The sequence below is a fragment of the Mya arenaria genome, chromosome 3 (genome assembly GCF_026914265.1).
Source record: "Mya arenaria isolate MELC-2E11 chromosome 3, ASM2691426v1".
NCBI classification, from domain to species: Eukaryota; Metazoa; Mollusca; class Bivalvia; order Myida; family Myidae; genus Mya; species Mya arenaria.
In genome coordinates, this window is record NC_069124.1 from 80531619 (window position 1) to 80660508 (window position 128890).

At 35.0% G+C, this 128890-nt stretch overlaps 7 protein-coding genes across 8 annotated transcripts; 4 read left to right on the plus strand and 3 right to left on the minus strand.

The window, feature by feature from the left end:
• Window positions 1–5077: 5077 nt before the first annotated feature.
• LOC128226309 (DNA-binding protein RFXANK-like) lies at window positions 5078–8527 on the minus strand. The gene is made up of 5 exons (XM_052936193.1): window positions 8506–8527; window positions 8062–8127; window positions 7623–7846; window positions 5942–6089; window positions 5078–5594 (listed from the first exon to the last, which is right to left on the minus strand). The coding sequence occupies exons 1-5, from the start codon at window positions 8525–8527 to the stop codon at window positions 5542–5544; spliced, it is 513 nt and encodes a 170-aa protein (XP_052792153.1). The 3' UTR covers window positions 5078–5541.
• An 18889-nt stretch (window positions 8528–27416) lies between these two features.
• LOC128226310 (uncharacterized) lies at window positions 27417–37903 on the plus strand. Its single transcript, XM_052936194.1, has 11 exons — window positions 27417–27584; window positions 28010–28167; window positions 30946–31086; window positions 31214–31312; window positions 32724–32835; window positions 33936–34031; window positions 34256–34396; window positions 35478–35579; window positions 35791–35874; window positions 37376–37632; window positions 37873–37903. The coding sequence occupies exons 1-11, from the start codon at window positions 27441–27443 to the stop codon at window positions 37901–37903; spliced, it is 1365 nt and encodes a 454-aa protein (XP_052792154.1). The 5' UTR covers window positions 27417–27440.
• LOC128229278 (ankyrin repeat family A protein 2-like) lies at window positions 37638–52564 on the minus strand. Its single transcript, XM_052941104.1, has 8 exons — window positions 52514–52564; window positions 49222–49401; window positions 48789–48850; window positions 46606–46669; window positions 44489–44554; window positions 44056–44279; window positions 39174–39321; window positions 37638–38828 (listed from the first exon to the last, which is right to left on the minus strand). The coding sequence occupies exons 2-8, from the start codon at window positions 49394–49396 to the stop codon at window positions 38776–38778; spliced, it is 792 nt and encodes a 263-aa protein (XP_052797064.1). The 5' UTR covers window positions 49397–49401; window positions 52514–52564; the 3' UTR covers window positions 37638–38775.
• Window positions 52565–52598: 34 nt separating this feature from the next.
• On the plus strand, window positions 52599–57963 carry LOC128226391 (myeloid-derived growth factor-like). The gene is made up of 5 exons (XM_052936269.1): window positions 52599–53000; window positions 55709–55756; window positions 56375–56518; window positions 56935–56998; window positions 57667–57963. Exons 1-5 carry the CDS (start codon window positions 52857–52859, stop codon window positions 57741–57743), a joined length of 477 nt encoding a protein of 158 aa, XP_052792229.1. The 5' UTR covers window positions 52599–52856; the 3' UTR covers window positions 57744–57963.
• Window positions 57964–60671: 2708 nt separating this feature from the next.
• On the minus strand, window positions 60672–77072 carry LOC128226390 (alpha-N-acetylgalactosaminidase-like). Of its 2 annotated transcripts, none has more exons than XM_052936267.1 (10): window positions 77050–77072; window positions 74576–74658; window positions 68504–68652; window positions 67442–67616; window positions 66214–66388; window positions 64697–64788; window positions 64088–64249; window positions 63557–63754; window positions 63005–63103; window positions 60672–62551 (listed from the first exon to the last, which is right to left on the minus strand). In XM_052936267.1, exons 2-10 carry the CDS (start codon window positions 74588–74590, stop codon window positions 62384–62386), a joined length of 1233 nt encoding a protein of 410 aa, XP_052792227.1. In that variant the 5' UTR covers window positions 74591–74658; window positions 77050–77072; the 3' UTR covers window positions 60672–62383. The 2 variants fall into 2 exon arrangements, with proteins under 2 accessions (XP_052792227.1, XP_052792228.1); XM_052936268.1 differs by lacking the exon at window positions 77050–77072 and adding an exon at window positions 76232–76258.
• On the plus strand, window positions 74633–96685 carry LOC128226388 (DNA polymerase kappa-like). The gene is made up of 13 exons (XM_052936266.1): window positions 74633–74757; window positions 85300–85528; window positions 85787–85897; window positions 86385–86503; window positions 86711–86863; window positions 87655–88291; window positions 89095–89219; window positions 89672–89838; window positions 90889–90921; window positions 91282–91378; window positions 91576–91747; window positions 92832–94809; window positions 96431–96685. The coding sequence occupies exons 1-13, from the start codon at window positions 74755–74757 to the stop codon at window positions 96543–96545; spliced, it is 3939 nt and encodes a 1312-aa protein (XP_052792226.1). The 5' UTR covers window positions 74633–74754; the 3' UTR covers window positions 96546–96685.
• Window positions 96686–102281: 5596 nt separating this feature from the next.
• On the plus strand, window positions 102282–108326 carry LOC128228492 (ribitol 5-phosphate transferase FKRP-like). Its single transcript, XM_052939830.1, has 2 exons — window positions 102282–102314; window positions 106660–108326. The coding sequence occupies exon 2, from the start codon at window positions 106775–106777 to the stop codon at window positions 108281–108283; it is 1509 nt and encodes a 502-aa protein (XP_052795790.1). The 5' UTR covers window positions 102282–102314; window positions 106660–106774; the 3' UTR covers window positions 108284–108326.
• The last annotated feature ends 20564 nt before the right edge of the window (window positions 108327–128890 follow it).

Consider the following 128890-nt stretch of genomic DNA (forward strand, 5'->3'; position numbering starts at 1 on the left):
CCATAGCATAGGTCACATGGGTTCTAAACTAGGTTACTAGGTAAAAAAACTAGGGAACACTCCAGAGGTTAAATTTTTGCAATATTTCTAGTCCAATCTTCATGAAACTTAATCAGAATGTTTGCCTTGATGAACTGGGTCACATGGGGTCAATAACAAGGTCACTAGGTTGAATCTTAGAAAACCCTTGGGAACACTCCAGAGGTTACTTTTTTGCAATATTTATATTCCAATCTTCATCAGTATGTTTGCCTTGATGAACCTTTTTATGTTTGAAATTGGGTTATATGGGATAAAAGACTAAGTCACTAGGTCTAATCGTAGAAACACCATCGAATCACTAAATGCTATATTTTTTTGGCAATATTTCTGGTTCAATCTTCATGAACTTAATCAGAATATTTGCCTTGATAAACTATTTTAATAGATTGATTCTGAATAATGTAGGGTCAAAAACTGGGTTATGAGGTCAAATCTACATGTTACACTATAAACAATATTCTCTTTTTTTCAAACGGTTGCAAATTTACGCATATCAAATATGAAATGTTCATATGAGTATCACTGTGCAGCCGTATTGCATGTTTCCGGTGGAATAATTCACCTATAGTTTACGTAATTTTGATGCCATCTACTTTGCCTTATCTGGCAGGGGATTCAGTGAATTTGCTTGTTTTTTACTGCTATTATAGATTTTGGTTTCAGTATTGCTTACCTTTTAAGAGAAACAGTGTTTACAACGCAGGTTGAAATTTCTGAAATGACTCGCATGAATTTTTAAATTAACACTAATTAAATGACTTGTTTCTAAAATTTTAGCGAAAAAGAAATAGAAAAATTGCTGAGTATTGGCGTTAGATAAAACTTGTATTCACTCCTTATCACAGAAAATTTCCACTTTTCTGAAATTAATTTTGATCTTAAACAAAAATAAGCAAATATCACCTATATATCAATTTGATGATAGTCATCACAAATAAAACTTGTGGCCTCTGACGAATCTACACTGAAATGGCATCTGGCTAACAATCTGTTTTTACCTGTGCAGGTTGTTTTCTCTGATAGCGACCCACAAGCTTGAGTTTGGCAAGCTGGCGGTGTATGTTGTGGCCGACTATGTCACAGCTGTGCAGAAAGTCACGCTCCTCCCTGCTATAAAGGTATACGACCATAGATTTTAGAAAAAGGAGAGGTATCATTGTAACTTTGGTACATGTATGGTCATTACGTGAAAAAATATCATGAAGATATTATACTTTGTCAACATATTAATAATCACAATACCTACCGTAAATCCATCCATTTAAACACTGTTCTAAATGGTGAGTTTATCAGGATTAACATTATCAACCTTTATTTTCAATAAACAACCAAAAAGCATGGAATAAGTTGCCATACTTACATTTGACAATACAAAAAAAAATTGGCACCAGTAGTAGAGTAGATATGATGAGTTTAGAACATAACTTATTTGTTAATGTGCTTGTTTTAATAAAAATTAAGTCTGTTGAAATGCTCTAGAAGAGGTGGTCAGAATTTAGGTACGGTTACTTGACCAATACGAGAAGAGAGTCCCATCACTGGCTTAAATACTGGAGTCATGGCCCTTGATTAACCTGCAGTGCTCTTGTTAAAATGATGCATTGTTATTAGTTGTAACTACTTGACAAATTTCTTATCAATCTTCAGATTTGTTAAAGAAACAGAACAATCCCAGTTCAGAATATACATTTATATGTAACTTTTAACCAAATATTCAAATTGTAAAGAAATCATCAAATGTAGTTTATTTTCTCCTTTTGACATGCCTATCAATTCATGAATTATTTCTCTCTATTCCAGCGTGGAGTGGTACCTGCGGTATACCGAATGTTGGACCTGTGTGATCGGCATGCAATCCCCCAGTTACACGTTGTCCTTCCGCATGGCCTCACTGAAATCTTCAAACTTCTGTATGCAGACTACACCAAGTACCATAAATATACCGGCAGAGTGTGATTATGGAGCTGCTTAAGTGGTCCTGAGAATTATGAAATTTGACGGAATCGAACATGAGTTATTGGAAGTTTCAGATTCAACGGGAGCATACAGTATATATTTGTCTTCTCAAAATATGATTTTTCCTAGAAGTACATTGCAAATTAAGTGATTGAGCCAACGAAATAAAATCTTTGTCTACGTGCGAGATAATTGTTATCATCTATGGTGTCTGTCCATCCAGTTTTTAAGGTGTTTTTTCATAACTTTAAATCATTGGAGATATCAACTTAAACTTCATTCAGTCGATCACATGAACAATTCACTCTTGCATGAGAATTTAAATAACTCTTGCACATCAAGAACTAGAACTCCAATTGCTCCAAATAAGCCACATCTCTTTGGATAGAACATGTTATCAAATGAAATTACTTTTTATCATAATTTGAAAAAAAATCTGGTTGTTTGTGAACCTAATTAAACAAATAAGTTATTTTTCTCCACAATTGAAATGGTTTGGAAGGAATTGAATTAAGCATTTATAAATCACATTTGTAATATCGGAACCAAAACCTACAACCCTTTGACTCATTGTACATGATAGCTTCCCTTGATTTGACAATTATTTATTGATTATAGAAACATGTGGATATGGTGACAGGTTTTCATTTACTACAAACAAAACAATTGCATTTTTTTGTGTTTTATATATATGTACCATTATGTTGACAATTATTGGTTGAATTGAAACAAACTTGTACATAATTCATTGTTACTATTTAAGATTGTACTTGAATTAAATATCAATTATCTGTTATTTCTTCCTCTATTCTCCACAACATTGAATCCTCCTTTAGGGCAAGATATGGTCTTGTTCCCTGACCATGATATGTACATTGTAGGTTAACACCAGCGTTACATCAGGTCACATGACATGTACATTGTAGGTTTACACCAGCGTTGCATCAGGTCACATGATCATGAGATGTACATTGAAGGTTAACACCAGCGTAACATCAGGTCACATGACATGTACATTGTAGGTTAACACCAGCGTAACATCAGGTCACATGACATGTACATTGTAGGTTAACACCAGCGTAACATCAGGTCACATGATCATGAGATGTACATTGTAGGTTAACACCAGCGTAACATCAGGTCACATGATCATGACATGTACATTGTAGGTTAACACCAGCGTAACATCAGGTCACATGACATGTACATTGTAGGTTAACACCAGCGTTACATCAGGTCACATGATATGTACATTGTAGGTTAACACCAGCGTAACATCAGGTCACATGATCATGACATGTACATTGTAGGTTAACACCAGCGTTACATCAGGTCACATGACATGTACATTGTAGGTTAACACCAGCGTAACATCAGGTCACATGATCATGACATGTACATTGTAGGTTAACACCAGCATTACATCAGGTCACATGACATGTACATTGTAGGTTAACACCAGCGTTACATCAGGTCACATGACATGTACATTGTAGGTTAACACCAGCGTTACATCAGGTCACATGACATGTACATTGAAGGTTAACACCAGCGTTACATCAGGTCACATGACATGTACATTGAAGGTTAACACCAGCGTTACATCAGGTCACATGACATGTACATTGTAGGTTTACACCAGCGTAACATCAGGTCACATGATCATGACATGTACATTGTAGGTTAACACCAGCGTTACATCAGGTCACATGACATGTACATTGTAGGTTAACACCAGCGTTACATCAGGTCACATGACATGTACATTGTAGGTTTACACCAGCGTAACATCAGGTCACATGATCATGACATGTACATTGTAGGTTAACACCAGCGTTACATCAGGTCACATGACATGTACATTGAAGGTTAACACCAGCGTTACATCAGGTCACATGACATGTACATTGAAGGTTAACACCAGCGTAACATCAGGTCACATGACATGTACATTGTAGGTTAACACCAGCGTTACATCAGGTCACATGATCATGACATGTACATTGAAGGTTAACACCAGCGTTACATCAGGTCACATGATCATGACATGTACATTGTAGGTTAACACCAGCGTTACATCAGGTCACATGATCATGACATGTACATTGAAGGTTAACACCAGCGTAACATCAGGTCACATGACATGTACATTGTAGGTTAACACCAGCGTTACATCAGGTCACATGACATGTACATTGTAGGTTAACACCAGCGTTACATCAGGTCACATGATCATGAGATGTACATTGTAGGTTAACACCAGCATTACATCAGGTCACATGACATGTACATTGTAGGTTAACACCAGCGTTACATCAGGTCACATGACATGTACATTGAAGGTTAACACCAGCGTAACATCAGGTCACATGACATGTACATTGTAGGTTAACACCAGCGTAACATCAGGTCACATGATCATGACATGTACATTGTAGGTTAACACCAGCGTAACATCAGGTCACATGACATGTACATTGAAGGTTAACACCAGCGTAACATCAGGTCACATGACATGTACATTGTAGGTTAACACCAGCGTAACATCAGGTCACATGATATGTACATTGTAGGTTAACACCAGCGTAACATCAGGTCACATGACATGTACATTGAAGGTTAACACCAGCGTAACATCAGGTCACATGACATGTACATTGTAGGTTAACACCAGCGTAACATCAGGTCACATGATCATGAGATGTACATTGAAGGTTAACACCAGCATTACATCAGGTCACATGACATGTACATTGTAGGTTAACACCAGCGTAACATCAGGTCACATGATATGTACATTGTAGGTTAACACCAGCGTAACATCAGGTCACATGACATGTACATTGTAGGTTAACACCAGCGTAACATCAGGTCACATGATCATGACATGTACATTGTAGGTTAACACCAGCGTTACATCAGGTCACATGACATGTACATTGAAGGTTAACACCAGCGTAACATCAGGTCACATGACATGTACATTGTAGGTTAACACCAGCGTAACATCAGGTCACATGATCATGACATGTACATTGAAGGTTAACACCAGCGTAACATCAGGTCACATGATCATGACATGTACATTGTAGGTTAACACCAGCGTTACATCAGGTCACATGACATGTACATTGTAGGTTAACACCAGCGTAACATCAGGTCACATGATCATGAGATGTACATTGTAGGTTAACACCAGCATTACATCAGGTCACATGACATGTACATTGTAGGTTAACACCAGCGTTACATCAGGTCACATGATCATGACATGTACATTGTAGGTTAACACCAGCGTTACATCAGGTCACATGACATGTACATTGTAGGTTAACACCAGCGTAACATCAGGTCACATGATCATGACATGTACATTGTAGGTTAACACCAGCATTACATCAGGTCACATGACATGTACATTGTAGGTTAACACCAGCGTTACATCAGGTCACGATCATGAGATGTACATTGTAGGTTAACGCCAGCGTTACATCAGGTCACATGATCATGAGATGTACATTGTAGGTTAACACCAGCGTTACATCAGGTTAGGGAGTCGAACATCCTCAACATGTGGCTCTCTATAACTTGCTGGACTGAAATGTATTATGAATAATCTCAACTGCAAGTACATAATAGTGAATTTACATGTTCGGCTTACTTATCAATAAAAAATGTTAATCTGAAAATACATTGCAAAACATTAACTGTTCGGTACAGAACAGCTGACCATATGCCAGTTTACAATTAAACAATCAGTTTAGTTCTATAAATAGGATTAGATTTTTGCCGATAAATAATAGGACATGCGGAATGCGGATTTCCTGCACAACCACAAACAACATGTTTGGTAAGTTACATGTATTAACGGCTAATTGATTCACTTGACAGCCAAATTATATCTACTTGTGTATTTTATTACAATCCTTCCCTCCACACCTACCCTGCCTGTGCCCCTGACCAATAGTAAGGTCCATGGCGGTGTGTCCATTCTCATTCTCCAGTGTGAGGTCCGCACCTGCCTCCAGCAGTGCACCAACGCAGCTCCCATGCCCGTTGTATGCAGCATACATCAGACCACTACTACCCGTCTAAATCAAAACATGCATTACGATTATGTCGTACTGTGAGTGAATTTTAGGTATTGTAAGTTTTTCAGGTTTACCTATTCAGGGTGGTTCAACATTGTACCAACATATCTTTAATGCCACTTGGTAGATTTGATAGATATTTGGAAATGGCTTGGTCGTTAAGGGCCATAACTCTTGTTTGTTGAGTGCAATGTGACAAAAATGGCACTTCCACTACAGCCCACGCTGCCCAATTTACTTATGAAGTTCCATGACAATACAAGGTGTGATATAAATATGTGAACCTAAATTTTTTTTATAACTTTGAATGCCTTGCTTTTGGTACCTACTACATTTAATATTTTCAAGGTTTGCTATTAAGTCTTTTGTCTATAAAAGGACAATCAGTAAAATATTCCACATTTGACCATCATTTGGTCCAGAAATATACATTGTTACTCTTTTATTATGCTTGTGTTATAAGTATTAAATCGCATGAATAGTTTTTAAATTACAAAAAAATCTACATATTTTTTTATCACCCCTCATACTTTTGGTGTTACAACTGCCACTGATGCAGACAAAGAAGCATACCGTATCTTGTTTCATGTGTGTAGGTTAATACTTCTAGAGCTTTTTTAGACAAAAGATCTTCATGATGTAATGTGAAGGGACTCATCACCATGGTTATGATGTGTACAAAGTATCCTAGTGATTTCTCTTCAACTGTGAAGCCATTCGTTTGATCAAGAGTATAAATTATATTTAACAGGATTTAAAATAGGATGGCAATTGGTCAAAAAAGATAGCCAGGCACTAACACACTAAAACCAAACATGGTAGAAATGTGTACCAAGTATCAGATTGATACAGTATCACTAAAATCGTGGCAAAAAGTGTAAAAGTCATATACTAGGGCACTGCCGTAACTCAAGATAAGAAAGGGGGAGATGAAGAATGTCAGAATGATACCTAGGGTTTTCAGCTCTGTCTCATAAATAAAAAAATTTTAGACAAAAAGTAGGTAGAGGGAGTTTTTAACATCAGTTTTAGAAGATTTCCTTGCAATTTCCAATCCTTACATTCAATTGTCATTGTCTTAAACTTAAATAAATCTTTGATGAAACAAAGATCTGTATGTTGGATTTATGTTCAACTTGTTGAAAAATATAAGCAATCCGGCCACTCAACATCGCGGTAATGTTTAAAACTACTGAATAAAACAGAGTGACCTCAACAGATAATCAGTAAAATTTTAATTAAGAAATGTATCATTTACCGGTAAATATAATTCAGTTAATTTGACTAATATTAGTAATAAAAGGTGGTTTTGACCAAAAAAGGAAAAAGTAGGAACCTTAGAACCCTGGAAACCCGTAAATATGTGCACATCATCTCAATATGGTGAACATTTGATGCGAGTTATTTCAATATCCTATTAGTGGTTCATGATATGGAGCGGACACAAAATGTAGTCATATGACCTTCGACCCCCCCATTTGTGGGGAAGCCATAATTAGTATACCGCCATAATGCCCTTTATAAACATATTACCTCATCTGTGTAATCTACATTCATTCCAAGGGCCAGCAGGTGTTTGAGGATGTCAATGTAACCATAGCAGCTGGTAAACAGCAGGGCATTCTCTCCATGGTTACCAACAATATCAAGATCTGCCTGGTGGTCAAGTAGGTAGCGGGCAGTCAGACACTGACCATTGGCACACGCCCACAAAAGGGGAGACAATCCACTGTCATCAACCTTATCTATGTCAACCCCTGCAAGTTAATTATGATCACTAGATTTGTATCATTATTTTATTTTGTTAAACATATACAAAGCTAAATTGTGAATGTCAGAAGATACATGTATGTGATATGTATATGGCGGGATTTGTTTGTGATAAGTTGTGTACATGAAAGCTTAAACCTCATATCTTGATCTGAGCAATCAAACCAATCAATGGCATTCCATTCACAGAGAGAGCACAAACCTTGTTCTACTTCATGTTTTAGTTGGTTGAGCTCTCCTTGGGCAGCCAACTGGTGGATTGTGATGGCTGTCAAATACAAAAAGACATTAAATTCATGCAAAAAATAATCTGAAATGAACAGCAATACTTTTGGTAACATTGAAACTCTAGAAACTCTACTGCTAGGCACAACAATATTCAATGTAAAAAAACAACCACACCTAAAAGGTGTATAAAATGCACAATAATTGTGTGTTTTCTAAAAGACCTTTCTAGAAATTTACATGATGTCAGGTTACCTAAACACTTTCAATAAGAACTGATTTAAGATAAAGATCAGATGTTATGTAGACCATAGGTACATTGAGACCACTGCAGGTACATTGAGACTACGGAAGTTACAATGAGAATACTGCAGCTACATTGGGAACACTGCAGTACATTGATTGAGACCACTGCATGTACATTGAGACCACTGCAGGTACATTGAGACCACTGCATGTACATTGAGACCACTGCAGGTGTACCTGAGACTACTGCAGGTACATTGAAACCACTGCATGTACATTGAGACCACTGCAGGTGTACCTGAGACTACTGCAGGTACATTGAGACCACTGCAGGTACATTGAGACCACTGCAGGTGTACCTGAGACTACTGCAGGTACATTGAAACCACTGCAGGTACATTGAGACCACTGCATGTACATTGAGACCACTGCATGTACGTTTGGAACACTGCAGGTGTACCTGAGACTATTGCAGGTACATTGAGACCACTGCAGGTACATTGAGACCACTGCATGTACATTGAGACCACTGTAGGTACATTGAGACCACTGCAGGTACATTGAGACCACTGCAGGTACATTGAGACCACTGCAGGTACATTGAGACCACTGCAGGTACAATGAGACCACTGCAGGTACATTGAGACCACTGCAGGTACATTGAGACCACTGCAGGTACATTGAGACCACTGCAGGTACATTGAGACCACTGTTGGTACATTGAGACCACTGCAGGTACATTGAGACCACTGCAGGTACATTGAGACCACTGCAGGTACATTGAGACCACTGTAGGTACATTAAGACCACTGTTGGTACATTGAGGCCACTGCAGGTATAATGAGACCACTGCAGGTACATTGAGACCACTGCAGATACATTGAGACCACTGCATGTACATTGAGACCACTGCAGGTACATTGAGACCACTGCAGGTATAATGAGACCACTGCAGGTACATTGAGACCACTGCATGTACATTGAGACCACTGCAGGTACATTGAGACCACTGCAGGTACATTGAGACCACTGTAGGTACATTGAGACCACTGCAGGTACATTGAGACCACTGCATGTACATTGAGACCACTGCAGGTACATTGAGACCACTGCAGGTACATTGAGACCACTGCAGGTACATTGAGACCACTGCAGGTACATTGAGACCACTGCATGTACATTGAGACCACTGCAGGTGTACCTGAGACTACTGCAGGTACATTGAGACCACTGTTGGTACATTGAGACCACTGCAGGTACAATGATACCACTGTATATACATTGAGACCACTGCATGTGTACCTGAGACTACTGAAGGTACATTGAGACCACTGCATGTACATTGAGACCACTGCAGGTATAATGAGACCACTGTATATACATTGAGACCACTGTAGGTACATTGAGACCACTGTAGGTACATTGAGAACACTGCAGGTAAAATGAGTCCACTGTATATACATTGAGACCACTGCAGGTACATTGAGACCACTGCAGGTACATTGAGACTACTGCAGGTACATTGGAAACACTGCAGGTGTATCTGAGACTACTGCAGGTACATTGAGACTACTGCAGGTACATTGGAAACACTGCAGGTGTATCTGAGACTACTGCAGGTACATTGAGACCACTGCAGGTACATTGAGACCACTGCAGGTACATTGGAAACACTGCAGGTGTATCTGAGACTACTGCAGGTACATTGAGACCACTGTTGGTACATTGAGACCACTGCAAGTACAATGAGACCACTGTATATACATTGAGACCACTGTAGGTACATTGAGACCACTGCAGGTACATTGAGACCACTGCAGGTACATTGAGACCACTGCATGTACATTGAGACCACTGCAGGTGTACCTGAGACTACTGCAGGTACATTGAGACCACTGTTGGTACATTGAGACCACTGCATGTACATTGAGACCACTGCAGGTACAATGAGACCACTGTATATACATTGAGACCACTGTAGGTACATTGAGACCACTGCAGGTATAATGAGACCACTGTATATACATTGAGACCACTGTTGGTACATTGAGACCACTGCAGGTACATTGAGACCACTGCAGGTACATTGAAACCACTGCATGTACATTGAGACCACTGTATATACACTGAGACCACTGCAGGTACATTGAGACCACTGCAGGTACATTGAGACCACTGTATATACATTGAGACCCCTGCAGGTACATTAAGACCACTGCAGGTACATTTAGACCATTGCAGGTACATTGAGACCACTGCAGGTACATTGAGATCATTGCAGGTACATTGAGACCACTGCAGGTACATTAAGACCACTGCATGTACATTGAGACCACTGCAGGTACATTGAGATCATTGCTACACTACATACTACTACTACATACTACACTAATACTCTACTACTACATACTACTACTACATACTACTACTACATACTACACTAATACTATACTACTACATACTACTACTACATACTACTACTACATACTACACTAATACACTACAACTACATACTACTACTACATACTACTACTACATACTACACTAATACACTACTACTACATACACTACTACATACTACTACAACACTACTACACTACTACTACATAGTACTACTACACTACTACTACATACTAATACTACACTACTACACTACTACTACATACTACTACTACACTACTACACAACTACTACACTACTACACTACTACTACATACTACTACTACATACTACTACTACATACTACTACTACATACTACACTAATACACTACTACTACATACTACTACTACATACTACTACTACACTACTACACTACTACTACATACTACTACTACACTACTGCACTACTACTACATACTACTACTACACTACTACACTACTATTATATACTACTACTACACTACTACACTACTACTACATACTACTACTACACTACTACACTACTATTACATACTACTACTACACTAGTACACTACTACTACACTACTACTACATACTACTACTACACTACTACACTACTACACTACTACACTACTACTACATACTACTAATACACTACTACATACTACACTACTACTTCTACACTACTACACTACTACATACTACTAATACACTACTACACTACTACTACATACTACTAATACACTACTACATACTACACTACTACATACTACTAATACACTACTACACTACTACTACATACTACAACTACACTACTACATATAAAACTACTACATACTACTACTACACTACAACACTACTACTACATACTACTACTACACTACTACTACATACTATTACTACACTACTACACTACTACTACATACTACTACTACTATACTACTACACTACTACTACATACTACTACATACTACTACACTTCTACTACACTACTACTACATACTACTACTACACTACTACACTACTACATACTACTACTACACTACTACACTACTACATACTATTACTACACTACTACACTACTACATACTATTACTACACTACTACACTACTACTACATACTACCACTACACTACTACACTACTACTACATACTACTACTACACTCCTACACTACTACTACATACTACAACAACACTACTACACTACTACTACATACTACTACATACTACTACTACACTACTACTACATACTACTAATACACTACTACATACTACACTACTACATAATACTACTACTACACTACTACACTACTACTACATACTACTACATACTACTACTACACTACTACTACATACTACTACATACTACACTACTATATACTACACTACTACATACTACACTACTACATACTACTATATACTAATACATACTACTACATACTACTATATACTACTATATACTACTACACTACTACTACTACTACAACTACTACTACTACTACTACCACTACTACTACTACTACTACTACTACTTCTACTACTACTACTACTACTACTACTACTACTACTACTACTACTACTACTACTACTACTACTACTACTACTACTACTACTACTACTACTACTACTACACTACTACTACACTACTACTACTACACTACTACACTACTACTACTACATACTACTACACTACTACTACTATACTACTACTACACTACTACTACACTACTACTACACTACTACTACACTACTATATAATACTACACCACTACTACTACTACACTACTACACTACTACATCACTACACTACTACATACTACTAATTCTATATCACTACACTACTACTACTACATACTACATACTACTACTAATACTACTACATACTACTACTACACTACTACATACTACACTACTACATACTACACTACTACTGCTTCACTACTACACTACTACATACTACTACTACACTACTACACTACTACTACATACTACTAATACACTACTACATACTACACTACTACATACTACACTACTACTGCTACACTACTACACTACTACATACTACTACTACACTACTACACTACTACTACATACTACTAATACACTACTACATACTACACTACTACTACTACTACACTACTACTACACTACTACTACTAATACACTACTACATACTACACTACTACATACTACTACATACTACTACTACACTACTACATACTACACTACTACATACTACACTACTACATACTACTATATACTACTACATACTACTATATACTACTATATACTACTACACTACTACTACTACTACAACTACTACTACTACTACTACTACTACTACTACTACTACTACTACTACTACTACTACTACTACTACTACTACTACTACTTCTACTACTACTACTACTACTACTACTACTACTACTACTACTACTACTACTACTACTATACTACTACTACTACTACTACTACTACTACTACTACTACTACACTACTACACTACTACACTACTATTACACTACTACACTACTACATAATACCACTACACTACTACATACTACTACATACTACTACTACACTACTACACTACTACACTACTACACTACTACTACTACTACTACACTACTACATACTATTACATACTACTACATACTACTACTACACTGCTGCACTGCTACACTACTACTACTACTACACTACTACAACTACTACTACTACTACTACTACTACTACTACTACTACTACTACTACTACTACTACTACTACTACTACTACTACTACTACTACTACTACACTACTACACTACTACTACATACTACTAATACACTACTACATACTACACTACTACTACTACTACACTACTACTACACTACTACTACTAATACACTACTACATACTACACTACTACATACTACTACATACTACTACTTCAGTACTACATACTACACTACTACATACTACACTACTACATACTACTATATACTACTACATACTACTATATACTACTATATACTACTACACTACTACTACTACTACAACTACTACTACTACTACTACTACTACTACTACTACTACTACTACTACTACTACTACTACTACTACTACTTCTACTACTACTACTACTACTACTACTACTACTACTACTACTACTACTACTACTACTACTACTACTACTACTACTACTACTACTAATCTACTACACTACTATACTACTACATACTACTACTACACTACTACACTACTACACTACTATTACACTACTACACTACTACATAATACCACTACACTACTACATACTACTACATACTACTACTACACTACTACACTACTACACTACTACTACTACTACACTACTACATACTATTAAATACTACTACATACTACTACTACACTGCTGCACTGCTACACTACTACTACTACTACTACTACATACTACTACTACTACTACTACTACTACTACTACTACTACTACTACTACTACTACTACTACTACTACTACTACTACTACTACTACTACTACTACTAGTACTACTACTACTACTACTACTACTACTACTACTACTACTACTACTACTACTACTACTACTACTACTACACTACTACACTACTACACTACTACTACTACTACACTACTACATACTATTACATACTACTACATACTACTACTACACTACTACACTACTACACTACTACTACTACTACACTACTACATACTACTACTACTACTACTACTACTACTACTACTACTACTACTACTACTACTACTACTACTACTACTACTACTACTACTATTACTACTACCACTACTACTACTACTACACTACATACTACTACTACTACTACTACTACTACTACATACTACTACTACTACTACATACTACTACACTACTACACTACTACATACTACAACTACACTACTACATACTACTACTACATACCACTTCTACACTATTACACTACTACTACTACTACTACTACTACTACTACTACTACTACTACTACTACTACTACTACTACTACTACTACTACTACTACTACTACTACTACTACTACACTACTGCACTACACACTACTACTACTACACACTACTACTACTACACACTACTACTACTACTACTACTACTACTACTACTGCTACTACTACTACTACTACTATTTCTGCTACTACTACTACTACTACTACTACTACTACTACTACTACTACTACTACTACTACTACTACTACTACTACTACTATACTACATACTACACTACTACACTACTACATATACTACACTACATACTACTACTACTACTACTACTACTACTACTACTACAACACTACTACACTACTACTACACTACTACAACACTACTACACTACTACTACTACTACTACTACTACTACTACTACTACTACTACTACTACTACTACTACTACTACTACTACTACTACTACTACTACTACTACTACTACTACTACTACTACTACTTCAGCTTGTTTCGGCTAGTACTACCACTACATTACTATTACGACTGGTTCAGCTAGTACTACTACTACACTACCGTTTCAGCTAGTCCTACCACTACACTACTAATTTTCCTGCTTCAGCTTTTACTACCACTACACTGCTACTACTACTATTTCAAATAGTACTACTACACTACTACCACTAATGCTTCAGCTAGTACTACCACTACACTACTGCTTCAGCCAGTACTACCTCTACACTACTAATACTACTGCTTCAGCTAGTACTATCACTACTCTACTCATGGCCGTAGGCCTGAGTGATATATTATTTTGAATAATAACGAAAACTTCGGGTTATTCTTCGATGAATCACATTCGAAACTTGTTATTTCGATTCTAACACGATATATCTTTAAAGAACAGTGTTAAAATAATGGTAACTACTTTTTTACGCGCCTGGATCAATAAGGATTGACTTCATCGCATTTGCACGTCCGTGGTATATTGCAGAATAACCTGACTTTGGTTTTTTACTATGGGTATTTAGGATATTTACTGATCGTATTAAAATTAAAGAAAATGTATAAAATATAGCTAGAATTCAAACTAATCATGCATTTTCTTTTATCTTTATAAATGTCTTCAAGATACATGTGTCTGCAAAACCCGGCATTGCCGTCCCAAGAAGACAAAATTGAATCTTTTTTCAAAATTATAGAAAAATGTATGCTATTTCAAAATATATTAAATAGTAAATATGCATTTGTAATATTTAGCAATAAATCAAAAACAATTCAGGCATTTTCTTTGGGTTTTCTTTTATATCTTCAAGACACTTATGTCTGCAAAACCCCGCAATGCCGTCCCAGGCAGACAAACCAAATTGAATCTCTTTTCAAAATTATAGACAAATGTATGCTATTTCAGAATTTAAAGACTGGCTATAATATTGAGCTAGATTACAAACAAATCATGCATTTTCTTTTATTTTTATTTCTTCAAGACACTTATGTCTGCAAAACCCGGCATTGCCGTCCCTGGCAGACAAAACAAATTCAGTCTCTTGACAAGTTTATAGAAAAATGCATGCTATTTCAGAATTTTAAGACTAAGATATTTAGCTACATTTCAAACAAAGCATGCATTTTCTTTTACTTTTATGTCTTCAAGACACTTATGTCTGCAAAACCCAGTATTGCCGCCCCGTCAGACAAACCAAATTGAATCTCTTCCAAAATTATAGAGAAATGTATGCCATTTCAGAATTTAAAGATTTGGGTATAATATTGGGTAGATTTCAAACAAATCATGCATTTTCTTTTATTGTTATGTCTTCAAGTCAGTTATGTCTGCAAAACCAGTCATTGCCGCCCCGGCAGACAAACCAAATTGAATCTCTTTCCAAAATTATAGAGAAATGTATCATTTTAGAATTTAAAGATTGGGTATAATATTTAGCTATATTTCAAACAAATCATGTATTTTCTTTTATTTTATTTTATGTCTTCAAGTCACTTATGACTGCAAACCACGGCATTGCCGTCCCAGACAGACAAACCAAATTGAATCTCTTTTCAAATTTATAGAAAAATGTATTCTATTTCAGAATTTATTAAATATAACATTTAATACTTAGCTAGAATTTAAGGAAATCAGGCATTTTTTTTTGTTTTTATTTATATCTTCAAGACCCTTATGTCTGCGAAACCCGGCATTGCCGTCCCTGACAGACAAACCAAATCGAATCTCTTTACAAAATAATACAGAAATGTATGCTATTTCAGAAAGATTGGGTATAATATTTAGCTAAATTACAAACAAATCATGCATTTTCTTTTATTATTATGTCTTCAAGACACTAATGTCTGCAAAACCCTGCATTGCCGTCCAAGGCAGACAAACCAAATTGAATCTCTTTTCAAAATTATAGACAAATGTATGCTTTTTCAGAATTTAAAGATTGGCTATAATATTGAGCTAGATTACAAACAAATCATGCATTTTCTTTTATTTCTATTTCTTCAAGACACTTATGTCTGCAAAACCCGGCATTGCCGTCCCTGGCAGACAAACCAAATTCAATCTCTTTACAAGATTATAGAGAAATGTATCATTTTAGAATTTAAAGATTGGGTATAATATTTAGCTAGATTTCAGACAAATCATGTATTTTCTTTTATTTTATGTCTTCAAGTCACTTATGTCTGCAAAACCCGGCATTGCCGTCCCAGACAGACTAACCAAATTGAGTCTCTTTTCAAATTTATAGAAAAATGTATTCTATTTCAGAATTTATTAAATATAACTCTTATCTAGAATTTAAGAAAATCATGCATTTTCTTTGGTTTTTATTTATATCTTCAAGACGCTTATGTCTGCGAAACCCGGCATTGCCGTCCCTGACAGACAAACCAAATTGAAACTCTTTACAAAATTATACAGAAATGTATGCTATTTCAGAAAGATTGGGTATAGTATTTAGCTAAATTACAAACAAATCATGCATTTTCTTTTATTGTTATGTCTTCAAGACACTAATGTCTGCAAAACCCGGCATTGCCGTCCAAGGCAGACAAACCAAATTGAATCTCTTTTCAAAATTATAGACAAATGTATGCTATTTCAGAATTTAAAGATTGGCTATAATATTGAGCTAGATTACAAACAAATCATGCATTTTCTTTTATTTTTATTTCTTCAAGACACTTATGTCTGCAAAACCCGGCATTGCCGTCCAGGGCAGACAAACCAAATTGAATCTCTTTTCAAAATTATAGACAAATGTATGCTATTTCAGAATTTAAAGATTGGCTATAATATTGAGCTAGATTACAAACAAATCATGCATTTTCTTTTATTTTCATTTCTTCAAGACACTTATGTCTGCAAAACCCGGCATTGCCGTCCCTGGCAGACAAACCAAATTCAATCTCTTTACAAGATTATAGAAAATTTATGCTATTTCAGAATTTTAAGTTTAAGATATTTAGCTAGAATTCAAACAAATCATGCATTTTCTTTTGTTTTTATTAATGTCTTCAAGAGACATTTGTGTGCAAAACATAGTGTTGCCGGCCCTGACTGACAAACTAAATTAAATCTCTTTTCAAAATTATAGAGAAATATATGATATTTCAGTGTTTAAAGATTGGGTATAATATTTCGCTAGATTTCAAACAAATCAAGCATTTTCTTTTATTTTTATGTCTTCAAGACACTTATGTCTGCAAAACCCGGCATTGCCGTCCCTGGCAGACAAAACAAATTGAATCTCTTCAAAATTATAGACAAATGTATGATATTTCAGTGTTTAAAGATTGGGTATAATATTTAGCTAGATTTCAAACAAATCAAGCATTTTCTTTTATTTTTATGTCTTCAAGACACTTATGTCTGCAAAACCCGGCATTGCCGTCCCTGGCAGACAAAACAAATTGAATCTCTTTTCAAAATTATAGACAAATGTATGCTTTTTCAGAATTTAAAGATTTCAAATTTATAGAAAAATGTATTCTATTTCAGAATTTATTAAATATAACACTTAGCTAGAATTTAAGAAAATCATGCATTTTCTTTGGTTTTTATTTATATCTTCAAGACGCTTATGTCTGCGAAACCCGGCATTGCCGTCCCTGACAGACAAACCAAATTGAAACTCTTAACAAAATTATACAGAAATGTATGCTATTTCAGAAAGATTGGGTACAGTATTTAGCTAAATTACAAACAAATCATGCATTTTCTTTTATTATTATGTCTTCAAGACACTAATGTCTGCAAAACCCGGCATTGCCGTCCAAGGCAGACAAACCAAATTGAATCTCTTTTCAAAATTATAGACAAATGTATGCTATTTCAGAATTTAAAGATTGGCTATAATATTGAGCTAGATTACAAACAAATCATGCATTTTCTTTTATTTTTATTTCTTCAAGACACTTATGTCTGCAAAACCCGGCATTGCCGTCCAGGGCAGACAAACCAAATTGAATCTCTTTTCAAAATTATAGACAAATGTATGCTATTTCAGAATTTAAAGATTGGCTATAATATTGAGCTAGATTACAAACAAATCATGCATTTTCTTTTATTTTTATTTCTTCAAGACACTTATGTCTGCAAAACCCGGCATTGCCGTCCCTGGCAGACAAACCAAATTCAATCTCTTTACAAGATTATAGAAAATTTATGCTATTTCAGAATTTTAAGTTTAAGATATTTAGCTAGAATTCAAACAAATCATGCATTTTCTTTTGTTTTTTATTAATGTCTTCAAGAGACATTTGTGTGCAAAACATAGTGTTGCCGGCCCTGACTGACAAACTAAATTAAATCTCTTTTCAAAATTATAGAGAAATATATGATATTTCAGTGTTTAAAGATTGGGTATAATATTTAGCTAGATTTCAAACAAATCAAGCATTTTCTTTTATTTTTATGTCTTCAAGACACTTATGTCTGCAAAACCCGGCATTGCCGTCCCTGGCAGACAAAAAAATTGAATCTCTTCAAAATTATAGAAAATGTATGATATTTCAGTGTTTAAAGATTGGGTATAATATTTAGCTAGATTTCAAACAAATCAAGCATTTTCTTTTATTTTTATGTCTTCAAGACACTTATGTCTGCAAAACCCGGCATTGCCGTCCCTGGCAGACAAAACAAATTGAATCTCTTCTCAAAATTATAGACAAATGTATGCTTTTTCAGAATTTAAAGATTGGGTATAATATTGAGCTAGATTCAAACAAATCATGCATTTTCTTTTATTTTATTCTTCAAGACACTTATGTCTGCAAAACCCGGCATTGCCGTCCCTGGCAGACAAACCAAATTCAATCTCTTTACAAGATTATAGAGAAATGTATCATTTTAGAATTTAAAGATTGGGTATAATATTTAGCTAGATTTCAAACAAATCATGTATATTCTTTTATTTTATGTCTTCAAGTCACTTATGTCTACAAAACCCGGAATTGCCGTCCCAGACAGACAAACCAAATTGAATGTCTTTTCAAATTTATAGAAAAATGTATGCTATTTCAGAATTTATTAAATATAACATTTAATACTTAGCTAGAATTTAAGGAAATCAGGCATTTTCTTTGGTTTTTATTTATATCTTCAAGACCCTTATGTCTGCAAAACACGGCATTTCCGTCCCTGGCAGACAAACCAAATTCAATCTCTTTACAAGATTAAAAAATTCATGCTATTTCAGAATCTTTAAAAGATTAAAATATTTAGCTAGAATTCAAACAAATCATGCATTTTCTTTGATTTGTATGAATGTCTTCAAGAGACATGTGCAAAACCCAGTATTGCCGCCCCGACAGACAAACCAAATTAAATCTCTTTTCAAAATTATAGAGAAATGTATGCTATTTCAGAGTTTAAAGATGTTAATTCTGAATATAAAGATTAGCCATAATTAAAACAAATCATGCATTCTTTTATTTCTATGTCTTCAAGACACTTATGTCTGCAAAACCCGGCATTGCCGTCCCAGGTAGATAAACCAGATTGATTCTCTTTTGAAAATTATAGAGAAACGCATGTTATTTCATAATTTAAAGATAAAGTTTAAATAAAATAGTTAATAAATAAAATCGTGTGAAAACAGAGGTTCGCGGTCAATTAACTTAATAGCTAAACAATCTTCTTTTTTTTCAGAAATTCAAATCTTAGTAGCTTCTTGTCTATTTCAAACATTCCCGAAGAGTCATAGTTTCGAATCCAACACTGGTCTGGGCTAAATATTACACTAGCTCGAAATGATGACATTTTGTACTATTTATGTATAATGTTATTTTGGATGAATTAATTAAACGATGTCTGAGATACATTATATGAATAATTTACGACGTTTTAATAATATTCGATAATCAATAAATATAACTCAACCGTTTTAAATTGATAATATATTCCAATCTTGTTGCAAACTTTTGGCAGAGATCTTCGGTCAACACATAGACAATAAATTTGATAAAACATATCAGAACGAATTCTTAATCATATCTTATATCAGCATAAAATAAACCGTTTTTATTAAAACTTACTTGTTGTGATTTGTCAGGCTCAAGTGTCATGCAGTAATTGAAATACACAACGTTACTTGACATTTTCACCTGAAAAAACATAGGAAATTTGAACATCTGAACACAAATATTATACCCAAAACACTCAATCAAAACAATGTAATACAGAATGTTTTAAGAAAATATTCAATAACAATTAAAAAATGATACTTTTTGAGAAATACTTTAAAGCAAATAAAAAAAACAAACAAAAAATATTAAATGTTGTGCAGGTGTTATTTAATACAGTCGAAACTCGTTATCTCATGGCTCGATATCCTCGTTGGCTCGAACCAGATTAAAAGGACCGATTTTTTTTTACTCTTTGTTCATATAAAATTCGATCGGATGGCTCGATAACTTGAGGGTCGATATTTCTCCACGCTCGAAGTCATTTTCGCGGTCCCAAGTAAGAATTTCACACTTTGTGGGAAATTTTGCTTGGGTTGATGTCATTCTCGCGGGTTCAGTTAAGAATCTCACACCTTGGTTTGTTTGCGTGCGAATCGATTAAAATTGCTTGACTGGTATAATAGTTATTACCAAATTTAAATGTTTTTTACAGTTTGAATAAACATGCCATCACTTTAAGTTCTGTCTCTAATTGTTATCCATCTATAAATTTCTAAGCCTTTAGATACAGCTTATAAGCTATGTTTGTGTTACCCACTGTTTAAAATTGCTTGTTTGTTGTTTCGCATAAATGTATTTTTATAATAAATAAAAAAAAATCAAAATGATATTTTCTAAGTATCGAATAAGTCATGTTACGGATATAGCGTAGCAAATAACAAACGCTGTAAAAAATACTTTTTGTAATTAATACAAAAATAACATTCTGTAAACAATCCCGCTTGGCTCGATATTCTCGAGGCTCGAAGTATTTTGGCCGATCCCTAAAATATCGAGCTATCGAGTTTCGACTGTAATTAACTTTAATGAACAGAACAATGATATCAACAAAACATTAATAGATTTAAAAGATTAATGTATTAAAAGATAATTGATATTTTTACAACAAACTGTAATACTTGTGAATAAACAAATTAAGTGCATCAATTATCTATTTTATATTATACAATACAATATCTTTTATTGCTGAGAAACAAATTACATGTTTATAGCAAATAAACAAACAAATTGAATTTTTTATTTCAAAGTTATTATTCATACATGTAATTATGTTTAAACACCTTTCTATTCACAGATACTGACAATGAGCGACATTTAATTAAAGTTAATTGTACAATTGATTATTTTCTTTGAATGATGTGTTGTTAGTGTGGGTAATTCAATCTTTAGTAAGCATTATCCTCGTAGAATCATATCTTCTAGTTAGCACCCTCAAATTGTAAACAATCCATGCGATTACATATATATTGGCATAGAAAATATAATTTTATACAGAGTATATTAATTTTCTTGTATCGGCTTAATATTAAGAAATAAAATGATCGTAAAACATGAATTCTGTATACGTCGATTTTTCAACTGCTTGCAAAAACATATTATGAAATAGAAAATCATTCACTTAAGAATTAGTAATATTTTTTGGGGAGTCTTTATTTTCATTAACTTTTTGTTTTTAGTTGAACTAAATTGGAAATAACATGTAGAAGTATTTTGATTTAACCGGATTCAACAAAGATTAATTTCGGGGCTCTGGTGTATACTGCATTGCCATCTTACGTTCAAACGGAAAATCATAAATTTTGGTTTCCTTTTTAATGCTAAAATTGAATATGTTTATTTTACTGCTAAACATTCAATTTGTATTGTTTGCGAAAAGATATTGATAAATTCCTTGATATTTCTTTTACAATTAAAGATATGAAATTTAACTCTTATTTATATATTAAGGTAGTCAGCTAAAATATACACTAGTTGATTGTGCATATGGTGTCACAAGGGCCATAAAAGGGGACAGGATATGCCGCGAACGTATAACTTTATGGGCGTGACTACCTAATTAAATCGCAATTTGACAGAATATTGCCCTCAGCCAATCAGAGAGAAGATTCAAAAAAGAAAGGTCTGCCGGTTCGATTGGGGGAGGGGCTTACCAATCTCTTTAGTTTCCGACACAATTCAACTTAAACTTCATGTTTTGTACTTTTCGGATTTCATTTAAAACCACATGTTTTATTCAATTATAATATAGAGCTTGAGCACATTTTAAGAATTTTGATACCAAACACGTCCTTTTTAGCTATAAAATGACAAGTACTGTTTTTTCAGTCCGATTGGCAGACATGAATCAAATGAAATCTTGTGAATCTTGTGCATCATTATCGCGTCTAAATAAAAACATGGAGGTTTGTAATGTTTGAAATGGCGTTAATTTACAAAAATAAAATACTGAAGGTTTCAGTTGCACTTTTGCTAGGATACAATGTACAATGTCATTCATTAATTAGTATATTAATTAATTCTTTCGTTCGATCGTTCGTTGGTTTCATCCGTCTGTCATCCATCCATCTTCGTTCGTTCTTTCGTTCGTTCGTTCTGTTCGTATCACTTACTCACTCATTTATATCCTTCACTGTTACGGAGCTACACTTTAATGTGAAAATATATGAGATATGAACAATAAAACATTCATCGCAAAATTACTTGAGGTAAAGATACGTAACTTTATCAATATTTACATAATAGATAACTGTTAAGTCGTTATTAGATATAAAAGAAGTCTTGAACTGTCATGCATTTCACAGTTAAATACCATAATTATCATGACGTGATGAACATCATGTCACACAGCACTGGTAAATGGATTCAATTTCTTAAAAAAACATTTGAAATACATAAGAAATATTCAAAATATATTTCACTCGCGAACATGATAACTTACATTCTTACTCGTGAACATTATTAATTATAAAAAGATAGCCTTAAAATTGGGAAAACTTATGTGACAGAATGTTTCAAACACCAACAACAATATTTTGTTTTAAATTACGACCAATTATAACTGCATGCACATATTTTCAATGGGGTTATTAAAAACATTCCTAACAGCAGCATGTCATTTCAGTACCAAACACAATACAGCCTTAAGTTGACATATTTCCCGTCAACCAATTTTTATATGACCCTTTAAAGAATTTAAGATCACTATCTGTAAGCGGTGCTTTATGATCTTTACCGCCCTTCCGGTCTATGAACAGTTGGGTGCAGTAAAACACAATGGCGCATACGCGTGAAACATGGAAAACAATCTAAATATACATAGATCTCATTTTTTATGCACCCAGCGTTCTTTGTGGATATGTACACGAGCCCGCAAATTTGCAATGTTCTTGTTTATAAATAGGATAGTCAATAGGAGTGGAATAGTAGCAGTTTTTGTACTTTTATATGTTGAAATAAGGTAAATTGAATTGAAAAGTACCTTGTTAATTTAATTTCAATGATGTTGATTTAATGTCAAAATGCTTAGAAAGATTGCAACACTAAGCAATCGGTACATGCGGTATGACAAAGTGTTAAATAGAAGTTAAAAGCGTAAATTGCACAGACGATACATTATTTGACGGGTCTTTTTAATCATAGCAAGTTGTATACTGTTATTATCAGCTTTTGTTAGTAATTTCAAAACAACATGATCATTATCGCACATTTTAAATATATTAAATACAACAATTATTCCCTCGAAATTGTCCGCAGTAAAATTTCATAGACAAATTGAAGACACGCAGACGTGGTAGTAGCTGTTCATGCAATTATATATTTTTATATTTAAATATTATTTCTTTCAAATTAATATTTTTATTCTAATGAATATAGTCTTAATTAACAACAAACATTTAATTTTTTCCAATAAAAACGATGATTTAAGCTATCGATAAATTTATGAATCGGTACAGGCAGCGCCTGCCACTGACGGCATCGCCTGCGTATGTCGATACAGGCAACGCCGGTATTTGACCGTGATTGCCTACCGTCTTGAGGCCTGTCTGTCTGTCTGTCTGTCCGTCTGTCCGTCCGTTTTTTTTTTGTCCGGGATTCATCTTTGTCGTTATTGAACAAATCTTTTTCAAACTTTCAGAAATTAATGGCCATGATGTAAACTTGCGCCTCTGTGAAATTGGTACGGGTCACATGACCCTGACCAGAGTTATCTCCCCTTGATGTTTAAGCCCTGTCCGGGATTCATCTTTGTTATTATTCAACAAATCTTTTTCAAACTTTCAGAAATTAATGGCCATGTTGTAAACTTTCGCCTCTGTGAATTTGGTACAGGTCACATGACCCTGACTGGAGTTATCTCCCCTTGATGTGTTAAAGTAGGCAAAATAAGCCCTGTCCGGGATTCATCTTTGTTATTATTCAACAAATCTTTATCAAACTTTCAGAAATTAATGGCCATGTTGTAAACTTTCGCCTCTGTGAATTTGGTACAGGTCACATGACCCTGACTGGAGTTATCTCCCCTTGATGTGTTAAAGTAGGCAAAATAAGCCCTGTCCGGGATTCATCTTTGTTATTATTCAACAAATCTTTATCAAACTTTCAGAAATTAATGGCCATGTTGTAGACTTTCGCCTCTGTGAATTTGGTACAGGTCACATGACCCTGACTGGAGTTATCTCCCCTTGATGTGTTAAAGTAGGCAAAATAAGCCCTGTCCGGGATTCATCTTTGTTATTATTCAACAAATCTTTATCAAACTTTCAGAAATTAATGGCCATGTTGTAAACTTTCGCCTCTGTGAATTTGGTACAGGTCACATGACCCTGACTGGAGTTATCTCCCCTTGTAGGCAAAATTAGCTTTGTCCGGCCTAACTCCAGGGCAAACAACCTAGACATGGAGGGGTGGGGGGTATTCGTTAGCCTATGGCTTACAGTTCTAGTTGGATTGGGTTTTGGGCCCCTAGGGTCAAAGTCACTGTTTCTAAAGATATTGTTTGGTACTGAATAACTTAAATTAGGGTTGACTATTATGACAAAACTTTGTATGTAGGAATAGTTTATGGAGGACTAACATTATATTGCATTTGAGGCCCCTAAGGTTAAGGTCAAGGTCACTGTTATTGAAAATATAAAAAAAAACAGTTGAAACTGAATCTAACAACAAAGGCTTAAGTTCTTCTGCCAATCATTGAAAACCTGGTTTCGTCTCATTGGGGCGTTTTTACTTCTTAAATTGACCCTTTTTATTGCTTTTGAAAGGCACACATTACATCATTATTGTATTTACAATTGAACACCGTGAATCCGAAGTTGTAGGGACCCAACAAATTACTTCGGAATAGCGGTGTTTCAGATTAACAATTTTCCGCAAATGACAGCGTTCGCGAATTAGATGACGTGAAATACTAAGTCGTGAAAATTGCAATGTCGGTTACACGTTACCAATATGATATACTCGGTTTGAGTTATCTTTCATATATAAAACTATTTGTTGATTTATTGTTTAATAATTGACAAATAATTCGTTATTATACTTCTTTATTAGAACAACATAAAACATTTAAAACAAAATGACAGCACGTGTATGAATCTGATGACATTTTCGAATGATATTCAGAATGTGTTAACCAGCAATTATATACTACATCACTGAAATGAATCGCTCATTTTCTGACATCGATGTTTGTAACATACGCGTGCTCAATGTCATTCTTAAACAAGCGCTAATTGTGCTCCAATGTCACCTCAAGCCGTTGCCTGAGTGCATTCGCAGCAAGGTGTGAAAAACTATGACACGATCAGGTTCGAATTAAGAATTGATAATTAGGTGTGAAATACCAAATCGGAACCGTAATTTTTACTTCGGAATAATGATTAGTTCGGAATAGCGAATTCAGATTAAAGACCAAAATTTAGTTAAACAAAGAAGGAGTAAAATCGGGGCGCGAAAAATAAATTCGAAATAGCGATAATTTTGGATAAACGATGTTCGGAATAGGGGTGTATTTTTAAGATAAAGAGGCATATATAATCGATCGTGCAAAGCTCTTATTATGTCTTTTAATCATACTTTTGAAATTTGGCTTTTTGATATGATTTATCATGGGATTTCTCTTAAATGACACTTAATTTAAATACAGACTGACTATAGAAGCAGTGTTTATGTATCAAGCAGATAACACTTTCAGATGACATAATTGTTACTTATGCTACAGTATTTGTTTTCTTTACCAACTATCTGCTAACCTTTATTTTAGGATATGTTGACCGTTCAGCGTGTGCGGGCTCTGCTGCTCCACTTGGGAACTACAGACTGGTCGGTGGTCACTGATATAATTTCATCCATGGTTTCATTCTCCGAAGCTTTCACTCTGGGCAGCAGACAGTGTACATGGACTGGCACCGTATGTCCGTCTATTTTTAGCATGACTGCTTGTCTGATTACACATTTTGCCAGTGAAAATATGTATGTATAAACTAATCTTATACATGACAATTCCTGGAATTTCCTCTCTGAAATGATGTCATAAATCAATTGCATTAATTCATCGGTGAATTTTCATGAATATAAACACAAACTGAGTTGAATTATTTCAGAAGAGTTTCTTTAAGGAATATCGAATATTCCTAAATTACAATGTTATAAGTAAATATCATAAAAAATTATACATTTTTCGTATGAATCTAAACTTGATACAGAACATCAGACAAGTGTCACAAATATTGAAATGGATCCTACATTTTAATGGATCATTAAATATATAAGATTGGAATGTAAGTAACAATGAATTCCTTCACGCATTTACATTGTGCCACTGAAACTTTACAGCTGTGGCAAGTGACTGGAGACAACCTTGATCTTGCCTGTTGGGACCTGTTGCTAGGTAACCTGGTTGCTATGGAGACTGTGTTGTCGCAGGAACAGAGGAGAAAAGTGGCCGAACATATAGTCCAGGCTCTCCTTAACAAAGCAGAACACACAGAATGGTAAAACTGCTTGCATCAATATGCAATGCCTGAGAAATGATCAGTGTCAAATTCAGTAGCCATCGTGTTTGTTTTCATGAAATTTGTAGAAACTTCTAACATTAAAGAAATCAGCTACTCATAGTTCCTGGATAACAGTCAATCAGGTTGAAGTTTTGTAGATAGAGCATATTTTTTGTTAATAAAAGGACCATGGTACACTTAATTCCATTTGTTTGGTACTTAAGTTTTATTTCATATAAGTATGAATCAGAAGTGCATAATATACAGTACAAATATTTACACTTGCCTAGTCCTAATAGATGAAACTTAAAGTTTAGATTGGTACACTTAATTCCATTTGTTTGGTACTTAAGTTTTATTTCATATAAGTATGAATCAGAAGTGCATAATATACAGTACAAATATTTACACTTGCCTAGTCCTAATAGATGAAACTTAAAGTTTAGATTGTGTAACACACTAAGAGTTATGACGTCATTATTTAGTTCAATATTGCGCTCCGATTGGATTAGCGCGATGTCATTTAACAAATGATATACAACATTACAAAAATCAGCTATTCTTTTATACAAACGTATCTTGTTTGTTACATTTCTTTTAAAAAAATCCTCAATTGCAGAAGATAATTTTAATTGTAATGAATAATTATTTAAAATGTAATTATGCCCCCCTTCGAAGAAGAGGGGTATATTGCTTTGCACAGGCATGTCGGTATGTCGGTCGGTCGGTCCGTCGGTAGACCAAAGCTTGTCCGAGTGATAACTCAACAATTCCTGGACGTATGGTCATCAAACTTCACATGAAGGTTGGGCCTGACCAGTAGATGACCCCTATTGATTTTGGGGGTCATCGGGTCAATGGTCAAGGTCACAGTGACCTTTAATGGTAAAATAATTTTAAAGCTTGTCCGAGTGATAACTCAACAATGCCTGCACTCATGGCCCTCAAACTTGACATGGAGGTTGGGCCTGACCAGTAGATGACCACTATTGTTTTTGGGGGTCATCAGGCCAAAGGTCAAGGTCACAGCGACCTTGAATGGTAAAAGGTTGTCTGAGTGATAACATGACAATGCCTGCACCCATGGCCCTCAAACTTGACTTGGAGGTTGGACCTGACCAGTAGATGACCCCTATTGTTTTTTGGGCTCAATGGGTCAAAGGTCAAGATCACAGTGACCTTGAATGGTAAAAGGTTGTTCGAGTGATAACTCAACAATGCCTGCACCCATGGCCCTCAAAGTTGACTTGGAGGTTGGGCCTGACAAGTAGATGACCCCTATTGTTTTTGGGGGTCATTGGGCCAAAGGTCAAGGTCACAGTGACCTTGAATGGTAAAAGGTTGTTCGAATGATAACTCAACAATGCCTGCACCCATGGCCCTCAAACTTGATTTGAAGGTTGAGCCTGGCCAGAAGATTGTCCATATTAATTTTAGGGGTCATTGGGCCAAAGGTCAAGGTCACAGTGACCTTGAATGATAAAAGGTTGTCCAAGTGATAACTCAACAATGCCTGCACCCATGGCCCTCAAACTTGACATGGAGGTTGGGCCTGACCAGTAGATGACCCTTATTGATTTTAGGGGTCAAAGGTCAAGGTCACAGTGACCTTGAAAGCAAACTCGACAATTCTTGGACCTATGGTCATCAAACTTGACATGAAGGTTGGGCCTGCCCAGTAAATGACCCTATCGACTTTGGGGGTCATCAGACCAAGGTCAATGTCACAGTAACCTTTTAACGGAAAAAAGTTAACAAATCTTCCCCCACTGATATCTCAACAATGCCTGAACATATGATCATTAAACTTGATATGGGTGTTAAGCCTGACCAGTAGATCACCCTTATTGATTTTAGGATTCATAGAGCCAAAGGTCAAGGTCACAGTGATCTTGAATGGTAAAAGGTTGTCCGAGTGATAACTCAACAATGCCTGAACCCATGGCCTTCAAACTTGACTTGGAGTTGCATCTGACTTGTAGATGACCCCTTATGATTTAAGGGTCATCGGGTCAAAGGTCAAGGTCACAGTGACATTGAATGATAAAAAATTGTCCGAGTGATAACTCAACAATGCCTGAACCCATGGCCTTCAAACTTGACTTGGAGTTGCATCTGACTTGTAGATGACCCCTTATGATTTAAGGGGTCATCGGGTCAAAGGTCAAGGTCACAGTGACCTGGAACGAAAAAAACTTGTCTTGTGATAACTTGACAATGCCTGCACCCATGGCCCTCAAACTTGACATTTAGGTTTCTGGTGACCAGCTGATGACTCTGGATTTTGAGTTCATAGAGTCAAAGGTCATGACGGTCATATCACACTTTATCCTCACACTTTAATGTCATAATCTTAAAACAGCAACAAATCAGCTGTCATTTCGGTCCATGCATATTTCATTCAATTGTCCATATAATCCTGACAACATGGCGCTCAGGGGGGGGCATAATGTTTGACAAACATCTCTTGTTATTAATCAAATTTTTTCTTGCATTTATGCTGCAAGAATACAGCAGGGCAATGACTCCAGATCAGAAGTTTGCTTGTTCAAATCATGTCGGGGTCACTTTTTTTGCTGTTTCTTTCGGCAAACGTGTGCATATTACCAAGAAGGGCTAGCACGCTTCATGGAATATTCTTACATGCCCTGCTGCATTCTTCTTCAAGATCAATGAATACACATGCACCTAAACGAGTACAAAAGATTCCAAAATTGTATTGTCTCATTTCCAGTTTAAGACTATTAATCAAAAACTTATTTTTATTTTTTGTAGCAATTATAAAACACCTAAAAGTGTAACCCAGGCTGTCCTGGATTCAGGCGTGTTCTTTGAGACAGGAGAACTGCTTACAGAGATAGTCACCCAACTCTGGAAGCATGGAACTGGCACATTGACACACAGCAGTCCGAAAAAGTAAGTTGTGCAGGAAAAGATGTGTAATAGTAATGCATGGTGAGTTTAAGCAAATAAGTAAATGGTTACGAGTTGCTGTTGGCAGCAAAACGATAACATCTCGCCTACACATGTATCCATGTTTCAGACATAAGAGAGCAAAGCTGGGTGGTGTACTGACCAGTTTGAGCGAACTGCTGACAGTCATCGGTGACCAAGAGACACCTTGGCACAGGGACATGAATAAGTATGATGCTGTTGAAATTGGTCAAAGCTTCAGCATTTTTTAACCAATGGATGTATAATTGTTGATAGATATATATTATGTTATATTATACCTTACATGAATAGAGCAGATTAGTCCGTTTATGACTGTTTTTCTTAAATTAAAGTTTTATAACGTCAGCCGTCCATAAAAATATATTTTTGGCTAGTCTGGACATGTCCAAAAGTATCTAATGGACCACTGATGTCTAATTTAGCCTGTGGCAGTGAAAAAACCTTGGCTTACGCCTCAGTTCATAATATACACCTTCAGTGGCTGCCTGGTAGGTCCTAATATTGTCATATAAAACCTCAGTAATGAGAAAAATATCTTAACTTTAGCATGAAATGTCTTTTTTTGATGTGTTTAACATATATGCATACCCTGGCCAAATACTTAACTGACATACAGATGGCACACTTTCTACCATTCTCTTTTAAAGAGCCTTTTATCACAAACAAAACTTCCAATATATTTTCCTCATAGGACAACAAATACATCCAACACTTCATATAAAAACACCAGCCCATCAACCTGCCAAACAAATGTTTAACTTCAAGGTGGAGCAAGATTTTTCCAAAATTCAAAAAATGATTTGTTTAAATTTGAACAAAAAAAGTCATCCCAAGGTTGAATCACAAAGATAAAATAACGTTTGTTTGTGTATACCAACTTAATCCAGATGTTTTTTGAAATCACACAAAAAGATGATATGAGTGGTATTTGTTTTTGAATTTTACACATCATGAAATCATTTTGACCACATCAGCAAATGATGTAACATGAGTTCTTCTTTTTCGGGTTAAGTTAAACTACCGGTAATTCTGTATTATATTTCTTCTCATTTCCACTCGGTTTTGAGCAAAGTAGGGTCAAAGTATGTTAACTTTTAAAGTATGCTTTTCACTCAGACTGCAAACCATTTTGCTGCCCTCAGCAGTTAATATTGACATCAAAAAAGGTGTATTTACCCTTTCATATTATTTTCTATTTTGTCTCAGTCTTATTTTTGAAAACTTTTAAAAAACCCTCAACTTTTCATAATAATTACTCCTATTATTTCATCATTTAGTCTATTTTCTTGCATCTTACCGATTTTATTGTACAATCATTGCTGGTTTTCAATGAATTAGGCTTTGAAAAAAGACAACTTACTACTTATTATATTAATATAAGCTAAAACTACGTTGCTTTATGAAAATGGACCCTGAATAATAGGGCATAATTCAGTACGGCTCTCTTAGTCTTTTTTAAAACTCAACAGAGATTAATTGTAGTGGTATATTGTATGTTATAGGACTTGACAACTTCAAATAGTTTTTCACTTATCTGATATTATCATGATAGACAATTCTGTGTAATATACAAATGACTCCATATCATTATCACCCAGTGAGAGCCTGTTGCGGCTCCAGGAGTCTGCAGGCCACCTACAGCAGCTGATGTCAGACACCGGTCAGTCTCTACCTGACATGGACTGGACACCTTGGATCAACATTGGACAGGTACCACAGTGGGGATATAGTAAGGGGTGTAATAGCTACAAAACATCTCATAATGATCAAGACAAGTTATGCTTCTTGTATCTTTGCTCTTCGAGTTGTAATGTTCCAATGTGATTTTGAGATACAAATGTATTGTTATAAAAAAAAATCTACTGGTATCAACAACAAATGAAATTAGTTTGAAATCTTTGTCATTATTAGCTCGACTGTTCGAAGATTAGGTGGGCGATACTACTCGCCCCAGCGTCGGCGTCTGGTTAAAGTTTTAGAGCAAGTTGGGATTTTCACTTGTAAGTCCAATACCATTCATTCAATTGGCTTGATACTTCACACAGTTGTTCAAAGCCAACACATAATGAGGTTAGATAACTCCATATTATCTTTTATACAAATTATGGCCCCTGATTGACTATGGAACTTAGGTTAAAGTTTTAGGGCAGGTTGGGATATTAATTAATAACTTCTATACTCTTCATTCAATTGACTTAATACTTCACACAATTGTTCAGGACCATCACCCAATGAGGTTACCGAACTCCATATCCTTAATACAAGTTATGGCCCCTGATTGACTTAGGTTAAAGTTTTAGGCAAGTAAAAGTTAAGGGCAAGTTGGGATTTTAATAAAAAAACTTCTATACCGTTCATTAAATGCACTTAATAAAATTCAAAATTATTTACTACCATCTTACAACAAGAAACATAATAACTCCATTTTAACCCTACCGGGTAAATACAAATTATGGCTCTTGATTTTTTATTTTTTTTTATTTTTTTATTTCTTTTGAAAGGCATATTTTTATATTCTTAACCAAATTTTCATAATGAGAAATCAAGTTATTTGAATGATTTGCGTCATCGTTCGGGCGGGCTGGTGGGAGGGCAGCATCAAAGTCACCTTATGTATTGAATAATTTTAGTTAGGTTTGACATAAAGAGACCAAACTTGGTAATATTACATCGTTATTGTATTCATTTCTAAGTCAAAGCGGTGTAGTCGAGCGCGCTGTCTTACGACCGCTCTTGTTTATCTTTAAAGCTTACATTAAACAATTTATTTTACATATGATATGCATGTGAAAGTTTTATTCAATTTGCAGATACTGTATCATTTTCCATTGGTTGAGCTGTGGCCATGTGACCAGTTGAGGGTGCTGATTGGTGTCCTGGCTGGGCTCTCCATTGCTGTTAGCAAGGTAACATTCATATAGCTGTGTATTAATGAATATATTACTGATGACAATATACATTTAAATATATTGGTATACAATTGTGTACATATTAACTATATGTGTAATGGTGATAAACCTCTTTAAAATTTCTAAATGGACTCAAATCAAATTGTTTACTAGTTTTGGGCATACCGGTACTTACATTATTGCTTAAGGTTATTTGACCATCTGTTTATGTATGTATTCAGGGTGAGGAAAGCGTGTGCAAGCTGTACCTTGAGCTGGGTACCAGGATGTTGTCGAGCTGTGGCCGGCTCCCAATCTTCCAGCTACTGCATGTGCCAACCTTCCTCACCTGGATGCTGGAACTCGTCAACAACACTGCACAGGTGAGATTACCGGTATTACTGCTTCTTAACTTGTCTGTTCGTCTCTGAAGTAGTAGTGAGATTGTTAAACTTAAATCCTTGGTGAAGTCAGCGTCTGCTGCATCATATTTTGCAAAATTGTTTTATCTTAGAAAAAAACTGTTATACAATTTTAATTATTTATTCAGCTGTTGTAGATCATTGTAAATTGTCATAATAAAAATGTTCACAAGTTTTGCTGTCTGTCTGGAAAACAGTATGTTGAAATATCTCAAGAAGTATGCAAGCTAGGTTTAAGAACCTTTGATTATAGGACCATTAGGAGATTATACATATCATTTAATTTTTGTGTTTTACCAAAAAAATGAAAACAGTAAAATACCACATAACTGGCATCATTGAGAACATATTAAAGCTACCCGGTACAATATGAGGATAAAGGGCAAAAAGGAGATTATTTATGCCATTATTTTTTCTACTTACCTTAATTGTGGTATATATGTATGTGTCTCTCTATTCTCCTGATAAATATGTCAATATCTCAGTAAGTATGCAAGATTGTTTTATGAAACTTAAAATTTATATAGAAAGTAACAATAAAATAATGCATGTTCATGAAATGTATTTTGTGTTGGACAAAAAGATGTTATTGCCATGGCAACGAACATAATGAAATGACCTCACTGAGTAGAAAAGCAAAGGTTCACGAAATTTAGTATCAGGACAAATAATAATAATGCAGATTATATAATTTTAATATTTTTGGACAAATATGGTTGCTATGGTAACTTGTAAATAATCAAAATACCAAACAAATGATGACAATACTATAGAAAATATCATGTCCCCTGTGAAAAAGAATTAAAATTGCTTCTTAAAAATGTGAACAAGGTAATTTAAGAGATTAATGAAAAATACCAAACAGTTGTTTCAGTTTTTATTGCAACTAAAACAGTAAAATACTATTTATGCTTGGGTTTTTTATATTATTTTCAACTGGCATTTAAACCGGTAGGTAACTATTGTATTGCAAGGGTTACTCAGTGACTTGTTTTCTTGGATTCTATAACACAGTATCAATCATGCTTGGTTTACAATACAGAAGCCGGACATGTTGCAATACATGCTGCTGGCAGAGGTGTCATGTCAGGCCCTGGTTGGAGACTACACAGTGCTGGAGAAGTTGACACCCCATCTCACACAGGTAATATACGCACACCCAGAGTAGTGTCATGTATAAATATGGTTCCACAGTATATTACAATGGTTCTATGCTGATACATTCTATATTGAAGAAATAACTTAAAACAGTTTATGCTTGATAGTTTATTTCAGTTTATTTTCTGAAAGCTTAAGCTGTTATCAACTCAAAACTTTAACATGCATGGTTATATAACCACATACGTGTGTTTCAGTTGGTCGTAGAAGTTAAAACGGGAAAAACAGGAAAGCCAGGGGCCCTGACATTGACTTTTTTCCTGCTGCAGGAGATTTCAAGGGTGGGTTAAGAATAATTGTGTTGACATTACTCTTTTATTTTATCTTCTTCTTTTTCTTGGATCATATTTTGTCTGGAGCAGAGCTACTTGAAGGAATTGACTGTGATAATTTGAAGCTGTGCATCTTGAAATAATTGTTACCCTTGGGCACTTTGATGCAAAGTTATCTCCCCTCATAAATTTAAATAAGGGACAAAACCTAAAATCCCAGTTTATGTTATCATGACGACCTATTCCAATTCGCAGCACATGACAAGAACAACGGAATTTCACAACACTTTCTTTAGAAAAAAGGCATATCCATTGACTGAACTCAACGCAAAAGCATGTTTATTTTTCGCCCAGTTTGCTGGTGACTGATTTCTCCAAATATATTGAAGTCATCATTCATTTAAGAAACATTGAACATGTAGTAGCCACTTAAAATATGGGTAATTGTTAATGATATCTCCATAACGAATTCCAGATTGTTCAGTTAAAGATGGTGACACTAATTTCTTTCAATATTCTATTATTATAATTCAGCATACAAAATGTACGAAGGGGTGCTTTTTCTAGAAATTGTTATTTTTCTTAGGAAGTCATTTTGTATTTTGTCAATTGACTCAAATTCCCAAATTTTAGACCGTACATTAAATTAAGTTAAACTGTGGAATTAAACAATTCAAATTGCAAGTTGATTGGTAAGTAAAAATTTCTTGCCTGTATGAGTAGCAGTTGCATGTATTTATAACTATTGACAAGTTGATTTTATTTCGTTTTGTATTTCAAATGCAGACTGGCCTAGCTTTCTTGCTCCAAATACCATTACTTGGTTTTGCTTTTGTTAATATTAAGTTTCCAATACATACAGTATTTTTCAAATGCATTTACCGGTAATGTTTCTTGAAATTGTTTGGCATCTTCTGAAAAAATAACACTTGTCAGCATACTTGAGCACTACGAAGTTAAAAAGGTTGTAAAAAGTTCTAAAATTTCCATCATAGTAGTTTAGTTCAAAACCAGAGTTGACAAGCGACTTTAATTATTGTTCAAGGTGTTAAAATTAATACTTAAATGCAGAGGGCTTAAATAGTGGCCTTGCCATACACAACAATCACTTTCAAAAAAGGGTGACCGGTTTCTTTCCGGGTTTAGAAAATATTTTAAGTGTTTGTAGTGTAATGCCTTTGGCAGAGTGTTGAAAATATCTTGTTACTTCTGGACAATCTTTGAGTCTTATTGAACAACAAGATAAAGTTATGTATTTCCAATTTTACCCAATACCCATGCATAGCCAATACCAAATCCAAACAAAAGTCATTTGACTCCTGTTGCCCATGTTGTCTTGCTCTGAAACTACTTTTAGTTTAAGAAAAGTAGTTTTACCAGTAATTTGATTAAAAATGAAATTAAACATGGATATTACACACAAAAATGTACCTGTATTTGCTGATACATGTTAGGTAACATTTATTGGATTTTAAATCATGTTGATGTTTGTGTTCTTATTTGGTTGCAGCTGTGGAATCGTCCATACCTGAATGACAGTCTGAAGTCTGCCTGTGAGGAGATGTACGTGTTAATGGCAAGACCTGTATTAAAACTGGCCTCCAGTGTGAAAGATTGCACATACTCTCATCACGAGTCCCTGCTGGTCCGATCTTGCACTGCTGTGCTCACCTGTGCACATAAAGATACTAAAATAAAAGAGAATCTGTACAAAACTATGCCAGCCATCTTGAAGTGGTGCCACAAAGTTATTGATAACAGTCATGTGTACATTTACTACAAACAAAACAATTGCATTTTTTTTGTTTTATATATATATGTACCATTATGTTGACAATTATTGGTTGAATTGAAACAAACTTGTACATAATTCATTGTTACTATTTAAGATTGTACTTGAATTAAATATCAATTATCTGTTATTTCTTCCTCTATTCTCCACAACATTGAATCCTCCTTTAGGGCAAGATATGGTCTTGTTCCCTGACCATGACATGTACATTGTAGGTTAACACCAGCATTACATCAGGTCACATGACATGTACATTGTAGGTTTACACCAGCGTTACATAAGGTCACATGAGATGTACATTGTAGGTTAACACCAGCATTACATCAGGTCACATGAGATGTACATTGTAGGTTAACACCAGCGTAACATCAGGTCACATGATCATGACATGTACATTGTAGGTTAACACCAGCGTTACATCAGGTCACATGAGACGTACATTGTAGGTTAACACCAGCATTACATCAGGTCACATGACATGTACATTGTAGGTTTACACCAGCGTTACATAAGGTCACATGACATGTACATTGTAGGTTTACACCAGCGTTACATAAGGTCACATGACATGTACATTGTAGGTTAACACCAGCATTACATAAGGTCACATGAGATGTACATTGTAGGTTTACACCAGCGTTACATAAGGTCACATGAGATGTACATTGTAGGTTAACACCAGCATTACATCAGGTCACATGACATGTACATTGTAGGTTTACACCAGCGTTACATAAGGTCACATGAGATGTACATTGTAGGTTAACACCAGCATTACATCAGGTCACATGACATGTACATTGTAGGTTAACACCAGCGTTACATAAGGTCACATGACATGTACATTGTAGGTTTACACCAGCGTTACATAAGGTCACATGACATGTACATTGTAGGTTAACACCAGCATTACATCAGGTCACATGATCATGAGATGTACATTGTAGGTTAACGCCAGCGTTACATCAGGTCACATGATCATGAGATGTACATTGTAGGTTAACGCCAGCGTTACATCAGGTCACATGATCATGAGATGTACATTGTAGGTTAACGCCAGCGTTACATCAGGTCACATGATCATGAGATGTACATTGTAGGTTAACACCAGCAGTACATCAGGTTAGGGAGTCGAACATCCTCAACATGTGGCTCTCTATAACTTGCTGGACTGAAATGTATTATGAATTATCTCAACTGCAAGTACATAATAGTGAATTTACATGTTCGGCTTACTTATCAATAAAAAATGTTCATCTGAAATACATTGCAAAACATTAATTGTTAGGTACAGAATAGCTGACCATATGCCAGTTTACAATTAAACAATCAGTTTAGTTCTATAAATAGGATTAGATTTTTGCCGATAAATAATAGGACATGCAGAATGCGGATTTCCTGCACAACCACAATTACATGTTTGGTAAGTTACATGTATTAATGGCTAATTGATTCACTTGACAGCCAAATTATATCTACTTGTATATTTTATTACAATCCCTCCCTCCACACCTACCCTGCCTGTGCCCCTGACCAATAGTAAGGTCCATGGCGGTGTGTCCATTCTCATTCTCCAGTGTGAGGTCCGCACCTGCCTCTAGCAGTGCACCAACGCAGCTCCCATGCCCGTTGTATGCAGCATACATCAGACCACTACTACCCGTCTAAATCAAAACATGCATTAAAACATGCATTACGATTATGTCGTACTGTGAGTGAATTTCAGGTATTGTAAGTTTTTCAGGTTTACCTATTCAGGGTGGTTCAACATTGTACCAATATATCTTTAGTGCCACTTGGTAGATATTTGGAAATGGCTTTGTCATTAAGGGCCATGACTCTTTTGTTGAGTTGTGACAGAAATGGCACTTCCACTACAGCCCACGCTGACCAATTTACTTATGAAGTTCCATGACAATACAAGGAGTGATATAAATATGTGAACTTATAAAAAAAACAAAAAACTTTGAATGCCTTGCTTTTGGTACCTACTACATTTAATATTTTCAAGGTTTGATATTAAGTATTTTGTCTATAAAAGGACAATCAGTAAAATATTCCACATTTGAACATCATTTGGTCCAGAAATATACATTGTTACTCTTTTATTATCACGGCGGGGAATTCATGTGACCAAATGGTAGGTTTCAGTGCAAGATGGCGTCACCAAAACGCTCGACTCGAGCCGAAAATCAAGGTAATACATATAATTATAATAGTTTCTTTAATTTTTAACATAACCTATCATATGCCCACCTACCTAGTTTGTATTAGCATATCCATCTTTTCCTTGAAACTTTAACCGTTTTCGAGAACACTTCGGCAATGTTTCCAAAATGTACGAAATCCGACTGGCAGGTTCAATTTCATTTATCATTTTGGCTCGGATTTAGCGGAAAATGAGGTTATATTTGGGAAAATCGCATAAAACACTTAAGTTTTGTTTAAACATAACAGGCACATGCATTTGGCAACGAATATTTTAATGATTTTAAAAGATATGAGAACGAAAAGCAAATGATAGGTTGCAGCTCCGATTTTTGAAGTGATAGGTTGCAGTTCCATAATTAGGTTGCCGTCTGGACTGCAGATTCTTTGACTTAGTTTTAGTGTTCAAGCCAAACATATAGGTTCCCATAAAACTCAACTGATATTTTTCTATACCATTGTTCTTTTTACATAGTTATAACATCATCTAAAATTATAAAATCATTGAAAATCACATCGAGACTGCTGTTTTTATACTTTTGATTTTTCTGCTTACAAATTTATAAGGTTACCATCATTAATGACAAATTGATGTATTACACTTTTAGAGTTGAATTGTTAAACCATTATCTGTGATAAAATCTGCACACCAGTATACTTTTATTGTATGACGTGTCAATCGATGTTTTGCAATTTTCGATATATCATATGGAATGCATTTTTATCTTTTAGACCAATGACACGAATAAGAGAGTCTTTCCCTTCATCAACCTAAACGAAATGAATGCAGGATATCTAAACAGCCAACCAAAAAAAATGGCAGCGATACAACAAAACAAAAGAAGTGTTCAGTGAGCATTCGTTTGATCACAAGGTGAGGTCAAGACTGGCCTCACGCAGAAAGAAAGCGACAGCACCCACAGACAGAAATGCAATACAAAGGGAAACTTTAGGTGTACGTTGGGAAAAGGCTAGATGAAATTTGTCGAAACAGCTTCCAACAAAGATCATCGGAAAAGACTCATGTGCCATTCTCATAACAAAAAAACACGACAAATATATCCATTTTCACTGTAAATATCATAATAAAAAGTTCATGTTATGCTGATGCCGTTCTTACATTTGATATTTTAGCTTTAATATATATATGTGTGTGTGTTATAATATTAATCAATCAACATTTTGTGTTAATTGTTGTAGAATGCCGATTGGTGAATGTCAAAAGCAACTTCCTATATGAGCTTGTATATTTATTACCCATTTAAGTTTGAACTTTTAAATCGCTCCTTACATATGACATGTAATACATATTTGGTCACCAGTTCATGTAAGCAGAACTCATGAAAGACAATGTTTGTCATTTTAGTTAAGTATAACGTTTAACTTTGTTACTTGCGTTTGAACAAGATCAACGAATTAAACTCGACTGGTTTTCAATGTCAACGTGCATTTTATATGTAAAAATATTGTTTAATCGCAGGATGATGTGGTTTAAACCTAGCTTATTCCTCCATTGTTTAATTATAAAACTACATTCGTCGCTGTTATAATCCTTCCGTGTCATGAACATGCATTACCTGACTTAATATCAGTACTAGAAAAAATATGATGTAAGATATTGAAGAGTTCGCTTTCGATTAATGTGCCGTGTTGAACAACTTCGGACCAATTGAGACCACCTTTGTTTAAATGAACAAATACCAAACAAGTGATTGGTATTTTTTATTTATTAAACCTTGTGTTAACCTAAAGATAACTTCAACTAAAGAAATCTTTAACACTTGATCAGGATAAAGATAATAAGTTTCTTCCATGGCTGAGAGTGTAAGATAGGTTCATTCCGACCCGAGCGTAGGGTGTTTTGCGGAAACGAGGTTTACCCTTTCTTACGCGAGCGGCTATGTTAGATGCTTTTTCTCCCACCTCAGTTAAAAATAATTAAGTAAAAATGAGTTTTTTGCTGGAACTCTTTTGTGCATAGTGAAAATAATTGCGTATGGATATGAGATAATTCATGGTTGTCATGGATATGCGTGCAGTGATTCCGATTAAATCAATAGTAAAATCGGTCTTTAAATAGTCCTAAGGAGAGTGAACCATTATTTCTTGAATGGTGCGTGAAAACTGTTTTATGGTGACATTCGAAGCGAGAAATAATAAACTAGCATTCTAAATATTGCCACAAGACAAGGTTTCCATGATGCTACAGACAACAGTCTTCAACAAGGGAGGTAATTACAATGTGGTGACCATTAAAAAGGAGTTCCATACGGGCATTTTATCTTTGCCCGTGGGCAAGATAAGAATATCTAGCATGGTTAAATTATTGGATGTACTTATCTGAGGTGGGAGAAAAGTTGTATCCATAATACTTCACATAATAATATATCGGCAGTAAATAAATAAAAATGTTAAACATCCTGATATTATATACACGACGTGTATATAATATCAGGATGTTTAACATTTATTTATATATTAAACGTGATATTATTCAATAATCCTATATATATATATATATATATATATATATCTTTAATTCATAAAAATAAAAACAGTTTGTCACATTTCAATTCCTCCATGCTTGTATACAATATCAGTGATACAATCACATTACATAATTTGCAGTCCAGACGACAACCTTTATATGGAACTGCAACCTATCTCTTCAAAAATCGGAGCTGCAACCTATCACATTCTTTTAGTGCTCATATCTTTTAAAATCATTAAAATATTCGTTGCCAAATGCATATGCCTGTTATGTTTAAACAAAACTTAAGTGTTTTTTTGCGATTTTTCCAAATTACAACCTCATTTTCTGCTAAATCCGAGCCAAAATGATAAATGGAACTGTAACCTACCAGTCGGATTTCGTACATTTTGGAATCATTGCAGAAGTGTTCTCGAGAACGGTTAAAGTTTCAAGGAAAAGATGGATATGCTAATACACACTAGGTAGGTGGGCATATGATAAGCTATGTTAAAAAATAAAGAAACTATTATAATTATATGTATTGCCTTGATTTTCGGCTTGAGTCGAGCGTTTTGGTGACGCCATCTTGCACTGAAACCTACCATTTGGTCACGTGGATTCCCCGCCGTGATTATGCTTGTGTTATAAGTATTAAATCGCATGAATAGTTTTTAAGTTACAAAAAAATCTACATATCTCACCCCTCATACTTTTGGTGTTACAACTGCCACTGATGCAGACGAAGAAGCATACGGTATCTTGTTTCATGTGTGTAGGTTAATACTTCTGGGGCTTTTTTAGACAAAAGATCTTCATGATGTAATGTGAAGGGGCTCATCACCATGGTTATGATGTATACAAAGTATCCTAGTGATTTCTCTTAAACTGTGGAAGCCATTCGTTTGATCAAGAGTATAAATTATATTTAACAGGATTTAAAATAGGATGGCAATTGGTCAAAAAAGATAGCCAGGCACTAACACACTAAAACCAAACATGGTAGAAATGTGTACCAAGTATCAGATTGATACAGTATCACTAAAATCGTGGCAAAAAGTGTAAAAGTCATATACTAGGGCACGTAACTCAAGAGGGGGAGGGATGAAGAATGTCAGAATGATACCTAGGGTTTTCAGCTCTGTTTCATAAATAAGAATTTTTTAGAAAAAAAGTAGGTAGAGGGAGTTTTTAACATCAGTTTTAGAAGATTTCCTTGCAATTTCCAATCCTTACATTCAATTGTCATTGTCTTAAACTTAAATAAATCTTTGATGAAACAAAGATCTGTATGTTGGTTTTATGTTCAACTTTGGTTTTATGTTCAACTTGTTGAAAAATATAAGCAATCCGGCCACTCAACATCGCGGTAATGTTTAAAACTACTGAATAAAACAGAGTGACCTCAACAGATAATCAGTAAAATTTTAATTAAGAAATGTATCATTTAAATATAATTCAGTTAATTTGACTAATATTAGTAATAAAAGGTGGTTTTGACCAAAAAAGGAAAAAGTAGGAACCTTAGAACCCTGGAAACCCGTAAATATGTGCACATCATCTCAATATGGTGAACATTTGATGCGAGTTATTTCAATATCCTATTAGTGGTTCATGATATGGAGCGGACACAAAATGTAGCCATATGACCTTCGACCCCCCCATTTGTGGGGAAGCCATAATTAGTAGACTGCCATAATGCCCTTTATAAACATATTACCTCATCTGTGTAATCTACATTCATTCCAAGGGCCAGCAGGTGTTTGAGGATGTCAATGTAACCATAGCAGCTGGTAAACAGCAGGGCATTCTCTCCATGGTTACCAACAATATCAAGATCTGCCTGGTGGTCAAGTAGGTAGCGGGCAGTCAGACACTGACCGTTGGCACACGCCCACAAAAGGGGAGACAACCCACTGTCATCAACCTTATCTATGTCAACCCCTGCAAGTTAATTATGATCACTAGATTTGTATCATTATTTTATTTTGTTAAACATATAAAATTGTGAATGTCAGAAGATACATGTATGTGATATGTATATGATGGGATTTGTTTGTGATAAGTTTGTGTACATGAAAGCTTCAACCTCATATCTTGATCAGAGCAATCAAACCAATCAATGGCATTTCATTCAAAGAGAGAGCACAAACCTTGTTCTACTTCATGTTTTAGTTGGTTGAGCTCTCCTTGGGCAGCCAACTGGTGGATTGTGATGGCTGTCAAATACAAAAAGACATTAAATTCATGCAAAAAATAATCTGAAATGAACAGCAATATTTTTGGTAACATTGAAATTCTAGAAACTCTACTGCTAGGCACAACAATATTCAATGTAAAAAAACAACCACACCTAAAAAGTGTATACAATGCACAATAATTGTGTGTTTTCTAAAAGACCTTTCTAGAAATTTACATGATGTCAGGTTTCCTATAAACTTTCAATAAGAACAGATTTAAGATAAAGATCAGATGTTATGTAGACCAAAGGTACTTTGAGACCACTGCAGGTACATTGAGACTACGGCAGTTACAATGAGAACACTGCAGCTACATTGGGAACACTGCAGTACATTGAAACCACTGCATGTACATTGAGACCACTGCATGTACATTGAGACCACTGCATGTACATTGAGACTACTGCAGGTACATTAAGACCACTGCAGGTACATTGAGACCACTGCAGGTACAATGAGACCACTGCAGGTACATTGAGACCACTGCAGGTACAATGAGACTACTGCAGGTACATTGAGACCACTGTAGGTACATTGAGACCACTGCAGGTACATTGAGACCACTGCAGGTACAATGAGACCACTGCAGGTACATTGAGACCACTGCAGGTACATTGAGACCACTGCAGGTACATTGAGACCACTGCATGTACAATGAGACTACTGTAGGTACATTGAGACCACTGCAGGTACATTGAGACCACTGCAGGTACATTGAGACCACTGCATGTACAATGAGACCACTGCAGGTACATTGAGACCACTGCAGGTACAATGAGACTACTGCAGGTACATTGAGACCACTGTAGGTACATTGAGACCACTGCAGGTACATTGAGACTACTGTAGGTACATTGAGACTACTGTAGGTACATTGAGACCACTGCAGGTACATTGAGACCACTGCATGTACAATGAAACTACTGTAGGTACATTGAGACCACTGCAGGTACATTGAGACCACTGCAGGTACATTGAGACCACTGCAGGTACATTGAGACCACTGCAGGTACAATGAGACCACTGCAGGTACATTGAGACTACTGCAGGTACATTAAGACCACTGCAGGTACAATGAGAACACTGCAGCTACATTGGGAACACTGCAGTACATTGAAACCACTGCATGTACATTGAGACCACTGCATGTACATTGAGACCACTGCAGGTACATTGAGACCACTGCAGGTACATTGAGACCACTGCAGGTACATTGAGACCACTGCAGATGTACCTGAGACTACTGCAGGTACATTGAGACCACTGCAGGTACATTGAGACCACTGCAGGTACATTGAGACCACTGCATGTACATTAAGACCACTGCAGGTACATTGAGACCACTGCAGGTACATTGAGACCACTGCAGGTACATTGAGACCACTGCAGGTACATTGAAACCACTGTAGGTACATTGAGACCACTGTATATACATTGAGACTACTGCAGGTACATTAAGACCACTGCAGGTACATTGAGATCATTGCAGGTACATTGAGACCACTGCAGGTACATTAAGACCACTGCAGGTACATTAAGACCACTGCAGGTACATTAAGACCACTGCAGGTACATTAAGACCACTGCAGGTACATTGAGACCACTGCAGGTACATTGAGACCACTGCAGGTACATTAAGACCACTGCAGGTACATTAAGACCACTGCAGGTACATTGAGATCATTGCAGGTACATTGAGACCACTGCAGGTACATTGAGACCACTGCAGGTACATTGAGATCATTGCAGGTACATTGAGACCACTGCAGGTACATTGAGACCACTGCAGGTACATTGAGACCACTGCAGGTACATTGAGACCACTGTATATACATTGAGACTACTGCAGGTACATTAAGACCACTGCAGGTACATTGAGATCATTGCAGGTACATTGAGACCACTGCAGGTACATTAAGACCACTGCAGGTACATTAAGACCACTACAGGTACATTGAGATCATTGCATATACATTAAGACCACTGCAAACACATTGAGACCACTGCAGATGAAATATAAAGCACCTTACTTTGAAACACAGGAGTTGTTGTTTGAACATTCCCTCTCTGAATGTTTGTCATTACAGTTGTCGGCTGAAATAAGATGAAATAATACTATATATGCTAAATTTGACACTTGGTGATACAAGATGTAACATTGTAACCTGGCAACCATTTTCTTAATAACTTGAATAGTGTACTTGAGTAAATTGGTATATATACAAAGTGTTGCATTCATAGGTGTATAATATTTAACCCTCAATATGTTCATTGTAGTTGCCATAACTTTCAAAACATTGAAGTATAGTGTTCGACTTTAGGAGAAACATACTACCGGTAAATTAGTTTCAGAAGGTTTACAATCTTACAAAGACATTGACAACTATCCCTACCCTGACAGGAGTTGTAGTGACAAAGACATTGACAACTATCCCTTCCCTGACAGGAGTTGTAGTGACAAAGACATTGACAACTATCCCTACCCTGACAGGAGTTGTAGTGACAAAGACATTGACAACTATCCCTTGCCTGACAGGAGTTGTAGTGAACAAGAGCTGTCACAGTATGTGACGAATGCCCCCGAATGTGACATTGACCTACGAACAAGGTCAGTACATGGAAAGTTGATCTTGCCTTTACGTGTCAAATACATATGGCAAGTTATTTTAAATTGCCTCTGAACATAAAAAATACCACCCATACTTGACAACCTACACTGTTATGTCCTTACATTCAGAATTCCCTTGTGAATAAACACTGTATCTTTCACCTTAGAGGTAGGGACATGGGTCTTGCACACGACACGTCGTCTTTGTATGTGGAACACATGTAGCAAGTGATTTTAAAATCTGTCCATACAAGGGAAAGTAACAGCCCTGACACGACAACCTATACTCTATGTCCTTATATGCAGCACTCCGTTGTGAATAAACACTAAGTGTGACCTTGACCTTTGAGGCAGGGACACCGGTCTTGCACGCGACACGTCGTCTTGGTATGTGGAACACATGTGGCAAGTTATTTTAAAATCTGTCCATACAACGGAAAGTTACAGCTCGGACACGACAACCTATACTCTATGTCCTTATATGCAGCACTCCATTGTGAATAAACACTATGTGTGACCTTGACCTTTGAGGCAGGGACACGGGTCTTGCTCGCGACACGTCGTCTTGGTATGTGGAACACATGTGGCAAGTTATTTTAAAATCTGTCCATACAAGAGAAAATTAAAGCCCGGACACGACAACCTATACTCTATGTCCTTATATGCAGCACTCCATTGTGAATAACCACTAAGTGTGACCTTGACTTTTGAGGTAGGGACACGGGTCTTGCACGCGACACGTCGTCTTGGTATGTGGAACACGTGTGGCAAGTTATTTTAAAATCTGTCCATACAAGGGAAAGTTACAGCTCAGACACGACAACCTATTCTCTATGTCCTTATATTCAGCACTCCATTATGAATAAACACTATGTGTGACCTTGACCTTTGAGGCAGGGACACGGGTCTTGCACGCGACACGTCGTCTTGGTATGTGGAACACATGTGGCAAGTTATTTTAAAATCTGTCCATACACGAGAAAGTTACAGCCAGGACACGACAACCTATACTCTATGTCCTTATATGCAGCACTCCATTGTGAATAAACATTAAGTGTGACCTTGACCTTTGAGGTAGGGACACAGGTCTTGCACGCGACACGTCGTCTTGGTATGTGGAACACATGTGGCAAGTTATTTTAAAATCTGTCCATACAAGGGAAAGTTACAGCCCAGACACGACAACTTATACTCTATGTCCTTATATGCAGCACTCCATTGTGAATAAACACTAAGTGTGACCTTGACCTTTGAGGTAGGGACACAGGTCTTGCACGCGACACGTTTTCTTGGTATGTGGTACACATGTGGCAAGTTATTTTAAAATCTGTCCATACAAGGGAAAGTTACAGCCCAGACACGACAACCTATACTCTATGTCCTTATATGCAGCACTCCATTGTGAATAAACACTAAGTGTGACCTTGACCTTTGAGGTAGGGACACGAGTCTTGCACGCCACACGTCGTCTTGGTATGTGGAACACATGTGGCAAGTTATTTTAAAATCTGTCCATACAAGGGAAAGTTAAAGAGCCGGACGGACGGTGCGATTTTAATATGCCCACCTTCGGGGGCATAAAAAGACATTGACAACTATCCCTACCCTGACAGGAGTTGTAGTGACAGTGCCTGGTGGCTTTGACTTCTCTGGAGATACAGAACATCCTACAAAAACGAAACAGCTGGATTTTATTTTGACTAAAGTGGACCCTGTAGTTTGGCAACAAATCAAATGCATTAAATCAAGTTTAAAATCCTTGAATTAATATATAAATATGTTGCCTTGAACAAAAGAGTTGATACTAACCAAAGTATAGCAATATTCCAGCAAACCTAATATGTACTGATCAGAGAAAACTGTTTCACATTTAGCATGAGCAACTACATTATTGTCAATTGATAGTACACAATTAGTTGATGTGAAATTTTTTCCAATGTTTGCCGTAAAATCATTGACTTTGAGAATTAGTGAAAGTTAATGGACATTAAATTGAAGTAGTAAAAACATGCCAACATATAAGTAACTTGCAACAAACCCTCAGCCAAAACTGAAGCAACCTCTAGGTCTATCATTTCCTGGTCTGTGTCGAAGGGTGATACGAGTCTAAGAGCACTGAGCTTCTTCACAGGGGAGATCATCAGACAGCGTGATGCCTCGGCATTATTTCTCAAGTCCTGGTCAGACTTGACCGGTGAGCTGTCTGATTCCATGTTCACTGAAAATAATTGTTTAAAGATAGATGCACACATAAAAAACTAAAAGGGATCTATGTTGAGTTGTGATCTGAACTTAACTCATTATTTTTCTTGCTCAACATATGGTATATATTTAATACAGTACATTTTTTTTACATGTACCAATTTTTTAAAATGATGCAAGTTTTCATTTCATGTGCATTCATAAACAATTTTCAAAAGCATCTACTGCAAACGAGAAGCATCTGACAGTACAAGTAAAGAAAATAATGTGAGGTAGGTGTTTACAACACTTGTAATTTTGTACCAGGCTCAATTTGAGAAAATCATATGGAGGCTGTAACACTCACAGATTTAGGCATTGGGATGGTCTATAGGCTGGCTTAACACTCATAGGTTAAAAATGTACTAATTCATTACCTGAGTTAGCCCAATCCAAACATCAAATACTTGACCTCTCCGTGCTTAAAATGATTCAAATTGTTTGTTTAATAACATCTTTTTACAAAGCATAAAATGCTTCAAGGAATGTGTTTTGTTTCCCCTTAAATAATCTGCTGACAACCACATGCCCATCACAACCCAAACCAACAACATTTTTGGCATTGTTCACAGTGATTTTTTTGGTGCAATTTACTGCCTTCCAAAGGCTGAAATTTTTTCCATTTTACCCATTTTTTTCTTTTCCCAATTTGATTACTGTGGATTACGTTAATAAATAAAAAAGCAATGGATTTCTTGAAATATAAACAAAATCTTGACAAAACAGCATACCGTATGCATAAAAAGATAGAACATGTATATTTACCAAACATGTATATTTACCATTGTATTAGCTATTTTGGCTTGATTTTGTATTTTTCCGAAAGTCAACTTTTTTTCCCGATTTGCCAGACACAGGCGGTAAAAATAATTCCAAAAAGATCACTGGTTCATTAATACTTGTTATCTAAAATCCCTGCTTTTAAGTGAGTGTTTTACATCATTTTTGTTGCCAACTTCTAATGAGCCGCATCGCGCGATTTTGGGCCTTCGGACATAATTATTATAAATGAAATAATCATAAATAAAAGATGCCAAAAATAATGATTTTTGCTATGTATATCAATTTCTTCCAAATTCCTTTCTTTTAAAGGTATGTCATTGGAGCATCATTTTCTCGACAATTTATGACCGTTGGTTTACTCATGTTTCCATAGCAACCATGGACTTCGTCCCGACATATTTCAACTGCATTAATAGTCTGTGTTTAAACGGCCAAATCTATTAAAGATACATAAATTATACATCATGTTCATCTTAAATTATGTTCCTTAAAGATGTTGTGTTAAGAAAATAATTTAAATCATAAGCTAGTTGTAATATTGATAGGTTAATTATGGAAGTCATTTGAATAATATGCTTTAGTAACGACGTCATATGAATGACGTCAAATTTAGTATTCAAAATGCGCAATACATGGTCTCATTTGTAAACACGTATCTCATGCAATTTAAGTGATATCGTCATGAAGTTTTCAAAATTTCTTCCTGAAATATTATTTATTTTAAATACCATAAAACATTATAATAGAAAGTATAAGTCCGAAGGCCCAAAATCGCACGATGCAGCTCTAATAATCTCCTGGGTCCCCTCAAAAAATGATTTGCCTTCTCTCCATATAATGAGATACAGCATGTACAATGTACATGCATCAATCGTTATGAATATTAATGAAAGCTTAAAAGGGACTAGACACCAGATGATTCCATTGCAAGAAAAAAGATAAAAATGTCAAAAACTTACATGAAATTGATATTGTTGTGTACAAGGTATTGAATCTTACTTACTGGTGTATCATATCACTTATGACAAATGTATCTTTCAGCTTTTGCATATTTTTCCAATTCGAAATTTACTGAGTTTGTCTAGCATGTAAATCCACATAAATGTCAAAAAGTGTGAGTAAATGTATCTGTACTAATCACTTGACTTTACATGCTAAATATAACATTATAAACTGGGAAACCAATAGAGTTTTTTTGAAATGGGTAAACTCAGCTGAGATACTAGTTTGTATTGATGATTTTAGTGCTTTTGAGGAAATTCTGTGTTTGCAGTTTTTCGATGCCATTTGGTGTCTAGCCCCTTTAATACAGTTTAAGCTATGCCAAGAACCAGTTATCTATTTTTAGTTTCCATGGTAAAGAGTTTCATGATTGGACTTTTCCTTTTCGCCACCACAGGAATTTGACTCAGTGTTTGGTCTAAAATTATATATTTAAGTCATTATATGACCAAATACTGACAAAAAACAACAATTTCGGACAAAGAACTGGTCACTTATACTATCATTTTGTCAGTATTTGGTCATATAATGACTTAAATATATCATTTTAGACCAAACACTGAGTCAAATTCCTGTGCTCTCCACAAACCAAGTGTAACATGCGAGCCAAACAAACACCAACAGATCCCTTCAGGGAAAAGCATGCTCGACCCTGAAGGGGTCCACTGGTCTTTATATACACTAACTTCTCTATTCTTACAGATCCCAGGCTTTGCTAATTTGCATATTACCAAGTTAACATACATACTACGAACATACTTCCGTTTTATACAGAATATTATGAACGCACAATCGCCTACAACGGACCGTTACACAAGTGTCATTAATGTAGCTTTAATCTTTTTGTGTTATGCCCAGTTTAAGTTGTATGAGGTATTAAACTATGTTGTGTGCTGTGATTTCTGTTTAAAAGATGTGGGCGTTCTCCTTATTGCCCTCTATCCATATATTAAGATACGAAAAACTATAAAATGGATATTGCAGGATCCAGTTTTTCCAAATAGATGGAGAGAAAACCTATTATTTATGGATAATGGAAAACCAGTTAGGACTAACCTAAGCGTATTGTTCTAGTCATTATTAACATAACGTCCATACAAAAATCAGCTGATTCTGAGAAAAAAACTAAAAAAATGTCAATACTGTCAGACTGAGCTTTAAAATGGGCTTTGCAATTTACGATATCAATTCAAACGAAAACAAATTGATAATGGCGCACCATTACTATAATAAATTAATGGCTAAAGAAAAATGACTATGAGTCTGGTGCTTTAATTTCGAATAAAATAACAAATTACACTAACAGCGTCTAAGCAAAAATAAATAAGCCACTCCGTGAAGAAAGTGGCGTTTTTTATACAAGGGGACGAACTCTGTTACGATCCTTTGCCATTTTCACAGTGTTCTTATTGCAAAAATTTGTATTGTAGCGATAGAATTTAATATAACTAAATGAATATGTTGGTTTTGTTGGGTGCATAGCAAGAATATTAATAAAAAAACATATTTTAAAGATTTATAACTTCCCCGCGATAATAAGCAGTAACTCTGAGCATTACTGACTGACCTAAATTTCCTGATGCTCACAGTCTGACACGTTGCTTTCTATCAGTGGTTCATTTGTGTTATGCAGACTAGAAGTGCACCATGATGTTTAAATACCTTTTTATGAATGTTTTTGCTTTCTTGGTGATTATTAAGACAACAGAGTCATCTAAAGGGCTGCCGTTGCGTACCACCTTCAATGTGAAACCTGGTGGACAGACACATACACACAAGGAGGAAGTGGATGTGGGTGATTTTAATTTTCGTTTTCATATACTGTACCAGTAATACATCAATGACATCTGTTAAAAAAAACTTTGATTATGTCTGGATCTGGATGGTACGTAGAACTAGAAGGGCCTTTCAGCATATAAGCAACGGGAGAGAGGAGTTCGTTCGAATGGAATACGGCTGATTTGAAGCCGTCAACTGTCTGCTTTGTCGTATGTGACATAACGTCATGCATGTATAAACTGGGGCTGCAGTGCCCAATATACTGGCTAGCAATGGATAAGATTTTTTCTAAATAGTGAAATGCCCAGCAAAAAACCAAACAACATTAATGATTAAGCAAAGGTATCAAATACACTTAGCATTGACTACTGCAGTATTGTCATAAACATGACATGTAACCTTGCTGGGTTTCCAGTCATTTTGATTTTGACAGAATTATTGTTTTTTTTTAAATAATCAAATGAAGGTCACAAACGCTTCCTAGTCAAAAAGCCCCCCAAGTCAAATAGCCCCCATTTTGGTCAAATGGCCCCCACTAACATTTTAAAATTGGTCAAATAGCCCCCCCCCCCCAAAAAAAAATAATGTTTTTATATGTATGTATGCACACTTATGTTATTCCAAAACATTTTTAAACATTATTAATATATCAAATCTACATTTTAAATGTTTCTAAGCCATAAGTTTTTAGTATTTTTTCTTTCTTTTAATATTGATTACGCATCAAAATTAAAGGAACAATAAGAAGACATAAAAAAAAAAAATGAAATAATATGCACATGGTAACAACTTAGGGTTTTAAGGAATGCAATGTATATTTTAATACTTCTGAAATTACATGCTTGCTATGATGCTATCAGCAGAGAAGTGAACTCAATTATAAAATTTGGAGGCGGTACCACTATAGCTAGGCATGGTTGACAGATTGACATTTAAATAACAATAAACATTACACACATTGTTTTCTTCCCATATTTATTTCATATCTTTTAAATACAAATTTATACTGAATGGTAAAAATTATTTACATTGTACAATACAATATACATTAACATAGAAGGAAAATGTATTTTATATATCAATAAATAATAATAATGTTCTTATGCAGGTATAGCTGTCACTAATCTTCTGTTTCATTTGGTTTTGGAACAGTGTGTACATATATAGAGGAAATATTTTTCAGCAGGCCGGTGTCTGTCAGTTGGCCAGATCTGTACAGGTCCCATACAGCAAACACACGTCCCTGCATGGACACCTGTACGCTGCCTCCTTGTCTGAGACAAGGCGAATCTGATTGTTGATCGAGTCAGCCTCAATGCTTAGCAGCCATACAAGGTTGTAAAAGGGTGGCACGATCCCAGCACAGCTGTTGAGGCAGCGATGCCACCCTGATAATTATGAATAAATAGTTTTAACTACATAAATGGAAATATTGATTTTATATATAGCCTAATTTCCGATCCAAGTTTCATTTTAAAGTTCAAACTACAAGTGCTTAAGTTCGAATGTCAGCTGTTCATCTGGTTGCACCTGACCTAGTCTCAGATCTGGGGTGGACCTGAAGATAGTTGTTATTTTTCAAAATTTAAACAAAGGCAAAGTTGTGTTAATTAAATTTAATGTGCTATAATGAGCAAGTACAAAACCTTTCAAGTAAGTTGACTGGCTCTTCATAAGTTTTCTCTAACTGGGTACTGTTGTCAGCGTTGCTGTCGAGATTGGCGTTGCTGTGGGGATCGGCGCTGCTGTCAACATCGCTCGTGCTGCCAAGATCACTCATGCTGTCTATATTGCTCATGCTGTCATGATCACTAGTGCTGTTTATATCCCTCGTGCTGTCTAGATCACTAAGATAAACTTCTGTGAACAGACTTTAATCTTTCTTTAAAAGATTATTGCACAATGTGATAATTTAGATAATCTTCTCTTATTAATAAGTCTTTAATATGTGCAAAAAAATTTAATATATTTTAAAACATTTTAGTTGTCAACAAATGTTATGTCTTGAGATCAGTTTATAAAAATATTACAACTTACCTTCAAATATAATTTCAAATGAAAAAAGGAGTGGGGGCTATTTGACCAAAATGGGGGCGTTTTAACCAATTTTTTCCAAGTGAGGGTTATTTGACCAAAAGTGTGGGGGCTATTTGACCAAAATTGGGGCGTTTTAACTAATTTTTTCCAAGTGGGGGTTATTTGACCAAAAGTGTGGGTGCTATTTGAACTAAATGGGGGCTATTTGACTTAATACACAATTACCAGGAACACTTATGAAAAATAAAACAATATTTCTTGACAGTGTCCACTCTCTATCTTGACAATTGTTCGCCCAATCTATCCGTTGCCATTATGTCTTAGACATGTACGTAAGATATATATGTAACCTGATAAATATTACCTGAAAATTCTATCTTGACCATTTTTGTCAAATCTGTCGATTGGTATAATGTGTTGGACATGATAGATATTTGTAGCCTGATCATATATCACCTGAAAGCATTTAATAAAGTTTGGTATCCATTTCGTTGCATTGTATATTTATGGTTCCTTTACAATATACCGATGGCTCCTAAATGACAGGACTTTGTAAATTGTTCCACCATGCAGCACTCTTGTTTAAATCAATTAAGTGTGTTGAGAGTTAAAAGTGAGATACATGTATTTTATTGTCTTGAAATGTGTACCAGTAATTGAATCCAATATTTCTTTAATTTCAGGGGTTTTCCTGTGCTTTTGAATATTCATGCCAAGGAGGTACGCATGAGGTATGTTTGTTTAACAACATCTCTTTGGAATACCGTAAAAACTATATATATTTTGTTTGGAATTATTATGTTATGTCATCGGTGATGCTTACAAATTGATAAGGTTATTGGATGAACCCATAATCAAAACTAGTACAAAAGAGAGGATCATAGAACAAGAAAATTAAGACTGATTGAGTGCAGAAAACAGTAGAGACACAGAATAATGAACCATGAGTTAAGGCAATGTTAGTAATGGGTGACAAACAGGCAATACGTCAATTAATAAAGAATTATTTAGCTTTTAATGGAACCTTTTTCAAGTCGAATATATATAACTTATCAGTAATACAGAGAAAGGTATTCATTTTAATGAATAATGTTCTTTTATTATAAGGCAGCTAACAGAAAGGATTAAATTACTATTAAAATAAAGCTGTATTTTCATCCATACATTTATGACATTAAGGGTAAAGTACTTGTTTATTTTACGTACTCTTTTGTTTCTGATGTATCTTTGTTGACAGAAATCTGTTACAAATTAGAACTTGAATAAAATGCAATTACAATTGAATGTACAACAACAATTTAATATACTTGTAGTTTTACGTTCTTGATGCATGTACATGTATTACACAGGAATGGAAGATGGAAATTATTCTGGAACCAGGGTCCAATGAATACACATGCAAAGTGTTCCGGGAGGGAGGGACATCCTACCTGTTTTTCAGCGACTTCAAGTTGATGATTGATGGAGGTCATCTCAAGGATGCTGTTGCCCTGGTCAGTTATCTGCTCAGTATTGTTGCTATAATGATTGTTTACTTACAAAACTACATAGATTATATTTGTATTTCTATAATTGTTGACTTGCCAGTAAACTCCAGTCCATTTAACATTAAATAAATATGACTTCTAGCATTTGCATAGCTTATACATAAAATGTAAACTGTTTATCATTGTATGCATATCTCATAACATCTTTTATGTTTATAATACATGTTTTAATTATATGGGTAGTAACTCATATTTGAGTTACCAAACTACAAAACCATACTTCTTCACACTGCGATAGATTTTGATTTATTATGAGAATTTTGAAAATTTTGATAAGTAGAAGTAAATGTAAATGTTAAAAAGGTACTACATGTTGCAACAATTTTGACTGATTCAATAAATGATCTATTTGATTTCTTAAGGGTGAGGACAACAAAGCACTTATCAGTGAAGTGGAGTATGACCTGGATAAAAGACATAATAAAGGTGAGCCAAAATAGTTTAATACTACAACTCACAAGGTCAAAGGCATAAAACAGTTTTTTTTAACATGTTTGTCAACTTTAACAAAAGCAACAAAGCAACAAAAACATCTGACCAACAAAATATCAATGAATAGTTTAAATTTCTGGTTATATTCTGATTCCCCATTCAATCTCAATTCATCTAAAATTGTGAGGAAGTTTCAAAACAAAATATTTTGTGGCTTAAATCAATATTAAACCAGAACTGTTTTATCCACGATCATGGAGGTGGGAGCTGTTTATGGTTAACATGTCCCTGCCTGAGATAGTGTGTATATGGTGAGAAGATTATGACCAAAGTATAGTAGCAGAATCAGTCCTGAAGGGATAAACATCTTCAGCCCAGAAAAGATGCTTTAAAGGCAACAGAAACAGGTTTCAAATATGTATTAAAGGTATTCATGTGAACTTATATTGTATGAAGATTTACCCTGCACACAAGGTTGTACTATTCCCACAGTTCCCTAAGTTACTGCAATGCTCTTGTCCTATGTGTTTATCATTCAGCTACTTACAGGGAGAAATATACAGAACAAAGGCTACTATGTGTTACTGTACAAGTTTTAAGACTGTAAACACCTGTTTCAATGTGTATCATTAAAGTCCTTGTGGCCTTATTGTGTTTTGCAGTTAGCAGTACTGATGCCTTCAAGTCTCACCTCAGCTTTTTGATGGCTGGGTTTACAAAGGAGAAGGAAGAGTTGTGATGTCTCTATCCCCAAAGTTCACCACCACACAACCACATCACTCTATTCCATTGTCTCATCCAACACCAGGGTGTACATTTCCATTGTGTACCTTAATCTAAATTACTTACCTCCTTTGGGAGGATTATTTACATATCCATTGACTGTTGCAAAGTGTACATGTGATGTGATATTGCTCAGTGTTTTGGTTATTAAAAGTGCTCATTGTGAGTTAAACTGATTTTGTGATTATGCATCTATATCAAGTATCTACAACATCGTCATGTTGTTGAATATTATGGTATAACTTGGAAGTATAAATTGTGTATGATAAATTTCTGAAACATGTTAAAGGTAATAGCCAAATTAGATGAAGAATAGGTGAAAAATCAAGTTTAATTCATTCATTTTCATTTGCATAATGTCTTTTTTTGTAAAATATAATATCAGCAGAGTATTATTGATAAAAAAAATGCTGTATATGTTACATGTGACTAGTTATACTATTATGTGTAAACATTTTGTCAAAAGGAATTATACAACTGACTTCTTGTTGAATTTTAAAATTCACATGTCTGATTGGACGCGAGATGTTCTATGAATATGGATCCTGACTGCAATATTCAGGTTATTGCTGGAATTTGTTCAGTATTCATGATTCAATATACAGGGTTCAATATTCATGGTTCAGTCTTCATATTTAAATGTCTATGGTTCAATATTCATGGATCAACATCCATGGTTCAATCTTCATAGTGCAATATCCATGGTTTAATATTCATGTTTCAATATCTGTGGTTCAATAGTCATGTTTAATATTTTTGCTACATTATTCATGGTCAATCTTCATGGTTCAATAGCCATGGATGGTTCAGTATTCATAGTTTAATACGCATGGTTGTTAAGTAAAGGTTCAATATTCAAAGTTCAGAATTCATTGTTCAATATTCATGGTTTAGTGTTCATGGCTCATTATCCATGGTTTGATATCCTTGGTTCAGTATTTATTGTTTGATATCCATGGTTCAGTATTCATTGTTTGATATCCATGGTTCAGTATTCATTGTTTTATATCCTTGGTCCAGTATTCATTGTTTGATATCCATGGTTCAATATTCATTGTATGATATCCATGATTCAATATTCATTGTTTGATATCCATGGTTCAATATTTATTGTTTGGTATCCATGGTTCAATATTCATTGTATGATATCCATGATTCAATATTCATTGTTTGATATCCATGGTTCAGTATTCAAGGTTCTGTATTCATAGGTTAATATCCATGTGTCAATCTTATGGATCAATATCCAAGATTCAATTTCCTTGGGTCAGTCTTCATTGTTCAATTTCCATGATTAAATGGTCATGGTGCAATTTCAATGGTCAGTTTTCATGGATAAAGATCCATGATTTAATAGTCTTGGTGCAATTTCCTTGGTTCAATATTCATGGTTCATTGAACACCTTTTCACAATAGCTAGGTGCAGTAAATTCTCAAACAACAATATATCAGAATGTTTATTATGATGAAATGTACGTCAAGTTTAATATTTAGATAAAAAGTATATGCATGTCACTAAGTCTTAAAGCTGAACTCTCACAGATTTACCATTTTTACAACTGTTTTATTTTTTGTCTTGGAAAAAGCAAATTTTTGCGTAAATATCTGCAAACCAATGATTGCTGAAAAAAATAAGATCGTAGATTTTCATATTTCTGTTAAAAAATTAATCTTTTATGGCTTAAATCTTTACTAACGGTTTTAAGAAAAATGCATAAAACTTACAAGTCTAATTTTCTCTATAACTCCATATGCTTTTTAAGTATTGACTTCAAACTTCATACAAATATTGCTATTAGTACAGTCAACTCAATTTGATACCGTGCTATTCTTTTAAAAACTTATAGGAAAATATCATGCCTCATTTCAGAGAATTTATAGTCTATTTCTAATAGAACTAAGGAGCATTAATTTTATTGATGCCTTTTTACCCAATATAGCACATTCAAGGAGCATATATCACTTGGAGTGATACTTCTTATAAAAAGAAGGTGGTGTGGTGGAAGTATAAATCATAACCGGTGATAGCTCTAACTACAGCACTCTTTTCCGATGACCATCACCATTGTAAGAGAAACTGGCACTCTGTCTTGTCAAGGTAAATTTGCATTTTATTGCACCAAATTTGCATTTGTGTAGTTGTCCTTTGATCTTGGGAACACCTTTCAATATTCTTCTGGACATCAAAAGCAAGCTATTGTTGGACTACCCAGTGTCTGAGATCAAACAAGGCTAAACTATAAGGATCCCAAAATGTTTTAGTGTAAGATCAGCAAAGAGCTGATTTCCATTTAACAGTATTCTTTTTAGAAGTGTTTTATATGAAATAAAATACAATATTAAAATAAGAAATACAATGTTCACTTACACAAATTTTCATATTGTTTTTTTTTATTTCACGCAATACACTGTTTTTAGCCAGGAGGCATGTTTAATTTTTTGGCCATGGCTACTGTATTGGAAGTGTAGCTGAAGGTGGTGCTTACCTTGACGCCAATTAGCTAGTTCTACCCGTTCATGTTCCGGATGTCATGGAAGATCTATATCCGCATTATTCCATTGTCTGATGCTCTTGTATTCATTGTCACCAAGATAGTTTCACCCAAAGCAACCCTAACACAAACCACCACCATAGAAATGATCAAAATGTTGTGTAATTTGTCATTTAATAGCCCACATTATTCTGAATTTTATTGTGTTTTTGCTGTGGTACAACAGTTTATGTATCAATTTACAATGATTGGGATAGGGTATGATCATGTAAACAGTATTGAAGGAGACATTTAAATGGAGGGGCAATGGTAAGGGAAAGATGATCCAGAGGATGATCTTGCGTAACTATAAGTGACCACTTACCGATGGATAGAAAACAAAAACATTAACATTAAATTTGTAAGAAAGATATTTTATTTGTGTTAGAATCTATATGAAAGTTAGAAATTCAACATTGAATATACAAATGATTCAAAACAGGATAACAATGCATGTATTATATTATTTTCACAGTAAATCTTCACAATATATATCAATATCAGCATATGAGGCTTAAAGAATTTTTGCAGTTAAATAAAATATATAGCTTTATTTTTTGTAAGTATAATGAAAGACAGAGACATGTAACATAGTATGAGTATTTAGCAGAATATGGTGAAGACAAGACCGGAAACATGTATAGCAAGATGTCAACAGCCACCCTCTATATAACAATGGTATGATAATGTACCACCAAGTAAAATCAATAAGCTAAGTTGTTTAGTAACCCTTTTTATTTGCTTTCAAAATATTACTACTGCAAAGTATTACTGTAACCCAATATATTTTGTACTGAAACAAATAAAAAAGCCTGTAGCAAACAAAAGAACATCAACTGTACAAATCCAGCACCAATAAATTTCAAAGCATCAGTTATACTTTTTACAAACTATTAAATATGAAAAAGTTAAAATACATGTACAAGCTGCACGTATCAAATTCAGATGCTTTGCTAATAGCAAATAGGATAGAAGGCATACCGGTAATAAAAGGCCATCTTGTACAATTGAAGCTTTAAATAAGATAAACGAACTGAATGATAGAAGGGTTTAAAATTGGATTAGATTAATAATACACCCAGTTCGCTTTGGGGAAGACCCCCCCCCCCCCCAAAAAAAATAAATAATGTCAATACAATTCTGCATTTTAGTGCAATTGTGATCTTATAGTTTATAAAATCATACATGAACAAGATGATTCAGGAAGAAAAGAAAAAATACAACCTGCATTGGGTATACAGAGGGAAATTTAATGCATGTTTGATGTACCGTACATGTATATGTTATTTTTTTAAACAATAACAGTTGCCGTCAATATTTGAGTTTCTGCTCCAGTAATATAAGTTTCAAATGAAACAAAATAGTTTATAAAAATGCAAGGGACAAAGATCTCAAGTACTGTAACAATATGGCACATAAGTTATATAAAACATTCACATTATTTAACACTATATATTTTGTGGCCTTTCAATTTTGATAATAAAGTATGCAATAATATACATGTTCTAATCTGTTGTAGATGTTGGTCTTCTGTGTGTTGATTAAAAAAGAAGACTTAGAGCAATTTTGAGCCTAGAAGGGATTTTTAACAGTGTATGACTACTCTCTCCTAGTTCTGAAGTCACTCCTAGCCTAGTCCTAGGAATCTGGAAGCAATATCCCTCAGATCTTCATTTTATATTTCAACATCAAATAATACTGACAAGTGTGCTGAAATATTGCATGATGTATTGTAACTATGTTAAATACTGTGATAAACAGAACAATTGATGTACATGTATCTGCATTGTGATAGGTACATGTACTTGGCATAAAGCTTTAACAGATCTATACTCGTTTAAAATTGTGCTTTAAAGCTATAAACAAGCAATGAAGAGACACTGAAATAAAACAAACACATACAGTCACAATATGAAAACATGTTGTATGTTAGAATGCACCTTATACAAATGTAATATGAGAAAAAGCTATTGGAATGTTTTGAACATTGTGCTGACATACATGACAAACTCTCATACACAGCATATACTTCACACTCACACTAGGATGCACACTGTTTAACATTTCACTGTCCGAGAAAGTTTGCCACACCAAGAAAAATGCCTGTTGGGTTCACCATTACAGTGACCTTGTCCTTGGACTTGTATGTACCAATCAGCTTGCCTGTGAACCCGTCTGTCACATTGTAACCCTGTGGGGACATTGCACCTAGCTTATTAAGTGGATAGCTTACCTGAAACAATTCAAAGGAATACTTTGTTAGCTAGTAACGATAAAAGCATGTTGCAAAGATGTTGCCAAGATACACATTAAATAGTCAAAGATTAATAGTGTACGAATCTTGATTGAGTGTATATGCAATATTCAATTTAACTGACACTATTAACCCAACATTTGATCATTTAACTAAATATAATAACTGCCTTAGGTCTAGTGTTAATGCTTGTTAAGAATATGTCATTTCAAACAACTTAGTCTACATAAACTAGCTTATCTTCCAGAACAATTTTAAAACCCCCCAATGTTTCAAGTAAAGAAATGTGTTCAACTGTGAGTCAATTAACCAGGCTTTTAAAAAGGTAGTTTTTAATGTTGACAAACCAAACAGTCATATTAAATTTATACAGTTTTATTTAATTTTAAATTTTGTTAAAGGCAAATTCAACCCTGTCGTGCAAGACCCTACCTTGGATGGTCCACCACCGTGGTTAAGATTGAGAAAGGCGAAGGCTATGGACTTTCCTTTTGGGGCAAGAGGCTTGACCCAAATCTCTAACCCATTCATCTGAAACACAACGTCAAACTCAACAATAAAGTTTCTTTCAAAACTTTATGAAATCCTGCAAGATGTGATGAAATGAAATATTTGGAAGTAGCATGCAGCAAACCTTTTATGTACTGATGGGCTTTCAAATGAATTTATATTAAAATCTGGTAAGGCATTTTGGAGCTACAGTCACATACACACAAGGATATACATGATTGTAGGTGATACATAACCCCTATCAATACTCTAATGTTTATAAAGTGAAGAAACAAGTGAAGAAATCAATTCAGTCAAATATGAACAATTTTATCAACAATATGTTCCCATCTGTAACAGAGATTGATAATGAAAATATCAAATATTTAAATAGATTTATTAACTGAACAATTCAGCAAAATAAGAGAAAAGTGACACATAAAAAAATCTTAAAAAAGGTATGATACTGAAAATTCATTGTTGTCAAATTGTCACCTTGACGATTCTGGTTCCCTGAATGCCGAGGGGATCCTGGTTGATGGCGATGATACGCCTGTTCTGTAGGAGGGCCTTTGACTCAGGCTTCACTGTTTCCAGATTGTTTGACATGAGGAGTGGGGATGCCATAATGGCCCACATGGCCATCTGTACACGCTGCTGGTCGTAACTCAACCCATAATCTCCCAATATTATCTGCAATGAATATGCATCACAAATATGGAAAGTCATTACTGATATAAGCATCATAAACATGATGAATAATGCATTAACATACATACATACATGTAACAAGAACATACATTTGAAAGTCATTCAAAGTCAAGTTGGCCTCTTAAAATAAGATCTGAAGAAATTGTTACTTTTAGCTTTTAGATAATTTTTTGATATTTATAATGGTTTTAAAATTTTCTATAATTAGGACAATTGTATTACTTGTAAGAGTTAATTTAACAGTTGACAATCTATAAAAAAAACCTCCATTAATTGATTCAATTTGATAGGAACACAAGCTGAAATATTGCTTACCATATCCGGGTCATTAAAGTTCCCCGGACCAGCAACCTTGCTGAAGTTTCCCCCGTCTTTGCCATAGTACTCGATAATCCCTGACACATCATCCCAGGAGTCACCAATATCGTTATAGTTACGCCAGATGTTGCAGTATTTAGCTATCTTCTGGTAAAGAGCCTGGATTTAAGAATAAACACAGGAAAATATAAAATGTTAACAAGTAAGAATATTCCCTTGAAAATATTTTGGGAAAATGCATTGGTAGGCAGCGACACCAATTTACATTTAACAATAAACATTGTTCATATACTTCTGAACCAACACTGTGTGCTATAACATAGTGATGAAACGATTATCAAGCACAACCAATAAATCGTCGCTGACAATGCTATGTCGGCGCAATCAATAGTGGTTGTCCAAAAATCTATGTCACTAATGTTACTTAGTAGATAGTAAATCGAAATACTTGGTCTGATTCGATTATCGATAGCAAATGGAGTCCGATTTTCAAACACTACTATAACATGTCCATATCAAGAAGTGCTAAAAAATCATTCACCACAAATCTTTAAAAAACAAAGCTTGAAATCTATACAAATACAGTATTTCATATTAATAACATACAAAATCTTTCTGTTTGATGTATGCAGGCCAACTGCAGGAGTACAGCATGGGGCGACCGGTCTGGTTCAGGTAGAATCCCATAATTGGATAACCTGGAAAACCAGTTAGTGGTAAACGTGCATTTAAAGAAAGTTAAATTATGTTAAGAACTTAAGGTTATACAATATTTCTGCTTTTACATGCATTCAACACTATATTAAGCTTCATATAGATGGGATAAAAAAAAAACAAGAGCCGTCGTAAGACAGCGCGCTCAACTACGCCGCTTTGACTTAGAATACAATATCGATGTAATAATACCAAGTTTGGTCTCTTTATGTCAAACCTAACTAAAATTATTCGATACATAAGGTGACTTTGATGCTGCCCTCCCACCAGCCCGCCCAAACAATGACGCAAGTCATTCAAATAACTTGATTTCCCATCATGAAAATGTGGTTAAGAATATACAAAATTATTATGCCTTTCAAAGGAAAAATTTAAGGGCCAAAATTTGTATTTAGGCTTAAAACGGAGTTATGTTCCTTGTTGTAAGATGGTCGTAAATAATTTTGATTTTTATCAAGTGCATTTAATGAACGGTATAGAAGTTTTTTTATTAAAATCCCAACTTGCCCTTAACTTTTACTTGCCTAAAACTTTAACCTAAGTCAATCAGGGGCCATAACTTGTATTAAGGATATGGAGTTATGTAACCTCATTGGGTGATGGTCCTGAACAATTGTGTGAAGTATTAAGTCAATTGAATGAAGGGTATAGAAGTTATTAAACAATATACCAACCTGCCCTAAAACTTTAACCTAAGTTCCATAGTCAATCAGGGGCCATAATTTGTATAAAAGATAATATGGAGTTATCTAACCTCATTATGTGATGGCTCTGAACTTCTGTGTGAAGTACATGTATTAAGTTAATTGAAAGAATGGTTTTGGAGTTTTAAGTGAAAATCCCAACTTGCCCTAAAACTTTAACCTGCCCTTAAACTTAAACCTAAGTCAATCAGGGGCCATAACTTGTATTTAGGATAATATGGAGTTATGTAACCTCATTGTCTGATGATCTTGAACAACTGTGTGAAGTATTAAGTCAATTGAACAAAGGATATAAAAGTTATTAAAAAATATTCCAACTTGCCCTAAAACTTTAACCTAAGTTCCAAAGTCAATCAGGGGCCATAATCTGTGTAAAGAATAATATGGAGTTATCTAACATCATCATGTGATGGCCCTGAACAACTGCATGAGTATTAAGCCAATTGAATGTAGGGTATTGGACTTATAAGTGAAAATCCCAACTTGCCCTAAAACTGAAACCGCACGCCAACCGAGGCAAGTAGTATAGCCCACCTATTCTTCGAATAGTCGACCTAAAAATGACAGCAGCTGAAAAGACAATTGAATACTTTGTTACTTGTTTGTCCTTTTAATTTGTTTCTTATCAGTTTACCATTATCATTAAAACATGAAAGACTCTATGATGCATACATTTTGGATGTTTGTTCAGCGATTCTGACTTACCCTCGTCCATGTCGGAGACATCTGTGTAGCAGCCATCTAGCTTCACCATGTCAATTCCCCAGGCAGCAAATGTCTCGGCATCCTGCTGCATGTAGAACTTGCTACCAGGGTAACCACCGCATGTTTTTGTTCCAAAATCCTCATATATTCCTAGCTTCAAACCTTTCGAGTGAACCTAGACAGACAAGATTACATAAAAGTAACTTTTTGTCAAGTTTTATACATATAAATTATATAGATATAAGATATTGTTTAAAATATTGTTTATGAATAACTTAGCAACAACCATACTGTCAGAAAAATAAATAATTGATTCCAAAATTTATGTATCAATTTGATAAAATGATACTACTTTTGAAAATCAACTTTGTGAAACATGTTCATCAAACCGTTAAGTGTAGCGTCTGCAAATCACAGAGTCTGGCACATCCCAGTGTTTTTTCACCACTTTGAGAATGTGGACAAGGCCTTTCAGATTGGGAAAAATGCATCATTTGACTCAAATTTTGTAAATAAAGAATGCATAAAAAATATACAGAAAAAAGTGATAAAGTTTGTTCCTTTAAGAATACACAAATTATTTTAAAGAAAAATGGTTAGCAGTCAATTTGTTTTTATTTTTATTTTTTTCAAAACATTTATTTGTACACATGGGAATAAATATACCAGTGCTATTTTTAGAACACCAAGTTTCTGGTTGTAGTTGTTAGCCAAATTTAGAGAGCAGTCACTATTAATACAGTATTTTTCCATTTCAAAGGTCATGAATCTGGAGTGACTGAAGCAACATGGCTGGTTATCTAGTCTGACCAAGATATTCTGCCCATACACATTCTGACCAAATTTGATGGTGATTGGACAAGGGCTTCTAAAGTTATTGATTAGACAAGATCCATCTTATTTTATAATTGAAGGGAGATAACTCTCAAGTGACTGGTTATAAAACTTGCCAAAGATATTATGCTTATACACATTCTGGCAGAATTTGGTGATGATTGGACAAATGCTTCTAAAGTTAATGACTGGACAACATATTGGATGCCACAGGTGAAACTATTATACATTCTATGAACATGTGTATAAAATGTATATGTTAAAGTCTAAACCTAAATCGTTCTGGAGGCAATAGTGATTTGCAGTGAAATAACAACATACACTATTATTGTGTCAAAACCTCAAAACGCTAAACGATTTTGCAAACAGCAGTAAAACAAATTTTAATACACACATAGTTAGCCAATGATTTGATCCCATTAGGGAACCTGACAGGGTCTGGTTGGAGGGAGCCATCTTTTGACCTGTTGCGGGACATCCAGCAGTCATCAATGTTCACATACTTGTATCCCAGATCTCTGTAACCCTCAGATACCAACAGGTCTGCCATCCTCATATACAGCTTTTCACTGAAATGGATTGCAATTTAACTTGGGTTTAAAATTCATATAGCTATAGCACCATACATTTTTGTAATTATTTCAGATTTTCATCATTAAGAGTTTAAAAAAATAAACTGTCTAACCAAAAGATAGAAGATGCTAGGCAGAAAGATTACCATGTATTTTTGTGAGTCAACTATAAATATTATTTTGAAATGATACTCTTTTGAAAGAGTTTATCTTTTAATTTCAATAAGTTTTTATGTCGCTGTATATATATTTTCATACCTGTAACTAAGCTAATTAAGAGACTGAGATCTCAACAGCAAACTTAATTGGGTAATAAAGTTGAAACAGAAATAGAGCATCACTGTTTATAGTATCAACTACACAGTATACACTTACACATACATGTATGCCCACATACACATATAATTGTACTAATACATTGAAATTTTATTTTCCATTTTGTTCTGCTATAACATAAACCAACATAAAACCCTTCTGTTGGTACACGAAAAGGATACATGAATTACGAAAAACAAACATGCTAATTGCAAGAAAGTAAACTTGATAGTTCAGAAATGCCTGTGTGGTTCTTATTATATCTAAATTAATTTTTTCTTTATAGTTCTTTAGTTCTTCCCCCATCATCAAACAGACATCAGCCTGTAATATCAGAATACTGTAAAGGTTTTTGGGCTATTTTTTTTTATAGCTGTAAACTGGCTACGTTTAGAATCAAAAATGGTATATATTTTTACCAAATTATTCTTCGTTAATGAAGTCAAATACGGCCAAAATTTTCCAAAAAAAGTGAGTTTCCTCTGGAAAATCATAAATAGTCATATTTTTAACTTCTACTGGCAACCCTTTATTTAACAAATTTTAAGTATATTTCATTTTCAACAAACCTGATACAGTCGTCTGGATATTGGACACAGTCTGTGTTGCACCTGTATCTTTGCCATGATAACCAGCCCATTGGAGGAGTTCGCGCCAGTCCATTGTCCAGTGACCACACCAAGCCAGCTAGACAGACAACAAGCGCCACCACAGAAATCTGAAATCATCCTATTAACAATCACAAGAGCACACCATAGATTTATATTGATAACAAATTAGAAGACTGTTTGACTTCGCAGATTTATACGAACACTTGTACAGTTAAAACATCCCATCTAATACATTAAATAGTTTATTTTTCAAATCCCTTTAAAAAGTGCATTTCTCAATGTAAAAAAGATGGAATCTATTTATAAATTTCTGTAGTTTGTCATGCCTGGCATGGGCTTGAATCCTGGGGTAAGTTTATATAACAATACCATTAGACCATGATGAGTATCCATTGGCTAAGACCCCAGCAAGAGTATCAGTCTTGTTAAAGTGTGGGTCATAGTGCAAGATTGCAAAGTCAAGTCCTGTCAGTCAATGTCAGTCACTATTACGGTACACCACAGGGTAACATAAGGCCTAAAACAATAATAAATTGGTTTGGGTTACCCAGCCCTACCTATTTCAAGAAATAAAGTTACTCGATTAGTACGGCAAACCAAGAAAGATTATTACAATAAAGCTGTTAAAAACTGTAAAGATTCTAGGGTGTTATGGAAGAACCTCAGAGAGTTGAATGATAATAATAATGACACTACAAACAATAATAGTATAATATTACCACAATACCTTCATTCAAACGGAATAAATGTTGTTGGCGATGCACAAATATTAGACGTGTTCAATAAGCATTTTACTGACATATCCGATTGTATCAGTAAATCAGTGTTCGATGAAACACATTTTTCAAAACTTGGTACTAAATTAAATAGTTTGCTAAAGGGTCAGTACTTTGATATATCTTACATCACCCCCATTAGAGGTAAAAATGTATATTGATAAGCTTAATACGGCGAAAGCTACAGGATTAGATGGAATAGGGCCTAATATCCTAAAACAATGTGGTGATTGTATTGTTATACCACTAACGTCCATTATAAATAATAGCATACGGCTAGGAATATTCCCAGACTCATTTAAAGAGGCTAAGGTTTTGCCTATATATAAATCTTCTGGTCGCAATGATCCAAATAATTATAGACCAATTTCTATCCTTCCAACACTGTCAAAGGTGTTTGAACGGCACATGGCAGATCAAATCAAAACATTTTTAAAAAATACGAATATCATACATGAATTTCAATCTGGGTTTCGAGAAAATCATTCTTGTCACACAGCGTTGATAAGAATAATTGATGATTGGATTGATGGAATTGACAATGGAAACTATGTAGGTGCTCTCTTCCTTGATTTACGAAAGGCTTTTGATCTAGTAGATCACCAAATACTTTTACATAAATTGAAATTATACAATTTCAGTGATAATACCGTTCAACTGATAACTTCGTATTTGAAAGATAGACACCAAATTGTAAAGTTTGGTGGTTTCCAATCTTCACGAAGATGTATAAGGTCTGGAGTTCCTCAAGGATCCATTCTTGGACCTATTCTTTTTCTTATATATATTAATGACATTACCTTTGAAATAGAAAATTCCTTGATTGACTTATATGCTGATGATACTACACTATATGCAAAAAGTTCAAATACGCAGGAAATTGAACGTACGTTGCAAATAAATTTAGATATAATATCGGAGTGGTGCAAAATAAACAACATGGCAATACATCCATTTAAAACGAATTGCATGTTGCTGGGTTCAAATGCAAAGTTAAGAAATGCATGTGCACTCAAATTATTCGTAGACAATGTACCTATTGAAAATGTAACTTCGAAGAAATTGCTTGGAATTGTTATTGATTCATCATTGTCATGGAACCTGCAAGTTGACTTTGTCTGCAAGAAAGTAACTGCAAAGATAGCTCTTTTAAAAAGACTTAATTACTTTTTAACGGATCAAATGAGACATTTGTTTTATAAATCGTATATACTTCCTATGTTTGACTATTGTTGTAGTGTTTGGGGGAAAAGCAAGCAAACGCATACGAAACGAATAACCATGCTTCAAAAAAGAGCTGCTAAAATTATTCTCTTTAAGCCTATTAGAACGCCATCGCATGATTTATTTAAACAATTAGAATGGCTTCAATTTGAATACCGTTGCAAATATCAAACGGCTGTTATGGTATATAAATCTATTAACAATCTTACACCGAGTTATATAAGAGACATTATAAAGTTATCAAACAATACAAGATATGGATTACGATCTTCTACGCGACAAGACATTGCCCACATTCGACATAAAACTCATTACAAGAAACACTCGTTTGCATGCTACAGCGGGACAGTTTGGAACTCTTTACCAGAACGAATACGTAAATCGAACACGGAAAATACATTTAAAGCCTGCTGCAAGAAGTTCTTTTTACATCATCAATTGCAAAAACCGTTGTAAGAATTGTACGCATAATTCCATGACTATTGTTTTTACATTATATATATCTCGATTAAGGTGTTAAATACATGTGTGACTGTCCTACTTACTCAGTTAATAAATTTTAATGATACGATTTGTTAACCTTTAGGTACAAATTGATGTATTGTTCGGCATTGATCTTATAATTAATGTATTATATTCATGTTTCTTTATGTTTTCGTATAACATTTTAATACGTACCCTTTTGAAATAACATAAATTTATGCTTGCGTTTTCATTCTAAGCATTTATGTGTGTGTGCGTGTGTATGTTCTTTCAGAAGGCCACATTGTAAATAAGTCGTGTGTTATGTTTGTTTATAATATGATGCCTATGTCTTAATGTGTTACCTTCTTTAAATAAAGTTATTATTATTATTATTATTATTATTACTGACCCAGGGCTTTTTAAAACTTCATTGATGAAATTTGTTCAATTTTTCGATGTATCTCAACACAGTACTCTGGTTAACTGATTAACACTACAGCTATTTGAAAGGAATGTACTACATGTCAGGCAGACTTCCCTAAAGTTGAAAAAAAGTGGCAGACATTCGGTCTGACAAGACATAAAAATCTGTCAGACCGAAATAAAATCTGTCGGACCGAAACAAAAGGAACAAAAACAAAGTTATAACATTGCTTTATTTATCAATAGCAGCTTATTTCTAAATAAAGGCTTTATAGTATGTCTCCTATGAAAATCATCAGTCTGTCAAAATTCAAAAGTTCATCTTGATATTCAAAACACTCCTCATCAATATTAGGGTTAAAGCTGCACTCTCACAGATTGAACATTTAACTCTCACAGATTGAACATTTTGACAACTTTTTTATTTTTTGTTTAGGAAAGAGCAAATTTTTATGTAAATATCTTTAAACCACTGATATAAGATTGCTGACAAAAAAATCAGATCATAGATTTGGATATTTCTGTTCGAAAATTAATGTTTTCTGGCTTTAATCGTTACTTACGGTTTAAGAAAAATCCATAAAACATTCATAAAGCAGTCTTAAATAACTGGTTTCTATGGATTTTCCCAAAAATGGCTCATTCCAAGACAAAAAATAAAAAAATTGTCAAAGTTTTCAATCTGTGAGAGTGCAGCTTTAAAGTCCAGTTTGTCATGAAGAGTTTTAAATCTCCATTTCAAGAGCCTGATGTAAGGACTTTCAAGCACATGATTTACAGAATCCTGTATATCTCAGTATCAGACAGACAGGTAAAAATTCTGAGACAAGGTCTATAATATCCTGCTGAAATCCCTGCTCAGAAACACTAGAGACTTTTTCAGTGTAGGACAAGGTAACATGCGCACCGATTGGTAATTCTACGGGCACTGTGCCGAGAGCGACCAACATCTACGGCATATACAACCCACTTAAACACAATGAAGTATCAAATCCCGGCGTACAAATCACCTCGCATACTCTATTGGGGTCACGGACACTACCGACCATGGACATTACGGACCAGACACTACGGACCAGATTTAGGGATATTACGGACCAGATTTAGGGACATTACGGACCAGATTTAGAAATTTACGGACCATGATTTATATTGTTTTTAAACATTTTTTTTTTTTAATTATTCACTCATTGGTCTGAAATTTGTTAATAAATACTTGAATATTAGTGCTCAGTATGACAATTATCTTTAATGTAACTGAAAAATCCCATGAAATTCCAATGTTAAACATCAATGTATTTTTAATAAAGTATAATAATAATTCGAATAATAATGAACGTAATATGTGTATATCTGGCAGGGACTTAGAAGCGTGTTCAACGATCCCGACATTCGGGGTTGTGCCTTCCACTTCGGCCAGGCCCTATGGAGAAAGGCCCAAGAGTGTGGACTGCAGGTAATATATATAAAAGATGAGTTGATAAATAATATATCCATTTGGCTTTAAATGATGATACCACTACTTTTACTACTACAATAATGGAAATAAAAATGATAATATATCTTTTTTATTTTGGTGCTATTTCAGACTGCCTACAGTACGAGGGACGCCGTGTATCGGCTAATGCGTAAGGTCTTCGCGCTACCTCTACTGCCAGCGGGCGACATCCCAGCAGCCTTCAGAAAGATCGAGGAAAAGATGGACGCCAACGACGAAAGAATGATCTCCTTTCTTCAGTATGTCAGCAGCACGTGGATACAGAATGAGATGTGGCCAGTCGCTTCGTGGTCCGTCTTCGGCCACATTATCCGTGCCAACAACGATGTCGAGGGTTGGCACGCGAGGCTCAATCGACGGGCAAAAAAGGGAAACTTGCCTTTCTACCTGCTTGTTGAACTCCTGTACAAAGAGGCACAGGAAATTCCAATCATGTGCAAGTTGGTGAAGGAAAGGAAACTGTACCGCTACCAACGAAAGGCTACAACATTGACACAAGGCCGGCTCATGAAGCTTTGGGCGGAATATTCTGCTAATGAGTTGACAACAAGCAGTCTGCTCAAAGCATGTGGAAGACTGTATGGGCCTGTTTAAATATGAATGGTGGCTTTGGGGACATGTGCTGTTTATTCGTGATTCATGTAAACACTGATATGTTCTTATATGTGCTCGATTTATTTTGGTAAATAAACTGTTTTGGATTCATGTAAACACTGATATGTTCTTATATGTGCTCGATTTATTTTGGTAAATAAACTGTTTTGAACATATATCTTCTGTTGCTTTTAACTGATTTAACTGCCGATCTATTCGAACTTCACGCGATTTTTTCACAGTTTTATGGAAGATATAACGTCATACTGAGCACTCATATTCAAGTATTTATTAACAAATTAAAAACTAATGAGTGAATAATTAAAAAAAATATGTTTAAATCATGATCCGTAAGTTTCTAAATCTGGTCCGTAAATTTCTAAATCTGGTCCGTAATGTCCCTAAATCTGGTCCGTAATGTCCCTAAATCTGGTCCGTAGTGTCTGGTCCGTAATGTCCATGGTCCGTAGTGTCCGTAATTCCTCTATTGTATGTTCTTATGAAAATGAAAGGGGTTCCCGGGTTTTAGCCACCCCAACCCCCCACGCCCTCCTCCGACTTCCCAACCCACTCTAACCACCAACAACTATGGCATACAACCCACTTAAACACAATGCAGTATGAAAATTTACGGGGTTTTCAGGTTTTCCCATGTTTTCGGTAATTCCACCGTCCACTATCAAATGACTGTCGTACAAATTAGTAAATCACAGTCATCAAAATTAGACTTTTGGATTAACAAGCCCGAATTCTTATACTATTGCTTGGCATAAATTTTTTGAACAAGCCCTACTATATAAAATTCAGAATATGATCAAGCCCGAAAGACATTTAACCAGTGCAGGCCCGGGCTTGCGGGCTCGTGTAAATTTCGACCACTGAAATCACACAGATACCAGTAGTGTATATAAAATAAAAGGCCTTTACCACGTCGGGGAGCATACATCATTCTCAACGATAATCTTTGTTTAGACAAGTTGCACTTGATAGCTATGATGGTGCATAAACATTTATGATTAGATCTAATAATTATCTGATAAGGTTGGTTACCTGTAAATCCGCCATACTTGTGTCATGTGATATGTCATGTGCTCGCTCCGTTAAAATCAGAGGATCTCCAAACGTTATTGAAACTGAAACACCGCGAAATGTAAATAAAACATATTTATTGATTTAACTCAGTTCCGGGGTACCGCAGTTCCGTGTTGTGGAACAGAATAGAAGAGATTATGGTAATCAGGGGCTCAGTTTTTGTACAAGTGTGAAAAATGTTACATTTAAAAAGCATTATAAATATTACTTTATTAATTTTAAGGATCCGATTAATTCAATATCCGAAAATTTATAAACAATGTTGACAACGAAGAGTTATTCCCAACTGCCAGCATATGTTGTTGTTGTTGAGTTTATAAAGGTCTGCCCGCGCCCTATAATGGCTGCATTATGGCTTGACCCCGTCACATCCCCAAGTGTGACTTAAACAGAATTTTGAAGCCAAAAGGGGAGTTTTACCCCCATCGGTTGATGGGATATTCGTCAAAGGAGTAATTTTTTACCCAAAATGCCGCGAAACCTGCGATGAATGACATCTAGGGAGGTCCCACAGCTCTGAATATTGGATATGGTTTCATTTCTCCAGTCTTGTATCTTAAAAAACATTTACGTTTAAGAATGGTATTTTTTTTTGAAGGATGGGCAAGACTCACGGTCAGTTCATTGACAAGAAAGTGTTGTGAGAACAGGACTTTTTGCCCACTATATGTATTAATATTTCTAATATATATATGAACTGACCACTTTGTTGTCGATGCCCGACTATTGCCTCACTATTTACTTATTGGAAATTCTTCAAGACCAGAGAGTGCGTTGACATTACTTTGCCTACATGTTTTTTAAATGTACATGTACATATATAGAGAGGGTAATTATGGTTGTTTTTTAAAAATAATAATGATTAATAATATAGGTTTTTTTTTTTTTTTTTTTTTTTTTTTTTGCCTGCGCCCGATTTTTTCCATTTTAATAGGTATGTGCGGGATAAAAAAATAAATAAAATACATAGTATACTTTCTATGTACAGGTATGTAGCCCCTGGTCCAGTGCCTTCTCTTTTTTATCAATAGGTCGTAAGGTTCTTGTTCCATGCATATTTTCAAAATTTCAATATCTTTAAGTGAATGAATGAATTAGGGCTAGGATCAAAAACTGTTTTTCCTAACAATAAACCTGGACCAGAAGCGTTATATTACAACACCATCACCATAGCATGTAAAATCATCATGGACTTCTAACAGCACTATGGATGTAACGGTTTAAATCGGTAGAATTGTTAACTCAAAATGTCTTTATACAGTTTATACCGATATTGGTTTTCTTTCTTGACAACTTCGCCCGAAAAATAATTTGGTTTCGTTTTAGGTTATGGTGACTTGCATTTAATAATTTACAGGGATGATAAAATTCCGGATTAATCCGGAATTCCGGATTTAAGGCCTCACGGATCGATTTTGAGATTAATGTAAATCCGTTGAGTTTTTTTCTAGGGGGGGAGGGGTACAGGGAGCGATTCGAGCTCAGTTCGAACAATATGGGTACGAAAGGTGAGTTTTCCGGAAGTGTAAAGCCGGAAATTAACGAACCTATTTACGTCCTTGCAATCGAGCTATATGATTGGTTAAGATAGCATCCGGTGATTACGGAAATTACCGATGGGACTAGAAGACAGTATCCGGATGGTCGTATCCGGATATGACAGACGACGAAGACGAATAAACGGGTATTGGAAAATTGGAAAAAAACAACCACCACCAACTTCTAAAAACATCGAATCGCCGATTTTAAGGGTATATTTGCCATTTATTGTTAAGTGAAATTCCCGAAACGTTTATTTTTAAGTAAATAGAAAGTGATCAAACTGAGAATGAATTTTGCACATGTAGCATTATTTCGGACATCCCGATTCGGATTGTGTCATAATAATCGATTTTTATTTGGCCGATTGAAGTTTACGCTGTAAACCGTTTCTTTATTATTCTCATGTTTGAAGCATTGTTCTCAATAAGAAGTGGTGTTGACCATAATGGGAGGTTAAAGTGAAAATTGGTTTGGTTCAAATTAAAAAAAAAAACATGAAGAAATATTTTGTAGTAGTAAAATAAATTACGTGGAGGCAGTCATTTTATTTTCTATTTGAGACATAATACATGCCATATTTTCTGGAGACCATTCAGGGGGATTTGTTCAAAAGGCTGAAAATTCAGGGGGATTTTGGTTGTATTCAGGGGGATTTTTTTAGCAGGTCTAAGTTGGCGAAATTTTAAAGTATTTTTAGACGCAAGTATGAAAAAATGTATTCACATATAGTTTGCTTTGAAAACCTCTAAACTTTTTCATTATAAAGAATTATTTTATGTCATGATTTATCATATTTTTATGATACACTGTCATGTCATACTGTAATGCACTTGCAGGACAAAATATGTCATTGGAAAAATATGTTTTCGAGACAATTAAATTAAATTTACCTTCCTCCAAAGTCTTAAAAAAAATTGTGCTTAATTATATCAGCTTTGATGACTTTCAGACAAGAAGAGAATAGAATAAATATTATTAATTTCTTCCTTCCAAAAGTGTAATATTTCTTTGCCTTTGATAATTACTACAAATTTATTGATCACTTGTTGTAAAAGTTTCCTTTTGGAGAGTTTCACTCATATACTGTGGTTTCACTTTGTCATTATTGCCTGATGTAAAATTTAATTTTTTTTTTTTTTTTTTTTTTTTTTTTTTTTAAATTCCGGGGGATTTTTATCTCCCGCCGGGGATGGATTGAAATTCCGGGGGATTGTTCCCCCCGCCGGGGGATATGGCATGTATGGACAGTTCAACAAAACTTCTTGAGGAGAATTAAATTCTATAGTTGTAATTTGTATTTCCCCATCCAGGTATGTTGATGGATACAAAAGTCAGGGATGAAAGACACCTCAGCCAGTGCATCCAGTTGTTCCTGTCAATGACTGACAATTCAATCCAGAGGCCATGATACTTGGACTTATGGCTGAACTATTTGGACTAATGGCTGAACATGCTCCCTGGCACCACAGTAGTAGTGACACTTGCCAAGATACAAAAGCTCTCAGCTCTCAGCGAATTAAAACTTCAAAGGTTTACAGCATCATACAAGATGACTTACGGAGTGGAGTGGCTAGCCATTTCAATGATGAACATGTGGAGGAGTTAATGGATCTCTGTTTTGTTTCAACTAAGACAAGTCAACAAACACAAACAATGAGAAAACTGTTGCAGCTTTTTTTCTGCTATAGAGAAAGAAATAGTGTTGAGACATTTGGCCTCCTTAAAAATCACAAGGGCTGATTCTAAATCAATTTTCATAGAATTGAAAGCCTGTTGAGAGACTTGAACTGCCGTGGGACAATCTAGTTTGTGTGCTGCTGGACTCATGTAACACCATGAGGGGGAAAAACCTGGCCTGAGGACCAGAATACATCAATGTCCACCATGTCCACAACGGCTATGCTGCCAAAGCATTTAAGTACCGTTTGGATATTAATTTGAATCATATATATAATAATTAATAACATTATATTCTCATCAAATGTGCAGAAAATTGAATAAATACTCTAATGATACATAAAAATTGAATAAATACCACTTTTACAATGAACATTTGCAAGCATGATAATTGATATGTTGTTCATTATTATAAATCAAACATCCCACAGTGTAGACTGTTCATACACAGGCATTTGATCATAGCCAGTTGAGTTTTATGGGAAGTGGACAACTGAACCAAAATGTCAGGTACTTGTCTAATGCCTGTGACTTCAGGTAAAAAAAGTAAATTTAACTTTGTTTAAAGACAAAGGTGTTAAACTTCACTGCTAAGATTCTTGATAATTGTTCTGATTGTGGATGTCTCGTGTTGAACATGATTATATCTACCAAACCAAAAGGTGTACTCCTTGAACACTTTTCTAAGGCAAAAAAGGGTATTAGAATCCCTGAAATATGGAAAGCTTCGGGGGGCTTCGCCCCCCCCCCCTTGTCCCCCCACCAGGGCTCTGCCCTGGACCCATCGGGACCCTAAAGCGGCCCCCTGAACCCCACGCAGACATTTTCAGGATTGGCAACTTGGCTCTGTTATCATCCCTGAATTTATGGTTAAATCGATGTATATCATCATACTCCTTAATACCTCATCCTTTCATGTGAAAACGAAAGAAGAAAAGAAATGTTTTGTCACCATAATGTAGATTGAAAATCAGTAATTTATAGCTACTAAAAGTAGTAGAGATCCAATTTATACGCGTTCATCTCATAACTCCAGGAATGAAATGTTTGTTTACCGGACTTGATAATAATGGATAGTCGATTTGGTATTCATCGTTCCAAATAACCTGCTTAAATCCATGAATTCCATTCGTATGTTTCGGTAATTCCAAAAGGTAAAATATGTAAAACAATAAATATTCTATATACATTTGGCTGTTAGCTTAGTATTTCGTTCATCGTGTGAATCACTATCGTGTGTGTCGCTTAAGGTGCCGTGCCGGTTATCGTTTCGTTCCCTCTATGCTCATTCTTGTTCAATATAATATAATGTGTTTGTAGTTGTCAGGTAAACCTGCCATATTTGTTGTTTGTAATGAACGTATCTCTAAGCAAGGCGCCGGAGGGGATCGTGATGCCCCTCACTAAGATAAAGTTTTACTTATAGGGAATTATTTTCTAAGCTTCATTAGGATGTTTGAGCAGTCATTGTATTACCACCCTTTTGAAAAGGGCCCCAACAACAGGTGCACGGCGTATACAATGAACGTGCTTTATATTTTACTTAGAAAAAAAAAGAAATTATTTATGCTTTCTGTTTCTTTTGGATGATAAAGCAGTCGTTGTATTACCACCCTTTTAAAAAAGGGCCCCAACAACAGGTACACGGCGTATACAATGAACGTGCCTTTTATTTTATTTTGTTTTATTTCTCAAGTTATTATTAATGTATGTTTTTTGCTTCCTTGGGATGTTAAAGCAGTCATTGTATTACCACCCTTTTAAAAAAGGGCCCCAACAACAGGTACACGGCGTATACAATGAACGTGCCTTTTATTTTATTTTGTTTTATTTCTCAAGTTATTATTAATGTATGTTTTTTGCTTCCTTGGGATGTTAAAGCAGTCATTGTATTACCACCCTTTTAAAAAAGGGCCCCAACAACAGGTACACGGCGTATACAATGAACATGTTTTGCATATGTTGTTTAATAATTGCTGTGCTATTTAGACCCTATTTCTTATAGAACCTTTTGTTTTGTGTGGTATTAAATTTTGTTTAGGTAGTTTATTCCCGACAGGTATGCAAACTGCCAGCATATTTAGTCAAAAATCCATTTATAGTATTTCGTTGAAACAGGGATCCAAAATGAAATATTGATTGGCCACAATTTAAAGCTTGTTTGAGGGGGTCCTACTAAACACTGCAAAGCCTAGCAAAGTCAGTTTTTTTTAAACAAAGTCAGTTTAGTAGCACTTATAATCGTTATTTAATCCCGAAAGGATGACTTTGTCGTATAAATGACTTATTGGGAACGAGAATGAAGCATAATTGCATGATACAATATCTGAGTCAAGCAGAGTCAAGGAAATTGAAGTGTAATGTGCAACCATGAAACATACACCAGATAGCCGAGCTTTCTGGCGTAATGAAACAAACACCAACAGATCCCTTCAGGGAAAAGCATGCTCAACCCTGAAGGGGTCCACTGGTCTTTATATGCACTAACTTCTCTATTCTCACATAGCCCGGGTTTTGCTAATTTGCATATTACTAACCAAGTTAACATCCGGTATGAATGTACTTTCGTTTTAACGGAACGTTATTATGAACGCACATCCGCTGCCTACAGCGGACCGTTACACTGATCCGCCGCCTACAGCAGACCGTTACAGAAGCAAAGTCAATTTTATTTTGAACAAAGTCAATGAATTAACACGCATTAGTAATATTCAAATACAAAAAGATGTCTTTGTTGAATAAATGACTACGAGAACGCAAATAAGGCATATTTGCATGCTGCAATATCAAATTCAAGCTACGTCTAGCAAGGTCAAGCTACGTCGAGCAAGGTCAAGCAAAGCCTAGCAAAGCCAAGCAAAGTCAGTGTTTATTTAAACAAAGTCAGTTTAGTAGCATTTATAATCGTTATTTAATCCCGAAAAGATGACTATGTCGTATAAATGACTTATTGGGAAAGAGAATATGGCATATTTGGATGATACAATATCTGAGTCAAGCAAAGTCATGTAAATTGAAGCAAAGTCAGAATAGAGGTAGAATTTGCTTGACCTTGCTCGACGTAGCTTGAATTACAGGGATAATAAAATTCCGGATTAATCCGGAATTCCGGATTTAAGGCCTCACGGATCGATTTTGAGATATATGTAAATTCGTTGATTTTTTTCTAGAGAGGGAGGGGTACAGGGAGCAATTCGAGCTATGTTCGAACAATATGGGTACGAAAGGTGAGTTTTCCGGAAGTGTAAAGCCGGAAATTAACGAACCTATTTACGTCTTGCCAATCGAGCTATATGATTGGTTAAGATAGCGTTGGGTGATTATGGAAATTACCGATCAGCCTAGAAAACAGTATCCGGATGGTTCGTTTCCGGATATGACAGACGACGAAGATTAATAAACGAGTATTGGAAAAACACGACCACCACCAACTTCTTAAAACATCGAAGGTATATTTGCTATTTAGTTTTAAGAGAAATTGCCGAAACGTTACTCTTAAAGTTAATAGAATGTGTTAAAACTGAGAATGGCTTTTTGCGCATGTAGCAATATTTCGGACATCCCGATTCGGATTTTTATTTTACAAATTTTATTTGGCCGATTGAAATTTATGATGGGAACCGTTTCTTTATTGTTCTCATAATGTTTGAAGCATTGTTCTCAATAAGAAGTGGCTGTTGACCATGATGGAATTTTCAAATGAAAATCACTAGCCCCACCCCTGACACATTCAAGATGGCTGTAACAACCATTAAGCATTAGATAAGCGAGCAGTGTTTTTATCCTTTTACCAGTTCACCAATCACTTTTTATCATGTTACTTAAATTGTGTCTCTTTTATACCCTAGTTCTCACTTTTCTGATTTGCCTCATCAGTGTTTTATTTTTTTCACTAACAAGCCGGTGCGCACCGTTCATGTCAGTAACACTCGGAAGAGGGGTTGACATTAAACAGAGATACATAGATAGATAAAACTGGGTTGTTTGAAATTTAAAGAAAAAAGAATTAATATTTTGTAGTAGTAATATATATTAAGTAAGAGCAATCAGTTTATTTTCTATTTGAGACAGTTCAACAAATCTTCTTGAGGACCCAGTTTGAGTGAGATTTAATTTCTATAGTTGTAATTTGTATTTCCAGGTATGTTGATGGTTCCAAAAGTCAGGGATGAACAGACACCTCAGCCAGTGCATCCGGTTGTTCCTGTCAATGACAATTCAGAGGCCATGATTCTTGGATTTATGGCTGAACATGACATTCCATACTCCCAGGTACCACATGTAGTGAGTCTTACTTAAGACACTTGCCAAAGATACAAAAGCTCTCAGCGAATTAAAACTTCAAAGGTGTACAGCATCATATAAGATGACTTCCGGAGAGGCAAGCCATTTCAATGATGAACTTGTTTAGGAGTTAAGTGATACTCAGTTTTGTTTGAACTAAGATGAGTCAACAAACACATAAAATGAGAAAACTGTTGCAGCTATTTTTGTGCTACAGAGAAAGAAATAGTGTTGAGACATTTGTCCTCCTTAAAAATCACAAGGGCTGATTCTGAATCAATTTTCAAGGAATTTGAAAGCCTGTTTGAGAGACTTAAACTGCCGTGTGTGCTACTGGACACCTGTAACATCATGAGGAGAAAAAATCCGGAGACCAGAATACGTCAACTCACCTCATAGACATTGATGGTGACACAGCCCGCCATGTCCACAACGGTTACCCTGCCAAAGCATTTACAGTCCCATTTGGATATTACTTGGAATTCCGGATAATATATATAATAATTAATAATATTATATTCTCATCAAATGTGCAGATAATGGAATAAATACTCTTATGTCTGATATATAAAATTTGAATAAATAACACTTCTCAATAAACATTTGCAAGCTTAATATTTGATATGTTATTCATTATTATCTATCAAACATCTCACAGTATAGACTATTCATACAAAGGCATTTGATCATAGCCAGTTGAGTTTTATGGGAAGTGGACAACTGAACCAAAATGTCAGGTACCTGTCTTATGCCTGTGACTTCAGGTAAAAAAGTAAATTTAACTTTGTTCAAAGACAAAGGTGTTAAACTACACTGCTAAGATTCCTGATAATTGTTCTGATTGCGAAAGTCTCCTGTTGGACATAATTTTATCTATCAAACCAAAAGGTGTACTCATTGAACACTATTCTAAGGCAAAAAAGGGTATTAGAAACCCTGAAATACTGAAAGCCCCCCTTGTCCCCCCACCAGGGCTTTGCCCTGGACCCATCGGGGGCCTTTAGCGGCCCCCTGAACCCCACGCAGACATTTTCAGGATTGGTAACTTGGCCCTGTTATCATCCCTGTTAATTGTATTGTGCAAGTATGTCTAATTTTCGTTCTCATAAAGTCATATATTCAACAAAGACATCTTTTTGTATTTGAATATTACTTATACGTGTAAATTCATTGACATTGTTCAAAATAAAACTGACTTTGCTTCAATTTCCTTGACTTTACTTGACTCAGATATTGTATTACCGGTATGCAAATATCATGCAAATATGCCTCATTCTCGTTCCCAATAAGTCATTTATACAACAAAGTCATCTTTTCAGGATCAAATAACGATTATAAGTGCTACTAAACTGACTTTGTTAAGTGTTTAGTAAGACCGTGTTTGAGGAACCTTTTTTATCATTTGAACAATTCGGTGGTGGTGGTTTGTTTCCACTATGATGTTGATTAGCCACAATAATGCACGTTTAGGGAACTATTTTAACATTTGGATATTCATTTTGTTCCCTAAACTGTTAAAATGCCACAATTCGACTGATCCATACCAATGTAAAATATATTCTTCAACTGTCAATCCACAATACTTAACTCTTCACTGTTAAATAAAAACACAAAAGTTACACATTAATTATTTTTAGCCAATATCATTCTCTTATTAGCAGGTGCCCGTTATCTTTCCCTCTCAATATACTTAGCAGTGGGATCTGTCATTCTAAGCTAGGAAAACAACAAGTGGGATATGGACTCGTAGAGTCGCCAAATCAAAATTGTCAATGACTCTGAAGCGGCTGTTTATATGGACTAGATGTGGATGTGCTGTTGACTTCGATCGTCATTATCATTTCGGTGCTTTCATTCTTTGTGTACCTAAACTCATTTTACTTTCTGTAGAAAAAGTTGCCAATGACTTTTATTGATGTTATTATAATGAGTTTATTTTTGTAATTATTATTATAAAAAGATTTCTTTTGGGTTTAAATTATGTACAGCCTGTTTCAGGCTGTTTGTATAGCACATTGTCACACATTGAAGTAACAATTTCTTGCTGAGCTCCAGTTAAAATGTCATGCACTTCCCTTGCCAGTACTAAGATAAGTTTTATTTTGAGTCGGCAAGATACAAACAATACAACAATTCCCTTGCCAGTACTCCTATTGTGTTGAGCAAAAAACATCATGCCGATGGAGAATTTCGTCTGTGCGCTGTTGTAGTCTATTTCTTGCGCCTGAGTACTTTGAGCAATGGAAAATATAATGTTGTGATGTTTCTGGGACTTTACATGACTGTGTCACAGCAGTTGTCATAATGTTCCAGAATTATTTTGGCCCAGTAATCTTTGAGGCGCGTATGTCCAAGTACAGTAGCTGATTAATTATGCTATACAATTTTTGCCAACACAAACCCTTTTTCAAGGTTGACAGATGAATGTATTCATCTGCTCCATATAGAACAACAATATTTGCGGCTAACATATACACATTGTAAAATAGTTTTTGCATGTCATAGCTCAAGAGGTAATTAATTCGTTTTAGAAGTTCTATTTTAGAATTCAGTTTCCCACAAACATTGAAAACTTGCTCTTTCCAATTCAATTGGTTATCAAAAATAACTCCAAGAACTGCATGGCTTGTAACTTGTTCAATAGTAATATTTTTTAATAGCAATGTCAGGGAGATAGTTTTTGATTTGTAACTTGATCACAACTTAATTTTCCCTATCAATAAGGCCCTGACCCTCTTCTCAAAATGATGAGAAAACAATGAAATTAGTTTAAATTTTTAGAGATTATTTAAAGGGATTTTGACTAACCTGCCCACTCAATAGTAGGGGAAAACAGTTGTTTCACCATTTTTTTTGAAAAGTGATCGGGATTAATGCACTGTTAAATACTTTTTCAGGCATGCTCAAATTCTGGATTTGATTTTGCATGGCTTGTTGAAAATTTTGATGCAAGTTTTAGCACTGATGGTAATGTGTAAGACCTTAAAAAGAAAGGGTTGAGTTCACATTTCAAGATAATTCTATCTAGCAATATTGGTCATATAATTTTTAACAAACACTTATTCCAGGCAAACCATATGGTAAACCTATGCCAGATCTGGTGTTTTTGTTGAATGTTTCATCATTCATTTTCAAAAATTGTTTGTTGACAATAGAAGCCTGATTTGTTTTATGTGAAGATGTCAGAGAAAGTTGCTGGTTGGGATGACGATGATGAGGAAGATTGGATGGACACTGGCTGGGCCCAGCCCCAACAAAGTGGGATCATAGGTCAGCGCTCACCAACTGGCTACCCAACACAAAATCAGGCCATGGTGGATGGTTCCATTTATATGGATGGGAATACAGAGACAAAGACACTTTCATCTTCTGATTCAGCTCATAGTGGTGTAAAGGAGAGTTTTAAAAGTAATGAAACAATAATTACTGTGTAAACATTTTCAGTTTTCCATTTAATTTAATAAAAACAAAAATGAATGTTCAGTCTAGGTATTTGGGTGTTGTTTGAGTATATTTACCGTATAATGATTTACACATGTATCAAACAACCTTATTGGTGAAAAGTTTGCTGTGTCTTTCATGTTTGTAAACCATAAGCTTGATGTTTCAGTTACTGACATTATTTTTTAAGTGTTGTAGAAAATAGTTCTGAATTGTCTTTTTCAGGTGATTTGCCTGAGGGGCTGGTGGGACGCATGTTGCTGAATGACAACAAGGCCGGGATGGAGGGGCTGGACAAGGCAAAGATCAACCAGATCATACATGAGGCATCAAAAGGTACTGTTGGATATATCTTGAGATGACAACTATCTCTCTTGCTGTAAACCTCTCCTTCAAGGAAGTGTTGTCAGAAATGTTCAGATTGGTGTTTTTGTAACACATCACCTCCTTTGATGTAGTCAAAGAACTTAGAATGGCAAACTTGATGAAAATGAATAAATAGGTGTTGGTAAATATTAACAGTTTAAAGTGGTATGATGTTGACTGCTTAATGACTTTGTTCACATATTTACGACCGTGGATGTTTGTTCACCATACAAGATATGATGTTTATTGATTTAATAAATAAAAAAGGCATTACAGTCAATGAAGCATAATTAACTGCACATCAACCAAGCTTGCATGTGTACAGAAGTGCTATTTGGCTATAGTAAAGATTGTTATTCAGAAATTCCAAAATAAAGCTCAAAGTATGTCCAAAATGTAACATAAAGGTTAAAATATGGAATTTCATGAATCTGACAAAGCATGATATGTTATTAAGGTTCCAAGTTCTTTGAGAATGAGCGAGAGAAGGAGGCCCAAATGAAGGTCCGAATTTCTCAGCAACACGAGAAGGTGGCCCTTATCACAGCTGAGCAGCTTGTGCAAGGGAAAACTGAGGTAAACAGTGCAGAGTGTATACATTTTCTTCATTATGTCTGGTGACAGACTGTCACCAGAAATACAGATAAATCTAGATGGTTTGTTGCATCAAGTGTCAGATTAAGATATTTGTAGCACATATAAATTTCACTAACTAACTGACTCTTACTAAATTGCATTGCTTAGATAGCATCAGCCTTTTGAGATTCATGTTATATAAACTAGGCTGACAAGCTTTTGGAGGACTTTGAGCAGCAGCGGGACCTGAGCCGCACTATTGTACACGTAGACATGGACATGTTCTACGCTGCCGTGGAGATGCTTGACAACCCCGCCCTCCGCAACAAACCAATGGCAGTTGGTGGGAACTCCATGCTGGTGAGGAACAAGTCATTTCCTTGTTGTATTATCTTGGTGAAATTCTACTTATGAAATATGCTTTAAAATGTGGCTTATGAAACTCATGGAATCTCCATCTAATGTTGAAATTTCAAAGGAAGATCAATATGACCATGTATTATTTCAGTATAATTGAATTGTGATTGTTTGAAGACAGCACCTTCTGTGCAATGTGTAAGTCAATTGTTTTGTGGAACAGACAGTGAACACCTGAAAAGGTGACATATAGGTATTAGTTTTGATGTTGGTTGCTGTGTCTGTGGTGTCAGCTAAACTTGGTGTAGACAATAACATATAGGTATTCAATGTAAAATTAATTTTGATGCCAGTGTTTGTTGGCATTATGTCTTGGTCTTTTTCGATTGAGGTGTAAATCAGATCAGTAAGTCCAGAGTTTTGCCCTTTTTGCTTTTAAAGTTCAAGTCTAGTTCATGGAATACTAGTAAGTTGAACTTCAGTATTTATTTTTCAATTACATGTATGATGATTGAAACTTGGTCACGTTTTTTGTCTGCATTATGTCTAGGTCTTGTCTGTAATTGGTTTGACTATGATGGGCGCTCCAAATAGGTGAATCATGTAATTCCACAGAAGTTTTCTTTCTTATATATACATTTTTCATAAACAGTAAATTTAAAACTGAATATGATTAAAGTATGCTTTGTGTTTGATTATTGTCCTGCTTGTTGAATGAATACCCAGAGTATGCCCATGGTAGGAGACCAGCCAAGTAGTTCAGGTTCATCTTTTAACTCATTTTTATTTTTCAGTCTACTTCCAACTACAATGCGCGCAAGTTTGGGGTGCGTGCAGCTATGCCTGGCTTTATTGGAAAAAAACTTTGCCCAGATCTGGTCATTGTGCCTCTCAATTTTGAGAAGTATACAGCCGTTAGTAAACAGGTGAAAGCCATTATATCCATGTATGATCCAAACTATTGCCCTATGTCATTAGATGAAGCTTATCTCGATATAACCGACCATTTGGAGAAGCGAAAATTTATGACAAAAAAGGAACGGACAGTTATATGTAGAGACTCTGCTTACACAGACTCCAGAAACCATTGCCTGTGTGATTTAAATGAGATTCATCCAAAACATGGGAAGGAGAAAGCCACAATAGACAGTGAATACAGTCACAAGAATACACATGAAAAAACAGATGCAGATACTATGGGTCCAGTTTCAATAGTTTTAGGAAATGAATCAAGTAATAGCTCACAAGTTAATTTATTAACTGACATTGCTTCACCTAGTAAAGAGAGAGAATCTGTGAAAGCTGTGTGCCCTGAGTGTGGTAAGCTGTTTCCTCCCTTTGAAGAGCAGACTTTTGGTACAAATGATGAGGATGCTGTGCAGGAAATGAGATGCAGAATAGAACAGAGAACAAGGCTTACAGCTAGTGCAGGTATGCAGACCTATTTCTGGGTATTTGGGGAACAATTTCGCGCACTTCAATTTGGGAAAATATATCACTTAAAAATGAAAAATCCAGGAGGAACTTGTCGAAAGGACCTTGGTCACAATGTATAATCAATTTACCTATCCTAGATATGAAAATCGATTTTTCACAATTAAACCAGAGTGACCTTTATTATCATATGTTAAAATAAACCAAGTATTCTTCACATGATTCAAAATTGAAGTGTCTGAAAGAAGTGGAACATATTTAAGATTTTTAAATATGAAATATGTGTTTCACTATATTTTACATATAAATTAGTTTTTTTTCCCTATGCACATTGTTTCCCATTGTACATCAAGAAAAGCTTTTACATTAAGGTGTTACATATTAAAGCACCTTATTGTTATATGTGAAATGACTTACGCAAGGTGGAATACTTTAAACCATCCATGGTCATGTATATGTCTACTCAGTTGCATAACCCAATAACTGAGTAAATGACCCAGATTTAAAACAGTCATCATAACAGTAAGGATCAATACATGAGTGCCGTATATGCAAAAGTATGATGATATATTAAATATAAACAATGAGGTTGTTCTTTATCACTCAAAATGCACCTATGCCTTTTTAAATAGTCATGAATGTGAAATTGAGTACAATAGTATGGTGAATACCATCAGACCTATATACTTGACTATTGTATTGCTAGCAACAGTGATTTATTTTGTTGCACCTGCTTATTTCTGTTAGTAAGTAAACAAAAATAAAACAGTGGAGAAATAAGCAGATTACATTACTTCTAGGCATAGCCCCTAACATGATGCTGGCGAAGGTATGTTCAGACAGAAATAAACCAAATGGTCAGTTCAAGATAGCAGCTGAGAGAGAAAATGTCATGGACTTTATCCAGGATCTGCCAACTAGAAAGGTATAGGTATACTGGAAGCAGTTATTGACAAGACCATATCTGGTATTTCATTCTATTGAAAAAAACAACCATTGTCAAAATGAAAACAGGCTATAATGCGGCGTACCACATTGCCCCTTCATAACTCATCTGTTTCTTGGGCAGACAACAAGTTTATTTTGTAAAAGCTTTGGTGTCCTTGTCAATGCTGCTGGTGTTTTGTAAAACCTATTGGCTCTTATAGTGTAAAAGACACATATTTACATTGACTTTGTATACATGTATACGTCCCATAACTCTGGCTAATATGTCATTTTTTGCCCCTTGATTTAGTGTGGAAAATGGCTGACTTCTGTTTGTGATGCTCCAGCTTAGCATTTTGTTTACTTTATATTGTTAATTAAAAGTCTAATGTATCAGAAATACCGGTGTAAGTGCTTGTCTTGTACCCGTGTCAGATTCTTCTCTTGCAGATCAGCGGTATAGGCAAGGTGAGTGAGGCAATGTTGAATGCCCTCGGTGTGTGTAAATGCCGGGACCTGTATGAGAGAAGGGGGCTTCTCTACCATCTGTACTCACCTATTTCCTTCAACTACTTCATGCGGATCTGTCTTGGTATCGGCTCCACTACTGTAGAGAGGTAACAGGCTACTGATGGTTAGGACAAAATCCCACACATCAACTTTATGTCTCAGATTTACCACAGTGATTTTTTAAAACTTTAATTCTTTTTAGCTATTTTCCTGCACCAAGAAAGCAAATTTCAAAGTAAAAATGTCAGAGCAGATAAATTTTCATAAACCTGTGATCCAATTTAAGTTGTTGCCCTTATCTGATATATACAGAAAGTGATTGTTTGTTTATAATGTGATGAGGATACACCTATTCACTTTTGTTTCCTCTTTTTTTTACAAATTTGCGTTGGCATCCCTTATAAGAATGAACAGCATGCAATGAATTTCTCTCGTTTAAATGAATTACTCTTTGTGGAGACTCAGGAGTTATCTTTTAAATTGCAGTCTTGAAATGTTTGGTTCTTCAACAATGTATCATCTGGAGGGGGGGATCAATTGTCAAATTTTCTTGTTTTAAGTTTAAAGGTCAAGGTTCTTGTATTAAAATTTGTATTAAATTCAACAACATTTGGCTCTGCCAACCATTGAAATATCCAATTTGTGAAATTCAAGTTTTTAGAAAAAAATCTGATGACCATAGGCATAACATAACTTTGATGTGGGCTTTTGAGATAGGTTATCTTGTGAAACAGTCGAAACCTGTTGGCTGGATTTGCTTGGCTGGATTTCCTCGTTTCTAAAACTAGATTGTAAAGGACCAATTTTGTTTTACTCTGTGCAAGCATTCCTGATATTGAGTTAGCAGGTTTCGACTGTATTTGACAAGATATGTTTGAACTGGGAGTTTTATGTGTAGTTGCTGAAGTTGGGATGAAAACAGTGTATACAACTAGTGTATTAAAAGAAATAAAAATTTCAACATGAAGAAGACAAAAACTTGCCACTTAATCATACTGAGCACAGAACATGATGACATTGAAAACATTTTGACTGGAATTCACTTCAGCATTCCCCATCAATTTTGGGATAACTTAAATTGAACATTGTAATGAATTCTGACTGTCATTTTGAGATTCATTGGTCTACATGAATAATATGTTGGATATCTTTTTCAGAGATGGTGAAAGGAAAAGTATAAGCACTGAAAGGTTTGTCTGATTATTATCAAGAAAATGTGATCCGTAGTATGATCTACCATAAAGAAAAAAATGCCTATTCAAAGAAGTAATTAATATCCCTTACCCTGTACCACTTGAGAGGTCAGCTAAACCACATCTTGACCGGAACAGATGGCTCTAATTTTAAGATTACTTGCAAAAATAATTTTAGGGAAAAAAACCTGATACTTGTTACTGTACTTATTGTTTTATTTTCATTGCTTGCCAGCGAAGGTCAAATAAAAAAGTAAATTTGTAAACAATTGGGTATATATGTTTATGTTATATTGACATTCAGCTACTTTATTTTAAAAGACCTGTGAAAGACTGTTAATTCCTTTTGATGTTCAGGACTTTCTCTGAGCTGAGTCGGCCCGAGGATTTGTACCTGAAGTGTGAAGAGCTCTGCTGCTGTCTGGCTGATGACCTCAAAGAGGAACAACTGAAGGTCATCTACCAATTTTGTCTCCTTTGAGTTGTATACCTTCTTAAGATTTTGCATATGCTGTGTTATATATTAACAAATAATCAAACACCATTAAATGTTTGGCTTTAGCTCGTATTCCTATTTTGGCTAAGATTTTTTAAATAGGCATATATAACCTGTGTGGGTATTTTTCATTACCATATTTTTTTGCAATTCAGGGAAAAACTGTGTCAATCAAGATCAAGACTGTAAAGTTTGAAGTTAAGACGCGTGCTCATACTCTACCGGACTACACCAATGACGCTGCTGATGTTATAAAGGCTGCCACTGCGCTGCTGAAGACTGAGATTCAGAATGCTGCTCCTCAGCCTTTACGACTCCGACTGATGGGTGTGTGTTGTAATGTTATTTAATAACAGTTTACATACATATATAGATGTTTTTTTTCCATTGTAAAATTGTAGAAAGTTGTTATTAGCTGGTTTGGTTGGGAGGAAGTTTTAAAAAATGGTAGAGGTATTCCACACTGTTGTATAGGTGGTCTTTGATTTTTCAGAAGCTCTTCAAACTTCTGAAAGTGCGGGTACACAGCAAATATTGTTTGACTCGATTTTTATACAAAAACGAGGGATAAAATATTAAAATATTAAATGCTTCCCCGCTCATGCATCTTGTCTTGTGCTTGCAAACACATACTGTGGTATGTCATGCTTTATTAGTTTGACCATTGCGGGGCTTTAATCCTATTTTGATGGTCTCATTCAGTGTCTTTGGCTGTAACCTTGTACCTCTAAACATGATATACTTATATTTGATTTTTTTATCCCTGTAGTTTTCATGGTATTATATGTCTTCTTGTCAAATGACTTAAGTTTGTGGGTTTAAAAGTATGTCAAACATATTTAGCATTATACCAAAAACTGATGATTTATTTTAACCACAGGTCCTATTTCCCTGGTTGCATTTCAAATACAAAGTTGTATCAACATGCCTATGTCTTTATCTTCTACAACTATGTCTTGCTTTCAGATTTTATGTATGTTATCACAACTGAGATATTTTAGCAGTGTTTTTTTCCTTTGTTTGTCTGACCTTAAAAAAATCAAGAATTAGTTCCATCAAGCAAGGACCAATACAGCTGTATAATTCTGATGTTTTGAGCTGTCAGACAATGAAGCTGTCTTTTCTCAAAAATTGCAAAAATAGAACTATTGATCAACTAACCAACCCCCACTCAATGCCCTAGAATTAAGTTGTTTGAAGTAAATAGTTCCATTCTCTTTTATCCTCTCTTTTCTCAACTAAGAAGAGCTTATCTGAGTAAGATTTTCATATACATTTGCCCAAAGTAAGATGTTAAACTGCAGAGATTATTACATCATCTTTACTATAGTAATCTGCAGTCAGAATATTGTATGTTGGGACAATATGAATATTATAAATTATAATATTATTATAAATCTTTGTATTTCAGGGGTCAGGATGTCTAATCTTCTTCATGAGAGCCAGTGTAAAGGTGTTAAACAGAACACCATTGTTGGAGCATTTAAGAAACTGGCTAACAAGTCCCAGAATGATAAGGACAAATCTACAAAACATTTAAATGCTCATAATGAGGCACAATGTGATGATTTTGATAATGTAAAAACAAGTTTGAAGAATAGAAACACTACAAGCAACAGTACTGCACAGACACCTGAAACTGGTTTAAATCCATCAAACAAGCAAAAGGAAATGCCTCAAATTATTGAAGATAACAAAACACTTCCTAAAGATGTCTCCAAATCCGAGACAGACATTTGTGATTCTGAGATGTTGCCTGTACAGGAAACTCAGGTGTTCAACAGTAATGATGTAAGAATTACAAGCACAGTCTTAAAGAGTTTAACGAGTGATGATGACAAGGTAGTTGTGATGGTTGGCAACCAAAGGCAGACGAGGAGTGGGACAGCAGGCACCCCCTGGGCTGAGAGGAGAAGGAACCGCAGGAACACTGCTACTGAGCAAAGGCTTGCGTGTCCCATTTGTGGGCGGACTGTTGTCTGTACAGGCCTGGCACAGTTTAATGAACATGTGGATGAGTGCCTTGAGGGACAGTCTACACAGCCCTTGAATCTGGACACACAGGTGAGTCCAGCAGAAAAGACAAGTGATACTGAGAATGAGGGACAGCTTGAGGGGAAAAATAAAAGAAACAAAACGGAAAATAGTGAGAATGTGAAGGGAAAGGAAGACTCAACTGAACATGTAAAACAGGCAGATGCATCAAGGAGAGCAGGCAGTGATCAGGAGAAGCATGAAAACAATGTGCCAGTGTTGTTTGGAGGCAGGGGTGTAGAAGCAGATTGTCATTTAACAAACGGTGAATTCATGGAAAGCAGAGGACCAAATTGTAACAATGAAAACTCATTCCGGATGGAAACTGAGTATATTGAGAAAGATAGAATACAGGATAATGATGTTAAACTGATCGTCGATTTTAATGACCATAACATTGATACTGATTGTGAAGGGGTTGTTCTTATTCGAGAAGAACCTAAACTAACTAAAGAAACTGAACATTTAGATATTCAGGAGCCTTGCAATGCTTTGAAATCTAGTGAAATGAACAATATTCGGTCTGCTTTCATCCATACAAATATGACTTCAAAGTTTTGTGGTAACGATAAATGTAAAAGCAATGCATCATCAAACCATGTAACTAATGTTGACCATGAATCTGGGAAAGAAATAGATGTTTTATTAAATGGACAAGTATCCCAAACCTCTGATGCTTTATTAGCAGTTGTTAAAAAGTTCTGTGATAAATCAGATGTTGAATTGTCAACATCAGCCAAAAACTGCAAACAAAGATATTCCAGTGATCCATCATTACCATGTCTTAAGTTGTATGGCCTACAGGACTTAAACTGTGAGGTCAGTAAAGGTGCAGAGGATAAAACAATATGTGATGATGAAGATTTTACGTTGCAAACATTCAACAGTAATCAAATAAATGAGGACAGAGTAGTAAAAATAGACATTAGGGAAACTGCTGCATGTACCAAATTGATGAAAGGCTCTCAGGCAAGCACAAGCTTATATGAGGTAACATGTCAGCAAGAAACTGAAAAAGTTTCATGTCCATTTGATAAATTGACTGAAGCTAGTAGTGACATTAGTTCTTATGAACCAGAGCCCTCCACAAGTACAAGTTTACATTACTCAGACATTGACCTAGCATACTCTGAAAAAGAACCTATGAATAGTAATCAGAGTGCCTTATCTCTGGCCCCAGATTCGCCCCCTGCTGGACGACCCTCTGCTTCCCTGCTGGTGTGCCCTGTGTGCAACACTGAGCAAAGGTTGCCCAGCCTCGAGGCCTTCAATAGCCATGTTGACCAGTGCCTTAGTCGAGGAACAATCTCTGAAATCCTGCGACAACAGAACCGGGAGGGAATAAGTGTGAAACGGTATGAATATACACCTTGTTTTCATGGTCTGTTTGGGCATTTTGTTTTACATTTGGGGAAAAAGTAGTAAGCTTTGGGAATGGAGATAAACTTTAGAGCAAAATTGGTCAGAAAAATACAACACTTGCATATATATATTATATCATGAGGACTAAATTGATTCATTCACTTGGTACAATTCACAATTTAACCACGTTTTTTTAAGAAAGTCCTGGTTATTATATCAGGGTATGCCATTGGGCGTCTTGGCGTCAAACAACTGGTTTCCACACAATAAATTTAGTTAGCATTGTAATTTGATGGAAAGAGATAGAACTTAGTGAGTAGGTAGCTAATGTGAAGCCAAGCTTGGGATTGGATTTTTGGTGTTTAAAGGAACAAGTTCAAGGTTATAGTTACTAAAAATAGAAAAAATGGTTTCTGCTCAGTAATTTCAGTTAGCTAGAGAGTGATGAATGAAATTTGGTGTTTAGAAAGCTTAAGTGAAGGCATACCTTGGGATTGTTTTTTTCTTAGTTACTTGAGAAAGAACTGATGTATAGGATTGAAATTTGGATATGTACATCATTATTGCTTTATAGGTTGACTTGATGAAGGTAAAGGTGGCTGTAATAAAAATAGAGCAAAGGTTTCTGCTAAATAACTTGAGTTTAAGTATTAGTTAGTGTTGGGAATTGGTTCCAATTTTACAATCGATAATCGGTTCCACTCAAGTAACCGATTATCGATAGTACAATCGTTTTTTTAAAATACTAGATAAAACCTTAAGTGAAGTTTTATTCATGCACATTATTAAACTCTTAATCATTATATGCATATACGTTATGTCTATGATTGAAGTAATTAAGTGTTATATAAAAAATAATTCATTTTTACTTGCTCATTGTGGCTTTCATCTGCCATTTTGTTAAAGATAACGTCTGAACACTTACTTATATTTTTTTCATTTTTTTTTTCGATGATCGATTATAACCAAATATAATCGATTGTCGCCGATTTCAGGCCCAATCAATCGATTTTCGATTATAATCGATCATCGGAACATCACTAGTATTAGTTTAGAAATAACTAATATGGATTAAACTGGTTGGGTAGAAGTGTTTAACAAATACATTGATAATTAATGGTTGCATACAATTTTATGAAAGTGATAACAGATGTTTGTAACATCTGCATTTAAAGCTTCCATAACACTGTTGACTGTTATCTTGATGTTGGATCAACTAAGGCTCCACCCATGACCATGACTTTGGCCTACATACAATACAGTATCTATTGGTCAAGGGCAAATTACCACTGAAGTTTCATCATCCTAGGTTCAATCATTGTCAAATTATTGTATAGACATAATTCAGGTCACATTAACAGTCTTAAGAAACATTGTGTGGCACATAATAATCTAACAGTCCATTCCCACGTTTTCTGATAAAAAAAATGCACATGAGGGATGTGAAGGGTTCAATATTTATGTGAAAAACTACAGAAACAAGCTCAGTAGTCGGCCATTAAGGCATTGACTTATATCCATTATTTTAAATACTGACAGAAATGCCATACTAAACCATGATTTGCTCAAACTACTTCATTTAAAAAGTGAAATTGATGATTTTGTTTATTTCAGCCCACAAATTACCTCCCCCTCAGCTGCGTCCCAGCGGTCACACAAGAAGAGAAAAACAGTGATTCCTTCAAGCACAGTTCCCTGTCAAAGTATCAAATCATTTTTCCAGAAATGATTATTCCACAAATAACATGACTGTAATCTTAAACAGTAATTGATAAAGAATCAATAGATATGCTTTTATTAGATGGATGGATAAGGATCATGCAACATCAATGTTGACAAATCCGAATAAATATGTTATTGACTGAAACAGTGAATGTTAGTTTCTATTATACGCCCTTGCCCGTTCTAACAATGGAATGCATTATAGTTTAACCTGTAGCGTACAGGTGGGCTAGTTGCGACCAATATGTTGTCTGATTAGTTACATTGGAGCATTTGTCCAATCATTACCAAATACAAACACTGGTGAATGAGAGTGAATTTCTGGGACAATTTCACAAAGTAAGTGAGTTAGGTGAATAATGATAATAATAATAATAATTTGATAATAACTTCATAATGCTGTCTTCGGTCTTATATAAATACACAATCATGCAATACAAAACATACAAAAACGGAAACACTATAAAAACCCGATACCAATGGTATAAAGACTATAGTATAAGTGATCAAATGTGGTCTATAGTTACTTGGCATATTCAACAGTTAAAATATCTGTTTTTAACAACATGGTATTCCCAAGTTGAAGTCAATTCTAATTTGCCGATATTTCTCACCAATACGTGCATACAGCGTATTGGCTCAGCCTCCGCGCTTTGGCTCCAGCTCCCTGGCTTTTGGCTCCAGCTCAACCCAGAAAAAGAGTATAAACATGCTTATTCCGGAAAACAGGCGGTCATTTTTATTCCCGACAAAGTAAAAGCACTCGATAATAATTTTTTATCTTAAATGTAAGCTTCTTGAGTAAAATTCAGCTGAAAATTGGTGAAAATGTTCTACTTTCGTTTGTAAACAAGCATTTGTTTGATGGGAGAATCGGTTTTATAACTCCACAAACAATATGTTTACAAAATAACCGAAATACGTGTGAAGATTAAACATATTTATATAGCACTGCATTCCCCGATTTCTCAAATAAGCCCTCATAATTGTGATATTAGATAAAATAACGAGTCATACTTACGTTTAACGATGCTATCCGTTCTTTTGCTCTAGTTCGGAAGTGTCATTGGCTCTTTTTTATACACAGCTCCTAAAAGAGCTGGAGCCACTGTTTCTCACTCGTGTAATAAGACATTAAAGAACCAGTGTATCTCTAAACCAAAGTTACATTCTGTATGTGCACTATGCTTAAATAACTGAAATTGCTTACAATCTTATCAGAGTACTCGCCGAATGGGCCATGCCCGAGTGTGAGTATAAATAAGCTTAACACGAGATCCAACTAATTTTATCCACAATGCATCATGAATTGCTGTGTAAAACCTCAACAAATGCACACTATGATTTATGCCTGTCAAACTAATGCAAGTAGGATTGAAATACAATAGGAGGTACTCATAAATCAAAACTGTATACATGTGTATGTCCCAACCATTTATCATTTCTATTTCTAAAAGCTTAAGACATCATCTACTCTTGGCAATTGTATTAACCAAAGTTATTCCTCTAGAATTTGAAGAATCTGAACGGTCACCTTTTTCGAACAAGGAACAATGGCCCATTATGGAATAAGTAATGAAGTGTTTTTGTCAAATATCGAGCGATAAACTATTTTAAATCGATAAAAAAATCCTGCAACATTATTAGAGATATCACTTAACCTGCTAGAAATGATTTCACTAATCTCCTCAACAGTGAACTCACAGTCTGATTGATAAATACTGACTCATGTAAATCTTTTTAATTGTTGGAATGAGCTAGGTGCCATTGACATAGTTTTGAAATGGTAAATTTCATATCATTATAATTATTATTGATTACTATTGATTGATATATTCGAAACTGTTGCTAAAGTACTTGTGTTGCAAAAGTACATCTTTCATTTAGCCACACAAGTACTTAAGCAACGCCATTAACACGGTTTTGTTGTGCGTATGTATTTTCCTTAGCCAAATACATACACACAACAATAATGGTGTTAATTGAGTTTACCTATTCTTTTTCACAATTTGTCTTGATGTTTTTAGTATTTTTTTCCTTAGCTAAATACATACGCACAACAATAATGGTGTTAATTGAGTTTACCTATTCCTTTTCACAATTTGCCTTAATGTTTTTGCATTTTCTATGTTTGCTTGTCACTTGTGAATACTTTGGACTTCCTCTATTCGGTGAGTATTAACTCTGTTTTTCTAAATGTTTCCATGATATTTTTAGAAACACCTTGTGCACCGAATGAAAAGCAATGGCTTGTTTACGATAAGGCCTGTTTTAGATGAAGATTGCGTTTGTATTAAAATATCTCGTGAAAACAATGGGCGCACCTGACAAAACTACCATTGGTTTCATAACAGTAATATGATCATTGTGCTTTCATTTTTCAAGTGTATTGCTTGTTAAAGTTAATTAAATGAAACCCAATATCAGCTTATGATGTTTAGACTATTTGTTATAGATCAATTAAGGCAGGGTCTTTTAGTCAACACATTTCCAAGCTTTGTGTTATTATCTATAACTATCTAATCCACGGGTTTTTGCTTTCAAATTAGCATTAACGTTGCAATTTTATGAAAATATTTAAATAAAAGGGTCCTTTACTTCGAACTATTTGAAACCGCATAGCTTCATACCTACCATTTTGTAACCCTGACGCATTAATTCTTTTAACATGTCATGTCAAAAAGTAGATTTTAAATTTGGCGATACCTGATTTCGATTTGCGGGTATATATTTTGAAATTAAGTTAAAGTCCGTTCGGAAGAACATTTAGTATATTCGGTTACAGTTCACAAGTTCATTCAATGTCAAATTATTATATTATAGAAGGAAATCGTTACATATTTCGATTGAAGCTTTTAGAATGTTTAAGAAGTAGAAAGAAAATCGCTATACATTTTAATGGCATCGAAAGGATTACGAAACATTCTTACGCCTTGGAAATGGGGTGATCCAGTTTAAAACATGCTTTATTGTTGAAGAAAAGAGCTTTACTAGAGACTTCTAATCTTCCATTCCAGTTTTGGATAAAATTATCATGTAGTCTCTGCTTAACATAAGCGAGAAATAATTTATCATTTTTACTCCTAGGAAGAGCCACACATAGCAAAAAGGGAATGAAATTAACAGATCTCGTTATAACGAACACGAACTTTTTTATTAGGTTACCTTTCACAGTCATTCATTAAATTTAGATATATTTTCTCATTGAATTTATTAACACAAATGTACATACTAACTTAACTCAATAATTCACAATGTTATTCAATATTGTATCTTATTGTCTAGTAATATACACGTCCAAACTCACCATAAATAAAATCAGTATGTGTACATCTTTTAACACCAAACAATCTTTTACAGCTGTGCATGTATTCGCTCTAAGGCTTTGACCTCCCCCCCCCCCCACACCATAATTAAGAATTGGAGAAATAAGCTTATTAAACAAATCTTACTTAGGTTTGATAGTAAGGTCCGTGAATTTATACAAATACTTGTTCATCTTACAAATTGCTTTAAAGCTTGACCTTCAAATGTATTTTGGGCATCTGAAAATGAGCTTCCGTTAAAACCGTTATTAAATTATTAAACTTATTACCAATCTATATTTCATTCCCATTGTGATTGAAATAAATATTTGCCGTGAGCTGCCTTCCCTTTCTAAAAATCATTACTTTTGTTTTACCATTATTCACAACTTATTTTCAACGTTCACAATATTCTGATAACAAATAAACACTTTCTTGCAATTCCGCAGCATGATTAGCAAACACACTTATATTATCAGCATAATAGTAATACATTTTCCGTGGAAAATTGACTGTTAATACATGTAATTTAAAAACTTCGAGAACAAGAAATTGTGATAAACATGCAAGTTTAAGACAATCTTTTACTTTTTTATATTTAACACAGCACATAGTCAATCACATGTGGAACTACATTCCCCGATTTTTCTCGTATAAACCTCTGAGTAGGAAAAATAAGAGACCATACCCTCCGGTTTCGTTCAATTTCCGTTCACTGACACCACAGCAGAAGACGCGTTGGAGCCCTGTGAACACATTGAGTGTTGTAGGTACATTTGGTGCCCGCCGTGTATTCATAATTGATAGTTGTTTAATCATGATCGTCAGTGTTCAATTCGATTTCTTGTTTTATATTTTTTCACAATTATGTGTCAACTTATTGTTTCAGATATTTCATTTTGACACTTGTATTCACCTGTCCCATCATATCATGTGTCAATTATTATTTAACCATATATAAACAAGTGGTGAAATAGTAATTGACACATATTACATATTTCTATTTTTTCTCGTTTCTAAATATATATATACATATATATATATCACTAGTTTCAAGACATTTACGCCAAAAATTGCTCATTAAAAAAATCATCAACCTATATTGTGCGCCTTTTATTAAATGTGTTTGTATTGTATGTTGTAACTATTCATGTTCGTCATCTTAATTATTAATTCTATTTTTCTAGCCATAATACATCTGTTTTATTTCAAAATTCTGTTGATAACTAGTCGGTTAATTGTATTATTCCTTTCCGACTTTAAATACAATCTTATCTTGAATTTAATCCCACAGAAAAGGAATGATAAAGCCTACCCTGCCCTTACCTCGCAGTATTTCGGGATGATGTTAACAGTGAGAAAATGAATGCAGTTGTGAATTTATAAAGACATTGTCAATAATAAATACGTATTGACTAGAATGGAATATTTTGAAATATAACATGAATGTATTGTGTATATCCTAACACACACGCACACACACGCACGCACGCACGCACGCACGCACGCACACACGCACACACACACACGAAATAGTATAATAGTATTAAACATGGCTGAGATTTGTCAAACCGTAAATACAGAACGATGTGCGGCGTCAAGGCTAGGTTTAAGTCATAAAACAATAACAAAAAACATTCGTCCGTAACACTTATTTTTGGTTATTTTTTATTTCGCATGTCTCAGTGCGTTTTAAGGCTTTTGAACATTTCTTAAAAATACTTATATAATATATTCATCATTAATTACTTCAAAACGGATGCAGGAAATTCAAAGGTATTATTATATAAAGCATATTTTCTGAGCACCTTCAATTACTAGGATTGAATTTCTATTTCGGCAAGTTTTTGAACCAGGTGCCACGAGATGTTTTAAATATTGATTTTTTTCTATTTTATTTTTTATTCTTTTTTGGAATAAAATAAAATAAATAAGTATTCACTGCATTGTACATTACATTAATGATAATAGCCACAGACTCAGGAAATATACGCTCAGTTTTAAAGTATATGCTTTATCTTACAATATTATTACATTAACAATGTCTTCATTGTGTAACATCTTTGTGACTTATAACATGTAATATATATTGTTGTATATACTGTATATATGACCGTTTGTTTGTTTAATATGTTTAAATCACTTTCGGGCTGAAAAAAAGAGAATAATAACCAAACAAAACAGTAGGAGTATACATGTCTGTTTTAAAACAGCATGCCTAACACTATAAAATGTCACTGTTTTTGGAGTACTATTAATCTGGGGCCAATTAATCCCAGTATTACTTTACCTGAACCTGAGGTCAATATGTTTCAGAAAATATTCTATCTGAGCAATACTTAAGCTAGTTCATGAAAGGGAAGTCAATGCGTAGATTTTTTTGTTCACAAAATAGTGTTGTCTGCTACCATATTAATACAGTTATTTCCCTTATTAATAATTAGTCATGGCATAATTTCTCGAGAAAGCAGGTAATTGTCTCACATTTTTCAGAATACATCAAGTTATATCCCATCAAATTTATCAAGTTTTCATATAAGAGTATCTATTCATATTTTTTTTGATACCAGAGTATCTATTCTCGTTTCTTATGCAGGGTATTCACAGTAATCACTTTCATACATGCCATATTTTCTGGAGACCATTCAGGGGGATTTGTTCAAAAGGCTGAAAATTCAGGGGGATTTTGGTTGTAATCAGGGGGATTTTTTTAGCAGGTCTATGTTGGCGAAATATTAAAGTATTTTTAGACGCAAGTACAAAAAATGTATTCACATATAGTTTGCTTTGAAAACCTCCTAACTTTTTCATTATACTGAATTATTTTATGTCATGATTTATCATATTCTTATGATACACTGTCATGTCATACTGTAATGCACTTGCAGAACAAAATATGTCATTGCAAAAATATGTTTTCGAGACAATTAAATTAAATTTACCTTCCTCCAAAGCCTTTTAAAAAATTGTGCTTAATTCTATCAGCTTTGATGACTTTCAGACAATAAGAGAATAGAATTAATATTATTAATTTCTTCCTTCCAAAATAGTAATATTTCTTTGCCTTTGATAATTACTACAAAGTAATTGATCACTTGTTGTAAAAGTTTCCTTTTGGCATTTCACCCATGTGGATTTGTACAATCAGTTACACTCACATACTGTGGTTTCACTTTGTCATTATTGCCTGATGTAAAATTTCTAAAAAAAAAATATTTTTTTTTAATTCCGGGGGATTTTTATCTCCCGCCGGGAGACCGGGGGATGGATCAAAATTTCGGGGGATTTTTCCCCCCGCCGGGGGATATGGCATGTATGCACTTTTTAGTCTTTGCCAAATACATGTTGGGAGTTTTTGGTACAGTTATTCGATATATGGCTCCAGGTGCGACTTTGAAATCACCTTACTCTGATGAGATCTAAGATTCAGAAAGCCTACTTCTTTCGTGCAAGAACCACATTCTTTCATGAAGGTTAGGGTCAAACTTTGAGGTTAATTATTATTGAATCTTGCATATATTGTTATAGCCACAATAATGCCAAACTGTTTTTAACATTTGGATATTCATTTTGTTCCCTAAAGTCAACTGATCCATACCAGTGTAAAATATATTCTTCAACTGTAACTCAACAATCCTTAACACTTCACTGTTCAATTGAAAACACAAAAGTTAAACATTAATTATTTTAGCCAATACCTTTCTCTTATTACACTTAAGAGTTTAATGAAACACAAATAATTAGTCTACTTTAGATGGACTTCTTCAACAAAGCACCGCCATTTTGAACCATCTAGCAGGTGCAGGTTATCTTTCTGCTCAATATACTTAGCGCTGGGATCTGTCTTTCTTGGCTAGGAAAACAACAAGTGGGATATGGATGTGTAAAAATAAAAAAATCGTTGAAGACTCTGAAGCGGCTGTTTATATGGACTAATATTGTTAAACAGTTAAAGAGAGTACCTGTGGTTGGGATATTACTTTGTCATGAACAGAGGGATTTCAAAATAAATTTGCAAATGTGCTCGGTACATAAAGTCAAGGAGGTTTCGTGCAATACCCATGTCCCTACTTCAAAGTTCCACTTGAGAGTTAATTATTAATATGAAATGCTGCTTTTATACAAATAAATAACATCTAGTTGGTGTTGTCTGGGCTGTAATTGTCATGCAGAGAGGGATTGTAAAATTACTTTGCACATGTGTACTGTACATAAGGGCGATGTGTCACTTTCAAAACCCATGCCCTACTGCAAAGGTCAAGGTCACACAGGTTTTTCATTATAGAATGCTGCATGTATGCAGATAAAGTAAAGTGGGTCTGTTCTGGGCAGTGTGGGGTGTGGCATATGCTTATAGTTTACGTTAGTTCTTCAGAAAAGTAGGTATATTTGTAATTACATAATCCATTTAACTAAAGGCATGAGAGGGGTATTTGTCACTTACAGTGACAATTTTTACAGATATATCTCATTGAGGAGAAGTGCAGTGCATGAAAATTATAACTTTGAGTGAAGAATTATTTTAGTTTTTGCCCTTTGTTTATTTTCAATCTTAGTTTTTGTCTGGTGCATAATTTGAAGTCTTTGAGGTACTTCAAACTTCATATACAGATAGATCTCATTGATGAGAATTGCAGGACACATGTCCGTAACTTTTGAAGCAGATTATTTTAGTTACTGCCCTTTGTTAATTTTCATTCTTATTTTTGTACGGAGCATAACTTCAAGTCTTTGAGGTATTGATTTAAAACTTTATATACAGATAGATCTCATTCAGGAAAAGTGCAGTTTATATAATTAATAGTATTAATTTAATACATATGAATTGTAATCCTTTGTTGTAAAGCAAAGTTGATAATGTTCTTAATTTGGCAGGGGATAATTATATATATATGGCAGTCGGTGTCTGCTCTGTGTTATGCACCAGTCAATTGTAACCACGGGCCCCCCAGGTCCGGGGTATACCGGGGAAATGGGCCGTGATTTTACCTTTCAGGTGGCCCCGCAGTGCCGGGTGAATGCGGTGGTTTTGTCTTTGCGCAAAATTTAGCGGGGAATTTGCCTTACCTAGGCCCCCAGGGGGCATTTGGTGGGGATTTGACCATCAGTTCGTCCCCGCAGGAGAGATTTTACCCGGGGTTGTCTGGACCGAAAGTCAAAGTCCCCGCTATTCCCCAGACCTGGGGGGCTGTGGTTACAATTGACTGGTGCATTAAAGCACAGTAACTATACAGGTGAAATATATTCTAAATTGTTTCATACTTTTGATTTATACAAGATATGAAACATTTCAGTTGACAATGATCTGGCTATAAGTATGAGGCTCTAGATTTATATTCAGAATTTCACCTTTATGTTGAAATGCGATTAAAATGACATTTTAGGATCAACATTTCCCTTTATTCGTACTCTTTCTGTAGTGAAAAGAAGCTGTCATATTTTGACCCAGTTACGTGCCCTTGGAGACTCCTTTTTGTTAGTTTTTTGGAAAGAGGCCAGCAGCTTTCAATTGTGGAAAATGTGTGAATTTGGATAAATCAATATTTTAAGCTCGACTATTCGAAGAATAGGTGGGCTATACCGCTCGCCACATCATCGGCGTCGGCATCCGGTTAAAGTTTTAGGGCAAGTTGGAATTTTCACTTATAAGTCCAATACCCTTCATTCATTTGACTTAATACTTCACACAGTTGTTCAGGGCCATCACATGATGAGGTTAGATAACTCCATAATATTATTCTTTACACAGATTATGGCCCCTGATTGGCTATGGAACTTAGGTTAAAGTTTTAGGGCAGGTTGGGATATTTATTAAAAACTTCTATACCCTTTGTTCAATTGACTTAATCCTTCACACAGTTGTTCAGGACCATCACCCAATGAGGTTACATAACTCCATATTATCCTTAATACAAGTTATGGCCCCTGATTGACTTAGGTTAAAGTTTTAGGGCAGGTTAAAGTTTTAGGGCAAGTTGGGATTTTCACTTTAAACTCCAATACCATTCATTCAATTGACTTAATACTTCACACAGTTCTTCAGAACCATCACATGATGAGGTTAGATAACTCCATATTATCTTTTATACAAATTATGGCCCCTGATTGACTATGGAACTTAGGTTAAAGTTTTAGGGCAGGTTGTGATATTTATTAATAACTTCTATACCCTTCATTCAATTGACTTAATACTTCACGCAATTGTTCCGGACCATCACCCAATGAGGTTACATAACTCCATATATTTAAGACAAGTTATGGCCCCTGATTGACTTAGGTTAAAGTTTTAGGCAAGTACATAATAAAGGCAAGTTGGAATTTCAATAAAAAAACACTTCTATACCGTTCATTCAATGCACTTAGTAAAATTCAAAATTATTTACAACCATCTAACAACAAGAAACATTACTCCATTTTAACCCTAAATACAATTTATGGCCCTGGAATTTTTTTATCTTTATTTTTTTATTTTTTTTGAAAGGCATATTTGTAATATAATTCTTGACCATATTTCAATAATGGGAAATAAAGTTATTTGAATGACTTGCGCCATTGTTCGGGCGGGCTGGTGGGAGGGCAGCATCAAAGTCACCTTATGTATAGAATAATTTTAGTTAGGTTTGACATAAAGAGACTTGGTAATATTACATCGTTATTGTATTCACTTCTTAGTCAAAGCGGAGTAGTCGAGGGCGCTGTCTTATGACGGCTCTTGTTTGGTAAAGGATTACTGGCATGTAACATTTTCATGGTGAAACATTTTAAAATTGTCAGTTTGACTACAATCTTCATATATTGTATATTTTTATTTTCCAGATTACTCTAGACTTACCCAAAGGTTATAATTGCTAAACTCGGGGGAGGAAGAGATCGACATTAATTGCAAAACCATTTCGAAATACAATTAATATCCAATTAATTAGAACATGAAATGGTTACTTTGTTAAATGTTACAATGCGCATCCTTCGAAGAAAATGGAAGATTTTTGCAGCTGCACTCTTTGTGAATATGCTGTTGTTGTGGACTATAAGCTGGTGTGGCAATAGGCAATCAAATAATGCAGAACATTCCAAGACCTCGGAACCACTGAATGTATTGCCCAGTTTAACTGTAATTATTCAAGATTTTGATGTCCTTCAAAATGATGTGTTCACATCTGCTAGTTATATTGCAGGGAATTTATCAGATGTAAATGTACTTATAGTGTCTGAACAAATACCTTACCCACCTGTAAAGATTCCAACACTGGAAAATGTTAAATTAGTAATATCCCAACCTAACCCAGGTCATTCGTTAAATTCATCTAGACCAGAATTGAACATCAGATCAAATTTTGTTCTGTTTTTACCAGATGGATCACTGATAGGTCAGGATTTCTACAGAATATACAAGTCCTTTGTTAATAAATTAGACTTATCCAGAAACGAAGCATTTGCAATTACAGTGGACAATTCGCGACGAAATTGTTATGGACTGGATTTTAAAATGAAAACTTGGACGTTGAACATAGGTGAGAGACTGGATTCCAAGAGTTGTGGGTATGTGAAAGGAGATCATGGTTTACTGTTGCAAACCAAACATTTGTTTTCTTTAATGGATCCATTCATGCCTTCTACTTTTATGTCATTGTATATTCAGTTATCATTAGTATATGTCAAGGTTGTGATGATAGAAGACCTACAGCTACAGCGGATATCAACTGCTCCTAAAGATGCTAAAGTATTGTGGGAGCAAAAACAGTTCAGGCAGAGAAAATCAGAACAACTGTACGCTAAAGTTGGAGTAAAAAAAGTAAACTATGCAAATGGTCATACAGAATGGTATGGGTGTAATAAAGAATCAACCAGATGTTTTGACACTGTGTACCAAAATATGCCTGAATATCTGTATAATGGGAGGTGGACACCTCCATGCTGCCTGACACACCTGAGGGAGACGGCAAGACATGTGTTTGGCATCTTGGACGCCTGTAAAGCCCGATGGTGGCTGGAGGGTGGGAGCTTGCTAGGTGCTGCTCGGGACCATGACATTATTCCTTGGGATTATGACATTGATATTGGAATGTATCGGGAGGACATGCTCAAGTGTAATCAATTGTTAAGAGTTTCCAAAGAAAGATTTGTAGATGAAAAAAGGTTTTCATGGGAGAAAGCAATAGAAGGAGATTTTTATCGTGTACAGTTCAGTGAGAGTAATCATTTACATGTAGATATATTCCCTTTTTATCCCCAAAATGGTATAATGACTAAAGATACTTGGTTCAAAACTCATAAACAAGACACAGAGTTCCCAGAACATTTCTTAAAACCTTTAACTCGAATTGAATTTGCTGGAATTAATGCATCTGCTCCAAATAATGTAAGAGAATTTTTAGAATATAAATTTGGCAAAGGAGTGATAGAAAGTCCAAAATACCCGAATGAAGTAATAGCTTTTTGAATCTTGTTTATTCAATGACAATGTTTATTTAACAGATAATAAATCTGTATTCACTTTTGTAAGTATGTTTTTATGCAAAACAAAATACAAAACCCATAACTTGTTTGTTTTTATGCCCCCGAAGGTGGGCATATTAAAATCGCACCGTCCGTCCGGCTCTGTAACTTTCCCTTGTATGGACAGATTTTAAAATAACTTGCCACATGTGTTCCACATACCAAGACGACGTGTGGCGTGCAAGACTCGTGTCCCTACCTCAAAGGTCAAGGTCACACTTAGTGTTTATTCACAATGGAGTGCTGCATATAAGGACATAGAGTATAGGTTGTCGTGTCCGGGCTGTAACTTTCTCTTGTATGGACAGATTTTAAAATAACTTGCCACATGTGTACCACAAACCAAGACGACGTGTCGCGTGCAAGACCCGTGTCCCTACCTCAAAGGTCAAGGTCACACTTAGTGTTTATTCACAATGGAGTGCTGCATATAAGGACATAGAGTACAGGTTGTCGTGTCCGGGCTGTAACTTTCCCTTGTATGGACAGATTTTAAAATAACTTGCCACATGTGTTTCACATACCAATACGATGTGTCGCGTGCAAGACCCGTGTCCCTACCTCAAAGGTCAAGGTCACACTTAGTGTTTATTCACAATGGAGTGCTGCATATAAGGACATAGAGTATAGGTTGTCGTGTCCGGGCTGTAACTTTCTCTTGTATGGACAGATTTTAAAATAACTTGCCACATGTGTTCCACATACCAAGACGACGTTTCGTGTGCAAGACCCGTGTCCCTGCCTCAAAGGTCAAGGTCACACATAGTGTTTATTCACAATGGAGTGCTGCATATAAGGACATAGAGTACAGGTTGTCGTGTCCGGGCTGTGACTTTCCCTTGTATGGACAGATTTTAAAAAAAACTTGACACATGTGTTCCACATACCAAGACGACGTGTCGCGTGCAAGACCCGTGTCCCTACCTCAAAGGTCAAGGTCACACTTGGTGTTTATTCACAATGGAGTGCTGCATATAAGGACATAGAGTATAGGTTGTCGTGTCAGGGCTGTTACTTTCCCTTGTATGGACAGATTTTAAAATCTTTTGCTACATGTGTTCCACATACGAAGACAACGTGTCGTGTGCAAGACCCATGTCCCTACCTCTAAGGTGAAAGATACACTAAGCGTTTATTCACAAGGGAATTCTGAATATAAGGACATAACAGTGTAGGTTGTCAAGTATAGGTGGTATTTTTTTTATGTTCAGAGGCAATTTAAAATAACTTGCCATATGTATTTGACACGTAAAGGCAAGATCAACTTTTCATGTACTGACCTTGTTCGTAGGTCAATGTCACATTCGGGGGCATTCGTCACATACTGTGACAGCTCTTGTTTGTGAAGCATTTATGATATTTTATGTAATGATTCTCTTGAAAACTAGCCAAAGTTCCATTAAGTCAATAATTTATGTTGTTTACCATTGTGAAACCTGGTTATTAGGATGACATACATCGTTATTCGGCCGTGTGGATATTCAAACTCACCAAAGAAAACTGATTAACTTAAAGCTGCACTTTCATAGAATGCCCCTTTTGACAACCTTTTTATTTTTGTCTTGATTTGAGCCAATTTTTGCGTAAGTGTCTGGAAACCAGTGCTATAAGAAGGCTGCCTAAAGATTAGATTGTGGTTCTTCATATTTATGGTCAAAAACTGATGTTACTAACGCTTTAAGAAAATTAAAGTTTTCAGCTGTTTTTTTATCAATTGAGATCTGCTCCATCATTTGGCTATATTGAAGGCAATGGTGCCAAAAACAGCTGATTCTGAGATAAAAACTATTTTTTAAACTGTCAATCTGTGAAAGTGCAGCTTTAAGTTAGGTTTGACATATTGTGACTAAACTTGGTATATTTAAAAGTTTATGGAGACCTTTATGGGATTGCGTTTGGGGCCCCTGGGGTCAAGGTCAAATTTACTATAAAAAAAGTGAAATGGAATATCTTAAGCCACGGTTGACTAATTTTGACCAAACTTGCTATGTAGGAAGAGTATATGAAGACCTGTCATGGGAATTCGAATGTGGCCGTAGGGTCATGGTCAAGGTCACTTTTACTAAAAATAGAAAAAGCGGTTGCAACTGAATATCTTTTAATAGTTTGGCTTGACATACTGTAACGATATGTATAACTCGGTATGTAGGAAGAGTTATTTCAGACCTTTTATGCGCTTTGACCTCTTTGGTCAAGTTTAAGGTCACTGTAGAAAAAACGGTTATAACTGAATATCTTTAGTTTGGGTAAACATATTATAATCGTTTTTAGTGTAAACAAATTATGAACACTAATAAACGAACTTTTATTAATGCACCTATGTTAAAAAAAGAACAGCAATGCCTTAAATCACTTTCAAATTAAACAGGTCATGAACACAGGGGCAGGGTGCGTTGTTTTAACAACACACCCCTTTGACCACGCCCCTCCCCCCCCCCCATGTTTTTATAAAAAAATCCCAGACTTATTAATGATGAGGGGGGGGGGGGGGGGGGGCTGTTACTAATGAAACTTGTTCATATTGTTTTTTCGAAGTTATAATTAGTAACAGTTAGAAATGACACCGGAGGAACACAAAACATGGACGTGGTCATCGAGAACGACGACGGGGGCATTGAAACGCCACGTGGGTATTTTACACGAGTATAGGGGCTCTAAAAATACAAACAAGGAATTTATATCGGCACAAAGACCGACGCATTTTAAACGACTTCAGCGGCATACACCACAGCGACGTCATTTTCACCCCTCAAAGGATAGCGAAACGCCATGTGCGGTAATATTTTATTTATCGTAGGGCCTCCATATATATATGACCAATAGAAACTGAGTTCTTGAGAACAGACTGTAATGATCGATCTCAAATGTAGTAAGCCAGTTCCGTTGGCTTTCAACTTAACGCTCTTATAAAATATGCAAATATCAACTTAAATGAAATATCATTATACAATTTATGTTAACAGCAAACTAATATCAAATAATGAAACATAAAATAACTCTTCATACTACATTTAATTTCAAGAATTTTCCTTCTTTATCTATATGGTCATCAATTGGTCAGCAATTGTTCTATTTGTACATCGTTAGTTAATAGGTAAGCAATTTATAGCACGCCTCAAAATGACGTTTTTGTTAAGCAGGTCTCAATGCAAGGAAGGAAAATAAAGCAGGAACGTATTACACCAAAGCAATCAAGTCCGAAAATAATGTGTATACTATTTTAGCGTTTTACTCGTTGTGTTTATCCTTACAACATGAGCTGTTTTACTTTCTTGAAGAAGAATAGTTCGCGGGAAAATAAAATTCTTCAACTTTTAAACAATGAGATATCTTAGGAGCTCGTTTCCGACACTCATTTCTTTTTAACGACCAATTAATCTTAATTTTATTCAGTTCTTTTTTGTGAATTTCACAGGAAGTCAGGGTAATTTCTGACGACCTAACAGCCGAAAAATAGTATCTGTACCACTGACATATTACTAGATATTTGTTATTACCCTAATTTTATTGCACATTCAATATTGTATTATGATTTTGTTTATTTGGGTATACTAGTATTGCAATTGTAACTACTTAACGCCAGGGAATTGAAAATTATATCACACTTTGATAAACAGTATTATGGAATTAATTAAATGGTTCCAATTATATAAGCACTGTTCTTTAAAATTGTCGCGTTTTTTGTGGTTATAAAGATTATCCTGAATGTGTGACACTGCTAGAAAACTCCTAAATGATTATGGTTGTATTTAATGATGCATATGAATGTAAATGCATTTGCTCACGATTTCAAATGTAAATTTATAGAAACATTTACACAGGAATTGCATGATCATTAAGTAATTGTTCCGTTCTTGATACGCACGAGAATTAACAGCATTAGCAGACATATAGGTATACCTGATACATCAATACTATACTCTATACCTTGTTATATGTTATACAAAATGTATGCTTATTTTATAACTGTACATGTGCATGACCGTGACATCAATAATTTCATTTGTTTAGACCATGTTCTAAAGTATTAATAAATGTCTGTTCTGCTCTATACAATCACAGGATCTTACGGCCACAAGAGGATGACACCGTGACTGAAAATTCAAATCATATTTTGAAGTCCCTTTTGGCCGAACGTATTATGAATGTTTGAGATCGGCGATTTTTGTACATTTTTCAATTATTATGTTGGTAATGAAAAAAGTCTTAATGTTGATCCCTGCCAATTCTTTCTTAAATAAAACTACAGCAGTGAAACTTTATTTTTTACAATAAAAAAAGATTATTTCACGGGTAAGAAGGTCTTGCAGCTAAGCCATTGTCCTGATTCTGTTGAATACAGTTTTTTTCCAAATAAAACGCGCAAGCTTTTCTATAAACGATTAAAGATCTTATTCCTCAGCATTTATATAATAATATTTTCTTCGAAAATCAAGTATTATAAACAAGTCGAACGTGATCCGATTGGTTGACAACGCTAACGTGTTTCTCGATTGCGTTGATTAGAAATGTATGTCAATTAAAGTAATATATCAGCTATTAACCATATTTGATATTGTCTATAATGGCAAAAAGAAATTTCACAGGCGTTACAACAGATGGTACTTTTTAATCAAATAGACAAATATTGTATTAAAAAGAGTTATTAACACTAAGAATCAACTACAAATCAAACTTTCATATGTCACTTTTTTATGAGAACACTGAAATTGATATAAAATAGTTTATGATATGATTTTGGTATTAATTAAAATCCCATCAATGTCAAGCTGGAAATTATTTATGTGTTCTTCTATAACGAGATCGAATATATATGTTTATATAAAGGTGAAATGGTAGTATATTTCAACTTCATATAGATAATGACTTTGAATAGAATAACTAAATATGTTTAACAAAATGTTGACCAAAGTGGCTATTATAGTGTTAATGATTGTTGTTGCAACACGTTCCAATGTCATGAGTTCCACGGAAACAATACAGACGGAACTGTTTCGGACATGTCCATTTGGCACCTGCCAGAGAGGGTTGATGGATACATCTAGTGAATGGTCGGAGAAAATAATAGAATTTATTTACTGCAATTTTACAATCGGTAAGTGGTTATCATTTCTATTTTAGATAAAAATATTCAAGCGTCCTTTTAATTGAATAATGGTTTGTCAAAAGTTTTTTTTCTAATATCATTCCCAGTGGTTTATAGAGATTAATCGATGGAATTATTCAATGAAAATATAAATTTTATCTTTCACACTTTTTAACATTTGTAATTTCTTACGTTCAAATCAAACGTCAGGGAAAATAGGGTTTGGACACAAGTTTAACGAAGTGATTTCAGAAATTCCTAGTTTCGTATACAATTTAGTGCGCTAAGATATAATTACTCACTATACTTACTCGTCATTTGTCCATTGGGTTTTGATTTAAGGAAATTGTTTTCTAAATAAGGCCTGTCAAATATTTAAAAACAAACACACATGGACTTTTGCTTGCAGAAACAGGCGCCGAAGGCACTGACATTTGTTACATACCAGACTTCTCCGATGAATCAAATATGGAATGTGTTCAGGCGTCGGTCAATGATCAAAAACAAGGTTTAAAATTAGAATATGGTTACAGAATGGTCGCATTCTGGCCAATTGGTATTTATCGTGGGAACGAAAAAGAAACAGACGTTATCTTTGATACGTTCAGAGATCTTGAATTTTTACTAGAAGAAACCGAAGAAGTTGACAGAGAAGTGTGGAAAACAAAGTACTGTATGAATGACTGTCGTTCTGCTATACAACAATGGGCAGGACTTTGGCCCGTGAGTGACATATTTACAGAAACTAGGGACGTAGTCAGAGAAGTTGTCTACGTCAACAAATTATGCGCTGTTTGTCACGACGCGGCTAATATAACTGTTTGGAAGGCAAAGATTAAGTGCGAAACAAGTATTCGTAATGAAGATCACATGGATCTCATTGTAAATTTCATTCAAAATAAGAAAGCCGATGACCGATGCAAGGTACAGTTTGAGCCACCTATTAACAGTTCGAACCAAGCGATTGAAAATACCCTCCTACAGGACAATTATCGATGTGTTTTACATAGATTTACATCGTGTTATAAAAACGAATCTTTTATTATTCCCCCGAATACGAATTTATCAAAACAAGATATCATTAAAGGATGCGAAGCAAACAATGTATATTCACAAAAATTGTATATAAATGAAATTTTCAGCAACAAATTTTGTGAGATCTGTAATGGAATTTACGACCTAAACGAAACATCAAGAATTTTGATGCCAGATAATGGTAACATTATTACCCCACCGCTCATTTTGCACCTGAACTACTTAGATCTGACTGTTAAGGGTCTGCATGACACGGAGACTACAGTCAATACACCAGAAGCTTGTAATCCAGACAATAGTGTAAGTACAGCACTTTCCAATCTCATATATATTACTTGGTGCCAATTATTAAATTTTGCTTTTGTGTAGGTATATTATATCTGATATTTTTACCGGATGTATATTATCTTTGATGTATATTTTCTCGGATTTATATTCCGTCTGCTGAATTGATATCTTTTATCTTTAAACGAACAATTTTAAAATGTCAATCAATTTCATATGTATCCAACAGACTGCTTGTACGGTTTCCCAAACTTTCATTTAACTGTAATTTAATTGTCACTTCTCGTGCTGAGTTTGTTTACTACTATTCAATCGTAGTCCAATAGAGTCCTGAATATTACTATGTATTTTAGGAGGACTGCCGACCCATTCTTTGTCCTACAGGGAGAGTACGAAGTGCTGAGGGACAATGTCTGCTCATAAATAGCCGGACCAGGCTGTCCAGCCATTTTCACGTAAGTAAACTCATTACCAGTATAACAATGAACACTTAAAAATGAAAATTGCAGGTTTGAAATCCAGTTGTGGAAGATGTATTTAAAGCGTGATGTTTAAAAAAACAACATTAAAATTTCCCTTTGGGGGAAAAGTATTTGTTCAACGTTTGGACGTGTTTTTCGAGATGTTGGTGTTTTCGGGTGAAAAATACTTTCACATATAAGACTTCCAACAACAGAAAGGAAGTATTCAACTATAAATGACAAGAGTATTTTTATTATTTGTGTTCATTTAAGACTGTTAACTGTGACAGTTATTATGTTTCTTATATCCATACTTCTGGAATTATTGTTTTGCATAAATGATTAGAACACGTAAATTTAGGTAGGTAATGAAAATCGTCAACAATTTCTCCAGAGTTAAAAACGTAACAATTTATATCATAATTTTGTATATTTTCCTATCTTAGCTTCTGTATAGGGACATGTTGTTACGCATTCTTAACTAAACAGATTTATACAGATTATGGTGATAACACATCAAATAAACATAATCAAATGTATTTCCAGTTAGCTACGGTAGTTGATAAAAACTATTGCTATGCACATTTGTAAATACTGATAATGTTTAAACTTTAGTTAACAAGATGTGTCTAACGTCTAAACCATCAAAAGTTCAGGTTTTCCATACATCTAAACTAGACTTATTTTTTTTCACCAACTATACAATGTATTATTTTGAACATAGCGTATACATATATCATAACAAGAAGGATGATAGTTTATATTTGATATGATATCATACCAAACTCCATTGGGTTTTTTATTAATATGAATATGAACAGGGTACCTACCAAGATCACCGCACAGTACAATATATGGTGTGTACTATGTTTAACATGTAGTTTGTGTTCCATAAAGTCTGAATGCACTTTTACTAAAATGACACATCTACATATAAGCTACAGACTTCACATCAACAACTGAAAATTGATAATTAAGTATAGACTTTCAAATTTAAAAGATCTATATTTTTCTGTTTCAGGAAACTTATAAATACACTTTATCCGTTGAGATGACAAAAAGCGATGACCAAAGTGTCATCTTTAGTGACTTTATCGTCTCCTGTCACGGCGATTGTCGAAGTTTGTTGCGATTTCCGAACGAAACCGAATGTGGTTTCTGCGACTGGGAAGTTATATATTTTGGTGCCGAATATGATTTTTTTATTCCACAAGACGCATATCTTCATAAATTCATAATATTCCTTGGATACTTTGGCGAATCGGCAGATATAGAAAACATATTGGAAGAATCCCGGACGCTGGCAGAAGGACAATGGGGGATGGTCTTAGGTGATTCCTTAATATTCTTACAAGCTGAATTCTATAAGCCCATTGAGGTTTCAGTCGATGAGGTAGAGGACACTTCTACTTTTCCTCGACGCAAGCGTTTTGTCAAAAGAGAAATTGGGTCAGGCGTAACACCCATTATACTGTTTGAAACAGTGCCGACATGGGCATTATATGCATATGCTATCCCGAGAGAACTTGATGTTCAAAAGCAGCTCGTCATATATAAGCATCCTTTGCTTACTTTAGATAATTATCGTGATAATGATGAATCTTATATATTAACACGCATGTACTACAGATCCAATGGAAACCATTTCACAAAGATGCACTACTGCGATCAGATTCATCTATTTGACACGGAGTTCGATCTTTTGTTTTCTGATAATATACTTTACTACAAGCTACTGGAGAAATACTTATATCTTGGAGAGTTTGAGCTGCACAGAGATCCTATGTCTGGCAAAGGTACGAACATGGCAAGGGTTTGTATGAGCGCTACCAAGTTTGTGGTTTCACCATCGTCTGATTCGATGCTGCCCTCTAAAATGGCATTGCCATCAACCGGGAATGCATCTGTTCAGAAAATGTTGTGTTCAGTTATCCTGGTATATATTGCTACCATAATCATGATTGAGTAAGCTTAGCCGATGATGTGAATGGGACATTTTACTGCACCTGACGCTGCAATACCAGTGCCGGTGACTTGTTACTTTATCGATTTGTGTTGTGTTTAGGCACCAGTCAATTGTAACCACGGCTCCCAAGGTCCGGGGAATAGCGGGGACTTTGACTCTCGGTCGAGCCAAGCCCAGGTAAAATCTCCGCCCTGCGGGGGCAAACTGCTGGTCAAATCCCCGCCAAATGCCCCCGCATCCCAGGGACCCTAGGTAAGGCCCATTCCCTGATATTTTGGCACGAAGACGAGGAAGGTGAAACAAGGCCAATTTCCCCGGTTATCCCTGGTATACCCCCGGACCTGAGGGGTGGGGGGGGGGGCGGCTTGATTACAATTGACTGGTGCATTATTGTTTATAAACATCTAGTGATCTGTCATACCAGTGTCTACGTTGTAATTTTTTACTTTGTACGTGTATCAACTGTTTCAATGACTATTAATAGCTACAATTTTGAATAATTCAAATATTAAAAGTTTAGAGATTTAATAAAACCAATTTAAGGTTATACGGTGACACAGGTAGGGGCGAAATAAAAAAAGTTAATTTATCTTAAAAATACAACATAGTATTACCTCAGGTCATCTTAATGTCTTAGAATACTTCCCCTTTGGCTGACATTATAGCGTCCGATCTGACGCTAGGAGTGTGTATCGGATGAGTGGCAGTAGGCGGACCTTTAAACACCCGCAAAAGTTGAAATTCTTAATGATTAATCCAAGTTCTTAATAATTGCTTATCTGCTCTTTCATTGGCTGAAAATGTAGGTTGTGTACTTTTATAATTGCACCCCTACCCCTACCCCAAACATCAGGCATTGCTTCGATGACCTAGGTTATGAAAGATGGTAACATTTACCGCACCAAGCCTAATGTTTGTGTAATAGGTTTCACTTTGGTTAATGTAGTTTTGTTTCCGTAACTGGTGGGTAAAACAATCATAACAATGTATGATAAACATAGCCACCTTTACTTTGTACTCATTACAAAAGCGTTAAATCTGTATATCTACTTCGGGCGCAAAACATACTCGACAGCGCCACCACTACTCGACAGCGCCATTACTAAAGTAACAGCGCCACAACTTTTATATAAGTGTGCATAATTCCCTTTTAAGAAGAGTTTGTTAGTTGTGTTGTGTTTAGGCGTTAGTACTATACATTACAGTTATATTGGTATGCACCACAATGTTCTCACGTTGTGTGTAAGCAAATGTACTTGCTAGCAGATCTCAAAACAATCACAAGTCCAATTCGGGAGAAAAGCTCCTGGCACCACAGTTCGCTCAATATTGAAACGAAATCGTAGCCTACCTGCAGAAAAATTGTTCTTAACAGTGTGCCATATTTGAAAATATACCGTTTGATAAAATTATCAAATAAAATATAAATCATACTCACGTGTGTAGAAGTTAACACAAGGCACAGCTGCAGTGCGCACGTGTCGACATCTCATTTTCTTTGCACCACCGTTCAATGAGTAGATGGCCTCAAAACTTCAAAAGTAATTATGGCGTATGAATATGTTCGGCATAATCTGTAGGGTACATTTAAAAGTATTAATAATATTTAAGCTAACGTTTCATACCATTACTGATGTCCAAAGGTGATTGCTATTACTGTAAGAGTATACTGTCAAATTGAGCTAGATATCAACATTTTCCCCGGTATTTTTAATGTGCAGTTAACCTTCAGTGATTTTTTTTTATATTTTATGAATTTTATGAAAACAACTGCATAGGTGTTATCAAAATATTTGGTACTGAAGGCGGTAGCCAAAATGTGTTGTTTTCAGCAGGTTTTAATATCATATTGCAGCTGTTTCATTTAAAAACACATCTAAATAAATAGATGTTTGAGCATTATAAATAATCTTGGATACTTTACTATTAACGTTTGTACTTTATTATGGATATTTGGGATAAGCGTGAAGTTGTGCACACAATTTAAACTACTTAAGCCTCCTACCCGCCCAGTAAATATACATTTTAATGACCGTTCCAAGGCGGTACCTAACACCTTGATACACACCCTTGGTTCTATATATTATACATGTAGCGTGTTGTTTGTGGAGTTTGTGTGTTTCTTCCGTGTTTCTGGTTTGTGAATAAAAAAAATCTGTTCTATGTCATTGGCGTTTATCTTGTGCCATTGAACGGGATTTATGTTTAAACTTTCGACTATTGAACTTGTTTCTGTAATTTTCAAATAAATATTGATATTGACAAACAAAATTAAGCATTTCAATGTTAATGTCAAAGTCATTTGCCTGTCAAAATACAAATATTACCAATTTCGACAGCATTGTTACTGAATTCTTCATTGTTTGATTGGATTTTGTATATGAAAAGAAGTCATTAATAAAACCACCGAACAGTTTTGTAATATTTCTACTCTTTTCCCATATTGAAAGTCAATTAAATCACAAATTATCTCTGATATAAAACTATTAGTTTCATTTAGGCCCATCCATATGGAAGGATCACTTTTTGAGTCCTTATGATGATGATCCAATGTTGTTCAACGTACCTAACTCCACTGAGTGCCTTTTACGTGGCTCATTTTCAAATTGTCTCTTGTTGACGCAAAAGGTCTCCATCCCTGTATCCCTAATGTGCTTACATTCAAGTCTGAGCTGACTAAGAAATTCTACAAAAGCCAAAGCTCATTCAACCATATGTTGGCAACAATCAGCTCTAATTTGCCAGACAGTCATCACAGACTGGCTCTTCTCAGGTCTACCGTGTGTCCAGCAAACGTTTTGACACGCTAAAGCTGCCAGACATACAATAAAGGTGCTATGTAAAGCCCATGAAGTGTCCAATTAACAATAGTATTGCTATATTTTAGACTATTAAGTGTAAATAAATCATACAGGTACTACGACAGCCAATTCAGTGCTCAGTAAATCCATACTTTGCTGCAATAAAGCTCGTCTAGTGCCAAACACAAGAGCAGCCTTTTTAACTGCAGAAGACATCTACACAAGCCCTGGCAGGATCGGGCACATCATATTGTGATTACAGTCAATTCTATGCATCGATAAACAAACCTCAGAGGGGCTATACTTAAGTAAGTCCAGTTCACTATCATTTAAATTGTGACAACGACAGAGTGAGGAATCACGTGACTTTAAATGGGTTCTCACATGGGTCACCGTCGATGTAAACAAACTAGTAAGTAACGTTAATTTCTAAATAACTTTTTTGACAGAACATTTATGAAAATATTTATTAGCCTATAACAGACTATGCTATTTCTGCTCATACACGAACTATTTTAAATTTGTGTATATAAATGATGAAATCCTGGGGCAATATTTCAGCTTTGCATCGTTCTACCAAATTCCGTCAATTGGCCAAGGATCGCAAGGATCAACGCTAACTATTAGTGTGAATATAAGTAATGAAATGCGTGACTGATGTTATTATCGGGGATATGAACGCAGTTGGGCTAGTTAAAGTAATAGTGGAGTCCTTTGGATTCCACTCACTTTGACCAGTACAGCTGACTTCATACTCCGATAATGTTATCACGCAATTCATTCCTTAAAATAAACACCATTATGGCAACCATACACGCCATACCGAGCAAAAAAAATTGTTGCGTTTCTTTAATGAAGCGTACTCCGTGACAAGCAGAATACGTCTTTGCGACCATTAACTCCATTTAGAGGCAACACACCCATGTTTAGTTCTTCTAAGGCCTTCTCAGTGCCAAACATAATATATACTGGCTCTATTAAGCCTTCTCAGTGCCGCAAAGTCTGCATAGACGCAATTATAAAGCCCATTCAAAGCCCATTATAGAACCATAAACAGTTGTAATTAAGTTTACTTTAAGTGCCAAATAGACCAAACTTTGGCAACTATAAAGCTCATCAGATCAGCTCACTGAATATCAGATCACAAGCTAACAATGTAGAGAGTCATAGCCGTAACTGTCGTTTACATTGATGATATACTATCATCGAGCGTTTTAAATATTTATGGTGACATCACGTACATAACTGAAAGTAGAAAGCACAATCTAGATACGTTATTGATGGATGGATGGATGGATGGATGGATGGATGGATGGATGGATTTATTCGTGCATATATATATGTCATAGTAACAAACCAAATATCTCATAAAGTTATAACACAGACTGATTAACAAAGTATTAGTGATGATATCTATACCAAAGCACAACATCATTAAAATGCTTTGGATATATACGTGCGTTAATAAAGATTTAATTCAATGTGACAAATATATAACACAGGATAACCCATTAAAGTTATTCAACTTATTTCCAATGGGGTCCTTATGACAAATATAATTATTTGCCAAGATCTCAGTTGTAAGCTGTTTAAATTAGGTTTTCTTATACAAAAATAACATGCATGTACACTTGACCAGTTAAAGAATGATTAAATTTTTGAGATCGAACTTTTACAGATATAATGCAACCGACTGTTAAAACCATATGACACTTTAGCATAATATGACAAAAATCTTTGAACTGATATGCAAGATTAAATGAATAACAATTAATAAAATAGGAAATCTTCCATTTCTGCACATTTCATACCAACAATGAGATGTGATTTCACTTCTTTTTTAAAAGTATTCTTATTTTTCAATTCTTTTAACTTTATTGGAAGACTGTTCCAGTCCTGGATTGCTTGATAAAAGAAAGAATTTAATATAAAACTGTCAGCCTGTGGCACTTTAAAATTTCCAGCACTATGTCTACTGCTGTAAGAATGTGTGGATGAGACTCTAGTAAAATGTTCATGTAAGTATGATGGGCATTTGCTATTTAAGATTTTATGTACATGGTTTAATCGTAGTTGCTTTATCCTATTTTCTATATTAAGCCATCCAATATCACTGAAAGCCGAGACTTTCAGGGAAGTTCTACAATCATAGCCATAAATAAATCTGACAACTTTGTTCTGAGTGACCTGTAATCTGTTCTTGAATTGTTTAGATATACCACTGTACCAAGATGTCGATGCATAGTCAAAATGACATTGTATTTAGGAGTTACATAACAATCTTCTTAGATTCATATCTAAAAAACGATTTTGTCTATATATTTTTTTAGCCTAGAATTAACATTACTGACAATATTGTTAATAATAGATGCAGCACTGATATCATTGTCCAGTATACTCGCAAGATATTTAACAGATTGTTTAGGTTTTATGATATGGCAATTGTAGTTTACATTAAAGCTATCAACTTTTGTTAGTTTTCTTTTAGACCCAAATAGAATACATTCTGTTTTTCCAAGATACAAAGACAGTTTGTTGTCAACTAACCATTTACTACAGTTTTCAAGTTCCTTGCCGAGTACATTAATAATAACAGACGGATCTTTGTGTGAGAAATGGATAGCACTATCATCTGCATATAATATTAATTTACATTTTTCACTTATGCTTATACTCATATCATTGACATAGCATAAAAACAGCAACGGTCCAAGTATGCTTCCTTGAGGAACGCCACAAGAGATGTTCATGAATTCAGACGTTGTATTATTTACATTGACAACTTGTTTACGTCCAGATAAATATGATTGAAACCATTCAATTGAATCCACACCAATTTCTTTTAGTTTCTGACATAGAATTTTGTGATCTACGGTATCAAACGCCTTTTGAAGATCCAGCATAATCATACCTGTATATAGACCTTTGGAATTTTGTTCTTTTATATGGTCGGTCAAATGAATTAGGCAGGAGTCAGTTGAATAGTTACATCTAAAACCACTCTGAAGTTCGTATAATAATCCATGTTTAACAATAAAAGATTCTAGTTGGTTGTATACAACTCTTTCTAAGATTTTTGAAACTATACATAGTATGCTTACAGGTCGATAGTTTGAAACATCAGATCTGTTGTTTTTCTTAAACAATGGTTTAACTTCAGCATTTTTGAGTTCAGATGGTACAATGTTACTTGTGATAGAGCTGTTTATCAGAAATGTTACTGGTATCTTTAAAAATGGTGTAGCATCTTTTAAAAATCTTGCAGGAATGTTATCTAACCCTGTGCTTTTTGAACAATTTAGTTTACATAGTTCCTTGTAAATGTATTCTTCACTAACAGTGTGAAGTTTAAATTTAACAGAGTCAGGATTTCTATCTTTATAAAATCGTTTAAAACAGTCAGGCTCATAGTTAATCAAATTGAAGGGCAAAGGTAGTTTTTTTACTAAAGCTGAGGCTACAGTAGTAAAAAAAGTATTAAAGTGATTTGCAATCTTACATGGTTCAAAACAATTTTCATCATCAATGTTCAAAACAATATTTTGAGAAGATTTACTTTTACTATTATATCCAAGATTTTTTTATATCTGACCACAGCTTTTTTGGATCATTTTTATTTTCTTCCAGCTTGTTCGACATATATTCTGATTTGGCCTTAATTACTTCTTTCTGAACAAGGTTTCTGTAAAAACGATATTTATCTAACATCTCCTTCTGTTTGTATTTTTTGAATTTGAAATAAAAAGCATCTCTTTGACTGATGAGTTCCAGAATGTTAGAATCTAACCATGGTTCACTTCTTTGTTTTAGTCTGACTTCCTTAACAGGAGCAAGAGTGTTCAAAACTGACAGAAATGTTTCTTTAAAAGACAGCCATGAATCTTCTACATTTTTTTGCAATAAACATGTTTGACTAATCGCACAGTTTAAGTTTGTGAATAAAATGATCTACATTGTAATGTTTCAAAGATCTTATAACAACATTCTTATGCACATTATACGTCCCTTTCTGTGTTTTACGCGTACAAAATACAGGCAAATGATCACTGAGACCTATCGGAAGAGTACCAGACTGAAAATCTTGTCTTGATGGCTACATAAAATGTGATCTAACACAGAAGAGGAGAACTCTGAGATTCTGGTAGGGTCATTTATGATCTGTTTTAGATTAAAGATATTAAGAACTTGCTCAAACCTTTTAAAAAGAGCTGATTTCTTTGCAAAAAAACAAATGTTAAAATCACCAAGGATGTACCATTCTGTGTCAGATCTAATCATAGATAAAACATTTTCAAAAAAATCAACAATTTGTACTTCCGAGTCCATAACTGAATTGTCCAGCCAGGTCTCTGAAAACGCTATGGCTGCAAATCTACATTTTGACATTAAATGTCTCACTTCGGGCAACTTTGGTAATAGAGATCGTATGTTGAAATGAATAAAATGAAGTCCTTTAAGTTCAAAGCAGTTAAAATTACTACACGATTCAGCAAAACTATTGTCATGTAAATCTGGCAAAATTCCATCATGAATATCGTTTAAATCATCACAAAGATAAAAAGGTAATAATTATGTGACTTCTTTAATGAAGGACAAACAAAATGACTGAATGCTTTAAAAAGGAAATGAAGTGCTGATTTGGTGTAAGAGCGGGCGCATCTTCTTGGCAAATTTTTTGATGTGTACCCTCTTCCAGAGCCTACTTCCCAGAGAAAGTGTTGGTTAATTTTAGTGTTCACAGTGCATTCTGGCGTTTTTTCCACTTGGACATATTTAGGACCCACTCCCTTAGGGAGCTGGTGAGTTTCATTCTTTTACAGATACGAATCGATCGATTGAATGTTTTATGTTCCATACGGTCAAATGTTTTCAATCCAAGTAAATCTCTAATCGTAACACTAATAATAATTTTGCGTTTTCCTGTCGTTGATTAGAGCCCCGGTTCACGGGTATCATATATCTAAACTGCTTTGTCGAAGAATTGCTATACTAAACAATGAAATATAAAGAAATACAGATGCAGATGCTCCGCTAAGATTGTTAGCCATTTAAATTTCTTTTTGGGCATGATTTTAATCTAAAACGAGCGTCATCGTAAACAAGCAATTGCTCTTCATTCGGTGCACAAGGTTGTTTAAAAAATATCATTGAAACATTTAGAAAAACAGTGTTAATACTCGCCGAAACGAGTACGTTTTTCACCACAAACAGTGAACCAGGAAACCTGGGCGCACCTGACAGTACTGCCCTTGTTTACATAATTTACATAACCCGCGCGAGAAAAGACTGCGTTATTATCCAAACACTTAATAAATTGTCTCAGAAAGAAGAATCTTTCACGATTTGATAGAGTTATAATCTCTGAATACATCAATATATCATATATCATATTATAATGAAATTAATCATTAAAATTAACAAAGACAACTCAAATAACTGTAGATTCATGCTACATGAATATCACCAAATGACCCAGGAAATTGAACCTCCAAGTCAGCAGAAGTATGGGACCAAGGGGATAGTGACCAACAATTTCAGGTAAGAAAACACTAGGGTTATTATCACTGCGTTTTGATCCGGGAAGTATTCGATTCGAGTGGCTTTTTTGCACATTCTGATTTAATGAGGCGCATGTTTTCAAAATAAATGGCATTTAAATGACGGACTCTTTTGTTTTATGACATCCTTTTAACATCGCGTTATGATACGCGTATGCTGTGATGTCAGCTGAGTGGAATACGGCCACACTGCACTGGAGTGGACTACGGACTACCATTTTTGCGATATATATTGCGTGTGAAATTAACCCTTTGCATGCTGGGTAAATTGTCGTCCGCTCAAAAATGTCATCTGGTTTATTCTAAATTTCTTTCAATTTACTTAAAACTTTGGGGATATATATTGACTGAGTGGCAAACAGCTTGGAACCTGACCAGACGCTGAGTTACTCGGTGTCTGGTCTGGTTCCAAGCTGTTTGCAAAGCCTTTAAAATCGCCATCAGCAGCCTAAGGGTTAAGATGGGTAGTTAGCGTATATAACGTTACTTTACACCTCAACTTCAATTCCTTAAATGAACTGCCTTTCGTCAGTTGCAGTTTTCATCCGAACACAACATCTTCGGGTATGTTTGGATCGTGAATCATCGCATAACAATATACATTGCAATTATTAATCTTGTTATTGTTTGAATCGTGTCAGCAGGTACCGTAAAAATAAATCAACCTTTTAAGAAAGTGTTAATTTAAGATATGTTAAATGCATTGTTGCCATAAAGGTTTCAATCTGACGTTTATATGTGATTTCAAGTGTTTGATCTTTTCCCGCGTTATTGTGACGCCATTTGATAACAAGAGCCGTCGTAAGATAGTGCGCTCGACTACGCCGCTTTGACTTAGAATACAATAACGATGTAATAATACCAAGTTTGGTCTCTTTATGTCAAACCTAACTAAAATTATTTGATACATAAGATGACTTTGATGCTGCCCTCCCACCTGCCCGCCCAAACAATGACGCAAGTCATTCAAATAACTTGATTTCCCATTATGAAAATGTGGTTAAGAATATACAAATATGCCTTTCAAAGGAAATTAAAAAGAAATAATAAAAAAATGAAGGGTCATAACTTGTATTTAGGCTTAAAACGGAGTTATGTTTCTTGTTGTAAGATGGTCATAAATAATTTTGAATTTTATTAAGTGCATTTAATGAACGGTATAGAAGTTTTTTTTTAATTTAAATCCCAACTTGTCCTTAACTTTTACTTGCCTAAAACTTTAACCTAAGTCAATCAGGGGCCATAACTTGTTTTAAGGATATGGAGTTATGTAACCTCATTGGGTGATTGTCCTGAACAATTGTGTGAATTATTAAGTCAATTGAATGAAGGGTATAGAAGTTATTAAACATTATCCCAACCTGCCCTAAAACTTTAACCTAAGTTCCATAGTCAATCAGGGGCCATAATTTGTATAAAAGATAATATGGAGTTATCTAACCTCATTATGTGATGGCTCTGAACATCTATGTGAAGTATTAAGTCAATTGAATGAATGGTATTGGAGTTTTAAGTGAAAATCCCAACTTGCCCTAAAACTTTAACCTGCCCTAAAACTTTAACCTAGGTCAATCAGGGGCAATAAGTTGTATTTAGGATAATATGGAGTTATGTAACCTCATTGTGGGATGGTCCTGAACAACTGTGTGAAATATTAAGTCAATTGAACAAAGGATATAGAAGTTATTAATAAATATTCCAACTTGCCATAAAACTTTAACCCAAGTTCCATAGTCAATCAGGGGCCATAATCTGTGTAAAGAATAATATGGAGTTATCTAACCTCATCATGTGATGGCCCTGAACATCTGTGTGAAGTATTAAGTCAATTGAATGAAGGGTATTGGACTTATAAGTGAAAATCCCAACTTGCCCTGAAACTTTAACCGGACGCCGATGCCGACGCCGAGGCTGGGGCGAGTAGTATAGCCCACCTATTCTTCGAATAGTCAAGCTAAAAATGTTTCCGGTTACAGTCGGGTCGTTTAATTTACAGAATGGATAAGAAAGATTACTGTAAGGTTTTCTTATATGAAAAAAAAGTATATTTTTTACAATTCTTGAATGAAATAATGAACTATTGGTGAATATTTAAGTAACTAATTGCGGAATTGATGTCATTATCGGGGATATGAACGCAGTTGGGCTGGTCAAAGTACGCGTGGAGTCCAAAGCACACACTTTGACCACCCTAATTGCGTTCATATCCTTGTTTTAATACTTAGCCCCGTCTCATTTACCATTTTTAATTTAATGTAGTAAGACCATAATGGGCATCATTTCAAACCATGATCAGCTTGATAATTTCTTAATACGTATTATTTCTTACATTCAAAAACAAATTTTATCGCCAAATGACAATTTTATTTTTAACTTGAATTACGTTTCCGCCATTTCAAATTTTCTTTATGAAAACGACATTGCCCTAAAAACAAGAAAATCCTTTATTTCGTTTATTGCCCAACATTTTGTTATAATTTTGTTTCAGAGTCACAAGAAATATACATGTATTTGCTTTCAGAAATTAAACATTATTGATCACATTAAACAAACAATCAAACTGTACTGAAATAGCCTTATGATATTACAATTTTAACATAATGTTTAGGTCGCCATTTTAACATACATATGTTTTACTCATGACCTGTTTCTTATTAATAATTCACTTTAACATTTTGGCAACATGGTGCCAAAAACTTAAAATGTTTACCGTGCCATATGCATTTAAAAAAATAATTTCAATTTACACCAGTTGTGCCTGCAAGTTGTGAAATATTCAAAGAAGCTTAAATTTATGTGTAGAAATGTATTAAATTATTTTTTAATGAATATACAATAAAAACTTCTGTAAAAATTGTGAGCTAATATTTACAGCTCAACTTCCATTCCTTAAATGAACTGCCTTTCGGCAATTGCGTTCATCAATCGATGATATATTACATCTTCGGATATGTTCGGATCGTAATTCATTGCATAACAATATACATGAAAGCTATAGATCTTGTTATTGGTTGTATTGTGTCTGCAGGTCCCGTAAAATATAGATCAACATTTTTAAAAGTGTTAGTTTATTATATTTTAAATATATTGGTACCAGAAGTGTTTTAATTTTACGTTTTAACGTGATTTCAAGTGGTTGATCTTTTCCCGCGTTATTGTGACGTCATTTGAAAAAATGTTTCCGGTTATAGTCGGGTCGTTCTATTTACAGAATGGGTTAAAACGGATTACTGAAAGGTTTTCTTAAATGAAATGAAGTATTTTTTTAACAATTCTTGAATGAAATAATGAACTATTGGTGTAAATATAAGGAATGAATTGCGGGGTTGATGTCATTATCGGGGATATGAACGCAATTG

What these genes read in the sequence shown, in the direction of transcription:
- LOC128226309 (XM_052936193.1), bottom strand. Translation starts at nt 8,527, where the DNA reads ATGTACCTGCAGTGGTCTCAAT. An exon ending in AAAACATGAAGTAGAACAAG is followed by an intron (nt 7,847 to 8,061) that starts GTTTGTGCTCTC and finishes ATTAACTTGCAG; the next exon opens with GGGTTGACATAGATAAGGTT. An exon ending in ATGTAGATTACACAGATGAG is followed by an intron (nt 6,090 to 7,622) that starts GTAATATGTTTA and finishes GTTTTGATTTAG; the next exon opens with ACGGGTAGTAGTGGTCTGAT.
- LOC128226390 (XM_052936267.1), bottom strand. An exon ending in ACATCAAACAGAAAGATTTT is followed by an intron (nt 64,250 to 64,696) that starts GTATGTTATTAA and finishes TCTTAAATCCAG; the next exon opens with GCTCTTTACCAGAAGATAGC. An exon ending in ACGGTGGTGGACCATCCAAG is followed by an intron (nt 62,552 to 63,004) that starts GTAGGGTCTTGC and finishes GAATTGTTTCAG; the next exon opens with GTAAGCTATCCACTTAATAA.
- LOC128226310 (XM_052936194.1), top strand. Translation starts at nt 27,441, where the DNA reads ATGTTGACCGTTCAGCGTGTGCGGGCTCTGCTGCTCCACTTGGGAACT. An exon ending in TGGCACAGGGACATGAATAA is followed by an intron (nt 31,313 to 32,723) that starts GTATGATGCTGT and finishes ATTATCACCCAG; the next exon opens with TGAGAGCCTGTTGCGGCTCC. An exon ending in CTTGGATCAACATTGGACAG is followed by an intron (nt 32,836 to 33,935) that starts GTACCACAGTGG and finishes TTCAATTTGCAG; the next exon opens with ATACTGTATCATTTTCCATT.
- LOC128226391 (XM_052936269.1), top strand. Translation starts at nt 52,857, where the DNA reads ATGATGTTTAAATACCTTTTTATGAATGTTTTTGCTTTCTTGGTGATT. An exon ending in GCCAAGGAGGTACGCATGAG is followed by an intron (nt 55,757 to 56,374) that starts GTATGTTTGTTT and finishes TGTATTACACAG; the next exon opens with GAATGGAAGATGGAAATTAT. An exon ending in GGATAAAAGACATAATAAAG is followed by an intron (nt 56,999 to 57,666) that starts GTGAGCCAAAAT and finishes TGTGTTTTGCAG; the next exon opens with TTAGCAGTACTGATGCCTTC.
- LOC128228492 (XM_052939830.1), top strand. Translation starts at nt 106,775, where the DNA reads ATGGTTACTTTGTTAAATGTTACAATGCGCATCCTTCGAAGAAAATGG.
- LOC128226388 (XM_052936266.1), top strand. An exon ending in TGTAAAGGAGAGTTTTAAAA is followed by an intron (nt 85,529 to 85,786) that starts GTAATGAAACAA and finishes TGTCTTTTTCAG; the next exon opens with GTGATTTGCCTGAGGGGCTG. An exon ending in TTTACGACTCCGACTGATGG is followed by an intron (nt 91,748 to 92,831) that starts GTGTGTGTTGTA and finishes TTTGTATTTCAG; the next exon opens with GGGTCAGGATGTCTAATCTT.
- LOC128229278 (XM_052941104.1), bottom strand. Translation starts at nt 49,396, where the DNA reads ATGGAATCAGACAGCTCACCGGTCAAGTCTGACCAGGACTTGAGAAAT. An exon ending in TGCTTCAGTTTTGGCTGAGG is followed by an intron (nt 48,851 to 49,221) that starts GTTTGTTGCAAG and finishes TCGTTTTTGTAG; the next exon opens with GATGTTCTGTATCTCCAGAG. An exon ending in AAAACATGAAGTAGAACAAG is followed by an intron (nt 44,280 to 44,488) that starts GTTTGTGCTCTC and finishes ATTAACTTGCAG; the next exon opens with GGGTTGACATAGATAAGGTT.